We start from the raw sequence: 144,179 nt of genomic DNA, 5'->3' as shown, positions 1-144,179 counted from the left end.
GGTACCCTGTGCAGCACAAAAAACTTGTTCTTACTATAAGAAAATTTTCTTTTCTTTTGTTTCATTGCAGATCTTCTGCTTGCATAGAGGTCTCTCCCCATCATTGGATACACTTCATAACATTCGAGCTTTGGATCGCATACAGGAAGTGCATCTATACACATAAGTATAAACTTCTTCTTTTTTCGTAACACATATAACAACAATTTTAAGTGCTTGCAAGGTATATACTTATGAATAAATATTACATCCTGATTTAAATGTATGAAAACAATTTTCATTCCCTTTAAGCTTCATTCATCTCGAGGTGCAATTCACAAACTCAAGAATAGTGGCTTTTGTTCTTCAGGATACCTTTAGGGGAAGAGTATGTGAATGCCCCCTCGTTTCTAGAGTCCAATTTAGAGGAGATGGCTATTTACACTGCTAAGGTTTGTTGAATCTAATTCTGAATAACATTGCTTGCTATTGTTGAATCTAAACTAATGTATATTTTAACTAGACTTTTAGCTTATATGTTTTCAAATTTTTGTTAGGCCTTGTAGTTTGTATAATTTGACTGCTGGAGAGCTTCTACAACTAAGAAAGAAGGCCGTTGCATGAGTTATAGCCGTGCGCTTGGGTATGAAAATTGTTTTTTTTTAATTCTAATATATATTTTAACTAGACTTTTAGCTTATATGTTTTGAAATTGCTTTTAATGGCTTAATGTTGTAAGGTCTCTTGAAATAAGACCTTCAGGCAGTTGGTCAAAGTTTTACAAATAATCTTAGGAATAAAGTCAAAGAAAGTATTTTTTAAATATTAAAGTATTTAGCTAGGTCTAAGAAGATTTGTGTACTTTCGACAGTTTTGCTTAGTTTTTGAAAGTTGTAGACCGAAGTTTTCATAGCCCGATTTTTGCTTCCTGCAAAGAACGATCATGTCAGATAATATAAGTGAAGAACAAAACAAGGAGACAATCGCTAGATTGTGGTCTAACTTGAAAAGAAAAGGTGATGGAAAATGTTATTGTCCTTGCAATATTTTTAAGGGCTTAAATCGTAGAAGACTGCTAATCAAAACAGTTAAGAGACATTGTAGGGAGAATGGTCACATTGAAGGGGGGCATGACTATCATCCACTGGTAAGTCGTTCATTATATCATTTAAACAATTTATATACATATGAAATCACTTGATGATGAGTTGATGATCATGGTTTATTTATGTTAATCAATTTTATATAGGTTGATCTTCCCAGGGAAGTACATGATATGAACCACAACAATCCGAAGAATATGGTTTTCGAAGTGGAGGAACATGGAGGTGCAAACATCCAAGGTGAAGATAATGATCCCATGGAAGATGACGATCATGCGCCAGAAAACACAATTGAAGAGGATGGTATAAATACATTGATCCATGACACATCTAGTCCAAGCGTATCTGATCATGATGATGATGATAGCCTCGATGTACCTCTACTTCAGAAGGCATACGAGCCCCTATACAAAGACTCCCAAACAACTCTTCTCTCTGTTGTATTGTTGTTGTTGAACTTGAAGGTTATGAATGGTTTATCCAACATAACAATGTCACATATGTTAAGGTATGTCATATATGTCTTTATAGTTAACAAAGGGTGAATAATGTACCACTAATATTGTTTATATTAACAACTTATATTTTTTGTTGTAGATTGATAGGCGAGTTTCTGTTACCATCATCAAATATTCTACCTCGCTCATATTGAGAATTAACTGTTGTTATGAAAGATATTGGAATGGAGTATGAAGCACTACATGCTTGTCCCAATGATCATATTATATATTATAAAGATAATGAATTTGCAACACAATGCCCTATATGTCATACGAGTAGATATCGAATAGATCGACTAACAAAAAAGGTGCCTCAAAAGGTTCTTCGTTACATCCCCATTATTCCACGGATGCGACAATTATTCAGGTGTAGTAGCTTGGCTCAATTTATGGATTATCATGCACGCAATAGAAGTCAAGATGACATTATTCGAATCCCTACGGATGGTTCGTCATTTATGCACATAGAGGAAAAGTGGCAACACTTCAAAGAAGAACCTCGTAATCTCAAGCTTTCATTGGCAGCGGACGGTGTCAATCCATTTGGAGAGATGAGGTCTGTTTACTCGGTGTGGCCTGTTTTTGTTATCAACAATAACATTCCTCCGTGGATGTCAATAAAGAGGGAGCACATTATGTTGGCAATGATTGTTCCAGGTATCTTATCATTTGATAGTTATTAATTTACACGTACTTACAAATCTTGCAGTAAAACGGTCACAATAACTATGTAATGTTACTGTTCATTCAAGTAGGTAAATATCAAGTAAAAGATATGAATGTATATATTGAGCCTCTTATCGACGAGTTGGTGGAGTTATGGAACGGTGTCACTATGTATGACGTGTCTAGACCAATATGACAAAGACAATTTCAATTCCATGCAATACTTGCATGGACAATACATGATGCCCCAGGGCTAACACATTTTTGTGATATGTTATAGTGAATTCAAGTTGCGCACAATTATTCTAATTATAAAAATCAACATATTTAATAATCCAATTACATCATTATCTTGTAGGTCTTCAAACAAAGGGAAAATTTGCATGTCCAGTTTGTGGTCCAAAGATGAAATTTTGTCATTCAAAAAGTTTAGGAAAGCAGATGTTTGATGAGTGTAGACACTTCCTCCACAGGAATCATAAGTATCGAAGTACGAAAAAACATCTTTTCAATGGGAAAGAAGAGACTACATCAAAGCCACGAAGAATGACACCTCGCCTATGGAAGTTGGAATATAATAGAATTAATCGTCGAGGTAATGTCGTTCCACCTAATGGTTTATGTTTGTAATTTATATATTTCTATTGTGATTTTTGTTGACTAATTGTGTAATTGATGATCGTGAAGGTCGTCAAGGCAATACTGACAACCTTCCAAAGGGACTAAAAAGCTATCCCAGACAATTTGGTAGGTTGCCCTACTACGAGCACTTACAAATTGTGCATTTGTTTGATACTATGCATATTGGAAAGAATATAACAGAGACATTGTGGAAAATATTGGATGGAAGGCGTGACAAAGAAAAAATTGTCAAAATTTGTAATGACATACATGAATCCAATCATGCATTGAAAAATTTCATTCACTCAAATAGCAACAGAGATCAGATTAATATAAGTGCCCTTCCATGGTTATTAATGGAGCAGCAAAGTGATGCCATAAAAGAAGTCATACAAAAAATTTGATTCCCCACAGGATTTGCTGCGAACATAAACAATCTCATATCAAAAAAAAGTGAATTTGGGCCAGGGCTCAAAACGCATGATTGGCATACTTTCGTCAAGGTAAGTTATGTTCTTCTGTATTTACAATATATTCATAAACTACGTGAATTTTTCGTTATGTTATGTTAGAAAACAATGAAATGATTGGTTTATAATTACTGCAGTACGTGCTTCCTCTATCTCTCCCAGAGCACTTCAACAATAACATCAAACAAGTGATATACGATCTTGGAAAATATATGAGGTAAGCAGTAATATCTGTTCAATTTGTTGTATATATTTATTATATTCGTGATTTTTTTTTCTTGCTATGTAATCTATTGTATGTTATTTTGTAAAGTCTCGTATCTATATATTTTTTGTGACTTGAATCTCTTAATGTAGGTGGTTGTCATCTAAAGAAATCCATAAAGAAGATATAAACTATTGGAAGAGAAGAATTCCTCATTTACTGTGTGAAATGCAAAACTGTCTACCTCCAACTTTTTTCAATGCACAAGAACACTACCTCATACACCTAGTTGAGGAGATTGAATTGTGTGGACCTGTACACACTAGGTCAATGTGGATGGTCGAGAGGCATTTGAAATCTTTGAAGGCTTTGGTTCAACAAAGAGCACATCCTGAGGGTTCTATGGTAGAGGGATATATGGTATACCAGACTATGGTGTACATTATTGAATATCTTCCTAAGTTTGCATCAAATATCCATGTAGATCGCATTTGGGATCTCGAGCCTTTTAAAAAATTAGAAGGGGAGTACTTGATGGGGAAAGGTACATTGAGGAAAGTGAGAGGTAATAAATTATAAGATGTTATTGTAATAAATTATTTCTTAATCTTCAAAATAAATCGGTTGTAAGTTGTCTATTTTTTTTTTGTACAGGTGCTTGAGAGTGGGATGCACTACATTTGTATATTGCAAACAATCTTGATTGGATGACGGTATGGATTGAACGATGTCAACATTCTGGTCGCACATTAACATGGGAAGGTGTATCTTCATTGGTTAAAGAAGCTCATCATAATGGAGGTTCCAATGTTATGCAAAGGGAAATAGATTTAGCACGTGGTTCAAGAGATTTCCAAGTATGTACAAATTTATTAATCACCCGTATGTTTATCAACTCACGATACAATAATTTTGATATGTTTCACATATTATTGCAGGTTAAACACCACAAGGCTATGTTCTGTAATGGTCAAAAATTTCGCGTCAAAGTGTTGGATGACACGAAGAAAACTTGTGATTCAAGAATAACTGCAGTCTTTCAAGTGACTAATATTTCATCTAGAAACGACTTACATCCTCAAGAGTCTGAAAATCGATGCTATGGCATTTTGGATGAGATAATTGAGTGTGACTTTAGTTCCTTCAAATTAGTACTCTTCGTTGTCAAATGGTACAGGCTACGACTTAATCCAAATGATCCTGATAGAACTGTTATTGAACATGATAATGGATTTACAATGGTTAATACAAGGTCATTTGAGCCAGTTGGGGATAAGCCTTATGTTCTTCCAAGCCAATGTGAGCAGGTATTTTACTCAGAGGTTCCACATAAATCGGGTTGGTCATTTGTTGTTAGACATGAACCGAGAGGAAGGCCAATAAAGTATAATGCGATGGAAGAAGAAGATACTGAAGAAGTAGAAGATGATGTAGATGGTGATCACGATCGACAGTTATTAGATGATGTTCGTAACACAAATTTTCATGAAGAAGAAGAAGATGATGATGACGATGATGCTGCTACTAATGATGATGATGAAGATGATGTTGATGTTGATGATGATGTTGATGATGATGTTGATGATGACGACGACGACGACGACGATGATGGCGAGAAGGATGATGATGACAACAACGATGATGATGACGAGGACGACGATGATGATGATGATGATGATGATGATGATGATGATGATGATGATGATGATGATGATGATGATGATGATGATGATGATGATGATGATGACGAGGATGATGATGATGGAATTTAGAGGTATGCCATCAATCCTTAATCTATTTAATATTCATTTCTTGATAGAAATATATTTGTCTTATATATATGGTTACATAGTTTATTCATTATCTATTTAAAAGCTACAAGTTTCAACTACAAATAGAATACTGCTAATCTAAATTAACTATTAATCTAAATTAATTAAATAAAACTATTTAAAACACATATTGATGCGTGAATGTATTGAGCCTTATTTTCTTTCAGGTCAAAAGCATTTGTAAGTGTTTAGTTTAGAAAAGGGAATTCATTAAATATCTATAAAAGGGAGTTGTACCTAGAATAAAATTCATAGGGAAAACATAATATAAGTGCTTACCCAATTTGTTGGTTAATAATTCAAGTATCTCTAACATTTCATTTTAGAATAGGAATAACATTGTATTAGTATGTTGATTTACAGACTAAAATTAGAAAACTTATTTCAGTACATGTATTTGGATCTATGGGATTTACACGGTAAGTAAAAAGAAACCAGTAATCCATTTTAAAATTATTATAATGGGTTTTGGAAGAAATTACAGTTATCTTAATTAATATAAAATATCTAACTGAATTTCAAAATGTTATGCAAGTGGCTTTAGTCTAGGTGTTTCCTCCACCTCCACACACATCAAAAAACTTCAAATAGCATGTCCCCAAGGTGACTAAGCCCTCAACTCATCAACTAATACAAAAACCCAGTTTTAGCCCTTCACTAGGCCTACTTCCCTAGTAGGCTTATAATGTGAGCCTGATTTAAGTGTTTTATTCTATACCTTTTAATTTTTTTAATTTTTATGTGATGCTAATGATGGATGTGATTATGATTATGATGTGATTATGCTCACGATAATTGAATTACATTTGCAGGAAATTGAACCCCTTTCAAGAGCATCCCGCATAGTCTCATGGATCGACAGGTATAAGTCAATACTCCTTATAGACAGTCTATTTAATACACTTATCAATAGTAAGATTGATTTCTTCTAAGATCTCTCCCATTTGCAGGTACCAGCGAATAGGTATTTGTCAGAAGTGTCTTCCTCAAGTGAGGGAAATATAAGAATAGAAGAGGAAAGTGAGACATGCAATTTATCTAGAACAGGGAGATTAACTAGAGGTCAAAGGACTAGAAGGAAATTCAATAAATGCATGAAATTTTTCCTTGCTCAAGGGGGGTCATGTTCTTATGATGATGAGATGAAAGGCGACATCGAGGTGCCCTTGAGGTACCAACATCTACAGAAACATTGGGTACCCAAGGAACTTCCTCCAATAAACACTGATTTTTGTGTTAATGAGAGGATATATCGCATAGCACCATCATCACTACATGGTTTGGGCCTATTTTCTATGGACGGCATAAAGGTGTCTTACAACAAAATTTTTGAATTGATGGAGTATGTTGGACCATGTTACGATTACAAAAGTTGGATGCATATTGTTAAATATAAAAAAAGTATGCGTAGGTATGCCCTCTCGAAAAATTATATACAACAACAAGACAATAATCAAAGTAAAAGTGTGGCTATATACATTGATGGAAGGCCAAAAGCAACAGGGAATATTGCGAGTTTTATAAATAGTACACGACCTAGGTCAACTATAAAGCAACCCAATTGCATATTTGAGGCGCACGACGGAAATCATGTATTCATCTGTGCGATGAAATCAATACGTGCAAGGGAAGAGCTTCTTATTGATTACAATTTGAACCGCATAGATACAAATGAGGCTACTGTCATGGGGGTGGTATATACTATTAAACCAAGTTCTAATCAATGACTCCAACATACCATTTAGTCAATAAATTTTTGGCTAACATTTTTATACTTCATCTTTGACACAGGGGCACAATATGGAGCAACCGCCCAGAGGGGATGCTAACGATGCTCCCGGCTCATCTACACATGAGCAGGTAAAACTCATTTGTAATTGTGCAAACTAGATAGAAGCAAAATGTTATTTTTTTAATGTTGTTTTCTTTATTGTTTTGGAGTAATTTTGATAATAATAATACTATTGTTGTCACAGAGGGCTAGTGGTCGGAGGGAGGGAAAGGAACCTGCAGTCCCTCAGCAGGCCCCCCTTGAGGAGGACCCTTTCTATATCGATTTAGCAGAGACCGATGACCCGATCGGTTCGATTAAAATTAATTTAAAGAAAATTAGCAAAGAAATTCTACGTTTGGCAACCATAAAGCCTATGACTCAACAAATAAAAGATAGGGCATCTGAATTGTTGCACACCTCTGAGTCCTTAAAAGTAAGTATTAATGAAATTTTTAATTATAACAAGAGTTCAATAATGGTTTTTATGTTATGCTCTTTTATGGCATTAATTAAAATATGGATGTGTTGTCTTTACAGAGTTTTTTGCTTGATTTCGAGCCTCGTTCCCATGATGAGGGTGCTGCAGGTGGTTCAGGTAGATCGCATGTTCCATTCCCCACTTCTATTTTCCACTGAATATATATAGGAATGATCATAATCATTGACAATACATGCTCTAACAATCCTTTTTTTTAATGCTCTAACAATCTTGTCCATGCTAGTCCATGCGTTCTATATTTATGCATGCTCTAACAATTTTATTCTTCAACTTCACATCAATTGAATCCTACGATGACGCCACCTCCATCCAGGACAACCAAAAATCTCTTTTCGACTGCTGAGTCATCAACACGCAGCTTACATGCATCGACTATTGCACCATCTGCTGGTACACAAATCCCTCTTTTTCTCTCTTATGACAGCAACAAACAGTTTCTTTTTTACAACTTTATAACATCAATTATCATTTGTTCTTTTATACTTCGATCGTGACAAAGACTTATGAAACTTATGAAACTTTTTACAATAGGACTTGCAACATCATTTCCTGGATGTTCCTATGTTCCTAGTACGGGAACAGTGAAGGATGTCACATTGATCGTCATCGACGATGAAGCCATTCCATTAAAAGTAGCCAAAGTTCTAGGTACTTTAAAGTTATTATTATTCTATAGTGATATAATAATAATTTAGTTTTTGATCACTCTTCATCGACTAATGATCTCATGATTGTTTTGTAGGGAATGATCTTTTTTGGAGAAAACTTGGTGATGAGTGTTTGCGAATATTTGGGCCCACCATGCATACCTGGTGGAACATCATATCCTAACTAAAACCCCAAACCACTATTTTGATTTCATATCATTGCTATAATAGTTTTCCTTTTCATCCATTTCTTGAACTATATTAAAGGTAGCTTCACTTCATTTATGAGTCTAACATTTTTTTTTTTACTTAAATGGTGGAATCACCAACGCAAACCGTTGAAGGATGATCTTATAGAGAGCATGACCCAACTCTTTGGACCTCGTGCATTCAAGAGAAACAAGCTCCTTGAAAAAGCTGGTTTATGTTTGAAGTATATTAGGGACCAGTACAGAAAAAATTTACGGGATAACCCCAGGTACGAGCGTCCACCCTATGTTCCTGAGGTTGAGTGGCAGGCTCTGATTTTGGATGGAAAGTATAAAGCTGACATGAAAAATAATATTACACCAGTGGAGAGTACAACAAGGTATGTGATATTGTTGAGAATCTAATTATGTACTAATTAACCTCCATATTTATACTATCTAACATATTTCAAACTTTTCATAGATTGCCTGACACATCAAAGGCAACAAAGGCAAGACTAGAAAAGCACGGGACACACAAGCTCGGCTCTGGTGGTTTTTCGAAACTTCAAGCAAGAGTTGTAAGTATTAGTAAATGAAAAATTGTATCAAAATTTTTATATAATGTGAAAGGAAATGCTAGGACTCCCTTATTTAGCTCATCAATTATAAATAGGTCAATAGAATATAATAACAGTAGTGGATTTTCATATTCAATATAAACAATTCAATAATTGAAGTCAAGACTCTGCAATCTAGATTAGTGAAGAAAACTTGTGATTCACTAATATGACATTATTTAAAATCTCACCCTTGACTAAATTTTCCTCCAATAGTTGAGAATAAAGGCAGTGATTGAAAGAATGAGGGAATGCAACAGCACTTGCAGCCATTTTTATTTCCAAAGAGCTGAACTAACTCTTACCCAACTTAAGAATTTGGAGAAAATATGTTGGTACAAGCAAAGCATACAAACACGCAACATTTATATAGTAGATTGCTCCATCAAAACTGCTCGATTTTTCTCCTATTATATTATAATGGATATAGATGATTTATTGTTGATATTTTAACTACCCTCCATTGGTTGATGAAACAATGCAAGTAAAATTCACCATACCACGCAAAAATGCAGGGCTCAGAGTTCAACAGATGCCTCACAGAAGACGATAAGAGAATTGCCTTCCAACAAGGCTATAGAGCCGTGGCTGAACAGCTACGAGCTGAAATTAGTGTGCAAGGTTCTAATACTGATGCATCTGAGCCACAGGTAAATAAGCTAAATGAAATTTATTTCAAATTGAATACTTTACCAATTAGTCTATTTGATGTTAAGTTCCAATATAAAGTGAGTATATCTGTTTTAAGCAAGCAATGATAACAATGTGTAGGATGTTGGAATGCAGCCTGACAATCCTTCTACACAATCTGTGGATGTCGAAGGTTCGCATGATGTGCATCCCAGTGGTGGAGGTATACATTTGCTATTAAATTTTTTATATGTAATTGCAATTGGTGTTTGGATTAACGTAACATTTTGTATAGCAGTTGTAGAGGATCGAGGGGTCGATGTTCATGACCGTGTTGACGTTGAGTCCAAACAAAATGATGTGGTCAGATCAGGTAAAGAGACACAGTTATGTTATTTAAAATAATTAAATACTTGTAACACTTATAATAAATTATTTTTAATTTAACTCTTTTATTTGTTATTGCAGAGGACCCCCCTTTGCAACAGCATAGGAATTTGAGATCATCAAGAATAGAGAACAGAACAACTAATGAGGGGGGAATTGATGATGACACTGATTCTCCTCTTAGAGCTTACATAGAAAAAAGAAATAGAAAGAAAAAAAAGAAATGATTGTCACTACATACCTTAATTGATAATGATTGTATTTTATGTCTCAATGAATTTAATTATGTGCTAATGAATGTTCATGAATTATGTGTTAATGTAGAATATTGATGAATGTTGCATGTTAACGAATCTAATGTGTTAATGAATGTTATCATGTGATATTGATTGAATGTTATCATGTGATATTGATTGAATGTTACATTTTATTAATGGTTGAAAGAATGAATGAATGTTAGATGTTAACGGGGAATGTAGAGTGATGTTAGGGGGAGAGGGGTGGGGCCAAATGAGCTTCCACCTTCATGTGGTTGGCCCTGTTTAGTAGAGAATATTAAACTATTCTCGAAACAAAGTGAAGCTCAATAAGATACTTGTTATTACCTTTTTTTAAAAAAATTGTGTGCTTTAGCCTTGATTTTTGAGCATGACATTAACCTTTTAAAAACTCCATGGTTAAGAAAATTTGGGTTGGAGTGGTGCTTGGGTGGGTAACATCTCGAGAAAGCCCAATGCTTCACCTCCGTGAGCAAACCTAGATGCAATGAGTATTTAGTGTTCTATTCATTCTAATGAGAAAGAAGTTATTGTGAAACACTACTCATAAACATAGACCAATGAGTTTGACCGAAAACTACACAATTGAATCCTGATAGCAACATCACAACATTAAAAAAACTTATAACTTGTTAATGCACAAGAAAATTTTGTGTCAATAACAATAGTTTTTGGCTAGTTGAAAGTAATACTTATCAAAGTTGTTTGTACTTCCTCATGTAAGACATTTGATATTTACTTTATTGATACTAGAAGAAAATATAATGAACTCCTCCTTAGACCGTTGAAGATAATAATGCAACAAAACCAAATCTATAAAAATTAAGAAGAGTGTTGACATAAGAGAAAACAAGAGGAGAAAAGAAACATAAGATATATACTCAAATAACCACCCTACCCAAAACACACGAATGTGTGTTAATTCTCCATATAGGTTGTGATACACTCATAAACTCCAACGCTTCATAAGAGATCACCACTCTAATTTCTTATGAGTACAAATATCATTTCCTTAAAAAAGCCAAATAAAATTGTCCATTCAATCTTCATCCAAGCCTTCAATATGTAGGCCAAAGAACCTACATTGATTTTCCAAAGAACCTGTTAGTGCTCTAGTATTACGCATTTTATCAAGCTCCAAGGCATTAAGGACAAATTTCATAGGTCCGTTGTGTAATGACATAGGGTGGAGCCATTAGTAAATCTTACAGCTAAGGACTTAATGTTGCCAACCTTGGAGATGCATCTTAGTGAAAGGCTTATGATGCTCATAATTGTTCTTTTAACAATGTGATTTAGCAAATATGGTAGGTGATAGTTTCAGTTTCCCTGATGTCTTCTTTTAACTCTTAGGCAGTGTTTCTCTGAGCTTCTGGGACTGAGGGATGCAAGGAAATAGTTTTGAGGATGGCAATTTTTTTCCAAAAGGTTATGGCTACTAAAGTAACTTCAAGAAACTAGGAGAAGCTGAAATTTTGAAAAGTAAATACAATGTACTGAATTTGCAATGACCATCTTCCCACCTCTACCTTCTAGAGGCTTTAACTTTTAAAAATTTTTCTTTAACAAATTAGCTTTTTTTAGAACATTATGCAGAAAATGATGCAAGCTGTCTAGTTCTGAGAAAGATGGCATCCTTTCCGAGTCTCTGAGTCTTGAGGATGTCTGGAACATCAGGAACATCTTCCACTCCCCAGGTAATGCAATATGCATTCCCATGGAACATTGCATTAAGGCTATCTTTTGGATGACAACTCTTTCTTCTGTGGGGTACTTGATGTCATGGTTATATGTTGGGAAGATTGTTCCATTGGTAGAATTTTGTTATTCTTGATGCACTTCCAAAGATTCATAAATATGTAAAAAGGCATTGACATACAAGAAACTTCATGATAGATGAGAAATCAATACAAGATTGTATGTAAGGATTTCATGTCATACCCATCCCATGATTAATCTGTTTCAAATAATGTATCAATATGGGGCAAAGGTGTCGTGGTCACAAGAAGTATATAATACTTAAATTGGCAAATGGATATTAAGTAAAGCTCTTGAAGAATTGACTATTTCAGAAACAACATATCATTGTCACTGATTATACAGAATTGATAAAGAATCTCCTATTGAGTTTGAGATTCAAATCACATGTTTTAGAAAATAACAAATATTTCACTGTTAGTAAATTGAATGCTTTTGTGATGTCTGGCAACTCGTTCGACAATTATTATGTTTGATGGGCATGATGAATTGTCTCTTCTGCAAAGCTTCGTATATGAATTCGTTTTTCATGCAATAGATTTAATTTTAATCAAATAACCCATATTTAATAAAGAGCCAAAGAACAGTATTAGTAATAGAATAAAAAATCCTATGTCACACAGATCTGTCATGGCAGTTATACTTTATATGCAGAAATCTTCAGTTTTTATGATCGTTTTAAAAATAATTGTCTATAATACTATATTGAGGAACACATGCTTGATAACTTATTCTACCCCATTTTCAAGGCATGAAGTATTTAACATTCAAAGACGTTGAAAAAGAGTTGGTACTGCTCCCTAAATTAATCTTTAACAAGCAAGAGAAACCATGTTTACTATAGATTTTAAGCTAATCATTTAGAAATATCTTAAGAGGCATTCGGAGCATTTTTCACAGGCGAGAATAGAGAATATTAGACACTAAATCATTATTTTGAATTTGACCCCACTTTATTTTGGCCTTTGTTCATTTTCTCTTGTAGTATCAGTTTTAATCATTTCTACAAGGAGACGAGACTTGTTCTGTTATACATCTACGTGAACACCAATTTAAAACTGATAAAATGAATCTATCTTCAATCTAGTAGGTGTCAGGGGCTGCAGTTTCAAGATTTGTTTGAAATTTACAAGTCAATCTATCTCTTTTATATTACTTAAGAGTTTCATTGTTTGTCATAGGATGATGCACATATCTTCTGTTTGCCTAGTCAGATCAAGGAAGAAATAAGATCTGTTCTAGATCTTACAGAAGTAATATTGTCTCAATTTGGTTTTAAGAGCTATGAAGTCAACTTATCAACAAAGCCTGAGAAAGCAGTGGGTAGTGATGATATTTGGGAGAAAGCGACTTCTGCTTTGAAAGATGCTCTTCAAGACAAGGGTTGGGATTATTTTGTTGATGAAGGAGGAGGTGCATTTTATGGTCCAAAGATTGATCTTAAGATTGAAGATGCCCTTGGAAGAAAGTGGCAATGCTCAACAATTCAGGTAAACATATTTGGCCTATACTCATGAATTTTAATTAGTATAATCTTGGGGAGTTGACTTTGATTTTTCTAATCGAAATAATACTGTGGACATCTGTATGCAGGTGGATTTTAATTTGCCTGAGCGATTTGATTTATTCTATGTTGATTCAAACTCAGAGAAACACAGGCCAATAATGATTCACAGAGCTATCCTAGGATCTCTTGAACGCTTCTTTGGCATATTAATAGAGAATTACACTGGTGATTTTCCCTTGTGGCTGTCTCCAGTACAAGCCCGTCTTTTACCTGTAACAGACACCCAGGTCTGTAGATTGATTGCATGTTCATATTTTGTTTTTCCTACAAAGGGTTTCTGGTTGACTGATTAATATTGGAATTCAACAGGTACCGTACTGTCAGAAAGTGGTGGAAATGATGAGGAAAAAAATATTAGAGCACAAATATCATATGGTGAGCGTCTTAGCAAACTAATTCGAAATTCAGAAACACAGAAGATACCATTAATGGTTATTGTGGGACCAAAGGAGGTGCAGAGTGAAACTTTAACTGTTCGTTCAAGGCATGGTGGAGAACTGGGAATGATGACCGTCAATGAGGTTATAGAAAAAATTGAACAAGTAGTAGCTGCCAGAAGTTTTTTGTAGTGGATGGTTGGAAATGGCTGTCATGACAGTTTTTGCAGGACAATAACCTTTTCTTGTTTTCATTATCTTTTTTGATAGCTGAGGAAATCAGTAATGAAAGCCAAGAAGCCTTTTTCCATCTAGAAAATATTTTTTTAGGCAACATATTTCAGTTCACACATCCGTATTCCCAACTGTTGTTGGTATCAATTTCCTATGCTATTTCATGTTGTATTTAAACCTCCACTATGGGAAGACGTGTCAATATTTATTTATTGTAGGCACAGATCAATCTGTCCAGATAATTACTGTGAATATTCATCATTCAACATGGTGAATATTCATCATACAAATGCTAGGTATTAAAAGCTGATAAGATTCTTATGGCTTCAGAAACAAATGTAATAAATTTGATTAAATAACCATTCTGACATGTGTCTAGGCTTCTTGTTGGTGTGAGCTTTATGACAGACAACACAAAATAAAATACCAAGGGGTACTTTATCCTCTCTTGATCAAAATCTTTATGTTCTAAACAGATGAACTGTGTGATCACAAAGACAACTCCAAGGTTCCAAATGTGTGTGTTTTTAATGTCCAGGATAGACTATCATGGTAGGATGATTTGTTGAAAACCTCCAAGGATACTTACATGGTTATTCAAGATTTGATCATTCAACTTTTGAATTTCCCTTTTCTTTTTTCTTTTTTTGAAATTTTGTGGGTTTAACGCTTACAAAGATTTTTGAAACGAAGTGTAAAAGAGTAGGGTTTATGAAGATAATTTTAACCTTAAACTAATTCTATACTAATCCAATGAACTTAGGGCCCGTTTGGTCACGGGCATAGGAATTGAGAATAGGCATGTAATATTGGGAATAGGAATGGCATAGGAATTGAGAATAGGCATGATCTGACGCTTTGGGGCTCAGCAGCCGAGCAAGTGGGCAGTGAATTGCAATAAAGCTACTACTTGAGGGACACTACAGTTCTAGTGGTTAAGGGAGGCCGTGTTACTGAGTTCAATGGAAGAGTACTCAACACCACAGGTAATACACAACTGATGATCAATCTCCAAATTCCAGAGATAGCGGAGTTAAATTCATGGTTCGATGACAATGTTAAGGACAACGGTGAGCCATCGATTAGCTACGCCCCACAACCTCCTGCAGTATTGAGAATGGCAATTCATGACATACATGATCAAACTGTGCATTCTACTTGTGCTATAAAGTGCATCGTGAAAGCAACCATTATAGAGCTCAACACAGACAAGCTATCCTACCCGGCTTGCTCCAACCAAGTGGCAGGAAAGCAATGCAAGAAAAAGTTGTCTGAAAATGCAAATGAAGAATGGTACGGTAAAAAATGTGACAAGCAATTTACGGAATGCAATTATAGCTACATGGTCCGCCTATAATTGCAAGACCACACTGGGGAGCTATGGGCAACCACATTTGATGAAGGAGCAATACAACTGCTCGACATGACTGCAAACACATTGCTAGAGCTAGCAGCTGAAGATGATGCTTGTGGCAGGGTCGTTGTGGTGGCGACGGCAATTGGCGTTGCCGCCACAGCGGCCCCGCCATATTGCTAACCACGGACGTCGCAATTATGACGTCCGCACGTGCATTGCAATGAAATAAGCTTCGCGTGCATAGCGACGCCGTAGCAATTGATGATTTTGCGTCACAATTACGACACATTCGCAAACATTGCAACGGCCAGCGGCGTCGACAGCACCATCATAAGTTTCCATGGATGTCGCAAGTGTGACACCCACGGAAGAACTGTAAAGGCTCTCGCCTCAATGAATCTGTGGGCAGATGTCGACGCCACCCCGTCGCAATGCATGGTGAAGACGTTAGAATTGCGACGGGAACCACATCCATTGCGACGAGAGCAATGATGGGATAGAATGTTGAGCTTGCGACGGATCGGCGTCGAAATTGCGACGTCCAAGAATAGACGTTGTAATTTGCGACTAAAAAACAACAACGTCTGCTGCCGTCGCAGTGGCGACACATTTGCGTCGCAATTCCGACACTTGGCCGTCACAAATTGATGCCAAAAGTATTAGTGGATTGATCATGTAGAGAATGTGTAATAACTATAGAAGAATCTACCTTAGCAAAGAGAAGGGAGAAATCATCATAAAAGTCTCCCATATCTATTGTGTGTGACTCCAAGAATAGAGCTGAAATGTCTAGCAAGAAATCATCACCTAGAAGACCATGTGTACCTTGCAGTGTTGAAGTACATGAATCTATCACTACGAAAAAAGAAGTATTTGCCTCAAAAAGAAGACGAATGTCATCAAGAATGTCTCCCACATCTTCAATGTGAGACTCCATGAACAGGCCTGCAAGGGCTAAAAGGAAGTCATCGCATGAAGGTAGTGTAGGAAGACATAAATGGTCTTGTTGCACTAAATCCAAAGCATCTATGGTTGGAACAAGATCAGTAGGAGCAACAGGAGCTAGAGGTGTGATCTCATCTGGAGTCGAAGAAACCATAGTTGGAGTGACTGGATGTAGAATGTCCTCTAGAGATGGAGGATCACAAGGATCTACATATGCTTTCCAAATAGACAGCCAAATATCATAAGGAAAATGTGCCAATCTAAAAGGAGCAAAGATTCCTTACTCATAGTTTTAGATAGAAAGCAATGAAAGTTGACAACATATGTCCAATTAAAATGTGGTGGCAATGTATAGAGATAAGGAAGCAATTCTGGTTGTTCTCTTAGATGATCAACTATCAAAGTATTCCATTTGTGATAGTTCCTTGTTGTCAACTGTGGTCTAATACCAAACTAAAAAATATAACAAGACTCTATGAGATCAATCAATGAACCCCCAAAGAATTAAAAGAAATCAAAGAACCCCCCTACTGTATGATTTAGGCACTTGATAGCCACTTGTCAATTTAGGGCCTATTTGTGAAAGCAGTGTTTCTGTCCACAGAACCTATAATATGATTACAGGTCTGGAAAGTAGACAAAAAAATATGCACTTTCAAAAAAAATAGAACCTGATTTGGAGTCCAGATGAACCCGTACTAAGCATTTGAAGTGGTAAAATTTGAGATTTGTAAGTTGTAGAAAAATTCAAGAACATAGATGTCAAACCACCTACACCAATGTGTAGATCACAAAATTTTACCCCAAAACAAAAAAAAATTCTTGCAAAAAGGAGTCTGTATGAGGGAGATATCGTTGTTTGAAAATCATTGCTGCTATTATTTTTTCTGAATCGTTGTCACACCTCCAAAAATCAAATGGCTCTAGATTTTGCTTCAGATGTCTGATTTGGATGAAACAAAATCCAATTTGGGGGTTTTTGGACATTCTGAATGTGATACAAATATCTAATTTGCACCAACAAGCTCCAATCTTCACCTGCAAAAAATCTCTCCTATGGCCCTATGGCCAAAAAAAATTTGAAAAATAATGCAAACTCGAAAAAAATAGTAGAGATGCAGATGAAAAAAATGCAAATCTGAAAATTAAATGTACAGATCTGAAATGATCATACCAATTCTGTAAATTGGTCCTTTGGGTTTTAGTTTGCAAAAAAAAATTGCCTCACAATCAACTTTGGCCTAGGGTAGGCAACTTTATAGCTGATTTTCACCGAATCGGTGTTTCGGACGCAATGGCGAGGTCAGATCTAGCTCTAGATGCTCCCAATTTTTGCAGTACTTTGGATTCAGGCTGAGGTGATGAAGCAATAGTGGTCTTAAATGGCTATGTGATGAGAAAATCTCTAAGAGCTCTGATACCATGTAAGAATTTGGTATAGCTCTAATACCATGTAAGAATTTGCCTAAGGGAAAAATTCATCCAGGAATTAAGAACTCAAACATAAGCACAACCGTAGACCAGAAATGGATATGATCTATTAATTAAAGTATGTCCTAATACATTGCTCTATTCAGTATATGATATTCAAACACAGTAGGAGTGCCTGTATATAGTGGCCTCTTAGGAAGCACCTAGAATGTCTCTAGAAGGAAGCAGGAGATAAGATAAGCATTGACAACTAAGCACACACCTTATCCAACATTCTAGATGAGTGGAGAAGAATGATATGGTTGTAGACACCATGTGCTTAATTAGTGTGCTAACTCCTGTGTTGTAGACACCATGTGCATAAAAGAGATGCAAACTCTTGTGTTGTCAACATGACAACTCACAAGAGTACGCATACTCCTAGGTGGCTAATAAATAAATAATAATAAATATGCATTAACCTATTAACCTAAGTATACTTAAGTAAGTGTAATAAGTAAATACTTATTTACACTAACAATTTCAACAATCTCCCTCTTTGGCATTGATAGAAAACCAATACCAACAATAATACCAAAAAGAAACTTAATATGTTTTATTGAAATATCTCCCTCTATCAATATGCGTGCCTTGCTCTGTATACTCTAATCTCTTCCTCAGATTTCTCCCTCATCTTGTCTTGACAATCTTTCTCCTTCCTTCTCTAATCTCTCTGATATCTTCCTCAATATATGTAGTAAAAATTTCCCTCTTTGACAACAATGCCAAAGAAAATTCATCTATAAATGCAAATATAATCAATTTAGATTCTCCCTCTATCACCTTGTATGTGACTACAAATCTTTTATTTTCTACTTCTTCCTTAGTTCAAGTAGGTCCTAAAGTAAGATCCACTGCATCAAGTTGTAAAATATGTCATTTAACTCAATTTATGAAGGGCACTACTCTTACTTCTTAAGTAGCTTTGGATAGAGATATCACCCCTAGCTTACCTCTAAGATATTCATGTGCATCCTTAAGTAAAGCTTTTGTGAATATACTAGCTATCTTTTCTTTTGTATTCACATATTTCATTCTCACTTCTTTGTCTTAAAACAATTCTATTAAGTAATGATACTTGATTGCAATGTGTTCTATCTTTGTGTGCATCACAGGATTCTTAGATATGTTTATAACACTTGTATTGTCACAGTAGAGCACCATAGGTTCAATGATTTATTTCTTCATTCCTTTGAGTAATTGTTTAATCTATACGACATTTGTGCAATTCATTTCAACAACCACTTATTCAGCTTCAATAGTAGATTGTGAAATACAATTATTTTTCTTGCTGGTCCAAGAGACTAATCTTTTTCCTAAGAAAAATGCTCTACTACTTGTACTTTTTCTATCATCAATGTTTCCAACCCAATCAACATCTATATAAGCTCTCAATTCAAACTTGTCATTTTTCTTGTAGTATAGACCATAGTCTTTTGTCCCTTTCAAGTATCTCATAATTCTTTCAATAGCCATTAAGTGATTTTCCCTAGGATTTGTAGAAAATCTTGCAACAATCCCAACAACTAGTGCAATGTCAGGTTTTTTATGAACTACATATTGCAATTTTCCAATCATAGACTTGCACAATGTTTATTTACTTTAGCAAAACCATTAGTTTTGGATAGTTTATGTCCTATCACCATAGGAGTACTAGTTGGTTTTGAATCTTCCATACCAAAAAATTTCAAGATTTCATTTACATACTTGGACTAAGTGATGTAAATACCATATGTCATCTAATATACTTGCAATCCAAAAAAGAACCTTATTTCTCCAAACATAAAAATCTCAAACTCTTTCATCATTTCATTTGTAAATGTCTTACACAATGCATTTTTGTCATGTCCCCATTTTTTGTGACAGTTCGATTTAATTAATTTAATTAATTTGGTTGTCCAAAATAATGCATATTTTATAAGGACGACTAATTAATTATTTTAATTAAATAAATAAAAAATATTAAGTTAATTATTTATAAAGTTATCAAATAAATAAATATTAAAAGATAAATTTATATTTAATTAATTTAATAAAGTGACTTGGATCATAAAATATTTAATAAAGTCACTTAAGAGATAAGATCGAAAATGTTCTAGAAGTCTCTGGAGAAGATGGAGAGAAAAGAATAAATAGGCACCCCGGGGCTCCTTTCGAATCAAGCAGTTGTTTATCTTCCTTTTGATTTCAGATTGTGATTCAATCACAGGTGCATTGTGGAACCTAGGGTTTTCACAATTGTCACAGTTGGCCATTGAGAACGATAACTCTCAATAGGTACGCAATTTTGAGGGTGTGAAATATCATCTGAATTATTGCAGATTGGAGGTGACATTTCAGTCATTTCATCAGGGCGTTCATTTGTGGCTTAAGGCCAAATTTGTGGAGGATCATTCTGAGGATGGATATTCGAAGATTTACGCTTTGCAAGGTTTGAAGTTTATTATTTTCATCAAGATCTATTGGCGAGAAGATTAAGGAGATTTCTTTAGCGTTTATATAGAAGGTTACAATGAGAACAGATCGAGATTAGAGGAACGAGCTCCAATGGACATCGATTGCATTGAAATGCATAATCTCTGTAAGCAGGCCGGCTAGAGCTGGGGACATTCCCTGCACCATCATATTAGTGGTCGGGCTTATTACTGTCATGGACCCACAGCTATTCCTGGTTTTACTTTGACTCGATTTAGAGACCCGAATTGCAGCAAGAGTGGAATCGGGATCTCACAATCTTCCAGCGCTCTAGTCGGGCATTATATCTGAGTGTTACTGTACAGGGAAAATTCGTAGCAGCAAGATAGGAAATCGAAAGATGGCAATCGTCTTGAAAACCAAAGGAGCAGTCTGAAATATATTCATGACTTTCGATTTATGAAAACCGAAACCTGTCAGACTAAAGGACTTAGCGGAGCCAGACATAAATAGGAGCAGATTTGCATTATGGTCTCTCGATTTTTGCTAATATCACTGCAGGAAAAAATGGAGTTATCACAAATAGTAAATAACGACTTTATTTGCCTTTGCGTCCAGCTACGAGCTTGGACCCAAGTTTGAAGGCATGCGATCAGACTAAGAGAGGCTATGTAAGAACTTTACAGCCCCTACAATAATTATTTGATGGTCCACGATGCCCTTAATTGGCAGACGTCTATATACAGGAGGCAGCAAACAGTAAGCTGAACACCGTCTTCAGCATCGGCACCTCAATCGGCAAGATATATAGTTCAATTGTTCATAGTTTCTTGCTGTCTAAATTAGTGTATGAAATTGGGGAAAGTTAGGAGCATGTATATTAGATCTTGTAACAGATCCAATAAGATCTTCTCTTTCTGAATTCTATCATTAATTATTGCGTAAGGATTGGTCTTGTTTCATTGCCAAGTACTTTGATCATTTTCCAGTACAGTTACTTAATGTTACAGTGAGGACTGAACTTGTTTGCAAACTGCTTGACGTAATGTCAAACCCCTGAAGTAATAAGATTTTGGTGTTGGAAGTAGTAATAATCCTGTCAGGGTCATTTTAGTGGTATTAGAGCTTGCCAGCGAAGTGTTTGACGTGTTAACTAACCCTTGAAGTTTTAAGATTTTTGAGTCAATAATCTGTCGGGGATATTTCAGTGGTATCAGAGCGTGTTTGCAAATTATTTGACGAATTGCTTCAGTACAATATTGGGATTTAGTGCCCTTTACAGTAAGGGTCATTTCAGTGGTATCAGAGCGGTTTGTCTTGCCATCCTGTGGGGTGAGAACCAAATTACATGAGTGATCAGCACTCTACTTCAACCAAGATGGACAGGTACAACACAAAGTCTTCGAGGACACAATCTTGGACAAGTAATAGACACAGTATGCAGAGCCGAAATTGTGGAAAGGAGAGCTATTCAGACATTCAGGATGAGCTCAGAAAAATCGGACATAACATGTCTGAACTGTTGGTTAAGCATCACCGTATGATTGACAGGCTGTCCAACCCAACTAAGGAGAATAAATCAACTGGATTTCGATTTGGAAAATCTTCTCACAAAGCTTTGACTGATACAATGAGAGATGTTACTAGGAACCTTAATGAGGAGTTCGAGAAACAAGTGTGCAACCGGTCAGAGGCTTCAGATCAGTCACAGGAAGAAGTGATGAAGGATATTACGCTGATGGATAGTAACTGTCAACTTGATACTTCAATTGAGACAGTTGTATACAGGTTTCCCAAGGGTGATGTCTCAGATACTAAAGGTGGTTTGGTTCCGACAGTCAATGATTACAGTAAAGTAAGTTCAGATGATGATGAAGATGTCATTGTGCATGATGATGATATACCTGGTGGAAATGAGCAGATATCGAGCATTTATGATTATGCTGACAGAGAATACCAGGCTTAGTTAGATGCTTCGTCACATAAGGATGAAACAGGTAGTACTTCACATGATTGGTCCAGCCAGCTGAAGGTGAGCGAAGATAGTGTTGTGACTTCTTTATCTCATCATGACAGGATGTGGGAGATGATAGAAGATCACATCCGAATGATTCAGTTACAAGGAAGACATAAGGGAGTTCGGGCAACATCTTCTTGCTTTGATTTACAGGCAATTAGTGAAGGAATGGGAACAATGAAGTCAAGCTATTTACATCTTCTATCAGACCGTGACCATCTTCTTAGCCTTACCAAAGACTATTCAGATGCCTTGAGGAGGAAGGAGGAGAAAGTTTCCAAGCTTTCTCGTGAGCTTGAAGACACTCAAGTTTCTCGGGCAAATACTTCATTGGCATTACAGGACGGGAAGAGACATGGGCATGACATGGAGCTGAGCTTAAGTTCATCTTGCTCTCAGTTTTTGACAGAAGAGGGATCATATGAGGTTGCTGATAATGCTACGAGTTCATCTTGCATTCACATCCAGGATACAAGGACAATGTCAAACAAATATGAGGAGTTAGTTGGTATTGGTCACATTACTCAGGTAAGTAGTTTGCTTGAGTTACCAGTTGTTCCTTGTTTACGGATATGGACTCAAGAATGTTTCAGCAGCGTTTGGGATTCAATTGACTGGAGAACACTTAATGGTAGCAGTGATTGTTTAAATACTATCATGGACTTGATTAGCAGAATACACGGTGTTGTCATTCCTTGTGCCAGCAACTTGTCCGATGTTGGTATTGGTTTTTATACACTGGTATTGGGCTTAGTTCATATTTTCAGACGACCATTTTTGCTAAAAGGTGTTGAAGATTTTTCATATTTGACAATATGTACAGGAGAATCCCAGGATCATTTTGGCGTTGATGATATCCAGGAGGATGAAATGGACAATTTTGAAGATTCAGCTTCTTTGACAAATTCTTTGGGTACAGAGGAATCAGACAGCAGTACTACAGGTTTTGACACTCTGGATATTGATAGGGATCTTGGAGATGATTCGCCAGTTATGGATGATAATAGTCTAAAATCCAGTGACCTTGAGGATACTCTTTTAGACAGGGCACCAGAAGAGGTTTGTAGGAGACAGTTTAGCCAGAGCCATCATGTGACTAGCTAGTTGAAAGTTTGTGAGCGAGACATTGCTATCGCTTGTGAGCACTTTGATACTGCTCATCAGTTGTTAGCCGTTACTGGTTGGGGTACTTCTATGACAGATGAGTCCAGCGGTGGTTACTTTTCTTTGGCAGAGATTCATGCCTTGCGTGAAGCTGTTCGGATTTTGAAGCAGGATTATTTACGATTGGTAGCCGACCGTGATCACTTGGTTGAATGCGGGAGTACAGCATATGAGGCACTCTTGGATCGTGAAGAGGAGGTGAGTGAGCTTGCCCAAGAGCTCATGGCGACTACTGAGGCGTTAGAGGACACACAGCAAGATCTACAAAAGTCACAGATTCAGTTAAAAGAGGTGACCGTGGAGTTGGAGCATTTGCGGTCAAAACCAGCCCCAAACCCAGTTCATTTGACTATTGAGGTGGATGATGGTAAGTACACTTCCGCAGTTGCTACTAAGGAGCATATTGTTGAGGCTAACACACATATTCAGGATTTGGTAGTAGCTGGTTCTAATGAGTTCGGGATACCGGTAGAGTCAAGTTTCCAGATTGATACTTCTCAGATAGAGGATAGTGTGGTACAGTTGAGTATGCCACCCTTACTGGAGGACAAGTTGTGGTGTAAAGGGGAGTATGTTGATGCTTCCTCGTATAATTTTTACTGCACTAAACCGTTCATGGAGCATTTGTTGGATAGTGCATGTGTTCATTTGGACTCGCATAAAGTGACAGAAGGTGTTCTCATCCATGATACTAGTGTTATTTGCAGATTGGTTGAGAAGATTATAGGGGTCCTTTCTACTATGCTACCTCACAGGGATCTCAAGGAGGGGTTTGTTGAGCAGAGTGCACAGGGACCTATCCGACCTACAGTCACTCTGAGTCAGAGATTGGAGCCATATGTTGATTACCAGTTCAGTGATGATGAGCTAGCAGCAGAGTTTGGAGATTCTTATCAGCGTTATGCGGTAAGGTACGCTCATCATTTTTCTTTTGACACAGAGATAGAAGATTTTATTTCACGCAGATATAGATTGGCTCCAGTTTCTTACCATCCATTAGGGGATAGATTGGCACCATCTTTCGAAAATAAAATTGGTAGTAGCAAGTTACTCAGCCTGCAGCATCGACACACTCGGAGCAATTTTTCAGAGATTGGATTTGATGGCAGTGATTCAGGTACCTATGGTTGTTGTCATATTTACAGTGCAGTTGGGTGCAGGTGTCATTTTGATAGATTTGATGTTTCAGTTGGGTTGAGAGCTACAGAAAGGTTTCTTCTATCGTCATCTACAGTTGGTTTACAGACGATTTCATCAGAGTTGTCAGTTGTTTGGATATTGACTACAGTTTCTCAGCTACAGGTATTGATGATTTCTCCATGGGAGTATGATGAGGATTGGGATGATATACAAATTTACATTTGGGACCCCGGCATATTGATTGGTTTATGGTTCAGCCATTGCTTGGGGACAAGCAATTTCAAGAAGGGCGGACTGTCATGTCCCCATTTTTGGTGACAGTTCGATTTAATTAATTTAATTAATCTGGTTGTCCAAAATAATGCATATTTTATAAGGACGACTAATTAATTATTTTAATTAAATAAATAAAAGATATTAAGTTAATTATTTATAAAGTTATCAAATAAATAAATATTAAAAGATAACTTTATATTTAATTAATTTAATAAAGTGACTTGGATCATAAAATATTTAATAAAGTCACTTAAGAGATAAGATCGAAAATGTTCTAGAAGTCTCTGGAGAAGATGGAGAGAAAAGAATAAATAGGCACCCTGGGGCTCCATTCGAATCAAGCAGTTGTTTATCTTCCTTTTGATTTCAGATTGTGATTCAATCACAGGTGCATTGTGGAACCTAGGGTTTTCGCAATTGTCACAGTTGGCCATTGAGAACGATAACTCTCAATAGGTACGCAATTTTGAGGGTGTGAAATATCATCTGAATTATTGCAGATTGGAGGTGACGTTTCAGTCATTTCATCAGGGCATTCATTTGTGGCTTAAGGCCAAATTTGTGGAGGATCATTCTAAGGATGGATATTCGAAGATTTACGCTTTGCAAGGTTTGAAGTTTATTATTTTCATCAAGATCTATTGGCGAGAAGATTAAGGAGATTTCTTTAGCGTTTATATAGAAGGTTACAGTGAGAACAGATCGAGATTAGAGGAACGAGCTCCAATGGACATCGATTGCATTGAAATGCATAATCTCTGTAAGCAGGCCGGCTAGAGCTGGGGACATTCCCTGCACCATCATATTAGTGGTCGGGCTTATTACTGTCATGGACCCACAGCTATTCTTGGTTTTACTTTGACTCGATTTAGAGACCCGAATTGCAGCAAGAGTGGAATCGGGATCTCACAATCTTCCAGCACTCTAGTCGGGCATTATATCCGAGTGTTACTGTACAGGGCAAATTCGTAGCAGCAAGATAGGAAATCGAAAGATGGCAATCGTCTTGAAAACTAAAGGAGCAGTCTGAAATATATTCATGACTTTCGATTTATGAAAACCGAAACCTGTCAGACTAAAGGAGTTAGCGGAGCCAGACATAAATAGGAGCAGATTTGCATTATGGTCTCCCGATTTTTGCTAATATCACTGCAGGAAAAAACGGAGTTATCACAAATAGTAAATAACGACTTTATTTGCCTTTGCGTCCAGCTACGAGCTTGGACCCAAGTTTGAAGGCCTGCGATCAGACTAAGAGAGGCTATGTGGGAACTTTACAGCCCCTACAATAATTATTTGATGGTCCACGTTGCCCTTAATTGGCAGATGTCTATATACAGGAGGCAGCAAACAGTAAGCTGAACACCGTCTTCAGCATCGGCACCTCAATCGGCAAGTTATATAATTCAATTGTTCATAGTTTCTTGCTGTCTAAATTAGTGTATGAAATTGGGGAAAGTTAGGAGCATGTATATTAGATCTTGTAATAGATCCAATAAGATCTTCTCTTTCTGAATTCTGTCATTAATTATTGCGTAAGGATTGGTCTTATTTCATTGCCAAGTACTTTGATCATTTTCCAGTACAGTTACTTAATGTTACAGTGAGGATTGAACTTGTTTGCAAACTGTTTGACGTAATGTCAAACCCCTGAAGTAATAAGATTTTGGTGTTGGAAGTAGTAATAATCCTGTCAGGGTCATTTTAGTGGTATTAGAGCTTGCCAACGAAGTGTTTGACGTGTTAACTAACCCTTGAAGTTTTAAGATTTTTGAGTCAATAATCTGTCGGGGATATTTCAGTGGTATCAGAGCGTGTTTGCAAATTATTTGACGAATTGCTTCAGTACAATATCGGGATTTAGTGCCCTTTACAGTAAGGTTCATTTCAATTTTGTCCTCCAAATATGATATCATCAATAAATATTTCAGCTAGTAAATTCCTTTACATTCTTCTGTCGTCAAGTACAAATTGTCGTTGTCATAAGTCTTCTCTAAACCAATCTTCACAAGATAGTTGTGCAGTCTTTTATACCATGCTTTGGGAGCTTGCTTCAAACCATTAAAGCTTTGTGCAATCTAAATATCATGTTCTTATTGTTAAGAGCAACAAATCCTTCAGGTTATTCAATGTAAACCTCCTCTTCCAATTTACAAATTAACATCCATTTGATAAACTTTAAATCCTTTGTACGCAGAATAAGAAAGCAGAGTTCTTACTCCTTTCAATCTTGCAATTGGGGCAAATATCTCCCCATAGTCAACTCTCTCTTCTTATGCATATCCTTTGCAAACTAATCTTGCCTTATTCCTTGCAACTTCACCATTCTCATCCAATTTTTTTTGTACACCCACTTGGTTCCAATAACATTCTTGTTCTCAGGTCTGGGTACTAGTGTCCAGGTTTTGTTCTTCTTAATCTAATCAATTTCTTCTTTCATGGCTTGACTCCAGTTTTCATTCTCTAATGCATCTGTCACTGACTTAGGCTCATGCATGCTTAGCAAACATGTGTCATTTCTTAACCTATTCCTTATCATTGGTCTATCTTCTTTATCTCCAATGATTTGTTCAGTAGGGTGATGTCTTCTGACATACTTTGACAACCTTGGCTCCGTTCTCCATTATACAATGAGTCTTTCATGAAGTTCAATTTTAGATTTACTGTGCACTTCTATATCAGGTAACTCGGCATTCCTTTCATGTAAATTGATCTCAATATCAGAATGTACCTCAGCTTCTGATTGAAGCTCGACTCCTGAATGCAACTCAGCTCTTGAATACAACTTGGCATCCATTGCATGTAACTCAATTGTCCCTAATTCTTGTTGATTAGCAACTTGGTTTGCAGAATTATTAGCATTATCAGAAATGTCTTCATAGTAGTACATAAAGGTTATAAAAATTTTAGGTTCTTTCTTTGGTTCATCTTCATGCACTTCTATATATTCATCAAACTTTACATTTGCACTTTCCACAACTTTGTTAGTCTTAGTATTTAAACATTTATAAGCTTTACTTCTTGTGGAATAACTTAAGAATATACCTTCTTCACTTTTTGTATCAAGTTTATCATTTCTATTGTCCTTAAGAATGTAACACTGGCTTCCAAATACCTTAAAATATTTTACATTGGGTGAGTATCCATACCATAATTCAAAAAGTGTGAAATTTGTACCTTTCTTGATTTATACTCGATTCAATGTATAGATAGTTGTACTAAAAAATTCTCTAGTATTTAAAAACAACATTCTTCTCCATCATCAGTGTTCTAGCACAATCCATTATAGATTTGTTTCTTCTTTCAACAATCCCATTTTGTGGAGGGGTCCTAGGTGCAGAAGTTTGTCTTTCGATTCCTCTATCATTGCAAAAAATTTCAAACTCATTTGATATAAACTCTCCACCTTTGTCAAATCTTAGACATTTCAAGCTTTTACCAATTTCTTTTTCAACTCTTTCCAGATACCACTTAAACATTTGAAAAGCATCAAATTTTTCTCTTAAAAACATTACTGTCATCATTCTAGAGTAATTATCAACAAATAGGATAGTGTACGTGTCACCTTTATAGCTTTGTGCATCAATTGGTCCACATAAATCAATATGAACTAATTCCATAATTTATTTTGAAGTAAGAGTCTTACTTCTAAAACTAGACTTTGTCATCTTGCCTAACTGACATTGTTTTCAAATCACATTATTAGGTTTCTTCAGTTTTGGCAAACCTCTAACTCTTTCTTACCAATATTGCCCAAATTGTCAAAAATTACATGACATAACCTTTTTTGCCATAGCCACACATCATCAAATTGTACAACAAGACAAGTAACATCATTCATATCAAGATAAAATAGATTACCTCTAGTTTGATCTCCGCTTCCAATTAGTTTTCCATCAGTGTCATAGAGCTTAGCCTTCCCATTATCAAATTCAACTTTTTATCCTAAACTATTCAATTATTACACACTCAACAGATTATAGTTAAGTCCTTCCACATAATAAGCATTGTCACACATGATCTTGTCTGCCAATCTTATTGATCCTTTTCCTTTTATCCGACAAGGTGCATCATTACCAAATCTAACACGTTTTCCATTGTAAATCAAGGGTAATGAACTTACTTTTGTCTCTATTCATGTGATGTGAACATCCACTGTCAATGATCCATCTATCACTTTTGTTCATATAATACATCAATGCAGTTGCCTCATCTTCATCGAAATCATCTTTCATAGCAACATAGACAACTTCATCATCATGATCGTCAAATTCATCATTGGATTCCTCTTCAACAATGTAACAAGCCTTTTTTCCCTTGTCCTTATAGCCTTTGTTACTATCATCTTTTCTACCTCTGTATTTGTCTTCATTCTTGATGTTTGATTTCTCAGAACATCTTGTTGCAATATGACCAACTTCATTACAATTAAAACATATGATGGGTAAATTACCTTTGTATTTTCCTTTGCCTCTATGAAATTTCCTAGCTAGCAGTTCTTCTAGCTCTTCATCATCTATATCACTGTCACTAGCAACATGTTTGACCTTTTTCTTTTTCTCATCTTTTGGTTCTTTTAGTGTCAGCTTAGCTTTGAAAGTAGATTCAACATTCTCATATTTGAAATTATTAAAATTTGAAAGTTCAAAAGCAGTGAGTTTACCAACTAGTCCTTTAAGGGTCAGATTACTACCAGGAGTACACCTCAATTCTTGTATAGAAGATACTCTAATAGCGTAGATAGGCAACAGGGTTTTCAATACTTTGCTAATCACAGTCTCATCTTCAATACGTCCATCAAATCCTCGAATTGAATTAAAAACATCTTTGATTCTTGCACAATACTGGACTATAAGCTCACCTTCTTGCATTCTCATTTCATCAAATTTTCCTCTAATACTTTCTACTTTGGCTCTCAGCATATTCTTCTCTCCTCCATAGATCTTCTATAGGGCATCCCACATCTTAGAAGAATCACATACTTTGAAATCATCAAACTCTGAATAGCTTAGGGAAGAGGCAATCGCCAACATTGCCCGATTGTATTCCTTCTTCTATTTCAATTGTTCAGAGTTGGATCAATATGTTTAGTGGTAATAGTTGACTGCACATAATCTCCAAGTCCTCCTAGATGTAGCTTCATCAAAATTCAGCCTAGGGAAGATGCAATCGCCAACATTTCCTGATTGTGTTCCTTCTTCTATTTCAATTGTTCAAAAGTTGAGGTTTCATTTGGATCAACATGTTTAGTGGTAATAGTTGACTGCGTATAATCTCCAAATCCTCCTAGATGTAGCTTCATCAAAATTTTCCATGTAGGAAATTTTTTCCTTGTTTAACTTGGGCACCTCCTTTCTATACATCTTGATCTTTAACTTTAAGTACCTTCACAAGCATTTGGTGTTCTTATACCAATTGTTGGAGTGTTTAGAATAACTGAGAAGGGGAAGGGGTGAATCAGTTATCCAAGGTCCAAATGTACAAATAAAACTTTTCAGTACTTCAACTTATACTTATGCATGCATTGATCATTCAATATCTTAAACTTTTGCATATTGTTGTCCTAGTTCAAAACAACTTTGCAGAAATATAAACATGAAATGCCACAAAATCAATCACACATTTTGACACAAGGATTTTATGTGGAAACCCAATTTGGGAAAAACCACTAGTAACATGCTACCAATTTTCACTTTTTTGAAGTGACCTCTATGAGGAGCCAACCCGATTAAAAGTTATAATGCACACTGTTAAATGTGACCTTGATTAAAGAATTTCAATCACCCTATTAGGAGTGAACCTTGTTAGAGGACTTTAGAATATTTCATTAGAATGTCACCTTGTTAAAAGATTTACTCATGAATATTAGGTCAACCTTAGTCCAAAGGATTTATCCAAACTGATACAGTTGTTAGAAAGTAACATCAAGACTTGATCTGATAACAAAAACAACTCACTTGCATATTACAGATCACTTGTTCAGTCCTTCATTCTTCTTGGCATTCAATCTCTTCATCTCCAATAGTTTGTTCACCCTCCAAGCCTTCATCTTCATAAGCCTTCTTTCTTAGTATGCCAACTCCAAACTCTTTTGTTTGTCCATCATATGAAGCAACACCCTAGACTTCTTGTCTATCTTAGGTTTGCACTCTTGACAAATTTCTTCTAGCCTATTATCTCCTTATATAGAGAATTTAGGTATTTTTTGACTTAACCACAATCATCCATTTTAGGGTTAGGTTAGATTCATTGAATCTACCTATCTTTTTATTTTATTCCTTCTAGAAACTTCCTCTATAATCCTCTTTGAATTCGTCTCAAAATGGTTTATCTTGAATTCTGTGCCACTAGCTCATCAAACTTATCTTCCACACACGTCACATAATTCAAGGAATCAACTTTATCAGCTCAAATTCATCAAATCTTTGATCAAACTCATTTTACTATCACTCGACAAAAACATGCCATTTTCTCAATAAACACTATCTGTTGATGCTTGGTCAACATTGGGTTTCTCGGCATACACTAAGTTTTGCTCAGCTTCCACTATTTTTTCGATCAAGCTTAGTAGACACATATCTTTACTTAGCCTTCTTCTATCTTTGCTCAAGTATCTTTTCATTATAGACTTAAGTACATAAACAATACACTATATCAACAAAGTCTTGCTTAGTCTTAGTGCTCCTTTTATACGCCATATAACTCAACCTTTCTCTGGGTTCTCTTGTTATCCTTTCTTTTCAAATCCTCTTCATCAATCAATCAAATGATAGCATTCAAACCAAAGTAAGCAATTGTCTCACCAACAAATATCATGTTTGACATTAGTGACAAAATAATGATTGTTCCATGATAGGTTTCATAATGAGGCTAAAAGTTGGAGAGGTTGATCATGTTGCATCAACACGAACTGCGGTTGGTTTGTCAAGATCCAACAAGTCAAAGACTATAAGGACTATGAGGAAAAGAGATCAATACAACGAAATATATGAGGATATTTTTTGAAAAAGTAGACAGCTAGTCTTAGTTCTTGAAAATTGGAAGAAGAAAAGTCATGGACTAAAGAAGAAAATAAGAAATTGACAAAGCAAGTGCAACTAGTTCAAGTTGACACTGGCAATGCCTTGTTAGAAAATAGGTTTGAGAACATTAAAAAACATTTGAATTCTCTTTGGGAATCATATACGAAGAATTATGAAAATAATTTGTGTCATGAGTGACTTAAGCGGAGATTAAATATGAATTTGGATGACAATGTGAATGTTGGTAATGGCCAAAATGAAGCAATAAAAATAATTATTGATGCACATGAGAATTTTAGAAAAGATTTGAAGGTTGAATTTGAAGGATTGAAATAGCCCATCAAAAAAGGCCTACCATTTATAAGTAAGAATAGACAGATATATGATAAGCACAGGTGGATTATCGAGTGTCAAAATTTCCTTGATAATGCCTTTGCTACTACCCAGATTGACAATTTCAAACTAAAGGGAGCAATGTAGCAGATGGAGTAGTTTGTTGCGCTAGAGGGTATGATTTGAAACATCGTAGAAGATGCAAATACATGTGAATCACCCGAGTACCTCAATCATCTAGTTGTGAGTTCAAGATTTCTGGGAGATTAATTTCTCCACGTGTCTAAATTATTTTATAACAAACTTTCCAAATAATTTCATATGCTTATGTTAAGTTCCATAGTTATAACTTATGTTTTATGAAGGGTTGGAACGCTTTCATTTTGTAACTAATTCCTCTCTTACAAATAGAGGAATGTAGAAAACTAGAAAAAGAACTTTTTTTAATAAATAATACATACATGAAAAGTGTTAAACAATTGACTACATTTTTTAGAGCGATACAAAGATCATGTTTTCAGTTTCTTCAGACTTCAATTCTCCCTGACTTTATTTTCATTTTGGCTAAGTTGTATGTGATAAAATATTTTATAGGGGTTTCTTGATCATATATCTGTATATGTATATATTTTGTTGCTTCATATTTCTGTGACAGTTTATATGGATTTCTTTATCTTAAATCTCCATATGTATATGTTTTGTTGCTTAAAATTTTTGTGATAAAGAAATACTACAATAGATACTAAAAGAGGAAATTCTTGAACACATAAGGCCAATTAAATTGTTAAAAACTTATGCCAAAAAAGTTACATATAGATAATAGAATCTAGATTTATCAAGTTATCAATAATTACTCACATCAATTCAAATGAAGGTTGCATTTGGTCATACAATAACAAAAATCATGAATTATAGTTTTGCAATTTGTAAATGTAATATGCATGAATATGCAAGAAGTAGAGAATAAGTATAAATACCAAAAAATTGAATGCTAAATCACTTCATAGTTCATTGGCTCAATCTAAGATGTGATACATCCATGCCACAAATGGACTCTAGATCCTGAAACTGACTACTACTAACAGGTTCCTCTTCATTCTGATTTGGGTAGTGAAAATCAAAAAAATATTCATCTTCATTCTGAATCTGAGATCAAGATCTATCATTTGTCTTAGAATTAGCAGTAGGACAACCAACTTTTGAAGCGTTATAAAGCCCTCGTCTTTCATGCATAGAATTCCAAATTGCAAGTGTCCTATCATAAGGAAAATCTCTAACATTTTACTGAGTTACAAACAACATCAAGAAAGTTTCTAGATTTTTGTCTAGTTTGTTTCCAATCTTTGATTTCAAAAACCCCAATATCATTGTTTGACATTAATCAACAAGTTCAAAATATTCTGGTATTGAATTATAGAATACTTCACTCAAACTCATCCTTTTCCAGAGCCTTGTTATTGAACCAAGATCGAATGGATTCTCAAACTTTCCATCTTCTATTTCATACTCAATACAAATTGTTTACATTGTTTACTAAGGTTATTTGAATCTAAAATTCCTTGTATTGGTTGTCCATTGCAATGTGCATCTTTTGAAAACTATGTTATCAATTCCTTGAGCTTTTTTATGAAACAACTCTGCATCATTTGGAGTATTTCTAAAGTGTTTCCAAAATTGAGGATACACACAACCCATGGGTTCAATAATTTATTCTTGGGGGAATCTTTCATGAATCTCACTTGAAATTTGGTAGAAAATAGACTTCACATTTTCACTTATAGATTTAACAATACTATCAAAATATTCCTTTCTCACTGACAGTACTCTACCTCACTTATCTTACATTGGTATTTAAAATCCTTTCACAAATACACATAGCTCATTTTTTTCGTTGAATCCTAAAAAAATCTTTAAATGATTCGAATCTGTAATTGACTCGTGCATGTATTTATTTAAATGGGAATTATAAGATTCGCTAGTAACTTGCAATTATAATATAAGTGAAGCTTACATTCTTAAGATTGAATTAATATTGTTGTAGATTTCATAATAACATTAGTAACTAGGATAAGATCATGGAAGTCCTTAATTTTGGTTACGTAATATGTAGTATGTATCAGACACTTTTGAGCATTCATAGAATTAGGGAAAGACAGGATATTGTGACTTTTATTAAGGAACACAAGAATTTAACATTGAAACAATGTCCAAGTCCAACTTAATAGCATTTTGCTTAGAATTCTATATTTATTAGTCCCTGCCGCCCATAGGCGGGACTAAAGTTTTCACTGCACTCTTTAGTTAGTTGTAGTCTTGGGTATCGTTAAAACATTATAACAATGCCATTAGAGTCACCTCAGCGGCTATATTTCCATTTTCTTTTCTTTTTTCATTGATTTTCCCTTCGTTTCTATTGGCTTGGGACGACTTTCCTCGTAGTCTATTCCATTTCTATGCCTAAGAAATGAACATGTGACTAGAATACATTCCAGCTGTTACTCTACCTGTTACTATCGTGGACATTTCTGCATCGCCTTTTCCCATGGCTCTTCCATGTTTTCTTGGAATATATTTTGCGTTGAGGTTGTATGAGGTTTCTTTATTATGGCTTTATCATTGCATAAAATTCCTCCAGCTCCAACCACATCGACTTATCTAACTTAGTACTTGCCCTCGTGTATGACTTACTTGTTTTTCCCAAGGAAACTCTCAAACCCTGAAAATTTGTTTGTTTTCCACATTCTCCTATATCGCTAACCTAGTTGCTCGTGACCTTGTGCACAACGTTTCTCCTCTTCAAATTCTCCTCTCGATTTTTCCCCATTGTCTTTTTCATTATGCTACCATCAAAATCAATTTGGAATAGGCATAGTTCCATCTATTCTTTACACAACTCAGAGCAGTGCCCTTTGGATGTTTAGCTGACATTCTTGGGTGTTCTTTTTTGCGTGGCTTCTGCTTGGTATCTCGAAATAATTGTCCACTATGGGGCTCCTTTATTAACGGACTTGACTTTAGGATTGCAAAAATATTGTGCGCTTCTCAGCTGGTTATCATTGAGTATGATTTCTCGATGTCTCCTGCTGGTCAATTTAATTTCTACCCTTACTGTGCTTCAATTACAATTTGTCTTCTTTCTAATGCATACCTTTTTCTTCCACTGGTCAGTTTAATTTCTACCCTTGTTGTGCTTCAATTACAGTTTGTCTTCTTTTGAATGTATACCTTTTTCTCTTGTTGATCAACTGGTGATCATCAAGTATAATTTTTCAACACCTCCTACTGATCAGTTTATTTAGGGCTTTTGCGTTATAATTCCTATTTTCTCATCCTCTCTAAGATTTAGAGCAGTAACCACTAATAGCAACTATATTCCTATTAAATACTACCACATATGAAGACATTCCATGGTTTAGTGCAATTTACGAGATTATATTCATGCCTGCAAAACCAATCTACACTGTTATCATGGACATGCTTCGGTTTGAGTTTTCCCAAAATGTCGATAAACCCCCACACCCACAGTTTGCAACTTCAACCACTTTCCCTCTCTAATCTTCCACCTTTTTTGTGGGTCTCTCCTGTTAAAATTGTATCTCTTTTTTTGGTTCACTTCCATTGTTCTACAAAAAAACATTGACCTTTCTGTTGGAACAGACTAGTGTGTGTGTGTGTGTGTGATGGACCATTTTTAAAAATATGGCAAAACAAAAACAAGACATGTTGTGCATGCTATGTTGGGCTTCACCTTTTTAGAAATCGTATCATACCCAAGTGATCTTTAATTTTTTCCTACAATCTATATATTGATTTTTGGAGTTCATTATGGTAAGGAATATATCATGTAGGTTTAAACCTAATACCAGGAAGCATAAGACAAGAACAAGCCTAAGGATCAGCTAAATCCTATATTCAGCGGGGCTAAATCATAGTTTTGGGCCAACATTAACAGTCGTCAGGACTCACTTCACTTTAGGCTCTACAGGGCCAAGGCGGGCAAACCTTAGGGATTGATCTTATTAATTGATACTCTTCTTTGCAAGGTTATCCCCTATAGTAGAAATAGTCAATATTCTTCTATGATTTTTTGATAAATTTCCTAACCATGGTAGCTAACTACAACCAAAAAGTAACTGCAAATAAGCAATGCCCAGCACTTTTAGTTCTTAATACATAAAATGGTAAATTGATATTCGATTAAAGATTTGGATCTCAACATAACCCAGGTATGCAATAACAAAGAACATGCAATCTATCAAGCTTATCAATCCCATATCCATTGGGCATAAACTAAGTTATAACATACACCTAGATATCCTAATATACTCGTATACTCAAACATCTAATCTATCTATCTAGCTTGTGAACAAACATCAATCTTCAAACGAAGATCGTACTTATCAAATCCTCCTATGACCCCTACAGTTTTGTCAATGCAATATCAAGAAAATTACTTAGGTCCTTGACCCAACAGCAAGACACGTAGCAACATACAACTTTGAAAACAAGCTGCAACTGGACGGTATGCACTTTGGCCATATATCAACAGAGAACTATAAACCCATAGAAAGGAGATAAACTTCAAAATGAAACTGTAAATGGTACTCTGTATTAAGTTCTTCGAAATCAATACATCATGGTATGCAAATAACTCAGAGAAGAACTCAAGGGATGACTGTATAAGTTAAAATGCTTCAAAGAACATTACACTACTGCCACTGATAATAGAGGAAATATTGAAAAATTGTGTCACAGTAAAAACTAGAACCCTTCTGGACTCACAATAGTGAGAAAATCTCAAAATTAGAACTTGTATAATGAGCAAAGAGGAAAAATATATAGGCAAGAAGAGAAGAAAACTCTTGGATCTGATTTTTTAACATGTGCCACGCTGAATCTCCTCATCTTGTTGGTGTTGAAACTGAGCTTCCTTCATCTGTTGGTAAATGTTGTTGAAATATCTGAAGAATATCTCCTTAAAGTAATCAACAAAACTCTTTTCTGAAAGAAAATCAGATAGCTGATAAGATTTAAGAAGTTTCAAATCTGATCTTAGTTTGTCTTGTTCTACTTTTGTCATGAAACTCAACTATATTGTCGACAAACCCTGCCACTTGCAACTACTTGCTTTAACACATTCAATTCATCTTGAAAATGGTCAATGAGATCAAATCTGATGCAAATCTGATAATATCTGATTTCATCTCAAGCTGAAAACACCAAATCTACACATTAAACTGAGGAGCCCTAGAATTCACAAATCCTCCTGCAGTTGTTTATGTTGAAAGCTTGTATAAAAACCAACTACAGAAATGGATAGTTCATATTTTGCAAATTCCAATGGTATATTATAGTGTGCATTTTGGATAAAATTCGTGCTTCTGAGACTGATTTGAAATTTCAAGCCCTGGGCCATGAACAAAGTTTAAAATGAAAATTTAAAAGAACTATATAGTAAAAACTATATAATATCCTAAATTAATTCAAATCTTTCAACTTTGAATGTACGCTCAGATTTGGAGAATATCTTATCTAAATATTTCATTTTATCTCCTTTTAATTCATTTCCCTGATCCTCAAGCGCCATGTGGCAGAATCTAATTGGCCATCACCATCCAAGCAGGGCCAACCCAATTTCATACAACTTTTTCACAACTTTTGAAATTTGAAATCGTAGCATTGTAGGTTTAATATTTTACATCTACGATCTCGCAACAACTCCAACTCTCGTAAATCTTAATACTCAAACTTTAGCCTTTTGATCACACGAAAAAGTTGACAACTTTGTAACATCGTAATATTTTGAAATTCATCTCCCGATCTTACAAATTTGAAATTGAGCCTCCCTGATCTTATGGTGGGTGTGGCAATGTCATTGTCCATCCTTTGGCTTACGATCTTACGACGTATCGTAATATTGTAGCCTTCAAACTTCTAGCTCCCGACCTCACGATTCATCGTAACATCGAAACCCTCATTCCTTCATGTCCCGACGCTACGATGGGCGTCCTCCACCTGCCAACATGGAAACATCCTTTGACCCATGCCTGATTAGTCAAAAAATCATGACCATAACCACTGACCTGGCCACTGCGAACCCCTCCTTGAGAGCTTCACCCTCAGAACTCATCGTGTCCTTAAGACACTTGTGTGCTGTGCAACCATGTATTTATATATTAAAAGGTGCCCCACCCCACTCATTAATATGGGATAATACAATATTTGACACCTTTCCCTACATCTCTACATTAGTATCGTGGATTGCAGTTCTCTTTTTGTCGTAGCATAATTGCTTCACTCCTAACATGGATTTCTTCTTTGGCTTGCGGGTTTGCTTTGCATCTTCAACATGAATGCAATGGTAGTGGGAGTGCTGGCAGGATGGGGAACACAGCTGAACCCCATGGTGTTCTATGCATCTCAGGCATCATTTCCAAATGACCGCCCAAAGTCACTCTCTCAAGAGATCCCCTTTCCATGCAATTTTTTCATTGATAAGGAGAGCTTTGACTTGGCATGCAAGAAGAAAAGGTCACATCTTCCTCCAACTACAACTCCAGTCCATCCAAAAAGGGGACACCGTAATCTTCTCTAAATCACAAGGAAAGGGCATTCCACATAGTATGCAACGTTAGTCCAAATGCAAGCAAGTTTGGGAGAGAAGCTTAACTGTGGTCTATGTCATGCCCAAGAGTCTCCATACAACATGGCTGCCTATTCAGTGGTGGGTGAGTTTCATCAAAAATTTGTGGAGTGGGAAAAATCAAAGCATCCAAAATAGGCCTATTTATTTCTAAAAATTGGCATTCTTGCTCTGTCTGCATTCACCCCTGCTCTATGCTCCACACTCTTGTATCTTCTATTGCTTACCACCTCCAAAAGATTGCCAACATTGGCAATGAAAATGCTTGGAAAAGGCGCCACTGCTACCCAATGATCCTTAAATTCCCACTAAAATTAATAGTCTTCAAGCAGGCTTGACACATGTCTCCCAAAGGTAGTGAAAACCACATAGAGCTTGCCACGATTGAGAGGAAAGTTGGGACATTTGGTCAAACACTACCAAGCTAGAGGTTATTTCTATACAGAGGCTCCTTCCTATAGATAAGAATGCTTCCAGAATTCAAGTCACTGAATGACATATACTCTTTTGAAAAACAAGAATCAGAGATGGCGATACTCAATCTATCGAGCCTTCATCAACACAGTCGTGACCAAAAATGGACAACATAGAAAATGATGCACAATTTCTATCCCTCAGATCACCATATCTCATTTGTACTTAGCAATATGGAATGCATCGTGCACCTAATGCCCAACCTTGTTGTAGATTGCTCCTCTGGCTCCTTGAATATTATTGCTCCCTTACCTTTGCCATTGGATGCTCAGTGATAACTTTGATGAAGAAAGGGGGAGCGACATGTTTTACTTTCAAATCCCTACGAATCTCTTACTGAGTGGCATCCCAGTCCAACTGCAACATTTTAAAAAATGAAATATTTTAAATGCTACATCATCAAATATCGCATGGATGGAGACATCATAGATGTATTGTATTGATTGTGCTTACTCTACTGAGGAGATTCATATGGAAAAGGCCTGGACAGATTGGCAAGAGAGCCTAATTACAAAAGCCCCTAGACCCCCTTCTTATAATCATTAGGATATTCACATTTCTTTTAACTTCCCAAGTTCAAAAAGTGTCAATGTATTCTTGGGCGCCAGTCTGGGAGAAAAACTTGAATATCCCATTATTGAGTTTATGTCAAAAGATATATGATAAGATGTATTAGGCTGATTTATAAGAGCATCCATATTTACCATTTAATCCATGCGCAATTTCATCACTTTGATGTAATCAGTCAGATCCCAAAGTGGGTCCAACTAACAAAAATTTCGTTTTCAAACAACTGACATTTCAAACTGATTTGAAGAGCATCTGGCAATTATCAAAATCAATAACCACTAAACCATCCTCTAGAACTTGTTTTATCACTTATCTGCAAATTGTGAATTTTTTGCCCGGGAGCCTTTGAAACTAGCTTTAAAAACTGACATAAACACCTAACCGAGCCCTGGGATATGACAAACTAGTTCTTTGTTTAGCATCCTTGCACCCTCCTAGATCTCATCTCATGACGACTTTGGAGTCAAAAGACATTGACTGTTGAAGTTGTCTAGTCAAAATTGTCTACAATAAAACACGTTAAAAAACAATAAAATGCATTTGCTTTTAGCTTTAAGAACTGGGCAAATGGATGCTTGAAGGTTTGAAAACTGGGGAATTAGTGCATTAGCATGAGGAGAATGTAATTCTGTGATTTGGGCTCATGACGAATAACAGGACACATATGGCAAGTATGCAAAGTTGGGTACCCAGAATTGCAAGACTAGAAACATCAGTAGGAATGTATTTTTTGCAAATTGAATGGCAATGGGAAAAAGTGCAGACAAATTCGTCAAGATTTACAAACTGGCATGCTTGAAGTATTTTCGGAGTAGAATTCAGCGGTACAAACCATTTGATCTCATCTATTACGGAATCAAAGTTATGGCATCTCAAATTGGGGTACCGAACAATCTGCATTTCATGACACCCATAAGAAGTTATAAACTGCATTTGGAATTGTGTTTGAAAACCGATCAAATGGATTTGTCACATGCCCAAATCCAAAGCGTAGCAAGTATGTGACCTCTAGAATGCAATGCAAAAGGAATTTTCTCAGTATGGTCAATTGAGTCAAAGTTATAATAGGTCAAACAGCACTTCCCGAATTTTTGAGAAATATGTATCAACATGACAAGGATAAATAACCTACTTTGAGGGATTCAAAACCTAGTCCAAACATATCGAAATGACTCGAAAATTGAAACATAGGTTCACTGATATGCGTACCAAACAATCCCAAAGCGGTGAGTCATGAAACATTATCAGGTACAAAATATTTAAATGCAAACTAGGCCTTTTGTCATTGTTTGACACTTAATGCAAAAATGTAGAACTGAACATTGCTCGTAACAAAACTTCGCAAAATGATTTGGAATGTCAGTTTATCATTATGTAACACATAAATATGTTGAATGCAAGGTGTTAGAAACATACAACACCTCTTAGGTCTTAATATGATAGTTGGACACGTAAGCAAGAAAATGTGTTTATAGGGCTCAAAGTGACTCAAAAGTTTAGAAAGGTAAAACGGAAATGCATTTTTAAGTCACCATCACAGCCCACAATCTTGCACCCTATCATGTCACCCACTCTTGTTATTATTGTGCCCTCACTTCTCTAGCAAACCTACGAAAGAGACTAACAATCTTACAGTGGCTCCCCCATTGCGCCAAAAAAGAGCACAACCATGAAGAAAAGAGTCCAGAGTCTCACCAAACAAGTACCTCACACCATAGAATCCTGAGTCGTCAAACTAAGAGAATCATATCTCCCACCCAATCAACTCTACTTGGAGGAGGGTTAGCATGCATTACTTTCCACCTACCCACCAACATTATTAGTCCCACCATGGGGAGGCATTTGAGATGAGAACACATAGTATGGCCTATTCTAGCTAGCATACATTAATGAAGGGTGGCAATTGGTTTAGAGCCAATTCTGTCTCACATACCAATCTTCCACCAAGACGACTAAGAAACAAAGCTCCCGACCCTATATCCAACTACTTATCCTTGGGATAAGTTGGGATAAGCCCTACTATTCTAAAGGGGGTAGGTAGTTTAATTGAGCAACCCGAGTGTTCATTTATTATAAAGCAACTTGTTATGGATCGCTTGAGCAGTATATTTGACTGCACAGTATATTTGACTGCACACAAGTTGTGGTCACCGCCCAACTTTATTTCCTCCCACCATACCTGTCAAATTGCTTATGTAACAAACCTACTAGGTTCATCGTAATGGCCCTACCCCATATCTGTGTTCCACGGCCCACAAGCAAGTATGCTTTTCGATCCAATCTGAATTCCACTATGCTATTACCCCTACTATTTTAAGGGCTAGCAAGCTGATCCTTAGAATAGTATGCAATTAATGCTATCTGAATTAATTACTAGATAGTAGGGCCCCTTTCTATAGCGGCAACCCAATGCCATGCCTTAACCAATGCCCACCAAGTCTAAGTCCACTGCCAATGCTCTGGACTTGGACTTGAATTCTACTTCACCTAATCCCTTGATATCGATTGCTTGATGAAACATAGGACAGCTCTGATACTTGTTTGATGAAACACAGATGTAACACAGAACTATGTGCTGCCGCACAATAAACTGTATTATATTTCATTTCACCGTTATGTCCATCCCAATTACATTACATAATGCCTCTATTTATAGAGGTCTTAGATGATTTCTGAAAACATCTACATTAGCCGACATAGGAGAAATAAACTTTTCTAGAACTATCTACGACTTCCAAAACTTTACCTAACCCTATTCGTAATCCTCTTGAAATTTCTAGAATCCTCTATTATTGTTTTACAATTCATTTGAGTTGAAATTACACATTCCAACACTCCCCCTTAATTTCAACCTCAAATGTTATTAAATACAAATTCCAAAATGCTTTCTTTTGCCGAATGCCAAAATGCCATTTTCCAATAATAATGCCTTTGTTAATGCACGCCTGTCACTTGCCTCGTCTGCCAAAAATGTCGATAACCTTCTTTTTCTACTTTGATGCCTTGCTCTAGTCTGCTTTCCAATGCTGTTGTATTTTTCTTACTCTTGAACATTTATGCTTAAACAAATTTTTGATTACACCTGTAATCTTCTGCCAACTCGATCTGTAGCTCCATCCACAATTCATTTTGATACAACCTGCCATAGAATCACTTTTGCAATCTCTATTCCAACACATCTTTTCACTATGACTCTTTAAGCCACAAATATTACATGGATGTAGATCCCAACATTTGTCTTTTGTGTGTCCTTTCCTGTTACAATGTGAACATTGCAAAATATTTATGCCTTCAACTGATTCTCTTGAACCTTTATTCATCTTTCTACTGCCTACATCATATCCAAGACTTGCATATTTTGGCCTGACTGTAGTCTCAATTGGATTCCTTATTCCCTGTTCATCCTTTCCTAGACTTTTACCTTTGAAACCCATTCTTTCCATAATCTTTAAGCCAATACTATTATTATCATAACAAACAAGATCTGAAAACTTGTTTTCATCATGAACACTTTCAACTTCATAAAAATCACAGTTCTCAATCCCATAATCACTTAAATGATTTGTGTCACAAGATACATCACACAAGGATGGATTAAACTTTAAATTTCTACTCTCTTGCTTTAGATTAAACAATTCAATCTTCAGCATACTATTTTCCTCTTCCATCTTTGTTCTTTTTTTCAACAACATCAAACACTTTTAACTGTTCTTCTAAATCTTTATTTCTAATATTAATATCATCAAACAACTTTATTTCTTGTTCTAGTTCTTCATTTGCATTTATATAAACACTCATCTGATTTAGAAAACTCTGCCTTTCTACACTTAGTTCATTTCTTAGTTTTGTCAATTCTCCTTGCAAAACATCATTTTCACACAATAATTTTACATTTTCTTTCTTCACCTTCATTAATTCTTCTTCTAAATTATTTTTCTTCTCTTTCTGAACTCTACTACCTTTTCCCATTGAAACACAAGAATTTAATGCACTTTGCTCTTCTTTCCTTTTAACAGCAATAGGGAAATTTCTCAACTGAAATTAAATAAAAATTTGTACCATACCTATTTGCCAAATCCTTTCTCTTCCTTAGATCTTTAGCTTTGCTCTCATTTGCCCTTTACCCACAATGACATCTGCTCATAAAACAATGCCCATATTTTCTACTACTCAACACTTCCTTGTCTTTTATTACACAAATCAATTCTCCTCCATATTTCAGCAGCACCAAAACATTGCTTCCCGTTTAATCAACAATTTGTCCACCTAGCTCTTTTATCACAATCTGAAATTCTGTACAACCTTCTATCCAACCAGGCTTTGATACCAATTTGATGAAACATAGGACAGCTCTGATACTTGTTTGATGAAACACAGATGTAACACAGAACTATGTGCTGCCGCACAATAAACTGTATTATATTTCATTTCACCGTTATGTCCATCCCAACAACATTACATAATGCCTCTATTTATAGAGGTCTTAGATGATTTCTAGAAACATCTACATTAGCCGACATAGGAGAAACAAACTTTTCTAGAACTATCTACGACTTCCAAAACTTTACCTAACCCTATACGACTTCCAAAACTTTACCTAACCCTATTCGTAATCCTCTTGAAATTTCTAGAATCCTCTATTATTGTTTTACAATTCATTTGAGTTGAAATTACACATTCCAACATTGCTTAATGAACAGCCCAGTTCACCCTGATAGAATTTTGAAATCAAGCCCAAACACTTCAGTAATTTTGTTCTCTAGATGTACTTCAACTTTGCCGGACACATAAAACCCGCAAGTTAATCTGCCACTGAACTGACATTTGAGCTGAATTTTGCCTAACAAATAGAAGTAGCTCCATCCATCTCACATCAAGAGGAAGAGGGCCCCTAACATTCTATGGTATATCTAGGAAGGGGTTTAATTAGGCCCTTGAGCCTTCTTTATGTCCAACACAAAGTAGTAACGTGAAAATGTCACCTTCCCAAACAATATTAAACGGCAGGCAAGCGGCCTTGCCAGCAATATACTATCTTTCATTGGGGGGAGCGTGTGTTTGTGTATTGTGTATATTCTACACATAAACGCACATGTATATATATCGTACATATCCCCCCCACACACACACAGATTATGCATGCATGCATACATACACATGCACACAGTCTTTATATTCATAAATGATTATCTTGATCAAAAGGAAGACAAGGAACTAAACAAGGTAAGGCCCAACCAACTCTCAGACCTAGGTTTAAATATTGAAACGTACTTAGGTTTCCAAGACTTGAAAAAGGTGATGAAAGACAAAACAACCTTACCCATTCTCAAGACAACTTGACCTAAAGAGACAAACTCAGGGACAACACTTCCCTGTTCCCATGTCTGTAATCCTCCCTCCAATGACGCTCTACTTCTCTTCCCAGAGGGTAGGTATTATGGCATGCATCTAACTTACAGCAACATTTGTGGTTAGGCCATAACACATATCCATTTCCAATATAAAGAATGTCAAAGCATTATTTAAATTTATTGATCTTAGGAGTTCATCATCCATTCCATGGAAAACTCATTTAAACCCTCTGACTGATATATTTCACATCCAAGCATATATTCACTACAAATTTTACTACACAATTAATAAGTCTTTATCAGTAACATAAGGAGGGGTGTAACAAAACAGACCCCTCTCTTGTTTGAATACTATCAATGAATATCCTTATTTTTCAGCACTAAGAAACATCTCAGTGAAACTTATGAAAAATGTCTCTGAGTTGATTCTGCAGAAAACCTTCGACAGAGAAATGTTGGAAAAGAGACATTATATTAGCCAGGTATTCCCTTTTTTTTGTGATAAATGATGTGGGAAGAAATAAGGAAAAATAACTCTAATCTAAAAACTAAAAATACAAATTAGTACAAGTCAAGAGCAGTGCTGCAAAACTAAATCATATATATATATATATATATATATATATATATAATCTAATCCCAGCTATATATAGTTGAAAATAGCATAGCTGGTTGAGCATATTTTTCATCCATTCATCTTTGCAATAAAAATAATTGAAGGTTGTTGATGCAGTATGAGGCAAATATGCCTATGGCATGAGTATCAAATACAGTTAAGAAAGTGAAACTAAGAAGCAACAGATTTTTATTTCCCCGGACAAACTGGATCTACTATCTACCTGTAGACTCTATGTCTTGTAATTTGGAACCAAAACAAATAGAGATGAAATCTCAATAACATACTTCACTGTTATCTTTCACCATCATAACCAAGCATTTTTTTTAATTGCAAAAATAATTTTCATTAATCCTTCAAGACTTGCAAGCATATAAATAATTGTATTCAGTTACATTGTATCTTCCCCAATACCATGAACCAGAGATTTTGCATAGCAAGTGAAAACAACCGAGTATGGATCAGGTTGCCAATAACATGCAGATGCCGCAAGTGTAAATATCTGGAAAGTTATAATAAAGAAGTTATGTATCCCAAGATAGTATAATAAGCTGAATCTACAATCTATCGTGATAAGATTGGAACCAAAAAATTAGTTTGGTTGGATTATATACATGCTAATTTTTGACAACTTAACCAACTCTAAATGAATATTCCTCAAAGACAGTCCTGGTTTTTGATGCTATGTTATACCCTGTACAGTGAAAAGAAGTTAGATTATGAAGCCAGCCTAGATTGGAGGAAAACCTTGTAAATCAACTCTGTCAAGATACTGTTGTTAAAAATTGACTTCAGCTATTCTTCCAAAATGCAAGGCGAGAAAGACGGCGTGTCAAAGATTGAGGTGGGCTTGTTCCAATGTCAGTAGTAGTCTCAGAAGGATCACGCCAGAACTTAAGCACATGAAGGCTTTCTTCCTCTGTAGACCTCTGAACTATAATTCTAGATGCAAACCCCTTGTGTTTCATAATCAAACAAATTTCAGAAGGGTTATTGACAGTTAATGTGACAAGATAAAACCAACCTTTGCTAGATAAGAGATTGTCCGCGAGTGTCAGTATCCTGTCTATGACAGTCCGGCCATTCTCACCACCAGCCCATGCAGCAGTAACTCCATCACCCCCAACCTCCTCCTCTGAAGTGGGTACATAAGGGGGATTGACAACAAGTACATCAACAATTCCAGCTAAACGCTTGTCCAGACCCGATGCAAGATCAGCCAAAATTACATCTGCATGTACACCATGAGCTGCTAATGTCTGGAGAGTCACCTCAGTGGCAGCTGAACTGATGTCGGTAGCAAGATATTGAATCCCAGTTTCCTGCCCAAGCATAAGTGCCAAGGATGTAATTACATATCCACTCCCACACCCAAGTTCTAGACACAAACTTGGTTGAGCTTCCTCAAGGTGAACCCGATCTGCAAGTAGAGCATCAACAAGTGCAAAGGAATCATCGCATGGTTCATAGACCTCTGAGTGTCGTCCAACAAGTCGGATATCTGCACTCTTCCGGCGTAGGGTAGACACTGAAACCTTGAATAAATTACAAATATATATTATCACCTTTAATAAACTTAGCACATCTTCATATTACAAGAAGCTGAGAACCTCGTTAAAAATTGTTACAACTTAAAAGAAAGAATAACAAGTACATTACAAGTTTAAAAAAGCATAACAAGCACAATATCAGTTCCTACAATCAAGAAAATGTTCCAACTTGAAACAACATAAGTGAATATATTTTACATTAATTTGTGAAATAGAACCTACAATAGAAAAAGTAATGCATAAATCAAATAAAAGAAAAAAAATCAATCGCATGGGATGTAAATCCTTTTAAGCAATGTGATTAATCTTTCAGAACTTAATTTTTGCTTAGATTCACTATTTTTGAACCCTGGCGAACCATAGAAAATGTACACTTACCAGATACTGGCTTCTGATGTCACTGTTGCCAGCAAGAAGAGCTTGTATATCTATTTTCTGGTCCATGCCAATCACTATCTTCCCAAAAGACTTTTACTACTACATAGGATGGAACTAAAACATGAGATCCTCCAAAAGAAATTTATCTAGAACTACGAAGAATTTTATAGCTTACAACAGATTTTCTCTAATCATTCCCCAGGAATAGTAACCAGAGATAAAACATTGCAGAAAATATGCACGATTCTTGATCCAATCTGTATTTCAGCTGAAGACTATCTAGAACACTCTTCAAAAGAAGTCACTTGCTACCATGTAAATAAATCAAGAAGGAAAAACTTAACATGCAATCCTAATCATTAAATAAAATGATTTCTCCAAATAAACAGTGTAATATAGGCACAAGGGAATGTTGGGACAGGTTTCTGTGATAAAGGGAAAACATCTTCAACTTGGGGATGGCAGCAGGGAAGGACTGGGGATGCTATAATATATTATACATATTTTGAACTTGAAATGTTGGTCATGAAACGATGTATAATAGTACAAGAACTATAAAATTAAAATACTAAATACTCGAACATAGCAAAATTGCAACATGAATATCATAAAGATAATTACAATGAGTAGCACGATATCAAAACGAGCACAAAATCATGTACATACATTCAAAAACACGCATATGTAGAGAAAGAGAGAGAGAGAGAGAGAGAGTGTGTGTGTATGTGTAAGAGTGACCTTTATGGTAGCCAACAATCTGCCTTTCTTTCACAAGTGCTGCAATTGCAAGTTTTGCTTGCAAAAACCCCTAGCGGCAAGAAGGCAGTGATTAGGCAAACTTGGGAACACCAAGGCCCTGTTCCACGGACATCCTTGACCCTGGTTTGTCGGGATTTGGGGGGGCAGGGGTGGGAGCGGGGATGCATCCCCATGTCCCACATGTTATTCACTCTATTTCCGTTAAGATTTGTGCCTTGTTTCAGGGGTTTTTCTCTATATTTCGTTGGATTTTCACCACTTGCTCTGATCAGCTATGCAGAGATGTGGATAGCAATCTGATCCACCAGACAATCATGTCAGTGGTAGTCAAGATAGAGTTAAGGTAGTGACGCCAAAACCCAAATCCTTTAAGGATGTTGTCAGGGATAGTTTTCCACTTGTTTCATCATATGACAAATTTGTTGTGCATTCTATAAAGGATAATGGACAAGGGCAAGAAACTAGGGGAGAGCTAAAAAGAGAAAGTATGCACTCTCCTCTAGTTGTTAAAAGCTTTACCTATTGCCTTAATGAGGAAAAGGTCAAAGCAATAAATGTTGAATCTAACAGGCTTAAACATAGGCTATTTTTTTTACAATTATAGATCCTTTAAAAATGCAATCTAGAAGCATTCTGGATGATTACGACATCAATGATTGGCAAAAAACAGTTCAGGAAAGTTACCGATTCAGGTGCGGATGCGAGAAGTGGGTGTGCAATTTGTTTTTTTGTTTTCTTTTTTTTCTGTTTGTGAGGGGGGGTGGGGGGTGTGCAGATGCGTTTAGATGTGTGTCTATATATATAAATGCAAAGAAATGCATTTTCATTAACCTTGAATATTGAATAAATGCATTGTTCTAGGACCATAGATATTGCCAAAATCCTCAGTCAAAAACCACAAATCTCTTGAACTGGAAATAGCATTAGATAGGAGTGCATCTTTAGTCTTATCTATTATCTCCTTAACATTTGTAATGGAAGACAGCAGGCTAAGTCACAGGGTTCGCCGAATTTTCGGCATCAAATTCGAAATTTGGCGAACCCATAAAATATGAATAAAATTCGCTCAAATTCGTGAAAAATTCGTATGGCAGCAAGTTTGTTGCCGTTTTGCAGAAAAGATATGTTATTGCCGCGCTTTGCAGGATATTGCCCTTCGTTTGTTGAAAAACGCATGAAACTAAAAGATGGTTAGGGCAATAAAACTATTATGACATTGAAGATGCATGCATCAGATCATATTTAAGATTCTGAAGCATGTGATTAGCGTTCACGTCATCCAAAGGGTGAACACTAAAACCATTTCGTTCAACCTTATCGTTCCTGCGCTCAATCTTGCCCAGCTCTCGACGGCCATCCACGCTTTGTTTTAATTATTTTCATTTTATGTTTAGGTTTCAATCTCCCGGCGGCCATCTCCATGGTAAGTTTATAATGATTTTCATTTTATGTTTTAGGTTTAAGTTTATAAAAAAAATTTAAGTCTTTTGTAATAGTAAAAATATTATTGTATTTTTTAACATTTTATAACTTTATTAAATATATGTTAATTTTATATATTTATTAGGAAGACATTTATATTTATCATATACATTTTATTTATTTTTATTAGAAAAATATTAATGTTTTGTATATAAATTTATGATTACTAATATATATATATATATTTTTTTTTTAATGATTATTAATATTTTTATTATTTTATTAGTAAAGATGGTTAAGTTCTTCGAATGAAACTCATAAACATTCAATAATAAATGATGTATACATTTGTTTTGGAAAATTATATAAGACGAACTTAATGTCGAATTTTTTTCGATTTTCTTGCCTTATTGAATTTCATCCGAACTCCATTGTTGTCAAATTCGAACTCAAACTCAAACCTTGTGACTTAGACAGCAGGTATGGAAAATTTAACAAACATAGTAGAATTGATCTCTGGATTTAGATCTGCTGCCACACAAACTCTCAGATACATTATTTGCCTATAACCAGACAATGCTCTACAAATGGCCTCGATACACACAAAGTAACCAATAGTCATCAACCCTTAGATTTTGCAATTCTGAATTATTTCTTCTCTGCAAGCCTAAATTGGGTATAAATCTTAATTTTAAACCAAATAATAGAAGCACAAGCACAGGGAAGTCACCTAGAAGCGCCTCCCAAGCATCCAGAAGCAAGTGGAAGCCACCTGGAAGTCCTTCCCAATCATAGGCTTCCACTTCCATTTGGATGCCTGGGAGGCACTTCTGGGAGGCTTCCACAAGCATCTACCTCCATAGGAATCCACTTCCGCCTCCATGCCCAGGGAGCCGCTTTGGCTTCTAAGAAGTAAGGGTTTTAGACTTCCTTCTGTAGAATGTTGCAAAAAACGTTATTTCTATTCTTCTTTATGTCTATTAATATGAGAAGTAAAGTAATTAAAGAATAATATTGGACTACAGGTAATTGCACATTTAGGGCTATTGCTTGGTCCCCAAAAGCCATTAGTATTATTGGACTACAAGTAATTGCACATTTAGGGCTGTTGCTTGGTCACCAGAAGCCATCAGTGATTAAGTCCTTACTTTGTCCTACCCTAGGTGGTTGACAATTAAAAGCATTCCACCAATTATTTGGGCTATTTTGCCACAACTTATGGCACCATTTGATATAATCGTCAAGACTCAAGATAGAGAGACACAAGAAGTGCCCTAACACATGGATGCGAGAATACTGGTTTCTCTAACTCCAAGTTTTTGCATACTTGAGATTCTTAACAAAAATCTGGGTTCTAATACATCCTCATGCCCTATTGAAACCCTTGGTGGGTCCGAAGCTTGTTTTTATGTAATAAGGAAGGTCACATAAGGGAAAACTCTCTTATGTTGACAAGGAAATCGAAGACAAATTCCCCCTTGCCTCAGAAGAAAGAGACCTTTCGTTTGGAAAGAACCAATGTCCTTGTGGATGCCCCTTCTCAGTTGAATGTATCCCCTTCTACAAATTTCAGCACCACCGAGTTTGCTTCTCCTATAAGTCATAGCAAGTTTGAATCCTCATGTGTTGATGATTTTGCTTCCTTTGTAGAACCTTGTTCAATCTCCTTAACTCCTCAATCTCATTGCTCCACTGTAGCAGTTTTGAGGGGCAAAAAAATGCCTAGCGAATTGTCCCTAATAAGTTGAAATTTAATATTGTTGTGAATGCATTCGCATTTGTGCTGCAATAATATTTCTATTTACAACATTAAAGATGGTTTAAATAACCATTTTGATAATAACTCATCGATAGCTGATTCTAAAATAGCTCCAAGGTCAAGCCTTTAATCCCTAGCTTTGAAGTTGGCTTGACCCATGTTAACAGGGTCCCAAGGCCTTCCTCTGAGACTGCTCACCAATCGAATGGTGATGCTGAGATGGATCATTAACTCCACCAGATTCTTCCCCCTCTTCCAAAATACCTTCTTTTGATGTTGAAGGCCAAGAAGAGGATGATTCTCTGAACAAACTTATCCTCAATACCACCAACTTAATAATGAGCAGACATGGGGAATGTGTTGATGACCCTCCTAGTGTTGGACAGCCTAGTTGCTTTAGCCCTGCTCGACTTCCAGAATGTCCATTATGTGGAATTAAACATTTGAGAGTCCTCTCTTATTTCTAATGAACTGTCTTCTAATGATGATGACTTGGCTACAGAAGATGATTTGGATAAATAGGTAGTGATGGTTTGTACATATGTGAGGAGGCCTTCAATGATCCCTCCCTTCCCCAAAACTGCACCTTGAAAGACTAGAGCAAGGAAGAAAGGTAAATTCATTCTAGAAGGTGGCAGTAAATTGAATATTCTCAAAGAGAATAAGAGGAAGAAAACAAGTATTATAATTACTGAGCCCAGTTCCAAAAGAATTGAACCTGAAAATAGGCTTCCCAACTGTTTTTATGGCTTTAAGAACAGCAATGAATCACATTCAGTAAGTCAGAATGGTGAGCACTAACTACAAATCTTGGAATATCAAGGGTTTGGAATCCCCTGATAAGAAATACATAGTTAATAGTTTTATAAATTATCAACATGAAACAAGCCCACTAAGATGGTAGCCAAAGATGAGAAAGGAGGTGGTGTTGCCCTACTAAATGCATACAAATGGGAAAGACATGTAAACAATGTGGACCTTCCCCATGCAATAGGTGCATGTGGGCCATAATTGACAAGGGAGAGATGCAATCTATGGCGGTGGATATGCACCCTACCTTATATTACTTGGCTACTAAGAGGGGGCTTCAATATGGTGGAAAGTAAGGAAGATAAGTCTAGAGGACTTGCAATGGGATGGAAAGGTAAATAACAACATCGTTGGCTCATAACAACAGCCAAATTAAACCTCTTTGATCCTATTGAAGGAAAGAGAGATCAGAAATTGATGTAATGTACAAAGAGGTTCCAGGCAGATTTAATATAGAATGAACAAATCCTGTGCACAAAAATTTTAATAAATGAATATTGAAGGATCTTAGCGAGATTGAAAGGTCAAAATATAATGTCAATGGATGGAAGACTCTTGTAATGTCTTGTATCTGCTTTCATGGAATTTGGAGCTCAATTCTCATTTTGCAATCCCAAGATCCTTGATTTTGTTTAATAAATAACAATATCCTTATCTTCTTGAACCATAGATGTTGATTAATTGCAACATTTTTCCTTTAAAATCTAATCCCAAGATCCTTATTTTGTTTAATAAATATTGATATCTTTATTCTTATTGAACCATAGACGTTAATTAACTGCAATATTTTTCCTATTAAGTCTAATCTATAGATGTAATGAAGGTTATATTTTCGCAATCTTCTCCTAATAAAACTTACAACTCCTTCATTCGTCTTATAATCATAATATCTCTAGCATACTTTATATCAAGAATTATTGTTATATCCTTAATCGAGGCCTCACATTAAACTTTCACTAGATCGAGTGGTATCATTGATTTGACATCTCTATATGCTTTCCCTATTAGTGGCTTGTCGTAATTTGTCTATGATGGAAGATATTATCCAATGGGCAATGGGGTCGATGTTTCCCATCCTTATTGTACATAGATTCTTTAATACTATTTTGGCCTGCCTTCTATTTATGCAACGGTAGGTAGAATCTTATCAACACCTAAACAATGGAATTAGAGCGTGGTACGAATCATAGATGGAAAACTCATCGAGTACTCGGCACCAGTTAACTCGCTGATTTAAAAACTCGGTAGCCTAGTAAAAACTCATCGAGTATTCGGCGAGTAATCGGCAAAAACTCAGCGAGTTTTTAATAAAAATTCGATTTACTGGTGAAAGTTTTGCCCGCAGCCTGTGACGAGTTAAAGCGGCAGTGAGTGTGTTTTTTCTCATTCTTTCTTGTATTTGCATTGTTTAGAGCCTTGAGGAGTGAAGAGAAGAAAGTTTGGAGGCATTCTTGGCTGATTGCAAGTGATTCAAGGCGGATTTGAGTGGATTGTAGAGCATTCTAACCGATTTTAGAAGACAAATTTCTTTCCAGGTATGTTCATCTTATCATAGTTTGAAAACTTTTTATAGTTTTATAACAAATGTTCTTTTGTTTTTGTTGTTGTTTGTAAATGTTTTCAAATCATTTTAGATCATTTTGAATCATTTAAAACCCTAGCTTCTAAGGATATGGTTGAAGTTTGAAGTTTGAATCATTTTGAATCATTTGAAACCCTAGCTTCTAAGGATATGGTTGAAGTTTGTTGTTTGCTAAGGATATGGTTGAAGTTTGAAGTTTGAATCATTTCAAACCCTAGCTTCTAAGTTCTAACTTTATTTATTCATTTTTCAATAAATTTATGTGTAGGGCAGCGGTCAAGCATTAAAAAAAATGACAAATCTGCAAGAAGAGTGGCCACAAACACCATGCCCTTCTGGATATATAGGCACTCGGCCTAAAAATGCAAGAGATAAAACATGGCGGTTTGCCTATGAAGCTCCAAATGATGTTGGGAAAGTGATATGCATTCCATGTGAGAGAATTATTTCTGGAGGCATAAACAGCCTCAAATACCACCTTGCAAGCATAAAGAAACATGATTCAAATCCTTGTCTCAAGGTAACTGATGAAGAAAAAAGATTCATCAATGCACTACTTGCAGCTGCTGAAGAGAAAAAATTGAATAGGGGGAGGACAAAATTAGCTACGAGGGCAGCCATAGCTGAATCTGAAGAAGCTCCTTTTGATATGCAAGAGGAAGAAGAAGCACTTGAGAACATACCAGGATCTCTTCGTGGCCCACAGATCCACAAACAAAATTTCTCTTTTACCGGTTCCACTTCTTCTACATCTCCTACTTCATCACCATCCGGATCCCCATCAGGGATAGGGGGTTATTTTGTGCCCAGGAACACACCTGGAGCACAGCCATCATTAGAGGGCACTGCATGGTTTAAGGAGGTGCATGAGTAAACTGATATTGCAGCATCTGATTTTTGGTTTTTCAACAATATCTCAATGAATGCCGCTGATAGTCCCTATTGGGTCAATATGGTCAATGCAATAACAATATCAAGCAAAGGGTACAAGCCGCCTAATCGCAAGGATATGAGTGGAAGGTTAGTATTTTACTATTTAAATTTTAGTAATTGTAAATAATTGTGATTCACTTTAGTTTATTGTTATATTTTAAATCTTAATTGTTATAACTTATTTCCTATTTTTTACTAACACTTACACTTTATTTAATATTACACCTAAATTTTGTAGGTTGCTTGACAAAGCGGTTGGTAGGGCAACATTATTGATAGAAGACCAAAAGAAAGAGTGAAAGAAGTATGGCTGCACCATTTTATCTGATGGGTGGACAGAAGGAAGAAGTAGAACTATTATTAATTTCTTGGTTGCTTGCAAAGATGATGTGGTGTTTTGGAAATCTGTCGATACCTCCAACAAAGTGAAAAATGCAGCCACATTGGCTTTAATGTTGGAGGATGTTGTCATGGAGGTGGGAATAGAGAATGTGGTGCAAATAATCACGGATAATGCAGCAGAATATGTGGCAGCAGGTAAATTTAATTTTTTATATTCGAATCAATATGAATCATAAATGTAATGCTACGGTATTATTCAATTTATATTTGATGTAATTTGTAAATATTAAATATGGAAAGTTAGTTACTGATTATTGATTTTTGCTAATCTTTTAGGTAGAATCCTCCAAGAGAGGCATCTCACACTTTTTTGGTCACCTTGTGCAGCACATGTCCTTGACCTTCTTTTGGAGGACATAGGAAAACTTGATTGGGTGAGTCCAGTTGTGGAAGATGCTAAGCGAGTCACGAAATATATCTATAATCACCCATGGGTTCTCAGTTTGATGAGAAAAGCCACTAAAGGCAAAGATTTGGTGAGACCTGCTATGACAAGGTTTGCAACGGTCTTCTTGACGTTGCAAAGTATTCTTGACCACATATTGGCTTTGAAGCAAATGTTTGTGTGTGCTGATTGGGTTGCTTCACCTTACTCAAAGAAGCCCGAAGGAGAGGCTGTGGCACGGATAGTCTTTGATGATAGCTTTTTTGCAAAGGCTAAGGAGATTGTGGAGGTAACTTCAAAAATCAAAACATTATATTTTTAGTTTATTCAAGTTTCATTATCAATTCATAACTTACTATGTTATTAACTAACTTGTATTTTTCAAATTTCAAATGTAGATGTCTTTGCCCCTGGTTCTAGTCTTGCGCATATGTGATGGGCAGCAATCCCCAATGGGAGGTCTTTATGAGGCCATGGATAGGGTGAAAGAGGCTGTTAGAAGTTACTATCATGGGGACAGTCTCAGATTTGACCCCATTTGGGAAATAATTGATAGGAGGTGGAACAATATGCTCCACCAACCTACTCATGCAGCAAGCTACTTCCTCAATCCCAAATTTAGGTACTATGAATCATGATAATTGATTGTCCTTGAAGTTGGGATTTCACTAAGACTTTATTTTACTTTACTTTTTAAGGTTGCGTAGTAAGACTTGATATCATCTTCTATTTGTTTTAGGGCTGATGATTCCTACTCAGATCCTAATGGAGAGGTCATGGAAGGTCTCTCTAAATGTATTGAGAGAATGATATCAAGTGAAGAGGAGAGAGACCTTATTGTGACCGAACAACAAATCTATGTGGAATCGAGGGGTCCTTTGTTCTCTTCTATGCTAGCAAAGAGAGTAAGATTTACTCAAGCACCAGGTAAAGCGTCAAACTTTAAAACTTTTGCTAATTGATAAGTTGTGCTTTTGATTTTTTTTTTATTGCTTTATAACTTTTTTTATTTTGTTTTGCAGATGCTTGGTGGGCAAGTTGGGGTGGCAATACCCCCAATTTAAGGAAATTTGCTCTCAGATTCCTATCCCAACCTTGTAGCTCATCCCATTGTGAGCGCAATTGGAGCTTATTTGAGTCCATCCACACAAAGAAAAGAAACAGAATGACTCAAAAACGGCTTAATGACCTTGTTTATGTGCACTATAATCTTAAGATGCGCATTAAAAAGGCACAGCTCTTAAAACTACCTGGTCCACTTGATCTAGATGAGATAGATCCTTATTCTGATTGGACGGCATAGGAGCCAGGTCCATTGTTTGCAACACATGAGATCGCTGATTTGGAGAGGCAGGCCATGGAGGGGGAGGCTGACGCTGATTTTCAGTTCACTATGGATGACATTGAGGATGAGGACAAGGATGATTCAGGCGAGGATCAGGCATTACCATTAGGAGGAGATGCATCCTCTTCTAGGTCGCCGAGCCAGTCAGTAGGGACGTCGAGGGAGGGGGCACAGTCACAGAGTTCACAGTCACGCAGTTCACGCCCTATCCCAGTGCGGGGCACTTCTTCTAGGACTAGACCCCCTCGCTTTCCTGCTAGTGCAAGTGGAAAGAGGAAGATGTGATTAAGTCACTGACATTGTATTGATGTATTTAGACTTTTAGTGTTTACTTCTAGTTTGACAGATTGAAAATATTTACTATTTTGCTTCCTACCATGAGCATTCCGCACGAGAATGCAATTTTGTACACACTATGCATTTATATATATCTAAACTCTGTTTGCTTCTTTTGTATTGTCTTTAATTAACTTATTAGATGCATCTTCTCATTAAATTTTGCAAAATAAATGTATTTTTAATTAAATTTCAGCGGTTTTTTAGGTTCTCAAGTTTATTTTTTAAATCGCTGAGTTTTTCCCGATTAAACTTTTGGGGAGCTTGGCGAGTTTTTGCCTTTGGCGAGTTTTCCAACTATGGTACGAATCTCTTCAATTCTTAACATTTATCGCTACATGATTTTGGCTTATGTGAGATGTGTACTCAAAAATTCACATACATCTTGACTGCCATAGGGGTAATATATTATTGATAGCTCGTTCATACCTCTCTACAATTATAATGATCGTCTTCCCTAACACATCTGCCACAGTTCATATTTCCGCATATTGGATTCCTTCCGTAGCCCAAATTGTTCTTTCTCTTATATTTAAATAGCTTCTCATGTCGTAATTGATATTCCCTTGGTGGGTATTCCTAAATCGATGTCACTCTTGGCTCCTCCATGTTGAATAAGTTTTTCCATTTCTTTTATACGCTACCTGTATATTTTCTATCAATACCATGGTTGTTTGTATGTTACATTTTAAGGTAGTCTCACTGCTCTTATCTCTTATCTAGCACCATACTGTTACCGACACCTTTAATGAGCTAACAGTGATACCTCTTGACTTAAGGAGGTTTTAACTTGCCATCAATGAGTATACTTTCATTGCCATTCTCCACTTCCTATTATAGTCTTGGTAGTATATTTCTCCACTAGAAATGATCAATTATAGATCATTATAGTATTTGATGCTCCTATGAGAAATTATTATCTTCTGGAGTTCATTATTGCTTCCTCTATTTATTCAAGCTTTGTGTAATCCCATTAATATTTGTTTTGCTTCTCTATAGAGTGATGATTATAGAACTATCATTCTCTAGTTTTTTTATTGATGGTTTTTCCAACGGATAATGGTGGTCAAAGATGTGTGCCCAGTTGAGTCGATTCTAACACTAGTCTTCCTTTCCTATGCCATCTATATCCACCTTTTATGGTCTTCCAAAAACATGGAAAAAATCTTCAATGTGTATGCCATGTTCATATCCCTGATAAAATGTTTTGAGTGTCCTAGGTTCTTTAAAATCATCAATTTCCAAAATATACATACATACATACATACATACATATATAGATATATATATATATATACATACATATATATATATATATATATATATATATATATATATATATATATATATATATATATATATATATATATATATATATATATATATATATATTCATTTTGTATCCCATTAAATGTGATCCTAGTCATCTTACCTGTTGTTTGATATCCCTCCCTATTTCCTCCTGAAACTTGTTGTCCATCTTCCCTGTTATTCTTTTCTTCTTCACTAATGTTGTGCCCAATTTGCTCTGTCTTGGCTGTGATACATTGAACTTCCCCTCTAAATACCTCAAGATAGTGAGAGGATGTGACTCATTCTTCACTTGTATTAGTTATATATTTTATATTTATAATATAAATCACAGCATATGTTAGAATATGTATTATTTTAATGATATATATTTTATCACAATAATATACAATTTTATAACAATATTAATCTAAATTTATTATCATTAATCTATATAGATTATTATTTACATTATTTTTATTATTATTTTTATTATGACTATATTATTATTTATCTATTTAATATTACCATCTAGTTGCTTATCTCTATATATTTAATAATATTAGTTTTAATAATAGCGTTTTGAATTATTATTATTATAATAGTTTACTATTTTTTATTATTAAAAATCCTATTTGATTCGAGGGCGTGACAACTCTCTTCCAAACATTTAGTGAAAAATATGCTTTTGACAGAATGAGGAACAAAAACCAACTTTAAAATAATCTCCTCAAAGCAAAAGAATTGCAAGATAAACCAAATGACATTCAATTTAATGTACAGCTTGTGGCAGCCAAGGACTCTCAAGAAGATTCAATGGTATAAAATCCAAGGGATGAATGTCAGATATAGAACCACTTAGCTAAATAATGGTGACAAAGGATAAAGGTTCTTTTTTGAAGGCCTCAAGAATGAAAACATTAGTGAAAATATTGACAAAATTTGCAGTGAATGAGTGAGTTAAAATGATCAAAATGATATAAGAGAAAAATTCTAAACTTAGTATACGGACCTCTTCACATCAGAAAGATGCTTGGACTATAATATTCAAGCTAGGGAGGGTATCAAAAAGATGATGCCTAGGAAGATAGGGAAGGATTATGGTGACCTATTGAGTAAACTCCATTAAAGAGGTCTAGAAAGCCATTTTATGTCTTAATGATGACAAGGTGCACAGAGAGGACAGGTTGTTTGTGGAATTTTATAAAACTAATATAGAATGGATAAGTTCAAACCTACTAAAGGTATACAAGGAAGCTCTGATGCAAGGTACTTTAGGATGGGACATTAACAAAGGTAATAGTAAATTACTGTCTAAAAAAGGAGATAAATCTATGATTGGGAATTAGAGACCTATAAGAACAAGAAGATTTCCACAATCCATATGAAACAATCAAATATTATGCTTCTGGATTCTATTGTGTGATTATTGTTGCATCGATGTTTTGGATCACTCTGTGATCTATCATGAGGACAAGAGAAAGAGAGCATCATGAGAGAGGATTATTGTTGCATCAACATTTTGGATCACACTTTGTGATCCAATAGCATAGTGTGATATGAAACGTCAATGCAACAATAATCACACAATCAAATCCAGAAGCATAATATTTGATAATTGGAGACCTATCATACTTCTCAATGTAACCTATAAAATTCTAACTAAGATTCTGACACCAAGACTAACTGAAATCCTGCTCAACTTTGTAAACAGCACACAAACTGGTTTTGTCAAATAAAGGTATATCCCAGAAAACCTGATCACCAGTTGGAAGTCAATGGAGTGTGCTAGATCTTCAAAGCAAGATGTTACCATGCTTCTTTTACACTTTCAGAAGGCATATGATAGGGTGGAATGGTCATTCCTCCACATGAAACTTCAAGCCTTCGGATTTTCATTAGTTTTGTACCATGGTAAACACTCTTCTAAGAGCTGCAAATATTACAACTATCTTTGTGGAACCAGAGAAATGTAACTTGACTAATTTGATGAAGAAGCTTGATGTCTGTTGTCTTGCTTCAGGAGCCACGATGTCCAAAGCCAAATCTACCCTGCTTGGGTCTGATACTTCTCCAAGCTCGATTTGAAATCATAATCTACAATGGGGATCCAAATAAAATTGTACGATATTTGGGCATCCCTTTTGCTATCAATCCAAATATAAAAGAAAAATGATGGTGGATCAAGACCAAGATTGAGAAAAAATGGACCAAACTTTAATATGGGAGGCAAATTTCAAGTTTTCCAAAAGATTTTATCCTTGAATAGTATCTACTGTGCTTCAGTATGATTCTTTAGCAGATATCAGGTAAATGAAGTGAAAACAAATCAGGAATTTCTTATGGTCCAATGGAAAAGGACAAAGACAGGACACTCTGAAATGAGAGTGGTATTGTACGAGAAAAGGCTATGGAAGTTTGGGGCTTAAAGACTTGAAGTTGTAAGGAATGCCCCTTGCTGCTCAATTGATTATTAAATAACTTGATTGTAATGAGCCATGGAAGGTGCTTATCAACAAAAATATTGGATTTGTTGTTCCAAGAGGGGCTAAGGCTTGGATCATTCTCTGACCTCTTCACTTGTAGGCATTCTATCCAACATATAGGATCCAAAGTTTTCATGAGTTTGTGGAAAGCATTGGAAATTTATTAACATTAAATTACCAACTGCAATTTTTGTAGCAGCAACAGCCAGATATATGGTGACAGACCTACATGAAGGAACACAATGATGCTTTCCCAAAAATATGAGTCAAATTGGCATTAAATGTTTCAGTGTATTATAAAACATGGTCTGCTTATTGATTGGCCCACTCTTAGTAGCAGGTCAAGTCTCCCTGCTTCTAACTGGAGGACATACTCTATCCTTAGAGAACACTGCGACGTGTTTAATTTTCCTATTTGTTGTATAACCGACAACTTATAAGGAAAAACATAGGAACTTCAAACGGATCGATGAATCTTGTTTAAATAAATTAGAGCTAAAGATATTTATAATCATCTGGCTAACAAATTTGATACTGTTAATCATGTAAATATATGTTGGAACCTTCAGATGGATAGTAAAAAATGTCACAAATATTTCTCGACAATTTTGTCTAACTGTTTAAAGCCTAAAAAGGCTTGTTTCAGATGGCTGCTTTTAATAAATAAGCTGTCATACAATAAAACAGCCCCATTCTGACCAGATCTGCATTATTTTCAGAAAAACAGGAATCTATCAAACATAACTCTTTTGAATGTTTCTTTACAAAATAAGAATGAAATAGTTTTTGCAATAGTTTTACTAAATTCCAATATGACTAACCAAAAATGCTGGTTAGAGATTCTCATTCGTTGCGTAGATTGTATTTGAAAAGTTCATTATCTCTCAACTGAAATCTTATGGATAGTTTAGAAGGCAAGAAATGATGAGGTCTCTAATAACAATAGGAGGATGCTTACTGAGGCTTTTACAAGACTCACTTTTTACCATGTTGCCGTGCAAGTCATAGTGACCATGGAAATATCCAATGCAAAGTTCCTCAAGAACAAGGATATAGACTTCTAATGGTACACAACCAAGAGGTGCACTATTAACATACCTGGGCATACAACAACAGTACTGGCCCCAAATTCCACAGAGAACTGAAGTGCCACAAGAAATACGAGGAAGCTTGACCAAGCAAAGAAGAGAAGAAAACGAAGCACCTTGGAGCCGAAATTTTCTTCAATTCTAGCAGAAACTCAGACAATGAGGATGTCTGAGCGGTATCCCCTCCTTTGGAATGTTGGGAATGGGAAAAAAATACAGCAAACGCAGAGCTGAATAATGTATTGTCCTAGTAGAGTTTGATATTGGACCATATGCTGTTATGATGTACGTGGTAAAGCAATATAGTTTGGATATAGTCATATCAAAACAGTTTGATATTGTAGGCTCTAATGCCTGTGATGATCCTGTGATGTTTTATTATTTTTTTAATCTATAATTATTACAATAAAATAAAATAAATAGAGCTTTAGGGAATTTGTAGAATATTTCTGGTTTTCTGGTGGGAAGGAACAATATTTTGTTCAAGTCTGAAGATTCAAGCAAAGGATCTCCCCATCAGAAAACAAAGGTAGAACAGAATAATTTTGTCAAGAAGAAGACTGCAGTAACAAGTAGGCCAAAGCTTTATCATCAGCGCAGTTCTGCATGTGACACTGGCAGTTGAGTTATTTTCAAGGCAGTTGGAAATGTGATTTTTCCAATTTTGTATGTAAAAGTAATGGTTTCATTTGTGAATGGCCATTCATAACATCATGAGTTTTTGGACTGATAATCATGGAGTTTTCATCCATTTTCAAACTCAACAGGCAAAGTAATTACATAAGAGATATGCTCCTTCCTTTAGTGCACAAAAGTAGACCTTCAAATTATGACATCTAGAAGAGAGATGATTCCATGGAGGCACAAAAGTCTGAGGAAGAACTAAGAGTTCAGTTGATAGTGGAGCAACCCTAGTTTGGTGCAGAACGAATTTGATTACTGTATACATTCTGCAAGGTGTTGACAATTATATGGCCAAGAAAGAAATTGCATACAATAATAGAACCCAACAAACTTGCTAACAATAGCACAATAATAATAAGTATAAGAATAATGCGATAATGCTGAGATATATTCTATAATGCTAAAATTAATCTATATTAATCTAATTCTTATATTATTATCCATTCATAGGTGTGCACCTACATATGCAAATCCATATTTTAAACTCTTCTGTGATATCCCCATCAAAATAGGATCTATATAATTAAATAAATAATAATTTAATATTAATAATGGTATAGTTATAATGTATTATCATATTATAATATTGCATAATATAATAATATGAGAATTACATATTAAGCGATACAATATAATCTTTAGATTAATAATCTAGAAATATAAAGTAAATATATTCTGCATTATATGTAATGATATTAAATTATAATAAATATAATTGATATAAAAGAAGAAGCGAAACACAGTTTGCAGGTATTCATGGGGTCATACCTTATATCGCTTCACACAGACCTGAGGCGTCTTTCCAGCCATAGGGAGGTCAAAATACAGACTTAGTAAAATAGGAGGTAACCGACAGCAGTTTTTCCTTCGCCTCCTGATTGCTGATCGCATCTTAGAAGTGAACAACTGTTGCAACTTCGAGTCTCGACTTTGTACAGAGAGAGCAGAGCTTGTCCCTAGGGAGGAATAAAAATAGCAGACATTACAAAGTTTGAATCGATCCGTAAATCACTTACGGGCAGCACAGGCAATCGTCAAATTTATGTGAAGGTTTCCCTGACTGCTAACAAGCAGGTGACCATTATAAAGGCAGACCAAATACATGCACAACAGCAGATCAATCTCCTCCATAAGAAGATCATGTCCCTTCATTCAGATCACTCAGTTTAGGCAGCGAAATTGGCATTAAAAAGGTCCCAGAGAATCATCAAAACCAATGGTGAAACAAGGAGAGGTATTGCGCCAATATTACCTGCAGCACATTCACGACCTGCAGCTTCAGGTCCGTCAAAAGACTCACAATCTTAACCACCTCGAGGCCCAGGGCAATGATCTTTATTCCAAAGACAGTATGCCATCGAAAAATTTGGCAGGCAGATATTTTGGAGTTCGAACACACAGTTTATGCAAATGGATTGCCTACTTACAATAGATTCGAAGCCCTAGCAAAAAATCAGACATCTGCAGAGACGAAGGGTAAACCAAAAATTATAAATCAATCTAAGATCAAAGCTCAAGAACCATTAAACACCCAGGGCAGAAAACTTCCTAAAAATTATTTCTCCAAAACAAAGTATGCTCTTAGAGATAAAGTCAAATATCGGCCACCACCAGATCCAAAAATTGTAGATGAAAAGCAAGAAGGGGCTATGAAAGAATTCCACGATCAAACGGAGACCTTCCCAGAAAGAAATGACAACAATGAAGGCTGGACAACTATCAAAAACAGGAAAAGAAGAGAGTAAAGACAACATAAGGCCAATAGCTTTCCAGCAAGAGATCGTCACCCTCAAAAATTTGATAGGATTTCTCACAGATTCAGAAAGAACCAAGCTAATAAATCCCTCCTAAAACATAGTAAGCCCCAGATACCCAGGAAACAGGGTACCAAAACCACATCAGCTTCCAAACCTTTATCCATATCAGAAGCAAATAGAATCCCCATAGGCTCCAAACCCTTTGTCAACATCAGCGACAAACCAAGATCTCCCCTTAAAAAGGACCCCCCCTCAAACTCAGCCAAAAATGCCACAAATCAAAACCCTAGGACCATATTGGAAAACAAGGCTCACCCCAATCCCTATTCGAGCCCCAAATGAAACCTGCTAGAACCCTAAGGAAACTCAAAACACAATCATTATCAATAACCCTCAAAGTAAACGTCGTTGGTCAGAATGAGAAAAGCTGCAAGTCTTTGCCTATTGGAACAGGCCTACATCAAAAAATATTAAGTTACTTAAATGGCCCAAATAATTCTATGTCAAACAGGTAAGTATGTTCTCCCTCTCAAATCACTTGATCTACATTCACTAAAAGAGTATAGCAATTAAAAATAGTTTTACTTTCTAGATCTTTATGCTTTTTCAAAGGTTTTAGCATTAACATTTTTACATGGATGCCAAACTGTAATGAAGATGTAATTAAAACATTAACAATGCCAAAACAGCTGTAACTCAAAGAAATCCCAATAGAACTCATCAACTTTCATACTCTTCACAAAATAGGCTCATCAATAGGAGACTTTTTGGGCATAGATGCCAACTACAAACATTCAAATGGGATTAAAATTTTAATCAATCTAAACCCTAACATAAAAGACCCTAATTCCATCAAAATAATCACCAATAGTTCAATATACAAACTAAAATACTCCAAATCCGAAAAAAAACATACAAGAAATAACTTTGTTGGAAGATCATAGAAGAACAAAGGTAGGAGGATACACATATAAGAGCAAAACCTCAAATTTAAGAAAAAGTCTTCCAAAACTGACAGTGTGGAAGGAAAACATATATATAGAGCAGCGGAAAGAAGAAACTTCAGTAGGCAAGCTGATAAAGAAACCTACAGAAACAAACATCAAATGTAGTCAAAGGAAGTTTCAGGATAACCTAACAAGTAATTTCAACCAAGAATTTGAGGAAGGAGAGATCATAGATATGAACATCCCGCAACATTTTAAGTAAACACACACCTCATCAATCAGACAAGGGAGGGAAGGACATAATAAGAAAGAAATTCCAAGAATGCGATAGAGAAAGGTGTATAATCAAAGATGTGAAAAAGAGGACATGAAATTCAGGATTGTATGCAGTGTAAAGATAGCAACTCTTACACCAAAGAAACTAAGTACACCTTGAAAAGATATAGAAATCTGATACATGAGAAGCTATTACTGGAAAGTGACTTAGAAGATCTGGAGACACTTTGGGAAGAAGCTCACATCGATCATCAGAAGCTAGCAGCAGTGATAAGTAATCTAACCGATATCAAAAGCTTAATAACAGAAGGGGCAATTGAAGAAAAACATATTAAAGACAACGAAGAAAAGGAGACTTCATGAATAAAATCACCAGCAGATAAAACTATACCTCAAGCTTTGGATACATAAAGGAACCAGTCAGGGGTGATAGCCCAATAGAAGCAGAAGAAAAGAAGCAAAAGAAGGCAGAGACGCAAACAGACAACAACCAAATAGTTCAGAAAAACAAAATGAAACAAGAGAAGAAATCATAATAGAAGATAATGGCAGCAATAACTTTGAAGTAGGTAATTTGCTAAGGAAAATAGATATTAATAAGCTATCAAAAGAAATGATGCATACTCCAAACCAAGAAATAGAGCAAAAAGAGCTTGTGGACAATAGAGATAAGACCTAGCAAGAACAAAACAGCAACTATAAAGAAGGGGGAAGTGAAATACCTCCAGCATCCTCAAAACAATGGGAAAATATAACAATTAGGAAAAGGGAGAAAAAGAGAAAGAGATATAAATTCTGGTAAAACCCTATCAGATGGAAAAGATCTCTTTGCCACCCCTCTTACACCAATAGAAACTGAAGAAAAAGGAACAAGCAATAAATCCCAGGAACATCCTCATACCTATAGAGATAGAAGCAATAATGAGTAAATGGAATGAAGCAAACCAAGAAAACAATGGCATAGATGCAAAAACTGGTAGTAATCAGAAGAACAGGAGGAATTCCATTAAGAAATGGGAAGAATATGGGGTACAAGACACAATAACAAAAAAGGGAAAATTGGTCAACAAAAAGAAATGATGAACAAAGGGAATCTCCAAAAGGAATAGATGAATTAAGAGAAGATGAGGAAGAGATCCCTGATGAAGAAATTACATTTAGTCTACAAAATGCAAGAGAGAATCCAGACAAATTAGGTATTGAAGCAAATATGGCAGGCATCCCAATCCCAAGATATGGAAAACAGTCAAAAAAAAGAGGTTGGAAATCGCTTGCTGAGCTCAGATGAACGATACGTAATGTAGGCAACCAAAGGAAGATTGAAGAAATAGTAAAAGTTGGGAAGGAGAAGATCCTTCCCAATAAACAATGAGGATAAACACATGGAATGTTAGGGGACAAAACACCCCTAACAAGAGGTGCTTGCTAAAGCACAGTTTAAGACTACTTGAATCAGAAGTATTATTAATCTAAGAAACTAAGTTAAATAATGAAGAAGGGGAATTATGAAAGAGACATGGAGTTTGGAAAAAACAGATTTAATAGCATCAACAGGAGGCATTGGTATATTATGGGACCCAAGGAAAATCAATTATAACACAATAACATCATCAAACAATTGGATGGGAGCGACAATTCAGAGCTATAGAAATAATATTCAATTCACACTTATCAACGTATATGGGCTGATATCAGCAACAGATAAAGAGGAATGTTTGAAAAGGATCAGCACCTTTATGGAAACAGACAAAACAGCCAATTACTGCATAGGGGGAGACTTCAATGCACTTCTGAATTTGGATGAAAAACTAGGAGGAACCCAGACAATAACACAAACTATGATAGACTTCAGAGATTGGTTCTCAGAAATCTTAATTGATATCCCGCTATCCAATGGTTTATACACATGGAATAACAAAAGACCAAGTTCATGCCACATTGCAGAAAGGTTAGATAGATTCATCTTCAAAGGGGATCTAAGTAATTTCAATTATGCAATACATTCAACAATTCTACAAAATGCAAGATCAGACCACTTCCCAGACAGATTAGATATAGAAGAACACGTCAAACCCATAATAAATCTTTTCAAATGCAAGAAAATGTGGTTTCTTGATGATAAATTTATGGGTAACATCAAGTAGCGGTGGACAGAGTGTGATTTTGAGGGATCCAAAATGTTTTGTTTTGTATCTAAACTTAAATACTTAAAAGGAAACATCCTAAAATGGAATAAAAATCACTTAACAATATTTCTAAAGAAAAATTAGATAATGAAGAAGAATTAAAGAAACTTAACGAAGAGGTAATAAAAAATGGTATGGATGGAGAAAAATATAACAAAGAAAAGGAACTGCTAAGAAAACAAGAAAATATATTAGTGAAGGAGGAAATATTTTGGAAGCAAAAATCTAGGGAAACTTGGCTTTTAGGAGACCGTAACTCAAAAAAAATTCAGAACAGTACTATTAACAATAGAAACATTAATAAAATAACTAAAATTAAAAATTACGTAGAAGATCCAAAACAAATATCTTAAGTATTTGTAAACTATTATACAAACATACTTAACAATTACGAGAGTTCAAACTTAATCGCTCAAAACACCATGAAAAGGTCTATTCCCTGAGTAATAACTAAAGCAGATAATAAAATCTTAAGCAAAGCCTTCACAACGGAAGAAATCAAAACAGTAGTGTTTATTCTCAATTCTGACAAGTCCCCAAGACCAAACGGATTCCAAACCTTCTTTCCAAAAATGCTGGGAGATTTTAGGAAAGGACCTTTGGAAAGTTGTTGAAGTAACTCGAAAGGCAGGATCTTTACTTTCAGAAATCAACAACACTTCTATAGCATTAATACCAAAAAAAGATAAGCATTAAGAACTGGGTGATTTTAGATCAATAGCTCTTTGCAATACAGTATATAAAACATTATCAAAGGTTCTGGCTAACAGACTCAAAATAGTTTTTCCAAAGCTAATCTCAGAAGAACAAACAGGATTTGTACCACGCAGATAGATACTAGAGGGCATCATTACAATATAGGAAACAATTCATTCAGCACAGTCCAACAAAGAGGCCTGCATGCTAATGAAGCTAGACATACAAAAATCTTACAATAATGTAGACTAGCGTTTCCTCTGTAAAACATTAGAGGTTTTTGGTTTCTCCCGACAATGGATCAACTTAATATATAATTGTATGGCAACTCACAAAATATCAATCCTAATTAATAATACACCAGAAGGCTTTTCTAACATTTCAAGAGGAATTAGACAAGGGGATATCATATCCCCATTCCACTTCATCATAATGACCGAGGCATTCGTAAGAGCAGTTAAAAACGCTCAAGCTAGTGGGATAATAAAGGGTGTCATGGTAACAAAGGGAATCCCTAACATTACCTATCAATAATTTGCAGGCAATACTATCCTCCCAAGACAAAGCACAATAATATAAACCCAAAACTACAAACAAATTATTAAAACATATACAAAAGCCTCAGGACAAATAATCAACACAAAAAAATCAGAAATCTTTTTTCTTTCAATCTCTGACACTAAGCCAGAGATTGAAAGAAAAATCTGCTATGAACAAATCACAAACTCTCAAAGATTGGAATAGTAGAGATACCCTAAAATTTGTGTTGGGATCAAGTTTGTCTTCCCAAAGCTAGCATATTCCTATGGGCAGCCATACAAAATAGAACCCTTACAACAGAGAGGTTTACAAAAATGGGTTTTGAGAGCCCGTCAAGCTGCCCCGTTTGTAAAAAGGGTTTAGAGACCGTTGAACACCAACTATATCATTGTTCCTTCACAAAAATCATGCTAGAATGGGAAATATGGTACAAAAATGGGCTATGAACAAATCACAAACTCTCAAAGATGGGAACAGATAGAGATACACTAAAATTTGTGTTGTGATCGAGTTTGTCTTCCCAAAGCTAGCATATTCCTCTGGGAAGCCATACAAAATTAGGATCCTTACAACAAAGAGGTTTACAAAAATGGGTTTTGAAAGCCCATCAAGATGCCCCCCTTGTAAAAATAATTCAAATACCGTTGAACACCAACTATATCATTGTTCCTTCACAAAATCATGCTAGCATTGGCTTTGTCAAAAACTTATTTGGCTTTCTACTTCTTCAAAAAGACTATGGGATCGCTTAAAGAGCTGGCCCAAAAATGGATTCTCTAAGATATATAACAACCAATGGAAAATTCACCATCCATCTTACTATGGGAAATTTGGAAAGAGAGGAATAGGAGAAACTTATTAAACCAAGAATTAACAATACCTTCCCTTCTCAACAAAATAGAAGCAAGCATAATGGAAGTTATGAACAATGACCTAAGAAATTCAATCAAAGGAGTCTTCTCAGACTGGGATATAGACATGTGGAAAAATTGGTGTAAACTTATCAATCCCCCAATGCTATACACCAAATTGTAGATGGGAACCACCACCTGCAAAATGGGCAAAATTGAACTTTGACGGAGCATCAAGAGGAAATCCTGGAAGGGCAGGGATAGGATGCATCATCCACTCAACATATACTTGGAGATTAAAAGGGCAAAATATTTAGGGGATTTCGAGTAAATCTAGCCAATCAGTTGTTCCAAGATGGGTAAGGATCAAAATGGGGTTAAGGGGTTGGATCCACAAAAAACTTGAGAAAAACTGTTGAGTTTGTTACCTAAGCAATCTTTTTACATCCTAAGTGTTCTTCTCGACTACGAATGATAATAAGAACAAAACAAAAAAAGCATCCCGCAAAGCAGGCCACGTCGTGCGCATGCGTAAACATCGGGCAAAGTTTCGCTCTTGGATTTAGAATGGAATTGGTTTGACATAAATTATCTTCACTCGCATTTTCTTGAAACTTACACACACATATGTAACAATGATCACTTGTGGTTGTAGGATTCTATTAGTAAATTTTGTAAAGCATCTTCTTAATTCTAATAAATTGTAATCAAGAATGCATGTATTATGTGTCTACATCATGTCTGCTTCGTGTTCTCATGCAATCATGTATCTAATTTGTGTTTTCACATGTCTGATTTGTGTTTTCATACATTCATATATCTACTTCGTGTATGCTTTGTCTTTTCATGCATTCATATATCTACTTCGTGTATGCTTTGTCTTTTCATGCATTCATATATCTACTTTGTGTATGCTTTGTATTTTTGTGCATTATGATATATACTAAAATCTTCTTGCATCCAATTATATGCTTCATATGATGGTTCTCCAAAAAATGTTATGTATAAATGACTTTTGCTTGAGGACAAGCAAAATCTAAGAGGGAAGGACTATGATATCCCCATCAAAATAAGATCCATATAATTAAATATATAATAATTTAATATTAACAATGGTATAGTTATAATTTATTGTCATATTATAATATTGCATAATATATTAATATGAGAATTAAATATTATATTAAGCAATAAAATATAGTATTTAGATTAATAATCTAAATTTATAAAGTAAATATATTATGCATTATATGTTATAATATTAATATTAATATAATAATAATAAAATAATTGATATAATCTATATTATTAATATAACATATGTTATTAATCTAATTATTAATATAATTATATTATCAATATAATAATAAAATTATTATAATAAAATTTATGAAAAGACAACTCTTAGAATGAAAAAGTATATATGTAGAATATTAACTTTGAGAAATTACCATGGAGAGATCGAGAAATGAAATAAGATATATATATTGGATTTGCAAAAGTTCAATTGATTAATCCCATTTAATTTATGACAAATCCCAATAGGGGACATTACATCTTCAATTGTCAACACTTCAAACATCTTGCAACTATACATAGCCTTCGTGCTATTTAAAAAAATTCAACTTCCAAATTTCATGTTTCCACTTGCATGCATCACAATGCAAGCATGTCCTTTTGAAACTTGATTGATATCCCCATGCAAAGATACACTTCATGATACAGTTAAGGTTTTAACTTTGGATATATGTTTTGGTCATTAAGTGTGTACCTCTGCAAGTGTTTGTCCTTAAACTCAAAGCTCGCCATCTCCTTCATCTAGCACACACTTAACAATAATATTGATAGTTGATCTTTGGCAGTCATATCTCTTTAGAGGTGGACCTCTATATGCAGCTGACATTTTGAATTCACAAACCTCTAAACCCTCCATCTCCAAATTGCAAGTCCAATACATATGATATGCAAATAGATGTTTTTGACAACATTGATCATTGGTTCTGTGAAGATTCAATAAAAAACAAAAAGACAACGCAAAACACTTTTGAGACTCCACCATTTAGTGCAATATTTTGTTGTAATGTCCCCAAATTATGAGTATTCAAATTTTGCCCTAAATCACAATTTTCGTTGAACAATTAGGGCTTAGGAGATGCCTTTTACTCTTGATTTAAAGCCTTGCAACACAATTGGGGTCTAATATTTATTATTGATAATCATAATTCATAACTTAACTTCTTTAACAACAAATATGATCAAATCATTAATTTGTTAATATTAACATTAAGGTGATCCAACCATAGAAGTGTTAAGTATTTGATGAGGTGCCCCAGAAACCTTCTACACTTGGCCCAAGAGCGGGTGTGCCATCCCTCTTGGCCTCTCATGTGGTCTGTGTTGTACATGAGTTGGTGTACCTAGTGTGGGATCCTGTGGCCGTTTTCCTCCATCCTTCCACCCTTAACTTACCTCCAATGATTGAGCACCCATTTACTATGATAGGGCTTGTTAGGCGCATTCACAACAGGGTGCCCTAAAAGTATTTAAGTCCAAAGACAGTCCACCTTGTCCCCCTTTGGGCCCATGGGGACTCTGTCACAACCATGAGGTAGCACGCTTCAAAGGCGACCTTATTACCATTTTCCCAATTGTGAAACCCCCATTTTCTTCCACCATGGATGATTAGAGCAGTCGGCAATTAAAAACATGTCATACCTTATCCAATTCACAAATTCTCTATATTCATCTAATAAACTAGGTGATCGCTGATGAATCAGAAATGTATTTATCATGATATAGCCAATAAGTATTATCAACAATGTATTTAGCTTCAGAAATATGTTACTATGTATGTTTGTGTGTAACATAGCAGTTATAAAAAGTATGAATTGTATGCACACATCACGGAATAATTAGTCATAGGTAGATTCATTGTGCTATATAAACATCTAGATATTCATACCGGATATTGTCGACTATTTAATGGACTAATAGAAGTTCTTTCTTATTATTGATGCCTCTCCTTGTTCCATCCTATTGTTGAGTGAATGTGAACTCACTCTTGTACCTCAAACCCAAAAGTTGGCATCTCTTGAATTGGAAGGGTTATGCCCTTCCTTGATCAATCCTTCCATAACAAATATCTATATCTTATTAATTTTGTTGGCTGCTGCCTTGACTTCTTTGGGTACTAATCGTACCATCATACATGCCGCTTAAATTGAGTTTAAATAATAATAGATTGTTGGCACTTAATTATTATAAAGCCTTCACAATTCAATCATTATATTGATTTGTGATTTGTCTTTTCTAATTGTCAATGCTTAGCAAACCATTGATGTTGACTAATAACGTTGATGATATTAATGTCTCTATTATCTTGTAATATATGGGTTGCTATCTTCTCATATGAAGATATCCCTAGTATTATTAACAATAATAACCTAATAGCATTCTTTAGGATGCATGTGATATTTGCTTGTAGTCCCGTTAGTAAATTATAAGCACTATCTTCTTATTCTGGGGTTCTCTCTTAATCATCGTAGGTTGCTTTTCATATTTATCGTCATCGTTGCCTTTCTTCTTTTTCAACCAGTGCATTACTGGTTGCTAAAACTTGAAATTGCACCTTTTTCCTTCATTCACTACCAATGTGAGAATCACTCTATTATAATTGCGAGTGACTATATCAATGAGTCAGCCTTGCTTAAACATATAATTGCTGCATATTAATTTTACATATATCATTAACTCAGCCGACACATTTCAGAATGTATATGCAATTTTGATAAATCGTTGGTCTTATTATGTAACTAGACTAATCTTTATCCATCTTGTTCTAAATAAACTCTCGATCTGATTTGTAATTACAACTACCTTTTTTTAATAATATTTTGCTCCTTTTTAATGTTTGTATTAATACCACCATTGGCTAACGACTTATAGGAATATCTTAATACTTCAAACATGTATCCACTTTCCTTGATATTGTGTTTAACTTCTCTTTAATAGTCATATGGTTTGGCCTTAGTATAAAATCAATACTCTTAGATATCGATATATTTTGCAACTTTGTCTCTTAAGAGACCTCACAAACTCGAGATACTCAATTATATTGTAACGAGAATTACCCAAAAATCATGTGAATCGCTAGTTTGGCAACAATTCGAGCTTCCCGATTTTTTCTCAATCGTTGAATCAGAGCGGCAATTTCATCGCCATGAATTGCCAATTCAGCAATTCATCCAAAAAAATCCAAAATCGCCTTCATGAATCGCGAAAAATTGGCCCACGCAATTTGATAAAAAATCGAGTTAAATTATTAAAAAAACACATCTTTTTTAATGTTTTTTTTGCCTTTCCTCTTTGTTCTAACCCTAAAGGGCCTTCTAATTGTTTAGCATCAATAGAAGAGATAGATGGTGACAAATGTTTGGGCCCACAACCCCAAGACTTCAGAAAATTTCCATCTGTATTCTGAGTCAGCCAAGCAACACTTCTAGAGGTGAGCACAGTTGGTCCATATTCAAGCATATCCACTCAAAGAGGAAAAATAGGTTGTCTATGCAGAGGTTGAATGATCTTGTCTTCGTTCATTACAACCTTCGTCTTAGGATCAGACAAATTTTGGGTGTCGACTCCTCTCCCATCACTCTAGTGGAGATTGATCCAAAATCAGAGTGGCTCACTGAGGTTGTAGATCTGATCTTCACAGAAGCAAATCATGAGTGGGTTGGCCAAGTAGATAGAGAGGTTGAGGCTGTGGCCATGGCAAAGGAGGCGGCTAGAGCATTTTCAAGCGCTAGCAAATGTACACACACGCACACAAACACAGGCCCTAGTGATGTTGTTTGTGAGCCCATCTTACATGCAAGGGCTATGCCTCAACACTTCTCTACTGTAGAAGGCAATGCAGGGGCTATGGCTCAACACTTCTCTAGGACCTATCTTATAAGCTTTTGTAGGAAGGTAGACAGGATACTTTGAGGCTGAGGCTGAGGCTGAGGCTAAGCTTGAGGATGATGATAAGGATGAAGCTTGAGCTAGAGCCTTGTTTTTTCATTTTGTTTATAAATATTGATAGACATATGTTTCATGGATCTTCATCTTACATACATTCTATGATTTGACTCATTATGATCCTATGATTTCTATTTTCTTCAGCTACAATTTACATTTTACGTGTAAAGTATGTGATAGATTTATCAATTATGTTCCTTGTTTATGTATGTTAGCTTTTATTTGATGATGTTATAGTGCCTTTAAGTATTACAAAGTAATTGGAAAATATTTGCTTGTTATTAACAGTGATCAAGAGATCAATTTATACAAGAGACTGAACGATGTTTCCTTAAGAAACAATCATAAAGAAAAGAAACATTCTATTCTAAAAACAAAAAACTAAATATTAAAAACATTCTAATATTTACAGAAGATTGCAATAGATAACCATTAGATACTAAACAAAGACAATAGAAACTATCTATTTATCATAATAGCCTCCCTTAATGGTTAATCTAACCAAAGCACGAAGCTGTCAAAAAGCGTAAAAGGCAAACTATGTCTACTCAAGGTGCTCCACACTGTTCGTTGTGGGCTGCTAACTAGACTGCTTAGATAGGGCAGCTAAGCACTTCCGACATTCAACCTTCATGTGACTAAACTTGTGGCAATAGTTGCATTGAATTTTCTTGTTCCAGGAGCCTTCTGAATCTGGAGCAGAGGATGTTTGCTGAAAAGATTGTTGATGGTACTTCGGATAACGCTCTAAAACTTTGCAGATGAGCATAATGCTCTAAAACAAACCACAAAAAGCCATGATTTTTGAGGTGAAGAATCAATCAAAACCCAACATGATTTTTGTGGTGAAAAATCAATCAAAACACAATATGATTTTTGAGGTGAAAAACAATCAAGACCCAACATGATTTTTGAGGTGAAAAACAATCAAGACCCAACATGATTTTTGAGGTGAAAAATCAATCAAAACCCAACATTACAAAATTTCAATTTTTTATAGAAAAAACGGTAAAACCCAATAGATAATACAAACCCACAAAGGAATCCCACACAACTTTGCGAATTACAGAACCAGAAATCCATAAGAAATTTTTTTAGGGAAAAAATATGAAAACCCATCAAAAAAAAAAATCAAGGAAAAAAATTATGAAAACCCACCAGAATTTTTAAGGGAGGCAAAAAATGAGACTTTGCATGGTAAAGCAACAAATGCAAACAACATGCAAGTACATGCAACCCTCAAAAAGTAGAGACCCAAAAAATTAGAAGGTGACCCAGAAGAGAGCTCGAAATACCCAGAAAGAATATGTTGTCGGTTTCTGGATCGGCTAGCTTGAAAATTGCAGCACCTAGAAAAATCTGACGAAAACCCAATTGAGCTCTCAAAATACCCACCACGAATTCGAAATCAAGAAATTTTTCCAAACTTGAAAATTAGGGTTTTGAACAAAAACGGCCGTGCTGTAAAAAAAACCACAAAAAATGGCAAAAATGTGCAGAAAAAATAGACAAATTTGGACAGAAATGGGTTGCAAAACCTAACCAGAAGTCGGCGGATTCAAATCTCTTTGAAAGGAAACCCTAATCAGATTATAAAGAGAGTTGGAAGCAAATATGCATGTAAATAACTTTGAAAATAAAAGGCAGATAATTTCAACAAAGAAATTATAATTATTTTCGAAAAAATTTAGAGTATTGGCTCTGATACCATATTATGAAGTAATTGGAAAATATTTGCTTGTTATTAACAGTGATCAAGAGATCACTTTATACAAGAGACTGAACGATGTTTCCTTAAGAAACAATCATAAAGAAAAGAAACATTCTATTCTAGAAACAGAAAACTAAATATTAGAAACATTCTAATATTTACAGAAGATTGCAATAGATAACCATTAGATACTAAACAAAGATAATAGAAACTATTTATTATCATAATATTAAGTTATATTCAATAAAGGGTGCAAAACATAAGTTTAAAGTGTTAAAATCTCTAGATTTCAAGAGTTTTTTAAATTTGTTGATTTGTGGCCAATTCATGGTCAATTCGTGATTCAATTTGCCCTTTGCCGATTCTGATTCAATTCAAATTATCGTTACCAGTCCGTTTGTCTTGTAATCACATTATACGATAATAATAAACTATTTACATATTAATTGTTTATATTTTAATTTTACTATTATTATTTCTTATTAAACCCTTGTTTTAGAAAGGGCACATAACATTTGCTCAAGTACCTTCCCCTTTGTTGCCCTTTCCCTATTCACTTACCATCAATAACCAGTCCAAATTCCAAGTGTGTCCACCATGCATTGAAGATGGTTATTGTTCAATAGAATGTCTTGTGTCTATATTAAAGGACTTTGGGATGTAAAGGCCTATACGTAGGCTTTGAGGTTCAAAGCTTCCTCAAAACCCCAACTCTCTAACCCCTGAAGCCTTACTTTATATTCTTTGTGGGTCACAATGAGTCCACATATGAACTTCAAGGGACTTTATCTTGTGGTTTCACGTTCCCGTGATAATATAGTTACTTCCATGAGTTATGGCCTAGACATAACATACTCCCATGGTCCCTAATCCCCGCAAGTTCATTATCTCTTTAGTCCTCAAAGCTCAAAGCTCCAAGATAACCCCAAATATTGGCACCAAGTTCTCGCTATCAAATCTTCCTCAATTCTCACTCCCTATAATCTCCCTTCTCCTTGTACCTGTACGAGTTTGCCTGCATGACCTAACTCATGCACCTACTTTGCTCCTAATACTTATATTGAATCCACAAACCATCCCTTCTTCCTACTCCCCCATGTCCTTGGCCCACAATCCCTCTTGGGACCCAAACCCCAACTTTTCCTCTTCCCAATCCTAATTCCTTCTACAATCTCAACTCTATAAGTAATCTTTCCCCTACTAGTCCTAGTTCTTATTACTACCACACTCCTAACTCATATCCCTTCAATGCATACCCTTTGAATCCCTCCTACCAAGTTAAAAAAATCTTATAAATCGCACCCAAAGTTTGACGTGACTACCCCAAGAACTTCTCAATGGCATCAAGGCCCTAATTTGACCCCAAGAGACCCCCAAAGGTGTTTTCTTAGCTAAAACAGGAATCCAAATATATTTTTCAAAAGCAGATGATAAGCACTCAAATATATCATAATTAATCCAATTGGTAATATGAAATGTTAGATCTTACCCCATATCCCCCACATGTTGTTGGTGTCAACACTAAATAGTTATAAATGTTTTTCTCATTCAAGAAGTTGACCAAACACCTACATGTGCTAAGTCACTCTAGGGACTCAAACCACACCAATTCAATCCATTACAAGAGTAACAACGTGTTGATGTCAGTTTTGTACCACTACATAACATATAGCGATTAAATACTTGACATGGAATGTTGAACACTCAATCCCTCTCTTGAAAAGTTAATACTCATGAAGACATGAGAAAAACTCCAATATTCCTTACACCTTTGGATACTAACTCAGTTACATTGATGTGATTTGTTGATAATCACGTAGGCGGCCTTACGTTGTTCATTCGAGGATAACTTGGACTTTTGGTATGATGGTGATGATATTGTATGAGTGCCAGATGATGTTGACGGTGGCGGTGATGGAGTCTGTGTTCAAATGACTTATGCCTTCCTAACTTTCTAAGAATGAAATCCGACTACTCAACTACTTGCTATTCTACTCCTACTCCTATGAATGGAAAGATTAGCAAATGGATGGGGATCGAATCTGATGAAAGCTAACCAGTGGCTTTACCTCCATAGATGCAATGATTCAAGCGAAAAGACTAGTTTACCACGGAAGGCTTCCTAACAAGCCACTAGGATGCTAATTGCCTAGTTATAGATCCCTATCAAACATCCACTAATATCACCATGCAACTATCCATCTACTCTAACTCTTACTTAACAACTTTCTCAAAATGAAATCTACCTTAACAGCTTCAAAGGAAATCTAATTCTAATTATTGGAAGTGGAAACCATGCAAGTCACAACAATGATAAAGAGAGGCAATTTTGGTATTATCTTAGAAACAATTTTCTTCAACCCTTTACAAATGAGAGCAAATGGCCTTATATAGAAGCCAAAATTACAACCAACGGTAGAGATTAAAAGGCCAAATCAACGATCCAGATTGGATCTTAGAAACCCTAATTAGGGTTGCCACCCCATCGGCCAATGAGAAAGCACCATCTCATCAATGGACCAATGAAAAAAAGGAAAAGTGGCAACCAATGGGAAGGCACCAAAATAGTAGCCAATCAGAATTAGACACCTATCCTACCCAAGAAGAAGAAGTTGCCACTTGGGCTTACATCAAATGATCTTCTAATATAGTTCTACCCTTTTCCTTCATCTTTTTAGCCAAAGCAATGAACTTGGCTAGTTTCTCGTTGACTTCCTTCATGGGAAGGCAAAGTGTATGCTTCATCTTGAGCTTAGTTGAATTCATCATGTTGCTTGTTGCTTGCAGTGTTTTCTCATGATCCTTCTCATATTCTTTCGCATATCCAACAAAGGCATTGAGAGAGGCAAGGGTGCCCAAATGTTTCTTCTTGATGCAACCTTCCCTAGCTAATCCAATCTTGATCCAAATTTTGTCTCAATGGCATTCTCCTCTTTGATATCTTCAAAATCAAGCGTAGCCCCAACATCGCTCATCATAGTTGAAATGGAAGTGTCAACGCCTGGGCTGTGTTGTGCAATCTTGCTCTATATCTCCTCAAGTATCCTCAATCTAATGGTCAAGGTGACAAACCAAGACTCCACCATACTCATTATTCCATCTATCAACTTGGCCCTTTCCAAATATTTCTCTGGTAGCTCAATAAATGCTTGTGGCCTAGGAATGGCTAAGTCCTTAACTAGAAGGAAATCCTTCCACTCACCATCAAATGTTCTGAATTTATCTCTAATAGCCACTAATGACCTGAATGTCGAGACAAAGGAAGGCAAGAAATTTCGCCCATCTTAGATTGTATCATGGATCCAATCCTTGACTTCGTGCAACTGAGCCGATATCTCTTCTGTATTGCTCCCACTGTCTTAAGGAAGGGCTGCCTAGTGCAATTGTTGGATAGGCTGGCAATATCTCCAATATCTGTTTTCTACCTCCAACTTTACAATCCTTTCGTTTGCCTTCCTTAACCTTTCTCTAATTGAAATCATGTCTTCCTAGATCTCCTCACATTCCATATCATCTGTGATTCTTCCCAAGTTGTGCTCTACTATCTCATATTCCTAAGCTACAATCTCATCCAATGCCTTGCTAACCATTGGTATAGCAATCTGAACTTTTCAATGACCGTCATCATCACTCCTGATTACCTTTGCCACCGTTTTTGCAATTTGTCTTTGGTTTTCACTATCACCTTTTTCCACTTACCCTTGGATATCTTCAATTGTTTGGGCAGTCACTACCTCGCCTCTCAACATAAGAATTTGCCTTAACCATAGTGGTGCAATGCATCTTCCCAAATTTAGATTTGGTTCAACTAGCAAAGCATCACCAACAGCCTCAAGCGCCTGGCTTATTTCCTCAATATCAACTAGCCTATCTTCTTCTTCACTAGTGACTGTCACATCATCCCCATGTTGGTTCTCTAAGAGAGGAGAGTACTTGATGCTATCACTGTAACCACTTGATACTGAATCAGAGTTCACCTCTACTGTGGCCCCTTGTCCACTTGTATTATCTTCTTGGCTTCTAACCTCAATCATGCTCTCCCTTGACGGTGTTGCATTCTATTTCTTTGTTGGAGGTTTCTGATGTTCCTTACTTTTCTCAACCTCCAAACCTCTCTTCTTGCTTTTAATTGTTCTTTGTTATTGGCTACTGCCTTCACCTTTTTGTCCGACTCTGCTAGACCTTCTTCCTCTGGTTTCGTCTTCTCATTAGTAAGGCGTACCTTCCGACTTTGTAATTGCCTTAACTTCTCATTGTACCACAACTCGGTGTGTAGATCAACTGTCCTTGTAATCGCCTCTAAGTAAGGATCCTGGTGATCATCCCAATCTACTGGACTTAATTCCGTTCCGTCCACTATATCATAATCTCCTCTTAGCACATTTTCATCATCTTCCAATTGATCGGGAATATCAAGGCCTCTCCATCTAATTGCCCTCATCATGCCCACTGACAATCTTGAGAAAGCTAGCTTTCTTACATGAAAGTCATCCTGTGCATTGGCCCAAAAATCTTCTATAGTAGGAATATGTTTGAATGTATTTCCCTGAAATGCCTTGATAAGACCATTAGGATCAAATCCTTGACTTGCTCTATACCATCCTAGAGGATACCATTCTAACTCTTTCTCCAGAGCTACAAAGGCAACAGGATTGGGGCAAGTATCATTGTCAATTCCAAATGAGAAGGTAATCCCTATCTCACCTTTAAGTTTCATCAATTTGTCATAATGCTCAAGTTGCCTGCCAACTCCATCAAAACTACCTTGTCAGGTGGGTACCTTGGAAGTCTCTTGGGACAAACTGTACTTCTTGCTACTCTAATATAGGTAAATTGCGGAAATTGGATAAACCAACTCCCATACTTAACTTTTGCTTCTGCTTCGGATGAGAGACTCTTAGCAGATGTCCCTTGCAATATCCTTACCGTCTTCATGGAAAAAGCGTCATAAAACATCTTATAATCTTTGGTGTTGTGCAAATGAAGCCATGGAAAGCACTCATGCACCAAACATTGCCCCGGCCCATTGCCAATTACTAAGGCCTTAAGTCCAAGATTTTCATATAGTTTTGCAATCAAATAGAAAAGATAAGATCCCATATAGAATTGCTTTTGATTTTGCACAGTCCTAAGTTGCAATTCTAAATTCTCGCTTATAATCCTAGCCCAATCAAATCTTCTTTTTCCATTTTTAATTTCATCAATAAAGAAATATATCGAGTTCTTGAATTGCATACCTTGAGCTAAGCCCATGATCCGGCTAAAAAGTACAATGAGATTGCCGTATTCTGATTTGAAATCTGACCTAGTGAACTTTGATGATCTGGTAACTCCTTTCTTGCCTTCGTGTAACCAGTTTTTCTTTAGGTGAATGAAATAAGCTTCCTAATTATCCTGAAACAACTTAGTCACCTAATCCATCATTATCACTATCATGCTTTTATACTGGGGAATATTAAATGCTTCTTTGGCCAATTGTCCGCCAATGTTGGCAAACACTCTCTTCCCTTCATCAAAAATGATGGACTTGGTAACAATATCATATCGGGATGCACACTCCATTACCAATTCCGAATAAGGCAAGGTAGGAGGGACAGTCGCCGCGTGTACAATTCCGCTCTTGTAGATCTTCTTTGCCATGGGGGATTGCCCTTCTTTCAATTTGTCCGTCAACTATACCAAGTTTACCGTGCCAATATTGGTATCACTTATTCGCCTCACTTTCGAGAAGAAGGTGGTCTTAGGCATCATGTCTTCTTTGTCTTTTTTGGTATTTGTTCCTTTTGGGTTCTTGCTTACACTAACATCTACCATCCTAAACACTTAATTCTAACCTTTTGTTCTAAATGATATGGACTACAATTATCAATCTCCAACCTTCTTTCTATCAATAGAATCTAGCTTATTTTTGCCTCTCTGAGTCCTATCTCTACACTTATCAATCTCCAACCTTCAACCTAGAGGTGGGGCTACCACTTATTTATGCCTCTTTGTTCCCTTAGGATGGACTACACTTATATATCCCAACTTCAATCCTAGGGTGGTCTAGCTTATTTTTGCCTCTCCAAGTGTCCTATCATGAAATCTACATTTATCTCTCCAAACTTCAACCTATCAATGGAATGATGAAGTGGTGGATGATGAGTGCAAGAAGAAAATACGGGAAACAAACCAAGCAAGAACAAGGAATAGAACCCACCTTTAAACCAATCTTCACATCTAAAATGAATAGAATTTTACCTTTAATCTGCCTTTACCAATAATCGGGCCCTCATCAAATTCGGATCAGATCTCGAAAATTTCAAGCCTCCTTGCAAATAATGATGCCCTAGCAAAAATCAAAACTTTGACTTCCTTGAAATTGCCCACATTTGCCAAAATCAAACACTTGGATCACATAGCCTCTTCACCAAGCAAAATCGCCTAAATCTGGAAGTGAAAATCGCAGCCTTTGGAAAAAAAAATCAGATCTCAAAAAAATCATCTAAGCTGGAGGAAATTCAGATTTGCCCCAAAACCAGACCTAGGGCATAAATTCGCCCAAGATTGAAGAAGACGATGCTGCCAAGCAAGGATAAAATCTGTCCAAAAATCGCCCAAATCTACAAGTTGCTCCTCTAGAAGAAAATCACTCACCAAAGGAGAAGGAAGAAGGGATGAGGAAACAAGAGGCAGGGAGCCCCCTCTTATACCAAATTTTCTTGCCTCTCCAAGCGGGCCGACTTGCCTTAGAGGAAAACAAAATTAAATTAGCTCCTTTATTAATAGCCCAAATTTAAATGCCATGCTAAAATTACTTTAGCGCAAAGTGAAATTTGCTCATTTAATTGCTAATTTTAAATTGCAAAATAGAAACAAGGTTAGCCTAGGGGATGTCAAAATTTTCATTTAACAACGTTTTAGTAGTTAAAATATCATTAAAATTGAATTTAGCAAGCTAAAATCAATTTTCAATTCTAAATTACTAATCTCTTTCAACATTTTAAAATTTTCTAGGCAATATCTCAACCAAATTAATGTGATTTTGCAATCTAATCCAATTCCAACATTACAATACCATTTCAAATTTTAACCAAAATAAATCATTTCTCTGGCAGTCAAAATCGATTTTCCAATTTTAATTTCACTGTTAAAATTTCTCTTTTCACCAAAAAAAATAAAGATTTTCCAAAACGATTAAATCTAGCAAAATTCATTTTGAAAATGCTCAAGCTTATACAATTGTTTCAAATTTTCAAAAAAAAAAATCCTTAAGTCCAACACTTGCAATTTATCCTGCCGAATATCTGTTTCAATCATCGAAAAAATGTTGTCTTTGAAATTTGTTTGGTCTAAGGATAAAATTACACGCTTTGGAAAATCAAGTTAACACCGGGTGAAAAAACAAATCACACCAAATCCCTCCTGGGCCCAAAGGCGTCCAAGGTGCAAAATTTTCAAATCGAAAACCTCTTGGACAACTCCTAAAAAGATTGCCAAGGCGACCGAAAAAGGGGGTCCCCAAAAAATTTTGGGGTGATGGTGTGAAAACCTCACAACACAACATCTTTTGAAACCAAAAGGAAGTTACTATCGTATGTGATATTTGTAATGAAATGTTTCCATGATAGTTTTTGTGTTTTTCCTTTAAAAAGCAATCGCTGCCAATGTTTCTTCCTTGCCACTTTTGCTGGCACAAGTGTCATATTGGCACAGGTGTCATATTACATTTGACAAATGTGACAATGTTCTAAAGCATAAAAACTTAAAAGCCTTGTAATGATCTATTGTAGATGGATTTACCCACTCTCATCAATTGGCCTTTAATACTCGATAGTCTTCTGATGAACACCTTGTTTCACCTTTTTGAAAATCGCCCTTGGCCTTGAAGGTGAAACTAAGTTCTAAGATTGTAGAGTGACAATTTGGGGCTCACCACCCCTAGATACACAATTTGTGTTTCTCAAAAAGGCAATCGTATAGATTAAAAATTGCAACAATTGGAAATGTCCGTATAGGTGTACAAGACAACCACTTTGTTGTTTAGTGCTTTCAAACATTTTCAGAAAACATAACCCTACTATTTTTTGCAATTCTTGCCAGTTGCGTGATCTTTTTATGTTCAGAAAACCTAACCCTAATCCAAACCCAACTTTTTCCCAATTAAGTTGCATTTTTATGATAAAAAAAACTTTTGGCTTATTGATTTATCCTGAGAACAAATTCTGCTAACTGTGTCTAAGTTTCTCTCTCATATATGTAATCTTTGATTTAGTTTCCCAAAAATAAATGAAGAAAAGCAGATTAGTTGAGAGTTTTTAGCTACTATAGCACACTCTTTGGAGATACCAATTTTCCCATTAAAGCTGTTTCCAGATGTTAATGTTTATTATAAATCCTGGATATAATTTATTTTAGTTTTCCAGTTCAGATCAGTCATATTTGTCAGAAATAGTATGGCTTGCGCTATTTCTAGCAGATGTGATCGTGACTTATTACAAAGTTCAGCAGTTCTACATTTTCAGCATTTTCAAGAGTCTTTTTCTGTTTGGAACTAGAGACTTGTTTTGGTTTTAGATTTATTTGTTCAGTTACAGAAGACATCTTAGTTGAGTTTAAAACAGACAGGATTACTTTCTAGATCCTGATATACAGAAAAGATTTAGTCTTCACTGATGGCTTATATTAATGTGGTTGCTGTTCCACTTTGTTGAAAAATATCACTTTCTCACTGTTGCTTCTCCAACCAATCTTTTTCTTGCCAAAAAATGAGGTTCACTAAACATCAATTTTATATACTCCTCAACAAAGTAAAATGTAGTCCATATTATTATAGAAATTTTTCTTATTCTCCATTTCTTGCAAAGTGTAGTCTTGAATGGTTCAATTCCTTAATTGAGTGAATCTTGCACATGAGATATTCTTTCTTGAATGAAATTTTGCACATGAAAATTTTCTTGCTTGTTTGACTTCTCTGTCTGCAATGTGTACCCTTGCACTGTTTAATTCCTTGTATGTCTGAAATCTCAAATAAAAGAAAACTTGTTCTATGTTCGAATTCTGCAAAGGAAAGTACATTGTAAATGAAACCCATAACCACTACATTTTACTAAGGTGCTGATCTAAATCTGGAGATAGTTGTAGTTAATCAAGATGGGCATATCTACAGGGACTCGCACTAGAACACTTGAAAAGAAGCATATGCCACAAACAATGTGGAATATATAGACAAAAATCAGCACCAAGCTGTATTTAAATTTTTTTTAAAAAGCATCTCTGGTAGCCATTCCTCAAAATAGATTCTCTTCTAACTTTTCCCTCTATGGGGTTCCTTTCCAATCTCTAACCAAGTTTAGTGTCACCAACTTTCCTAATCAACGATGAAATAAGACAATACTATTTATTTTCATTTTCTAATGTGCATTTCAAATTTTATTTATAACTATCAACAAAAAAGAAGACAACATAAATGAATGTATGTTTCATTACTTACTTCACTTCTGTGCACATTGACCATTCTCTGGACAGTACATACAAGGGACTTCAAAACTTAGAAATGATCAACTCCACTCCACACTATCGACAATTTGTAAAGTTCACTGTTGGATGGAAATTACGGCAGTTAGAAAGAAAGAACTGTCCAAGAAACTAGCTCAACCCAAAAAACTAATGAAAAAGGTTTGAAAGCACCAATGTCATGATATTGTTATGAAGATCAAAAGATTTTTTAATTTAAAAGAGAACTAAAAATTAAAAGTTATACAATAACCTCTCAAAATATCCTGTTAAGACCTGCTTGTAGGTTTATTGGGGAATGAAGTGAATTTGAGCCCAAATATTGTACACAAATAAAGTTTATTCTACACAAATGATTTAAGTATTTCCATAAGAAAGCCTTTGATGCCTAAGGTACAGTATCACACCAAACAATCTGTGGATGAGTCACAAAAATCCAAGATAACAGCACCAAAGATTGTTAGAATGGTTAGAATAATTGAGAGGGGGATGAATCGGTCATCCTCAAGTCCAAATGTACCAATTCAACTTTTAACAACTTCAAACAACTTAATCTAACTCATAAATCCACTCAGGCAATATAACAACTCATCAGCAATTCAACTTATTCATCACACACTTAGTTCTTTGTTTAGCATATGCTGAATAACATAAATATATAACAATAAATGCATGCATCATGAAAACAACATTCACACAAGTATGACACCAGGATTTAACATGAAAACCCAATTTGGGAAAAACCACCGAATAACATGCTACCACTTTTCACTCTTCTAAAGTGAGCTCAGTAAAGAGTCAACCCTGTTAAAGGTAACAAAACATATTAGGTGTGACCCTATTAAAGGATTTAATCACCCTGTTAGGAGTGGCCTTGTTAGAGGTCTTTAGATCATTCCATTAAAATGTCACCTTGATTAAAGGATTTGCAATGTGACTGTTAGGTCAACCTTGATTAAAGAATTTTACTGTCACAATGGTTAAAAAGTAACAGCTAGGTTTGCTCTGATGTAATACAACTCACTTTGCAAATTCAGATGTCCATTCGGCTCATTTTTGATTCATTGACTGGACTTCATCATATACTCCATCTCTGATCTGCTTGGCAACTCTTCAAGCAAACACTCTTCGCCAAATATCTTGGCTATCATATATATTTGTTATCTCATTTTATCACATCTTAATTAAACTCAATTTCAAATCTGCCTATATATATATATATATCACTCTGGTTCAATGACCTGAATTTGTTTTCTTTTCTCTAGTGTTAAACCAATTTTAATTGTCTATAGATGTTGATGCGATGTTGTATGACTCTACCTGTTGTATTATAGAGAATGTTGAGGGTATCCTATTTCCTTGGAATGCTTCACCATACAAAATATTGTTAAGCCAATCTGGATAAGTATGACATTTACAAAATAAACATTCACTACTTTAGTAGCATTTCCTAGTATGGGTAGACAATAAATAAGACATATTTCCATAGTTATTCATCTTTTTTGATCTACGCAACTTAAGGATAACACTCACATGATATTCCCTCTCTTATCATTGGCTATCTTAGACTGCAACAGATAGTATTTATTTACTATGTAGCGTACTGTGTATGGTGTGATCCCTTCATAGAACATGTTGCAGCTTATTATACTGCTATCGAACTCATTTCTTCTATCAAAAGCAGTTTGAATATCCTCTAGTATGTTCTGTCACTCGGCTGATGGTTTTGACCAACCATATTTATTCATCTCATATGTATTTGGGATCTTATTCTTCTCTCTTGTTCGATGATTGCAGATCAATAGCCAAGGACATCATTGTCTCTTGCTGACATCAACGTATGGATTTCCAGTCCTTATTGCCATAGACCCTTACTCCTCTGTGGCAATTGGATATACTTCCTTATTCAATGCCTCTTTCATGCTATGCTAACTTTGCATAATAATATGTCTTCTCCCAAGCATGCTACAGTGTTCTGGATTGACTATGTATACTGAAACTGTAGCTACGATTGATTCTCTCACTACTGGCTTAATCCATGTAAATGGTTCTCCGCTATCACTGGTTATATCTATGCCTGTAATGTATATTCTGATATTAGTCTACCAATGAAAATCTTGGCTGGATCTTCCCTTTCATATCGTGCTCCCTGTTCGAGGATCTATCTCTTCAACGCTGACTGAGATTCTCTCCTTCCCTCTGACCTTCACTGAATTGGATCCCCCTAGATGTTTGTTTTTGTTTTCCCCTACATTGCTCGCAGACTGTATCAATTTAGTTTTGCTCCTGTGTCTCCAATATTTCTGAAGATATTAAAAATACATAAGCATATATGGCTTTCTTGCCTTGTGTGTAATTCACTAGTATTTCTAAGTAATTCCTTTGTAGCTGAGTAGATGATTTTGTGTAAGGTTTTCACCCTTTATTTATATGAGTGTTTATACTTTTAAGAGACAAATCTTTTCTCTTTACCCAATCAATTATGATTATAGAATATCATTATTTATTCGAATCGTAGATCATTATCTTATATTAATATTTTTATTATATATTGATAATATATAACTTGTTAATAATACATCATTATTTTTATATATTGTTAATTATGTCATTTATTCATTTCTCTATTTTCTATATTATTATTTAATTAATTAATTTTTACTATTTTTTTATGTATATATTTGTTTAAATTTTATATTTTAAACTCTATTATTATTAAAATACATCTCTGAAATAGGGACGTTACAAAATGATGGTCAGTTGAAATGTGATTGAAATTGGATTAAAGTGCACCTTAGAAAAATGCAAAATTACAAGATTCAAGGTCAGAAAGTCCCAGAATGAATTGATTAAAAGGAGACAGGGGATTGGGGGGTTGGGGGAGTGAATATTTCTTAAAATCTTATTAGAGCTAATCAAAAAAGGAAACTGATCGAGGAGATCCAGATTGATAACTATTTGACTAGTGGGACCAATGATATAAAGGGTGCACTTTTCAGTTTCTACAATATTCTACTTTCTTCTGAATATGACAGGTGAAAGCAAGAGACTGCTAAAAAACATTTGAAGTTTATCCCTAAGAAACTATCAAAGGAGGATTCATTTTCTCTTGAACACAACATTAAGATTGAGGACATCGAAGCTGCTATCAGTTCAACAGTGATAGCGAAATCTCCAGGTCCAGACAACCTCCCTATAGAGTTCTATATAACAAAATTCAGACTAAATCAGTATGGAAATTATGGCATTATATGCTGATGTTTCTGAGCAAGGTTCTTTGGGGGAAAACATTAACATGGGAGTCATTGAACTCCTCCCTCAAAGTAGAGATAAATCATTAAAAATTGGAGAACCGTCACGCTTTTGAATTTATCGTACAAGATCATTGCAAAACTCCTGGCTAGAAGAATCGTTGGCCTCTTAAATAAGTTTAACTCCGTTACTCAGACTACATTTATAAAAGGGAGATACATCCAAGACAATGTCACAAAGAGGTATATCCTTCCATAAGTTCGTAGATGATACATCATTATTCCTATAACTTTTTTATGACAATTTTGATAATGCTTTGGATAGATAACAATTGTTTTGTCTTTCTTCTGGTGCCAAAATTGCTCTTTAGAAGTTGACCCACCTTGGCTCGGTCAGACAACCCTCCACATTGGATTGAATCTAGAGGTTGGCAATGGGTTGGACCTGCAACTATTGTCAGATATCTTGGTATCCCCTTTGCCATCAAGACATCCACCAAGGACATTTGGCAGTAGATGTATACATAAATTGAAAGAAAGCATATGAAGTGGCAGACTCACGTCCTCTCTTCGGCTGGCAAAGTTCAAGTTTTGCATAAGTCTTGGCTTCTCGTATAATTTATTATGCATCCTTCTGGCTATTTGTTGATTACCAAGTCAACAAGATTGATAAAATCTGTTAAAAAATTAGGATCAAATTATAATACCTTTTAGTTTTGTATGGTTGATATGATAAATCAATCTCACAGAATCTCCTTGATAATATTACTGATTTACTTTTTCTTACAGATGTGTACAGTTAGATGTTGCTGCAACCTGTAAGTATATTTTATATTTGACTGAATATGAAATGCTCACTTTTATAAAAGAGATCTCTGCAACTTGTAATAATACTGGTGTTATGTTTGTATTTTCCAATTGCAGCAGATCTGAATATGTGTGTGTGTGTGTGTGTGTGTGTGTGTGTGTGTGTGTAAGAATCATGTCCCACGTAGAGACATTTCTCTATGTCTTACATGGGATATGCCTGTTACTTCCAATGCTGCAATTCATAACAATAATATGCACCATTTTCATTACTGCCAATAATCCTGATTGATAAGTGATGATCAAAACAGGGAATTCAATTCATGATAATTATGTTACAAAGTTTATAAACATGTTTATCAATCTCAATAAATCGATGGCAGCATTTGATATATAATCGATTCAATCAGATCAATAATTCAAATAATAAAGTATTAGTCAATAATTTACATTGATTAATAATTATTAGATATTAATGACATTACACAACATGTGTGTGTGACTTATCTAATTATTATTAATCAGTGGTAAAAATGTTTAACTGGTAAACATGATTACTGTTAAGAACAATTTATCTCTTGATTGAACTAATCTGACTGAAGCTACAACATTAACAAGATCTTGAGGGATTCCTTTGGTCTGATGGGTTGGGTAACAAAAAAAAGACATTGTGTAAGATGGGAGTGGTGTTGTAGACACAAATGCTTGGGGTGCTTGGGACTTAGGAGCCTACAAGTACACGGTATAGCACTTGCAGCTAAACAGATTTGTAAAGCCCTTATGGACAATGAACCTTGGAAAGTTTGAGTTAGGAATAATATTGAAAGATTTTTTATCAGGCGAGATAAACAATGGAAGGATATACCTCTTTGTGGCATTGTCTTGGGAGATTTCGAACTAATACCTGTCGTCTGGTTTTCACACCATCGTTCCATTGCAAATGGGGACCCCTCTTTTCATTTTAGCATCTAGGAGTTCTTTGTCTTAGGCAGTTTTGGTTGACAACATTTTTTTAAGTCCCCAAGTCCAGGGTGAGTTTGAGCAATTTTGTCTAGCTGGGAAGCAAGTTTTGATCTCAAGTTTGTGCAAGTATTTTGAAGTCACTTAGAGGGATTTTCCTAGGCTAAAGTCCACGTGGAGAGTGGAATTTTAGTCTGGGAGAGATAGGTTTCTATGTAAGTGGACGAAGTTTGTGAGAGAACCAAGTCTTGGTGGAAATTTTGGATTTTCTAAAATCTCCCCCTTGGTTGAAATTTCTGATCTTCTGAAATCTCCCCCTTGATGGAAATTTCGCATCTTCCAAAATCTCCCCCTCATTTCTCCCAAAGAATCTCAAGCTCAAACATTTCATCTAATGGCAACTCAAGCATTGCAATATTAGAACAATGAGGGGAAGAAATTGACAATTTCGCAACTTTGGAATTTTCCACCAATGGAAATTCGGATCTTCCAAAATTTCCCCACATTGAGACTCCCAAGTTTTCATCCTTCAAGGCATTAGTAGATCAATTTATGGCATGAAGGAAACATCATGATCAAGTGGACAGCAAGGAATAACCAAGGAGCGTTACAATGTAGAAACCTTAAAGAGCACCAACTCTTGGTGGAAATTTTTGATCTTCCAAAATCTCCCCACTTGTGGAAATTTCACATCTTCCAAAATCTCCCCACTTGTGGAAATTTCACATCTTCCAAAATCTCCCCTCTTGTGGAAATTTCACATCTTCCAAAATTTCCCGGCCAACAATCATCCTTTATTAATCACCAAAACCATCCTACCTCTTCTCAAAAAACAAATTAGAGAGCGAGTGACGAAAATTAGAAAAAAATTAATAATAATAAATAGTTTTGGATTATGATGAGATTAAAATTTGCCTCTACTTCACAAGATGTTTGGTCTTAAATTGGGATGAATTTTGTTGATGCTAATTTATTTTTAGAGTTTCCTCAGAATATTATTGCTCTTCTCCTTTATTTTGCAAGGTGAAATCTAGAAAGAGAAGCTAGAGTGCAAGGTGATTATCAAGGCCTCAAGACTTCAAGTAGATACTGCAAGAAGATGGCTCAAGCCTGAGGACTCGAGTGTGAAGGAAGGATTCATGGTCAAGCCATCAACCTGCAAACTCAAGTAGGAATCAAGGGAATTCAGGAAAGCACAAAGGATCCAACTACATGAGGACATTCAAGGAAAATCAATAAAAGATCAAGTTTACAACTCCAAGCAGAGGCTAAGGGCAATGAGGTGGCAATTGTTTGTCTCTAATTAAAAAAAATCAATTTCGAGCATAGTCAATCACAACATGCCGAGTGTCCTATTTTCTCATTGGCTATCAAAATCATTGTAATTTTCTTGTTGGACCATAAAATTGGTGCCGTCGGGTAATTGGCTGAAAATTTGGCAACCCTATTTAGGGTTTGTGGGAAGAAATCTCGGCCCTTGATCTTGAATCAAACTTGGCCTTCATTGTAATTGAGCTATTATAAAAGGCCAAGGCCTTCTCATTTGTCATTCATTAGTTTGTGGGGTGAGATTAGAAAGCTAGAGTAGGGTAGGATAGTTAACAGAGAGACTTGATGAAGTTGTTGCTATATACTACTTGTCAAAGTAATTGATAATTCATTGTTGAATCTTTGTGGTGAATTACTTGTTATTGCTTTGGAGTGTTGCATGGTCTCCTCAATCTTTCACTTGGAGTATTTTTCTTTTCATGTTGAAGTAGTTTAGTTGAATGGAAGTTATTGTGGATGTTTTCCTATTTGACTCGAACAAATCCAGGCCACTAGTATCTTGCCAATGATAAGGGTGCCTTGTGTGGTAAGCCAATGAAAACACTTAACTTCAATTGATATTCCATCTTTAATTCGCATCCAGATGATGGGATTGGAGAGAGGATATTGATGTGAAACCATTTGGGTATTCCTTATAACCTTCCACTAGGTGGATGGAGCCGCTGGTGAGATTAGATCTAGTAGAGTCCAAGTCCATCAATGATTCCTTGTATTCATAGTAGAAGCAGAAGTAGATGGAGAGGTTAGATTTTTTTTTGTTGGAGTTAAAGTGGGGAAGATGAACTATATTTTCATTGTGCCTTGTAGAGCCAAAACTTTAGAAGTGCAAGAGTTGATATCCATTAAATGAATAGTGTAAGTCCCTTTGTGATAACCAACATATCACATCATAAAATTGAGTTAAGTCTGCAATTAAAAAGGAACCTTGAAGTCATTTCACGATTTTACTTTGCAAGCTTATAGCATGAGAGATGACCTTATATCAAGAGAGGACTGAGTGTTTGGTAATTCTCCTTGAAACATTAAGTATTTGATTTTGCATGTTATAATAGAAAAAAACTCACGTCAACAATACCATTCGATTGTAATGTGTTTGCTTCATTGTGGAAGGTCTGGTCTCAAGCAAGGCCTCTGGTTTCCTCAAAAGGAATTGTTGGGGACTCTCCTCTTTTTACTGTTACAGACAAATATGTTTGGTGGAGGGTCTCTCTAAACAATAAACCTCGCTTATACTCAGACTTATTCTACAAAATTATGGCATAGTAAAGGCATTACACTCATTAGGAATGTTTAGGTTGATAACCGATTGGGGACTTGTGAGGAAATCAATAACAAGTATGGGATCCCTCCTTCTCAGAAGAAGACTTCAAAACTTATTTCTAAAGCTACTGGTTTCTTTCCTCGTAAAATGTTTCACTCTATTTCTTTCTTCAGACAGTTAAATAGGACAGATGGCTCAATGCAAATTGATGTTTCTACTAAGCAGCTCTATCATATGCTAAAAGATGATCCATCGATCAATAATTAGGTTAACCAGTGTTAGGATCTTGACTGGCCAAACTATCAGTGGTACTTTATTTTTTATTCTATTTGGCATTCACCTATTGAACCAAAAAGTTGTGCTTTCGTTAGCTCTATTTTCTTATAAAGCTGGTTGTTGCTATTGTTCTATCTTCGAGGGGTTTTGAGTCCATTAAATGTGGATTATATAATTTTCTTGAATCTTTTAAGCATTTTTTTTTATTGTGATTTTGCACATGGCGTGTGGTCTATCTTCTTGGATCCTACTGTTTGGATGGAACAATCGTCCTAGAGTGAAGTTATTGCTGAGTTTGTGGATTTGTTTGATCTTAAACTTAATTATTTTTTATATATCTTATCTTGTGAGATCCTTTCGCTTCTTTGGAAGGAGAGGAATGGAGAAGTGTTTCAAAACAAAAAGTCCGAGGCTTACAAAGTTTAATCTTAAACTCCTACACTATTATAATATGTCACAGATGTCTGCAGCATTGGAGATTCCAAAGAGCAGATTCATGACACTTGTTTGTGAAGGTGCACAGTTGATATAAAGGCTGATATAAAATCGGTTCATTACTTTAACACTTATAAAGATGCGTTGGACCCTAAAGAATTGGATACTTTGAATCAGGTCATTAGAGAGAACAATATTAATGTGGAATACAAATGTTCTGAGCTGGAAAGATGCAGCAAGAATCATTCTTCTTTTCCAAAATTTAAAATGGTAATATTTAATCTCAGATTCATGAAGCAAAATCAGAATTTCAAGAGTTTGGATTGCTGAATTTTATATCTAGGTGTCAAAATTATGAACGGAACTAACAGTAAATTTTATATCTAGGTGTCAAAATTATGATTGTGTTTGTTTTGCAGCTCTTAAGTAACAGGAGACAAACTTGGCAAGCATTTTTCTACTAGGTTCTTAAAAACTTTACAGACCTAGGGTTTGGAGGAAAGCATGAAATTTCGGCCTACATCCTCCAGTCAATTTTTAATCCTTCTCCCAAGTATGCCCTGTAAGATTATAGATCTCTTAAACTTGTCCAAACAGTTGGCTAATTTTGGGAGGAAGCCCTAAGCCTGTCATTCCTACGTGACAAGCAAGTAGGAGTGAAAGCAGAGTAGATTGGATTGGCAAAATAAATTATTGAAGGGGTATGAATGAATTGGAAGTGTTTATGTTGTTTAGGAGGTACTCTGACTTTCTAAGGTGTTAGAAGTGTTGGGTTGTAAGAAGGCACCCATTTGCTTGAGATTACAAAAAATTGTCCTAATTAGCAAACATGCCTAATAGGAGGGTTGTGAAGGAAAGGTGGTCAATGAATCGATCCAAGTGTGGTTCTGAAATATGATATACAAGACCAAAAAGGGTATCAGGAGCTGGTGTTAGTTTGTGGATATCCAATTGGAGGCTGATATAGCAGCCAAAAAACCTATTGGGTTGACAAAATTGGGCTACCAAGCTTAATTGAGGCACATTGAATGAATTAAATTTACTGAAATTTTATTGGCTAAAAGAGGCAAGGTTAGCCTTGTTAGGTAATGTGTCTCTTCACACCCAAATCACCTATAAATGAGAGCTTAGATCATTTAATTTCACACCAAATTGGAAGCAAATCATATTACGATAGATCAACTTCTATTATTAGTTATTGTTATCTGTTTGTAATCTACTGTAAATATTAGAATGTTTATAATATGTAGTTACTTGTAGCTATCTGTTAGCTTTCTTTAGCTTTCTTTTAGCAAGATTAGAATATTTCTATTCTTTATGATTGTTTCCTAAGGAAACATTGCTTTATTCTTTTGTATATATAGAACTCTCGGTCTCTATTAATAACAAGCAAGTATTTTACTAATATGGTATCAAAGCCAATACTGAAAAAAATTTGACTAATTTATAATTTCTTCCGAAATTGTGTTCAAATTTTGTGAAATTATTTCAGGCTCTCTCTACAACCCACCTAGGGTTTCTACCTTGAGAAATTTGAATCCTAAAATGCATATGGTTTTGGCTCCAAATTGCATCTTAAACACAAATGTTTTTTGGCTCCAAATCGCATTTGAAATGTGTCTGGTATTTGCTCCAAATCATGTGTGAAACACGTCTGGTTTTTTACTCCAAATCACGCCTGAAACACATCTAGTTTTTCCTCCGCTACACTTGCCATTTTCTGAGGTCATTTCTAGAAGACTCGCACTTTTAGGGTGAAATCACTTTTTTTTTTGGGACAACCTTTCATTGCCTCTGCTATCTCAACAAAAAAGCCCCTATTCTGCAACTCAAATCAGCCAGTTCTGTCCAAATCTGCCCATTTTTTTGCATGTTCAACCTCCGTGGCTATCAACCTACTTTTTCACTTGAAACCCTGGTTTTTTTACCTCAAAAAAAATTTCTGGTCACATATTCTTGGTGGGTTTTCCGAGAGCTTAACTAGGTTGTCAAAAATTTTCTACGTGCCTCAATTTTTAAGCCAACAGATCCACAAACCGACAATATATTCATTCTAGGTTTTTCGAGCTCTCTTATGAGTCACCCTTCAAATTTTTTGGTCTTCTGTTTTCTTTCCTCGAAGAACATGCCTTCACAAATTTTCATTGAAAAATGTGCAATGGCATCATCAACCAATATTTTGCTCGAGAGCAATTCCAAATTCAATGGTCGGAATTATGGCATTTGGAAGCAATGGATAATAGCAATTTTTTAATATCAGAATACCAATCAGATTATTCTAGGTGTTACACAACGTCCGATTGCCCCTAGTGCTAATCAGGATACATGGGATTTGAATAATCAGAAGGCAGTGATGCTTCTGAAATTATCCATCGCTAATGATCAGCTCTCTCAGATTCCATCTAGCAAGACAACTGTCGAGATATGATCTCAAAAATCTTCATGAAACTTCTGACAAAAGCAAAGCTTTCTTCTTGAAGAACACTTTGTTTTATATTATCATGGACGAGCGAACATCGCTCTAGGCTCACCTGAATAGGATTCAAGAAATTTGTGATTAGTTGCTTGCCATTGGTCGCAAGATAGAGGAAGAGGACATTGTGATTATCACTCTCCGGAGTTTACTGAAGTCCTACGAGCATCTTATCGACACTCTCAAAATCATGTCTTCTAATGTTGATCTGAAGTTCACCAATTTCTACACACTTTTGCTTCAGCAAGATCGATGGAAACAACAGTTCGGTAGCAGATCCAGCGCCACCTCCACAAAGTAAGCCTTTGCTACTAAATCCTTTCAAAAGGATAAAGGCAAGTCTCAGCAGTCTTCTCAACAGAAGTCCTCTACTCCAGCTTCAGGAGGCTCTCGGAAGAAGAACATTCAATGCAACTATTACCATAAGTTTGGTCACATAAAGGTTAAATGTCAGAAATGCTTAGCTGTCCAATCTAAGCAATCAAGTTCGCAGCCCAAAACGAACAGTGCAGAGCACACTGAGCAGACAAAATCTGCCTTTTATGCCTTCATGGCAAGTCTCAGCAATCTTTTCAACAAAAGTCCTCTCCTCCAGCTTCAGAAGGCTCCCGGAAGAACATTTAATGCAACTATTACCACTAGTTTGGTCACATAAAGGTTAAATGTCGAAAATGCTTAGCTGGCCAATCTAAGCAATCAAGTTCACAACCCAAAGGAAATAGTGCAGAGCACACTGAGCAGATAGAATCTGCCTTTTACGCCTTCATGGCGAAAAGACTTGCATATCACGTGAAGTCATTTGCCTGGTACATTGATTTAGGTGCTTCTCGTCATTTCACCCGCCGCAGATACTGGTTCACTGACTACTAGCCTTACTCAGATTCTATTATTTTTGGTGGCGGAGAAGAGTACACCGTTGTTGGTAAGGCAACATTTAGATTCAATGTGTTGGGAGGAATCTCATTTTCCTCGATGTGTACTATGTTCCAAGGATGAAACTAAATCTACTCTCAAACAATCAATTACTGCAGCATTCTCCACACTTGGATATCACCTTTAGTTCACATCAGTGTACCATCACTGTGAAGAACCTCCTTATAGCAATATCGTGAGAATGCTCGAAATAACAGAATACAAAGTGATAGCAGAACTCAGAATGAATCTACTGATCGCAGGCCACTTCGAGGGGGTAACCTCCTTTGAGCAAGCTCAATACAATAAATTCGTCCGTGCCCATCAAGGGCCTCAACCTATTCTAATATACTGGGTACGATCTAAAAAAGTAATACTACCTATGCATGTGGGATAATAAAATATACTCACGGGACGACTTACAAAGCATATGCGTCCAACAACACTACTCTAACAAAATAAACAGAAGGAACACACAGGTTCCTAACATCCCCTCTCCCTTAGAAAAAAGCTTTGTCCTCAAAGCTTAAGGTGTGGAAATTGTTGTTGAATCTGAAGAAGGGGTTCCCAGGTAGCATCCTCTGGTTGCATGCCATGCCACTGAATCAAGACCTCAGAGATGGAGCGAGAGCGAAGCTGGCGAGTGCGCTGGTCAATGATTGCCACCGGCTCCAGGATAATGGATCCTTCCGTATCCATTTCAGGGAGAGTAGTTTGTGCTCTGACAGTGGTACCCAGAACTTTCTTTAGACAAGAAACATGAAAGACTGGATGAATGCGGGAAGAAGGAGGAAGTTCCAGTTTATAAGCAACTGAACCAATCTTCTGCAGAACCTTATAAGGCCCATAAAATTTTGGGGCCAGCTTATGACGCCCTTTCAGCTTGAGGGAGGATTGTTTGTATGGCTGTAGACGAAGAAAAACCATATCCCCAACTTGAAATGAGCGCTCAGAACGGTGTTGATCTGCTTGCTGTTTCATCCGATTACGGGCCATGTGAAGATTATCCTGTAAGGTACGAAGAATCTGATCCCTGCTGCGGAGAACTATGTCAACTGCCTGGACTGGTGAGCTGTTGGGAGTGTAGGGAAGGAGCACTGGAGGTGCCTGACCATAGACTGCTTCATATGGAGTCATTTTAGAGGCAGTGTGGTAAGAGGTATTGTACCACCATTCAGCTAAAGGGAGCCACTTGGCCCACTGATGTTGCTGTTCGGAAGTGAAGCAACGAAGATAAGTTTCCAAGCATTTATTGACAATTTCAGTTTGACCATCAGTTTGTGGGTGATAGCCCGAACTCATCTTCAGTTTGGTGCCAGTTTTCTGAAACAGTTCAGTCCAAAAATGACTGGTAAAAGTTGCATCACGATCAGAGACAACGGAAGAAGGGAGTCCATGAAGACGAAATATCTGGTCCATGAAGATTTGTGCAACAGAGGAGGCAGTATAGGGGTGGCTGAGGGCACAAAAGTGACTATATTTCGAGAGACGATCAACCACAACCAAGATCACTGTCTTGCCACCGGATTTAGGAAGCCCTTCAATGAAATCCATAGAAATATCAGTCCAAATCCGTGTAGGGATGGGCAATGGTTCGAGCAAGCCAGGAAGGAGGGTCGTTTCACCCTTGTGGCGTTGGCAAGTATCACATTCAGCCACCATCTGTTGAATCGTCTGTTTCATCCCTTTCCAAAAGAAGTTTCTCCTTGCTCGCTCATAAGTTTTGAGGAAGCCTGAGTGCCCTGCTGAAGGAGAAGCATGGAGTTCATAAAAAATAGCCTGATGTAGAGCTGGGTTCTGAGGAAGCACTAGCCGACCCTTGTAGCGGAGAGAAGCACCATCCCAAGAGTAATGTGGTATAGCAGAAGGATTATTGGCTAGCTGGTGAATGATTTGAGATAAAGAAGAGTCACTGTCATAGCCCTGCTGAACAGACGCTAACCAATTGGGAATGGGCATAGAAATAGCGGAAAGGGAAGCTTGATTATCAAATGTGCGAGAAAGAGCATCTGCCACAATATTCTCCTTACCCTTCTTGTAGGTGATCTCATAATCATACCCCATGAGTTTGCTGACCCATTTCTGTTGTGTAGGAGAGGATACCCGTTGTTCCAGGAAGTATTTCAGACTTTGGTGATCGGTTCTGATGCAAAAATGACTCCCTAAGAGGTATGGTCGCCACTTCTGTATAGCATGCAAAATAGCCATCATTTCTTTTTCATAAGTAGAGAGGGCTAGATTCTTACCAGAGAGGGCTTTGCTAGTGAACGCAATAGGATGGTCATCTTGCAGGAGAACAGCACCCAATCCATTGCCGCAAGCATCACTCTCAATAGTGAAGAGTTTGGAAAAATCTGGCATCGCGAGAACAGGTGTACTGCACATAGCCTGTTTCAGTTGTTCAAATGCAGTCTCAGCAACAGGGGTCCAGGAGAAGGCATCCTTTTTTAAGAGAGCTGTCAATGGTGCTGCAATTTTCCCGTAATCTTTGACAAACTTGCGGTAGTAGCCAGTCAACCCCAAAAAACCCCGAAGGCTCTTGAGAGTTTTAGGATGCGGCCAAGTTTTCATGGCATCTATTTTTGTAGGATCCACCCGCACTCCATGGTGTGCAACAATATGCCCGAGATACTCCACTTCCTCCTGGCCAAACACACATTTAGATAGTTTTGCACAGAGTTGATGATCAGAGAGAAGTTGCAAGACAAGCTCCAGATGATGGAGATGCTCAGCCCAAGTTTTGCTATATATGAGGATATCATCAAAGAAGACCAGAATGAATTTCCGGAGGTATGGTCGAAATATATTATTCATCGCTGCCTGAAATGTTGAAGGAGCATTCGTGAGGCCAAAGGGCATGACTAAAAATTCATAGTGACCATCATGTGTGCGGAAGGCAGTTTTAGGTATATCCTCCTCATTAACCCGAATTTGATGATACCCAGAACGAAGATCTAACTTGGAGAAAAAATGAGCCCCATGAAGTTCATCAAGAAGTTCATCAACAACTGGAATGGGAAACTTGTCCTTTATAGTGAGATGATTAAGTGCTCGGAAATCAATGCAGAGTCGCCATGACCCATCTTTTTTGCGAACAAGCAGAACTGGAGAAGAAAAGGAACTGGTACTAGGGCGAATAATGCCTTGCTTCAGTAAGTCACGGACAAGTATCTCGATTTCGGTCTTCTGATGAAATGGGTAGCGGTAGGGCCTGATGTTGGGCGGAACACTGCCAGGAAGGAGCTGAATACGGTGGTCCTCTGGACGAGAAGGAGGTAATCCCACAGGTTCAGCAAATATACCAGAATACTTGTCCAAAATGTGTTGGAGATCGGCAGGAGTGCTAGAGACTGCTGATGGCTGCATCTGAATGGAATGGAGCTGAGCGATGACACCATGTGAATTCTTCTTAAGAAGTTTTTCCATACGGTGGGAACTGATGATGCTGAGAGACCCTGGTTGTAAGCCTTTCAAAGTGTGTTGGTGCCCCTCGGCTGAAAACTGCATCCAAAGTTCAGCAAAATCCCAGAGAATGGGGCCAAGAGTGCGTAACCATTGGGCACCCAAAACCACATCACAGCCACCTAAGGGTAAGGCAAACATGTCAGAGCGCATGTTATAATCTCCAATAGAGAGACGCACATTGCGACATTTCCCTTTACAAGGTAAAGTGCCCCCATTGGCAATCATGACTTCAAAGCTAGAGCAGGGATGGATAAAGCAATCAGCCTGTTTGGCTATTCGTGGATCAATGAAGTTATGAGTGCTACCAGAATCAATGAGTATAGTAAGAGGGATCTTCTTGAAGAAACCCTGGACCCGCATGGTTTGTGGAGTAGTGACTCCTGCCAAAGCATGGACAGATATCTCTGGTGGAGCTTCTGGTGAAGGAGGTTCAGGCTGGTGAGGCTCAACCTCATCACCCACTGTTTCCTGAGCATCTACATATTCTTCCAGTTCCGGTGGAGAATCCACATCCAAGAGATAGAGCTTTTGCTGAACACATCTATGGCCCCGAGACCATTTCTCATCACAATTATAACAAAGCCCTTTGTCTCGCCTGACTCGCATCTCTGTTTCAGACAAGTGCTTGATCGGAGTAGTTCTGGGAGCTGGTATGACTGGAGGGTTGTGAGAACCTGTATTTCTGAATGGAACAAAATTAGATCTGGAGCGTTGTAGGGCACTAATCTTGTCTTCCGCTAACTTAGCCAACCCAAGGGCTTCCATCATTGTAGTAGGTCGAAACATTTTGACTTCTGAGCGAAGTGCATCCTTCAGACCACTGACAAAACAACTACGGAAGAATTCATCAGACAAGCCCTCTGTGTGATTAGCTAATTTTTCAAACTCTGTCTGGTATTCTCTTACAGTGCCTGTTTGACGCAGTTTAGTTAGTGCTCCTGTGAAATCATCAAAGGAACTAGGGCCAAAGCGCTCCAAAAGGAGGGTGCACAATTCACTCCACGTTGGGCCTACAGTAGCCTTGATGTACCAACGGAACCATTGAAGAGCTTCATGTTCCAAATGAAAAGATGCAAGGGGGACTTTGTGGTTATCCAAAGTATTATGCAAGCTGAAATACTGCTCTGCCCTATAGATCCATCCAGTCGGATCAGAACCATCGAAGCGTGGAAAATCAAGCTTTGGTCCACGGAAATTGCCAGAAGAGGACCCAGTATCTCCTGAATGGTTTCGGCTCATGGCTGACTGCTGAAAGTTAAGACCCAGAATTTTGTCATCCAGATCTTGAAGTTTGGTTTTAAGGGATGCAATTTCCTCTTCCATGATTTTTGCTCCTGTACGCGTAACAACCATAAAACAACGTTTTTTTTTTTTTTTTTTTTTTTTTTTGGAATGGGTAGAAGATGAGAAACAAAAACTTTTTTAGTTACGGCAAACTTGGATTTGGGTAAAACTCATATAGGAAATGGGTGTTTGACGGGTGGTGGGAGACTATCTAGGGACAAGGGAAAAAGAAAAATGAAGGTTTCAAGGGTAGGGAGGCGAAATGAGGCGAACAGTCCAAGAGGGATAAGGGAGCTAAATGAGGAATTGAATCTTGTGGCTCAGTTTGGTGGCGATTGGATGAGAGGTGAAAAAGATAGGGCAAACCCTAAAATTAGATAAATGAGGGATTTAGGGCTTTGATATGTAAAATTTGGGGTTGGGTCGCCAAGGAAGGAAGTATGCGAAATGATATTGCAGACGTTCTGCGGAAGTATGAGCAGAAACAGAAAGCAAACAAGGAAGCTACGACTAAAAAACAGAAAAAAATTTACTCTTTTTTTTTTTTTTTTTTTGTGAACAGTCGACTTAGAAAAATTCACTCACAGACAGAACAACTGAAAAGAGTTATTGCAATAACAAGAGATATTAGAAGTGAGAGGAACCTGAAGGCCACGACAGAAAAAAAAAATTTGATTTAATTTCCACCCAGCGAGCCCAAGAGAGTGCTCTGATACCATATGTGAAGAACCTCCTTATAGCAATATCGTGAGAATGCTCGAAATAACAGAATACAAAGTGATAGCAGAACTCAGAATGAATCTACTGATCGCAGGCCACTTCGAGGGGGTAACCTCCTTTGAGCAAGCTCAATACAATAAATTCGTCCGTGCCCATCAAGGGCCTCAACCTATTCTAATATACTGGGTACGATCTAGAAAAGTAATACTACCTATGCATGTGGGATAATAAAATATACTCACGGGACGACTTACAAAGCATATGCGTCCAACAACACTACTCTAACAAAATAAACAGAAGGAACACACAGGTTCCTAACAATCACTAATAGGGCGACTCAGTCAATTGTTGCAGTAGGTCTTGAGGATCATGGTCTTTTCTAACTTACTGATTCTGGCAATTCTCGAGACTTAGCTATGGCTGCTTGGTGGTCTTCTGTTAGCACACTTTGGCCTATTGATCCTAATAAGTTTGTCAAATTCAAAGGACAACTTGGTGTTTTGGATAGATTAACCATTAAGGGAGGGTATTGCAATAATAGATAAGCTTATATTATTAGTTAATGGTTCTCTGTTTGTAATGTATTCTAAATATTGGAATGTTTCTAATATATAATTAGCAATAGTTATATGTTAGCTTTCTTTAGCTTTCTTTTAGCTACAATAGAATATTTATATTCTTTACTATCATATATAGACCTCTTGGTCTCTGTTAATAACAAGCAAGTATTTTACCAATTGCTTTGTAATAAATCAATTTCTGTTATTCCCAACAAGCTATATCTCCGTATTGGCAATAAATCAATGAGCTATATCTCTGAATTGGCAATAAACTCTCCTGGAAGTACTAGAGCAAGATACAAATTAATAGATCAACACCTAGAAAGCAGTAGTACTAGGCAAGTTGGGCAGATTGCTCTCAAAATTAGGCACGATTAGAGTGAGAGAAACAAATTTTGGGTGACAAAATGTTACAAAGAAAGGTGCTTTCCATTGACCCACAGAAACACAACTTACTTTTGATAAACTCAAAGGTATTAATAGTACGTGTCCAATGTTAGCACTACTAGATTTTACAAAGGCTTTACAAGACAGGTAATTGAAGCAGTATTGATGCAGGATAAACATCCTATTGTGTTTAAGAGCAGAAAGCTCAAATATCTAGAAAAACTATACTCCCCCTATGACAAAGAGATGTTAGTTATAATACATACTTTAGCTAAATTTAGACAATACTTGGGAACTAAATTTACTGTTAGAACATATCATAATTATTTGAAATTTTTTTTTGGAACAAAAGGATCTTAATGAGAGGCAGCAAAAATGGGTGAGCAAGATTCAAGCGTATGGTTTTGAGGCAGCGTACATCAAAGGAAAGAAAAATGTGGTGGTTGATGCACTTTCTATGAGACCTATTCTTTGTCCACTTACAGAAGTTTCAGCTGATTGGATATTACAGCTATTGGACAAATATGCTAAGAATTCTTTAGCTTCTGATATACTAGATAGGAAGATGCATGATGCCAAATATAATGTGCTAGAAGATATTATATACTATAAGGGTAGAATATAACTTGTACCAAAGTCCAAGCTGAAGCAAAATATTTTGAAAGGTGTACATGAAACTACTATGGCAGGGCATCTATGTTTCTTTAAAACTTACAAGTGGATTAGAGAAAGATTTTCTTGAAAAGGTCTTAAGGATGAGGTGCTGTAATATGTTTGTGAGTGCTTAATTTGTCAGAAAAATATGGCAAAACATACCTTTCCAACAGGTCTTCTGCAACCCCTGCCCATTACTGAACAAAAGTGGGAGGGTGTTTCAATTGACTTCATCACAGGTCTCCCAACAGTACAAGGGGTGGATAGATTGACCAAATATTCCAATTTCTTTGCCATTGCCACTAATTACTCAGCCTCACAAGTTGCTGAATTGTTTTTCAGAGAGGTATTCAGATTGCAGTCTTCTGAAGACCATCATTAATGATACAAACAACAAGTTTATCAACTTGTTTTGGCAGGTTTTGCTTTAGTTGGTAGGGACAGCACTGATGCCAAGTAACAGCTATCACCCTCAGACAAATGGATAGATGGAAATAGTAAACGAATGAGTTAAAGGCTATCTCCCGAACACTGTCTCAGGACAAAAACTTTCATGGATCAAATGGCTATATTTGGGTAAGTATTCCTACAATAGAACATATCATATGACTGTTGGGATGTACCCATTTAAAGCTTTGTATGGACATAAAGCTCTTTCATTCATGGACTTGGCTTTTAGTGTTAGCAAGGAGCTTTGTCATTTGTGGACTTGGCTTTAGATGATAGCATAGGGTGGAAAGAGAAATTTTAGGTTGGTGATTTATTATTCCTTCACTTATAACCTTTCAGGCAATCTTCCCTAAAGAGCAGCAGAGCAGAAAAACTGAAACCAAGATTTTATGGACCCTATAAGGTGATTAGAGGATTGGAGAGGTTGCATAAGAAATCAAGTTTCCCTTGGATAGTAAGATTCATAATATTTTTCATGTGTCCTGATTGAAGAAGGCTTTGGGAAAACGCAGAACAGGCAGTTGAATCTCTTGGGTTACCACCATTGGATGAATCTGGGAAGCTGGTGCTTGCACCTAAAGACATTGCTGATTGGCGAGAGAGAAAACTAAGAAGCAAACTAATCCGGGAATATCTAATCAAATGGAAGGATTGCCTCTAGAAGATGCTTTCTGGAAGGGAGAGGAAATTTCACAACATCCAAACTTGCAATCTCTTGTGGACTAGCAATCTCGAGAAGGGAGGACTCTCATGTCCCTTCTCTACCTATAGTTCTTAATTCTCCGAATAAGGTTGTAGTATGTTTCTTCTCCATACTGAGCCATTTTTTCTGAGTTTGAGAAGTCTTTTGTTTCAATAAGGAGTAGAACCCAATTCACTTAAGTGGCTTCATGATTTTCAATAATGGTTTGGAGCCAAGTCAAATTAGATAATTTCAGACTTTTCCTTACTTTGTGGATTAGTGGTGAGGGATATTCTTTGCCCTATTATCACGGCCAAGTTTAGTTTTAGAGCACAAATTTTAGGGTTGAAGGGTTAAGAGCTATATTAGTACAATAGAAAGAAATGATTAGGGACTTTTTTCATTATAATTTTATGTGTCTTTGGTCTGCTGCCAGAACTATATGCTAAGGACGCAAACCCTAAGCGTCAAACCTTGGACACTACCCCAAGCAAACAGTTTTAGTCATTGCATGCATGCTATAGAAGTGTAGGTATGGATATGGAAGTGGATTTTAGTTTTAGAATCATAGTCTGCTATTGCTAATGGTTTCAGAAGTATTTCTAAGCACTTTAGTGGTATTCGTTCAGGCATAGATGCTATGAACAATAAAGGGTTTGAAACCAGATTTTGGTATTCCTCAACTGTTCAATAAGAATCAAATAAAAACGTTTTCAATACCTTACTTCTGTAATTGACAATTTATGTATATCTGATTTAATTTGTAAGGTTCTAATTTATTTGTGTAAAGAAATTTGTCCCAAACTTGTTTGATCTGTTTTTTGCTATAATGTTCCAAGTTGACAGTATTTTCAATATAATACCCTAGCGCTAGGCTATTCCAGTTCAAACTCCCTAAAATTTGGATTGTTGATGAAGCTGGCAATTAATGTTTCTGCCACCTAAAACTCACCATAAATTAAATTAAACTTATGTGTCGGCACATGAGCATGCTGAATTAAAGTTACATCTTTCCAACCGAGAGATCCAACAGCTCTATAGCTAACAAACTTATGGAAATGCTATGATATGAATGAATGAAAAATTTCAATAACATTCGTGAGGCCAAAGCAGCCTATGGGACCCCCTAAGAAATAACACACTCTAGAATAGGGTGCTTAAACACTAGGCCTTTTGAAATTGCTTCTTTAAGTCATCTCTTTGACAGTGAATTTTGATAACTAAGTTTGTTGTAATATCTAGCTGTGATTCTTCAAAAAGAGCACCTAAATTGCCAACTCTAGAATATCTTCATATCTAGACCGTATGTCATTATATGTTGAGCACTCCATGATAAAATGTCGCTTTGTCTCTACCGCTCCCATGTCGCAAGATAAACATATTCTCTCTTCCCATTCTTTCTTAGGTATCATCCTTCTACCTATTTCACACCACAGATGATGAGAACTTGTCCTAAGCTACGCAATGAGCATTTAAGCTCTCCATGTGATATTTTCTCCTATGTATGCCTTCTCATGGTCTCCCGTGGGGTTAAACTCTTTGATAGGATAATCCTACTACATTGATAAGTAAGACTCCTAAGCTGGCTTCATTCTCAAAAAAAATGGCTACCACTTTCTTGTGAACAGATAAGCTCATGCATATCAATAGGCCTCCATTTGATATTTGCTCCTATGTATACCTTCTCATGATCTCATGTGGGATTAAACTCTTTCAAATAATAATTTTGTTTCATTGATAGGTAGGACTTCTAATTTCGTATCATTCCCAAAAAAAGGCTACCACTTTCTTGTGAATGTATAAGCCCATGCATATCAGTAGCTCTCCATTTGATACTTGCTCCTATGTACAGCTTCTCCTCATAGTCTCTTGTGGGGTTAAATTCTTTGATACAATAATCCCACTTCATTGACAAGTAGGAATCCTAATCTGGCTTCATTCCCAATAAAATGGCTACCACTTTCTTCTGAATGTATAATCCCGTGTATATCAGGTCAGTTGACGGCTTAGCCCATGAATGACAACAGGAATCCCAAAACTCAAGCTTAAAGAGCCACTGAGATGACTAATGCTTGATTTTTCTAAACAGATCGCTCAAAGATAACTTCTGAATTTCTCTTTTCGAGCGACATAATCTATGGACTTCCTAAAAAAGTTAAACCCAATAACCTTACGTGCTTTTACAACCACTATAACCAGACCACAGCCCAACTAAGATTCCAACACTACTCTATCAGAAGAACAAAAATTGCGATAGTTTCCCCACAACAACACAAAAATCTAACATAAATAAAAACCTAATACGGAAGAGCCCTGGTCACTGGGAAACGATAATTTTGTACTTAATATCCAATGGGATTGAAATGGATATCTTCTTTCCCTTGCCTTCGCAGTGAACAATGGCCTCCATGAAACGAAAAAAGATTCCAAAACCTACCAAAATTGACAAAATTTTCCAGACTAAAGTTCAAAATTAAACACCGTAATTGCACCAATCGGAAGCAAAAATAAATATACGACAGAAAAAATGGAAAATCTTAAATATAATTAACGCTAAAAAGTCCAAAAAGGCCATAGGCAGATTCAACCTAAAAGCATAACAAAATCCACCATATTTCCCAGACTTAATTTCAAAATTAAACACTATAATTGCACTCAATCGAAAGCAAGACAAATTTACCACGAGAAAACAGGAAAACTAGAGCATAATTATCGCTAAAATTACCAAAAAGAAAAATGTCATGGAACGAAAGAAAATAAATAAATAATTCTAACCTCCGTCAAAACTTTAAGATTAAGAACAAAAATGAGATGTTATCAATTTTACTCAATGCTCGATTAATGTCCTATGAAATGATAAATACCTTGAACAGATTAAGTGGGATTCCGTCCCATTGCATACCTGAATCGCAGGGAAGAGATTTGAGACTTCAAAAGTGTGCTGTTCCCAGATATTTAGACTATCCACAGTCAAATATAGATTACGTGGTATCGTACGCGACTAAACAAGTGGCGGAAAGCAAAACAACTCCTCTGTCCAGATTCTTGAATGCGCAGGGTTTGAAAGCTACGAATATTACTTTATTTATTTTTTAAATGAATAAAGCCAAGAATCGTGACGTTTCATCTTATCGAAATAAAGTTGACTAAAGAAATTGATGGAAGTTATGAATAATAATAATAATAATAATAATAATAATAATAATAATAATAATAATAATAATGATAGTAATAATCTTTATAAAATTAATTTTGAGTTTGGGAGGTTATTTTTTCAGTTATAAAATATTTAAGTGATTATATAATGGATAATGTCGAAATGTCTAATTTATTTTATGGAAATCACCAATACCAAGAGATTTGAATTGGTCATGGTGTTGTTCAAGCTCGATGTCATCCTTATACTTTTGATTTGAGAATTGCTCACTAAAATATGTCATATTCCAAAGTGGATATTGGCATTTGGTTGGCTCATTGAGATGTATGAGATCTATATGTCCTTCCACAAAGTGAGAGGCTCTACCAATGTGCAAAGGAAATGATGTAGGATGTGGTTATCCTCCTAATAGATTGCACCAATCATATAGCAAATAGCACCATACATACATTAAAGGACAAAAAAAGGCATAATACATGGATGGCAATACGGATGACCATAGATGGGATCCTAGGGTAATGTGTTGAACCTAAAGGCAATCCTAGTATTGTTTATTAGTGCAAAACACTTAGTCATTCACAAGGCAAAGTTGTTCGGTCAACACTACAATCGAGCCATAATGCAGGTCGAGCTACATAAAGTAAAAGCATACAAGTTCAGTATGTGTTGAGGTAGATATACTTGTCGAGCACATCAACGATCACAAAGCATTCCAATTGTTGTCGAGTGCTACACTTGAGCCAAGCAGTTCAAAGGTTAAAGTAGTTTAAGATGAATGTATTTCATGTCAAGGGATAGCATGAAGAACCAAGCTTGACCGAGCATCAGAAGCTATAAGTGTTGAGTTATGTAGTTTGAGTATTGTTGGAAACTACAATTGGAGCAATTGTTATGTTGCCAGTGATGTCAAACCTTATTGGTGAGACAACTTGCTATCTGATCTAAGTGTCATATTTATATAATTTATGAAGAGGATTTGAGAAGTTGGTCATAGCAAAAACACCTAGAGGAAAGGTTGAGCTATGTGAAGAAACTACAATGGACACTTGATAAGTTAGACTTTAACAAGATAAAGTGATTGTTTAAATCATGTTACAAGTGGAGAAGACAGTTGTACTAAAGTCTTGAAGAAGTGATCAAAGACTGACCAAATACATAGGCTTGACCAAGCAATAGAGCAAAAGATTAAGGAACTTGAAGTTTGTGCCAAGTGATGCTAATGTCAACCGAGCCACAATATAAGCCAAGCAAAAATAATGTTGACCAAGAATCAGTATATGTGTCGAATAGAAATTTCAGCAGTGACCGAGTAACCCAGTGATGATCGAGTGTCAAAACACACTATTGACTGAGGGACGACATTTTGACAATTTATAAGAACTTGTAATTTCCAGCCAACAGAGTTGATTTCTTGGAATATGGAAAGTGTGTTGAAGATAAGGATGTATGACTTGGAACATTTAAATCAAGAAAAACTGTGTTTGCACTTTTCTATGGAAGGAAGTTTGGAGAAGTTTCTAGAACAGAAAGTAAGAGACAAAAAGTTGGAAGGATTCGATGAATCTGACCTAGCCTTAAGATCCACGATAGTGTTTAAGCAGCAAAATATTAGAATTACCTATTTAAGGAGGTGCAAGGGCTAACCTTAATGAGTTGTTGAAGGTTGGAGCAATTGTTGATGCTATTGATTGGAGAAATTAAGCAAAAGGTTAAGAAGAGAAGAGAAGAAGAGTGATTGCTTGAAGGTTTGCCAAGCAAATCAGAGCCTGAAATGATAATGAAGGTCGGTCAGTGGATCAGCATTTGAGTCGAACTGAGATCTATATATGCAAAGTGATTTGTATTTTTCAGACCAAACCTGTTGTTACTTTCTAGCCATTGTATCAATTTGAAATCCTTTAATCAAGGTTGACCTAACAGTCATGTGTAAATCTTGTAACCAAGGTGGCATTTTAATACAATGTTCTAAAGTCCTCTAACAAGGCCACTCCTAACAGGGTGATTAGATCCTTTAACAAAGTCACATTTAGCAGTGTGTTTTGTACCCTTTAACAATGTTGGCTCCTAATAGAGCTCAATTCAGAAAAGTGAAAGATTGGTGACATCTTACTGGTGGTTTTTCTCAAATTGGGTTTCCACATTAAATCCTAGTGTCAAACTTGTGTGAATGTTATTTGTGGTGATTTACTGTTAATGTCTATATTCTACAAGTTTGTTATGTTTAGGACAGTGGATTGCTAGTTTATGTTTACTGAAAGTTTACTACATAGGTCGAGCTAACAATTGTTAAGATCTGAAGTTGTTTAAGTGTTTGTTTGTTCAAATGGGACATTTGTACCTTGGATAATTGATTCCCCCTAGTTATTCTAAACATTCTAACAATTGGTATCAAAGCATTGGGCTTGTACATAAAAGTTTGAAGGTACTTGAAGCTAAAGACCAAGATGTACAAAAAGGAGGTGCCAAGGTTGAACAAAGAGAACTTCCCTACATGGAAAAGTTTTATGAGGCTACATCTAGCAGGAATTGGTAATGGTGCAATACATTTTGTGGACAATGCATGTGTAGAAATAATAATTCTTCCTCTACTGAAAGAGAAGCAAGAACACAACCAAGCTATGTTGAAGATTACATTAGCCCTAAACTATGCCAATTTTTATGACATTAAAGCCCACAAGAATGCTAAATAAATGTTGGGTACATTGTAGACCATCTATGGAAGAGACAAGAATGTCCTGAGTGAAAAATCAGAGCTTGAGAGGTAAGTTTGATGAAATGAGAATGATAGAAGGTGAGAATATAGTCCAGTATTATGGAAGAATCAAAGAGGTTGTAAATGATATGAGAGGAGCCAATGGAAAGATTGATGATGACACTATAATCAGTAAGGTATTGAAAACTCTACTTCCTATCTATGCTATTAGGATCTCTGCAATACAAGAACTGAGATGTACTTTAGGTAGTGATCTAACTCTGAAAGGTGTGATTGGTAGGCTTATTACTTTTGAGATGTCAAATTTTGATAATTTCACTCCTATCTCTATTGAATTTACTTTTAAATCACAATTAGTTCTTAGTAAGAAAGGAAAAGGGAAATATGTGAAAAGTGACAATGATACTTTTGATGATGAACATGATGAGCTTGAAGCATTGATGGCTAGAAGACTTCCAAGAGGCAAAGGAAAATGCAAAGGTAAACTTCCCATAAAATTTTTTTTTATGCAACAAAGTTGGTCATATTGTTGCAAGATGTCCTGATAGAGAAGACAAGGATGATAAGAGGGAAAGCAAGTACAAAGGAAGAAGAGATGACTAAAACAACAAAAGAAACAAGGACTACAAAGACAAAGGTAAGAAATTATGTTACATTGTTGAAGAAGAAATTAATACTGAATCCAGAAGTAATGATGGAGAAGTAGTCTATGTTGCTATGAAAGAAGATTCTGATGAAGATGAGAAAACTATATTAATTTCTTATGTGAATAAAACTGAAAGGTGGATAATTGATAGTGGTTGTTCAAATCACATGACTGGTGATAAAAGTAAATTTGAGAACATTGGACCATACAAGGGTGGTTGTTTTTTGTTTGGTAATGATGTACCATGTCTTGTGAAAGGTAAAGGATCAATACAATTGACTGATGAGATCAAAATGTGACAATGTTTACTGGGTTTAAGGACTTAACTATAACTTTTTGAGTGTCTCATAGTTGAACAAATCAGGATACATAGTTGAATTCCATCACAGAAAGGCCAAAATATTTCATGTTAATGGTGAACTGATTAGAAATGGTGACCAAACAAGAGGTAACTTTTTTCTATCTGAATTTATCTTGTGAGACATGTTTTTTTACACAATATGAAGATATTTGGTTATGGAACAAGAGGTTATGTCATGTAAATTTTGACAATTTGGTTAGCATTAGTAAGATGAAAAGAGTAAGAGGTTTTCCAAAACTAAAGAAACCTTGTAATGCTATGTGTAAACAATGTCAATTGGGAAAAATGACAAAGTCTAGCTTAAGAGCAAGACATATTCATTTGATCATATTTTGGAATTGGTTCATACTGACCTATGTGGACATATTGGTGTTCAAAACTATTGTAGAGACAAATATTTCATTATATTTGTTGATGACTACTCTAGAATGATGATTGTGATTTTTCTTAAAGAAAAATATGATCCTTTTAAGTTATTTAAGTGGTATTTGGCCAAAGTTGAAAAGGAGACAGGAAAGAGTCTAAAGTGCTTGAGATCTGATAGAGGTGGAGAATTCATTTTCAATGAATTTAACATATTTTGCAATGATATAGGAATCAAAAGGCAGATGTCAACACCAAGGACCCCTCCTTAAAATAGAATAGCTAAAAGGAGAAATAGATCAATCATGGACTATGCTAGAATATTGATAATGGAGAAAAATGTGTCATAGAAATATTGGAGAGAAGTTGTAAGTACATCAATTTATACTTTGAATAGAGTGCAAGTCAAGAAAGGTACAAATGTTACACCTTTTGAATTATAGTATGAATATACACCTAATGTAAAATATTTTGAAGTTTTTTGAAGCAAATGCTATATACTTAAGGATAATAGAAATGGAAAACTTGATGCTAAAAGTGATGAAGGCACGTTCTTCAGTTATTCCACTAAGAGCAAAGCTTATAAGTGTTTCAACTCTAATACTAAAAAAAGTTGTGGAAAGTGCAAATGTGCAAGTTGATGAATATACAAAAAATAATGATGTTGAATGCAAGAAATAAACTAAAGACTACAATGCATTCATATATGTAAATGATGGTGCTCCAAGCCCCTCACATGAACAAGAGAACAAAGCTACAAATCAAAAACAAAATGATAGTAGACTGTGGGTGCTGAGTAACAACAAAATGATGCAAAGTCACAGATAGAGGGAGCCGAACATCAGGATGACACTACTGAGCAAGCTAAACATGAACCAAAATCTAAACTGAAGAGAGATAATGAGCTTAAAATCATGTTTCAAGATGAACCTATAGAAGAAGAGAGAAGGAAAGAACCTGTATTAGAAAAATATGTAAGAAGACATCATGCACCTGAGAAAAATATTAGAGGTAAAGAATCAGGTGTTATGACAAGGAAGAGACTCATAAGTGAAACATGTTTACTTTGTGAGTTTAAGCCCGAAATTGTAAAAGATGCTTTGGAGAATAAAGAATGGATACAAGCAATGAATGAAGAAATTGAGCAGATAGAAAATAACTAAACATGGACACTCATACCTAGACCAAAGGACAACAATATTATTGGAACAAAGTGGGTATTCAGGAACAAGTTGAATGAAAAAGGTGAAGTCACAAGGAATAAGGTTAGACTGGTATGGAAAGGATATGCACAAGAAGAATGAATTGACTATGGGAAAAGTTTTCCCTGTGGCAACACTAGGAGTTAAAACACTACTTGCATGCATATTTTGCTTATAAATGACTTAAGGTATATTAGATGGATGTCAAATCTGCATTTCTGAATGGAATTCTTGAAGAAGAAGTGTACATAGGGAAGGCTAAAGGATTTGTTGACCCCAATAAGAATAATATGGTGTGCAAGCTGCACAAGACTCTATATGGTTTGAAACAAGCCCCTGCAGCATGGTATGAAAGACTACATAATTATTTGGTGAAGATTGGTTTTGCAAGAACTAATGATAACAAAAATTTGTACTTGAAGACTGGCAAGAACAATGAGGTATTATTATCTGAAATCTATGTTGATGATATCATATTTGGAGGCAAGGAAGCCTTATGCAAATCACTTGCTGATGAGATGAAGAAGAAATTTGAAATGTCTATGTTTGGTGAGATCAAATTCTTTTTTGGATTATGAGTATATCAAATGAAGCAAGGTATCTTCATTACTCAATCCAAATACATCAAAGAAATATTGAAAACATTTAGTATGGAAGATTTAAGACCAGTTAGTACACTTATGTCCACCAAACATAAGTTGTCTACGAGTGATGATTCTACTGATGTGAACTAGATATTGTGTAGATCAGTGATTGGAAAATAACAATATGTTGTTCATCGAAAACATGATATTGCATTAGCAGATGGGATAGTTATAATATTTTCTACAAGTCTTAAGGAGAATCATGTGATGCCAGTAAAAAGGATACTAAGAAAAAGACTATGGAATGTATTACAAGAAGAAGAAGGTGTTTAGTTATTCTAATTGGGAAGGAAATGTTGATGACAGAAAAAGTACAAGTAGTGGAGCATTATTTCTAGGAAAGAGACTAGTTTCGTGGACAAGTAAGAAGAAGATATGCATTTCTTAATCAATAGCTGAAGTTGAATATGTGGTAGTAGCAATAAATTGTTCAAATATAATATGGATCAAGAAATTATTGAAAGGTATGAAGGAAGAGATTACTGATCCAGTTGTTATCTATTGTGATAAAAGTAGTGCTATAAACATATCAAATAATCCCGCAATGCAGACAAAGACTAAGCATATTGCTATCAAGTATCATTAGTTGAGAGAGCTAGTTCGAGACAAAGAAGTGAAATTGGAGTATGTGAATACTAAGGAGCGAATAGTTAATATTTTTACTAAATCTTTAATTAAGGATGCTCATGAATATCTAAGAGGTAAGCTAGGGGTGATTCCCCTAGACAAAGCTACCTAAGCTAAGATGGTGTTATGCATCAAATGTGTTGATTAGAACATCTCACAAGTTGATGCAGACAATCCTACTTTAGGAGTTGGCTAAAGTAGTAGTGGAGGAAGAAGGACAAAATTATGTTGTATCGGTCATACATAGATGACAGATGAAGAATTCAATACTAACATAAAAATATCTACATGGAAAAGATGCATGAGTTAAAATGTCTTTGGCATTGCTTTCGAAGAGGGAGAGGATGAAAGATAGTTACCCATGTAGTAAAAAGGGGAGATCACCATGAAGAAGTTACCTTAAGATAGACAAAGAAAGTGAAAGAGGGAGATGCCACAAGAAATAAGTTCAGCAAAAAGGGAGAGATTGAATCAGAGTGAAAGGTATTGCCAACAATATAGAAGAATCTGATCAATTTCATGATCTGATATGATAAAGGGAGCATATGTGTTGCATGGATGAGAATCAGAATGAAACTAAAGAAAGATATTGTTGGACATAGATATGTAAATCATAATGAAACTAAGGATATTAATAGATATATGATACTGTACATAGAGGGAGTTTTCTCGATTCAGTGCATGCTTTGGATTGCATGGTAACTAGAGGTGTTGCCATCAATGCCAAAGAAGGGGATTGTTGGAAACTACAATTGGAATAATTATTATGTTGTCATTGATGTCAAACCTTATTGGTGAGACAATTTGTTATCTGATCTAAGTGTCATATCTATATGATTGATGGAGAGGGTTTGAGAAGTAGGTCATAGCAAAAACACCTAGAGCAAAGGTTGAGTTATGGAAAGAAACTATAATAGACACTTGATTGGTTAGACTTCAACAAGATAAAGTGATTATTTAAATTATGTTACAAGTGGATAAGATAGTTGTTCTAAAACCTTGAGGAAGTGATCTAAGATTGACCAAATGCATAGGCTTGATTGAGCAAGAAAGTAGAAGGTCAAGGAACTTGAAGCTTGTGTCAAGTGATGCTAGTGTCGACCGAGCCAAGGTATAAGCTGAGAAGAAATAGTGTTGACCGAGCATCACAATTGATCAAGTGGCAGTATACGTGTCAAACAAAAAATTTAGTAGCGATCGAGTAACCCAGTGATGACCGAGTGTCAGAACATAGTGTTGGCCGAGGGAAAACATTTTGACAGTTTATAAGAAATCATAATTTCCAAATGATAGAGTTGATTTATTAGAATATGGAGAGCATGTTGAAGATAAGGATATATGACTTTGAACATTTAAATCAAGGGAAAGCATGTTTGTGCATTTCTATGCAAGGATTCAAGAAGAAGTTTGGAGAATTTTCTAGAACAAAAAGGAAGAGACAAATAGTTGGAAGGATTCGATGAATATGACCTAACCTTAAGATCTACGGTAGTGTTTAAGCAACAAAACATCACAATTTCCTACTTAAAGAGGTACAAGGGCTAACCTTAATGAGTTGTTGAAGGTTAGAGCAATTGTTGATACAATTGACTGTCGAACTTAAGCATAAGGCCGAGAAGAGTAGAGAAGAGAAGATGAGTGATTGCTTGAAGGGTCGCCAAGAAAATTAGAGACTGAGATGACAATGAAGGCCAGTTAATGGATCAACTTTTGAGCCGAATTGAGATCTGTATTTGCAAAGTGAGTTGTATTTGTCTAATGTCCCATTTTTCTGGGACATTATAATTCAGTGTTGTTGGCTCACTTGCCCTAGGTTTTTTTTTTTTTTTTTGGGGGGGGGGGGGGTGGGGGGAAAGGTTCTTTACGGGGTTTAGTTTGAGATTTGGCCTAGACATTTCCAGTTTCAGACCCATCTGAGCAGTTTTGGCAGGTTATTCAGATGATTACTATTTTTAGTAAGTAAATAGAGCTCAAAATTCTTGATATCTCAGTGTTGGTTTGGAAGCATCTCGTCAAGAGCTTTCCAACGAGCTATTGCACATGCTTATCTGAGTTCATTTGGTCAGTTATTTTGATGCCTGATGATTATATGGTTTACTGACTAAGTGACTTTTAAAGTTCATTTAACTTGTTACTTTATTTTAAAAAGGTACTATGTTCACTTAAATGACTAAAGGACAAAAAAGGTACTTTATCCCACATTGCTTAAAAGAGTGTGCATCACATTGGGAAAAGTGATAAAGGTACAACAAGCTCCACATGGAAAGTTATGAAGAAGATAATATTGATAAATAAATATTAATCTGGGAGCTAGAAATAGTGACTGGTTATCTCTTTGAGGATGTGAACCCTTGAAGAGGCTTTTGGAGGTTGGACGCAAACCTACCTTTCTTATAGGTTTTATCTACATTTGCCAATCTGACTGTTATTGTTGTTTATAAGATTAGATTTTCTTTGGATTACTTTGAGTTATTGTATTGTTGTTGTATAATACAGTAACGCTTCTAGTGGCTATTTGTCTTAACTGGAGGTTTATTTATGTATTTTCAGAATCTTGGAGGAAATAAACAATCTTTCCTGAGTTTTCTTGTATGCAAATCTATTGGTTACTAATTGATTAAAGTTATCGAATTTATATCAATGTTGGTTTTCTGTTCAATTTTAAATCTACAAGTTTATATCAAGGGTTTTAATAAAATATCTGGAAAGGGATACTACAGTGGTATTAGAGCCAAGAATCCTGTCATCCTGTAGAAACACACAAGAATTTATGAACTTAAACATTCTAGAATTCTGGTTGCTTTGATGTGTCTGGGCAAGCTCTAAGGATGAGATCCCTCAAGTTATTGAGGAAAATTGGACATTACCTTAATCCTTCCTCTTGGATTTTTTTTTTTTTACAATATCAGGCAGAAATCGACAAGTTGAATTGAACCACAAGTAAGTACATTATGTTATTACTATAATGGATTAAAATAAGGCATTTAGAGTTTATTAGATTCAACATTGGGTATTCGGCAGAGGAGAAATGTTTAGTTTTAAGGCCATAGGTGGAAGAAGTTAACATTTATGAAGAGTACATACCTTCTACAAATTTTGTATGGGCAGGTTGCAATCATAGGCTGGGAATGTTTAGTGAGGGATCATGAATCCAAAGCAAGCTCACGTCAAACTTCTAGGAGGTGTTTGAGCCATCATTTCCAATCAGATTTGAAGGACTTGTCCACGTAGAATAGCTCGGGTTGAGGATCATGAGGTGAACTCAAAATTACTCATGAAAGCTTCAGACATCATAGTTTGGGTTATATTCTCCACAAGTGAAAGTTGACTCCTGTCTTTAGTGCTATACTCCTCATGGTTCGAGACCATATTGTAGCTGATAGTAAGTTGGAAAGAGAATAAGAGTGTTGACTGGGTGTATGCATGGAGAAAACTAGGAATTTTTAATGACATTCTCCTTGCATGGGTCTGTTGTATGAGTCTGAGTAAAGTACTATAGGAGCTATGGGTGGATGTTATCACTTCATGTGAAGGTTACAGGGTAATAAAGGATAACGTTAGGCTGGGCATCCACAACGTGGTAGCAAGTAATAGCTAGTTCCAGAACGATGAGAGTTCCTTTTACATCATTTTCCCCTACGTCGGTACAGGCTACATTTTCTCACAGGTCAAGAACCTCTCAAGGTCACGTCCAAGTCTAGTTGGTTGTGGACAGTCGGGTTTAATTTCTCATAGACTTCCCTGTAAGTTATCAGTTGGGTGGTGTGAGCCACCCCTTGGGCAGAGGTGTTGATGCTACAAATTTTGAAAAGGAAAGAAAGAGCTTAGTGGTATTCAACAGAACAGTGGTTTCAGTGTGGGCAAGTTAAGGAAGAAATCATTATTAGTCAGCTTCTTACATGATTTTGTTTTACAATACTATTCTTAGCATCCTAGAAATATACTTAGAGGCGTATTAGTTTTTCCAGCACCCATATTTCATATTGTAATACAGATTTAACATAGCTATGCTCGTCGTACATGAAGGTAATAAAATAAAGTATTGATATTCTCTGGAGATTGTTGCATTATATTAAAAACCTGTAATACATATGGTTCATGTTTTGGAGTAAATCTATCTTAGTAGTGTATAACTTAAGAACTAGGATATCTATCAATTGTTTGATGAAATTTTCTGAGTGGAACTTCACATAATTTTGTTCCTCCTGAGTACAAACTAGTATAGTGGTCTTTCTCTTCCATGACTTAGCTACATCCATTATTTAGTCAAGGTAGCAAACATGACTAGGATAAGGAAATCAAAGGGAGTGCGACATTGGTTACATTGTTGTTGGATGTAGGCAAACACCCCTCAATTGGCATCAAAATAAAAAGTATTGGTATTGGAGGAAATAGTGGTGGCCATTCGATATTTGTTGGAGATTTGGCTCCTAAGGTGAATGATGTTCTTTTGTAGGAAACTTTCCAAGTTGATATCCATTAGCTAAGAATGCAAGGGTTGTAGTAGACACAATTACAAGGCATTCCAAAGGTTATGGAGTTGCACCAGTCACACATTTGAAACAAATTACAGCTAAGAGGGACTATATGTTAACTCAAAACTCATCCTTAAATCATTTTCTATTACAATACATACCAGTAAACAACTTATTCAAGGATTGGGTTTCCTGTCAATTGTTTGACAAAATTACCATAAGTCCAAAAAACTAGTATTTCTATAGTATTTCAGCAGAGAATTATTATAGCTTATTATAGACTTTGGGAAGCTCACTACATCCCGCACAAAATTTATGAGGTCTCCATTGGAGACAAATTTGGAGAAATAAAATATTTGTTGGTCATTTGTAGGCTACTTGGAAGCTTTCTCATACATAAAGAAAGAACCCAGTTAGGCACGGGAAAGGTTCTAGGGTCATTGTTCATATTTTGTTGTGTGTTCAACACTAGTCTTTCCTACATCCAAGGCCACTATATCTGGAAGACTCCTTTTATGGATTGAAGCTAAGATTAAGTTATTTGAGGGTTATTTCCTTCCTCTATCAATCTAGTTCATTCTTGTGTTAGATTGTAGTAACATCTGGTAGACAAATTTGCAAATGGGGAAAATATATGGCTAAATAAAAAAAAGAAGGGGTTTCAAGAAAGACATTGTTAAATCGCAACAACAATTAGCCCAAAATTTCCAATCCGATATGAGGACTAAAATAATGATCATATATGATGAGTACATCAAATTCCCTTCACAAATTTAGGAAGAATTACCCTTCATGGAATATGCGGACTTTCAACTAGACCTGCAAAACAAGATGGACATGATAAGAAACAAATTCTATGAATTGGCTCGAGATCTCCTTGCAGAGGATAGTTATAGAAATTTGCATAGAGAAGATATCAATCAACTTGATAGTAGTACTAATAATGGCACAAGTATACTAACAAGTAATTGGGAGACAGAAGTATCTTATGGAGCTATTTACACTAGTCCTTTTGATGAGTGTATTGATGGCCCACGTAGGAGAGTTGACCAAACCGCCAACGTTGGCAACTCCCCATATTATTTAGATATGGAAATTAAATTGGATGAATTTTATGGTGATACTAGGCTAGAAATAATGTTAGATTTTGAGGAGGAGCAAATGAACCGCAATGTTGGCAAGATAGATGATCAAGCACACGTTGAGTTAGAGGACATATCTGAAAATGTTGTCTCCCTCGGTGATGAAAAATCAAAAGATTCTATGGAGAACAGCTTGCTTGTGTTCATAGGAGATGGTCAAAAACCATTATCACTCCTTGACTTATTGGATATGCTTTTGGTCAAAGATGAAAAGATTGTCCAAGTGTTGACAAGGATGGATGATTCTTCCAATTTGATTGAGGATCTCATGCAGAAGATTGTGATAGACAAGAGGCATGGGAATGTTTGTAGTGTCACAAGTCCTCTTTTACATACTATTTTTGAAACTTTGAAAATGATAAACTATGAGTACTTGCAATTATTAATGGATAGAGATCTAGCAATAAAATTTGGGAAGGACAAGGAGAGTGAGGTAGATGGGTTATACCTTCAATTGATTTTAACATAGTACTACATCCACAAAGCTAAAAATCAAATGAATGGGGCAGCCACTTATGGAGAAGATAATCATGGTTCAAGGGCACAAGAAATCACACAAATCATTGAACAAATTCATAACGTGGGTAGATGTGAAGGCAAACAATGTAATTCAATCACATGTTTCCCATTTGAGACTTTCTGTGATGAGAAAAATTCTATGAACCAGCAAGTTGATGAGTTTGAAAATTCTAATTTTTATGACAGCAGCTATATATTTTCACATGAGTGCATGGTTAGTGATACAACAAGTGAGGATAATTTAGAGATTTCAATTAATGGTGAACCTTCCTTTTATGAAAACTTTGACATGAGTGAGGGTACTTATGGTGGAGTAGGAAGTTCAAATTTATCCTTGGCTTGCTTTGAGGGATTTTTCAGCTTGCCCAGAGATTTATCACCCAGCTCTTATGAGATGGCCACAACCTACTTGTTGATTGGTGATTTTACTTGTTGGAATATTTCAATTATTAGTGAATTGCCTGTGTATGATTGTAATATTTTCATTGATTCTATTTTGCCATCAAGGGTCAATGAGTTATTTGCAGATGAGTGGGGAGAACACACACTATCCTACATTCCACATGAGGTATCTACATCTTTTATCCAACAATATATTGAAGACAGTGTGAGTATTCATGATGTTGGTGATTTATAAACCACACCTTCCTTTATCTAGGATCATGTTGATTGGGTGATCGGGAATCTAGGTGTTAATAGTATCTTACATATGGTGGATTATGTTGTGTTGTTACATAGTCACAGGGTTATGATCTGTGTATTTTAGCCTTCTAACATATCAAAGTTCCAGAGATCAGGATTACTTCATTTTCACCAAGGTGATATAGTGGTGGAGTTAGATTAGCTGGATCTTGTTGGCATTATATTATATTTTTCATTAGTGACAACACTTATTCGACTCTGAATGATTACCGAGCTCATCACTCAATCTATAGTGTATACCGAGCATTCAGTGGTTATCTTGTAGGTTCATCACTTAAGCAGTTCATACTGAGCATTCATGAAGCTACCGAGTAAGTGTGCAGTCCAGTAGTATCTACCGAGCTTCACAGTGTCTACCGAGTCATCAATTTGTGTGATGGAAGCCAATATTTACTGAGTGATGGAAGTGTAGTGTTTACCGAGTGAAAGCAAGGTAAACGAAGGATTCAATTTTTACCAAGTGACACTATATCTACCGAGTCTCCAATGGTTACCGAGTTCCAAGCTACATTGTGTGATTAGTATGGACCAAGATTCTACTTCTATCGAGTGCATGACGATGCCGAGTAATGCAGTGGATGTCGAGTATCAGAAGGTTACCAAAGTCAGCTTAAAAAACTTGAGTTTTCTATTGATTGGCCAACTTAGTAATATTTTGTTCACTTGTGCTTTGGCCGACCTTGCAATTGTAATTATTGGAATGGTATATATGTAATGTATTATATCATTTGCAATGTATGAATATGTTTTTAAGGAATGGATATGTAATGCTTTGAGAAGAATAAAAGCGAATCAGCAACATAACAGAGTATTCAGCAAGGTCTACAAGGAGCAGTAAAGATTCATCAATCACAAGAGGTGATTTGTACTTCAAGGATCTAAATAGAAATCAAGTTGTAAGTAGATCCACTGTTTCATCCTAATAGGTGAATCAATTTTGTAAATCGTTTAACAAGGTAGACTTAATAGTCTCTGTATAAATCTCCTAATAGAGTGCATACTTCATTGTATGTTTGTAAATCCTCTAACAAGGTGGATCTAGCATTCCAAATTGCTCTTAATAGGGAAAATCATTAGAAGTGATCAATGTAAGCCCTAACAGGCTAACTTCATACTGCAGTAGCGAAGTTTTATGGGTATCATCCCCACCCCAGTTTTACTTTCTATTTGGAAGGTTTCTAGGTCACCAAAATTTTGTGTTCATGTGTTATAGATGTTTATCTTTCTCATGCATACAGTAGATTAGATGAATGAATGATGAATGGATCAAGTATTGAATTGATTTAAAGTTTTTGAGGTTATTGATTCACCCCTTCCCTCTCAGTAACCTAGCTAGTCTTGATTATTTCCAACAATTGGTATCAGAGCATTGTGGTTCTCAGGACAAAGTTTGACAGCTTGAGCAAAGATCTAAAGGACAAATGGAGATATTCAGACTTGACAAAGCAATTGAAAATGAAAAGCTAGATCTAGAAATGGCCATGGCTCAACTCAAAGAAGAAAATGAGCATCTTTTTCAATCCCTGAAGAGAATGAAGGAACTTGCAAGACAAATGAATGACCATCAGTATGTTGAAGAAAAGATTGAAGACCTTTTACCATCAAGTAGCTCAAATGAAGCTAATGAGGCAATCAAGGAACTCCTAGCAAAGAATGGCTCTCTACAGGAAGAAGTAAGAAAACTTAAAAGAGAACAAGAAATCCAATCAATTAGGCTATGTGAAATCTTGGAACAAAGAAACAAATTTGAAAATGAGACAAATGAAAAGATCAATGCAAATCAAAGTCTTATCAATCAACTATCCAATGCAAATGAAGAAATCATGAATATAAGATCTAAAAATGAAAGCCTGAGGATTGATTTAATCACTGAAAGACAAATGAGTGAAAGATTGGAAAATGACCTAAATGTTGAAAAGCAAATCATTAACAGAATGATGAAGTCTCAAGAAGATATGAATCAATTATATCAACAAAATAAGCAGAATCTTCATAGACAAAAGGGTAAAGAAGGACTTGGATATAATGAAGAAGGTGAATCTTCCAAACAAGGTGCTCAAAGGAATAAAAAACCCACTCGCAATCACTATGGTAAGTTAGGTCATACATCAAACAAATTTTGGAGTAATGGAAAAGCAAAATTCAATAGAAAATGCTACAACTGCAATCAACATGGTCACAAAGCTAATGAATGCAAGAAAAAACCAGAATTTGAAGGCAAATGTCACAAATGCAAGGAGCATGGTCACAAGGCATTCCAATGCATATCAAAATCATTCAATCCATCTGAACAACTTGTTAAGGCAATCTTGGGATGGGATTACAATACCTGGTGCGAATGTCATTATTGTGGAGAATATGGACACATTGGCAAAGACTACTCAAGGCGTCACTTGAGAAAAAGAGATACAACAATAAGATGTTATACATGCACTGAACTCGATCATATAGCCAAGAATTGCATGAATATAGGAAGAATTGAAAATGAAAAGAAAACTAAAATTGATAACATTCGAAAATAGATGAGACAACAGTGGATTCCTAAATCTACCAAGCAGAATAGTTCAAATGATGGCCACATCACTCAAGAAGTGGGTGACTCCACAATTTCCAATTAGATTAATAAAGAAGAATCTGGAACTATATCATCAAGCTATATCTAGAGCAGTTCCAAATGAAAGAAAGCAAAAGATCCGATCAGTATTTCAGATACAAAGGGTCAAAAGAAATCAGGTCATACCGAGCAAGGTCAATCACAAACTCAACTGAGCTAGATCGAGAATAACAAAAGTTTTGTTCGATCATCAAGTCTCAAGTTTCTAAGAAAGTGAGTGGATGATCAAGCACTATGTCATCACAACAACTTTCATACCGAGCATTAATGGTAGATTTTCATCAAAAAGGCAGAATTCGATTTCATTTCTCACCGCGTCTTCAAAATTCTCAGAGCTAAGCGATTTCAGGTGCATCTAGCCTATTTCAAGCAATTTCAGAGTGAAGGATTTATTCAAAAAAAATCTATCTTTTACCCAACATCAATGGCATCCAGGAGTAGCAGCAGCACCAAGGCAAAAAGAGGTTCAAAAATTCTAGTTAAGGCTGTGGAGTGTAAGGCACCAAATATCACACTAGTTCCAGCAATTGTAGAGTCACTCGACCCTAATGGAACTCAATTGCAAATTCCACCAAAGGTACTCCTTATCAACGATATTCATACTCATTTCAGATGTTCTGTTCAAGAGATTGGAAACCTAGAAATGGACAATGCCCTAGGAGAAATGAGTGTTGATAGCTCACTGAAACCCGAGCATAAGCATCTAGAGACCAAAGGATTAATCCATATCTCGCATATGCCAAGAAGTTTCTAGATTAAGTGGATTAGGTACATCCTCAGTCATGTGCATAATGGTCAACTATGGTTAGAGAAGCCAGTATTAATCACCAAGAAGATGATTCATAAGATTACTAGTCTCCCCATGCTAAGTAAAGCAAAAACTACCAAAACCCTAGGTCGAGACGAACTTCAGAAGAAAACCCTAGCTGAATGGGACAATAGAGGTTTGAAGGTTAGCACTATTTCTGATGTTGAATTAAGTTTTGGCATTCACGTCATTGCTCACAAGATTTATAGCTCTAGTCATTTGAACAGTGTTCCCTGTGAGGTCGTGGATTTGGCATTCAAGGTTGTGAAGAAAAATCTGGAATTTGATCTGTCAGAATTATTGTTAATACAACTGAACAAGAATATGGACAGCATTAGGACTTCAAAGAACAACCCTTGCAAATTTGGTTCTTTGTTGACATGTCTTTTCTTCTATGTACAAAAATTCTTTCCATCCAAAGGAATTGTTGTGTGGAGAAAAGATATTCCTATTCTATATCAGATAAATGAGTTTATAGCATAAATGGGTGTAAACTTTGATAGCATCATGGATAATTATTTTGAAGATTTCAAGGAAAGGATGAATAAAAATAATTGAATTCCACCAAAATTGGTTGAAGACTACAAAGATGATGTATGCTTTATGGTTGATTGTGGTAAAGTATACATTCAAGCAGTCAGGCCCCGAGTTGCATGGGTGAAACCTCTTCCTTATGAGGTGAATATTGATGAAACTAGGGATATTATTGAAGCACTGGTGAATGAGCCAGTAGATCCAAAGCAACCAATTTTTGGAACATATGATGAAGCAAAGACCAGAATTGAGCTTGAAATCAAACTTCCTCAAGCAATTAATAAAGGCAAGAGAAAGGTTGCCAAGTTAAAAACTACTACCGAGCCCCTAATGATTACTGAGGGAAAAGGTGAGGATGAAGAAGAGGAGTAGGAACCAAAAGATATAAAGGAAGAATCAGAGAAGGAGGCAGAGCCAGTAAAAAACAAGGGCAAGGTAATCATTACCAAGCCACCTAAAGCCTCCACAGCTGTTTCCACAAGGCGAGAAAAAGGTAAGAACAAAGGTGAAGTAGTATTCAACAAACCCCAACTGACCTTCCAAGAAAGATTGAAACAAATGGAAGAGGGAGCTAGCATCACAAATTTCAAGGCATTGAAATTTGAAACAAGGATTGATGCAGAGAAAATGCAGATTGAGGAATTGGTACTTAACAAGATGGGAAAATGGAAATACTCCGCAAACCAACTTGCCCCTCAAATCTCCAAAGAGCTATTGGTAAGATTGCAACCAAGGTGGGAGTCAGCCACCCAAATGGCCAAGGACATATATGAGCAATCCTTGAAGAATCTTCCACCGAGTCTTACTGAATTAGAAATAAAGGCAGTAATGAAGGACAACGAAGGTAAAATGATGATTATATTTCACACATGTTTGATTTTAATTAAGGACATTGAGCATATTGTAAGAGATGCAACAAACATGTGAAAGAACATCTATCAACTACAAAAGCCTAGTAATGATCCTGTAGAAATCAAAGATGATAATGATGACAGTGACAATGATCAAAGAGATAATGCTCCATGTGCCACTTTTGATATTGAGGACTATCAGGCACTAAAGGATGATGATGAAGCTGAAGAGGAAGACAAGAATGAAGAAGATCCAGTAAAAATTACAGCAGAAGTTATTGCATCCCTTTTTCACTCTCCACCAAAGACTGTTACATCTACTATGGAGATAGCTTCTGCAAGTCAGACTATGAGCACAATTGCCACATCAATAGCTCAATCATCACCTGTCACCTCCCAGCTACAAGTATGTTCAATGGAAGTGTCAAGCACTTCATCTATCAAGCTGCAACCCTCTTTATCAACTCCTGAGTCATCTAGTGCAGCTTATACAGTAAGTTTTCCAATTTGTTCTACAGTTTTGTCATCCATAGCTTCAACTGCATCAATTTTTGTTCCAGCCAGTACTTTAGTTGTAAATATTCCAATTGGTACATTACCGATTGATACTTCATTTTTGAGAAGCACATAAATTTTGGATATAGTTAGCACCTCTCTCAGTTTTCCTCCAGTTAGATCAATTCAAGTTTTTTCTGCTAGTTCAACTTCATCAACTATTGTAAGCATTGAAGTAAAACCAAAGACTCCACTAAAACTTCTGCGTACTAGCAAGGCAATTGATGAGGATATAGACTTGGACAAGGAAATTATTATACCTAAGATAGATCTAGATACTAACACAGTTGATGAAATGAGACTGGTCAGTCAGGGTTTAGAGCAAAGAGCAAGGCAGAAACAACTTAGAGATGAAAGAGATAAAGAATTCACTATAATTGAAAGTGCTAAAAATACAATTACTGAGGCAATAAGTGTTGATGTGGATTCATCTCAACACATTTTGTTACAATTAGAAGAGGCCATACAAAATTTCAATGAGGACACTTTTGGCCACGGGAAGCTTATAGAAAAGGCAAAGAAGAAATTTGATAATAAAGTGCTTGAGCACATTGCAATAAAGCAGATTGAACTATCTTCAATTTTGAGCAATCTTGAAAATTCTTTTACAAATGTAACATCCCTTTTTTCCAAGCTATGTGATGTTACCAAGTACACAAAATAAATAAAGGTAAAATTGAATAAAATTGATGAAGATCTGAAGGTTAGTGCTCAAAAGTTGCAGCTTGACCCCAGTTCAAGCTTCGCACATCACATAAAGATTAGATTCCTGTCAGACATGTAGGCAGAACTATTAAGAGAGGAAGCAAGGATCTGGTCTACACTCATAGATATCCAGAACATGATCCTTTCTATCATGGACACAATGCAAAAGCACATTGCTTATTCAAAAACATTGATCCATGATAACAATGTTTCTATAGCAAATCATATGATTGAACTTTCTGTAGAAGTTCAAGTGGCTCTCTCCACCTGCAAAATTTTGCAAGAGAACTGGGATAAGACATTGGCTCTTATTCTTAAGGTACATTCTGAGTTTTTCTCACATTTTCATGTCTCTGTATAAGTATGATTACCTTTGGCATTATTGTCAAAAAAGGGGGAGATTATTGTGAGTAAGAGATAGTAAAAGTCAAAGAGGGAGTAAGAGACAATGGAGAAAATAAGAGAGAATATATTGATATATGTACAATGATAAGCTATGTATATACCATGCCATATGTATGCGGGAGATGTGTAAAGACATGTAAGAAATGTATATACAATAGGTTTACAAAGATCAATTTTGAAAAATCAAATCCAGTATGTTAGTGTACACAATGTTTGGCTCGTAAGTTTTTTTGTTTCACTAATGCCAAAGGGGGAGATTGTTGGCATTATATTATATTTTTCATTAGTGACAACACTAATTTGAATCTAAATGATTATCGAGCTCATCACTTAGTCTACAGTGTATACCGAGCATTCAGTGGTTATCTTGTAGGTTCATCACTTAAGCAATTCATATCGAGCATTCATGAAGCTACCGAGTAAGTGTGCAGTCCAGCAGTATCTACTGAGCCTACAGTGTTCACCGAGCTTCACAGTGTCTACCAAGTCATCAGTTTGTGTGATGGAAGCTAGTGTTTACCGAGTGATGGAAGTGTAGTGTTTACCGAGTGAAAGCAAGGTAAACGAAGGATTCAGTTTTTACTAAGTGACACTATATCTACCGAGTCTTCAATGGTTGTCGAGTTCCAACCTACGTTGTGTGATTAGTATGGATCGAGCTTCTACTTCTATCGAGTGCATGATGATGTCAAGTAATGCAGTGGATGCTGAGTATCAGAAGGTTACCAAAGTCAGCTTGAAGAACCTGAGTTTTCTACTGATTGGCCGACTTAGTAATATTTTGTTCACTTGTGTTTTGGCTGATCTTGCAATTGTAATTATTGGAATGGTATATATGTAATGTATTATATCAATTGCAATGTATTAATATGTTTTTAAGGAATGGACATGTAATGCTTTGAGAAGAATAAAAGTGAATCAGCAGCAGAGCAGAGTATTCAACAAGGTCTACAAGGAGCAGTAAAGATTCATCAATCACAAGAGGTGATCTGTACTTCAAGGATCTAATTAGCAATCAAGTTGTATGTAGATCCACTATTTCATCCTAATAGGAGAATCAGTTTTGTAAATCCTTTAACAAGGTAGACTTAACAGTCTCTGTATAAATCTCCTAACAGAGTGCATACTTCATTGTATGTTTGTAAATCCTCTAACAAGGTGGATCTAGCATTCCAAATTTTTCTTAATAGGGAAGATCATTAGAAGTGATGAATGTAAGCCCTAATAGGCTAACTTCACACTGCAATAGCGAAGTTTTGTGGGTATCATCCCTACCCTAGTTTTACTTTCTATTTGGAAGGTTTATGGGTCACCAAAATTCTATGTTCATGTGTTATAAATGTTTATCTTTCTCATGCATACAATAGATTAGATGAATGAATGATGAATGGATCAAGTATTGAATTGATTTAAAGTTTTTGAGGTTACTGATTCCCTCCTCCCCTCTCAGTAACCTAGCTAGTCTTGATTATTTCCAATAGATCTGTCATTATCATTAGTACAGATATTGTAGGAGTGGTACAATGGTGCAGATATTATAGGAGCTGGTTAGTGGTATCTCAAATAGCACACGAGTTCTCACTTGGCATCCAGGTGGAGCATCCCTATGTATTGCCTTTTATTAGGGAGCTAGGAGGAGAGTTTGGTTGTTATCATCTTGTGGTGGGTATTGGTATATTGTTGAGCTCCCATCTTCACTTGACAGTAAAGACTCGCAAGGTCACTCATGGAGTGAGGCATTCATTCTGACTAAGGGTATTGATACACAGGGTAGCAACATATGGCAGTTGGCATCCATTAATGGTGAGCCTTGGGATCCTAGCATTTAGTTATTTGGCATGTCAATTCCTATTGTATTGTTTCACCATTTCGAGTTGGGGAAGATGCATGCCAAGGTACATCAGTTGAGGTGTAGAACCTTTTTCTCGAGGCGAGTATGGGATCCTGGCATTTGCTTTTTGTAGGTATGAGTGGATTGCTTGAGGGCAAGCAATCTTTGAGAAGGAAGGCTTTGTAATGTCCCCTTTTTTTGGGACATTATAATTCAGTGTTGTTGGCTCACTTGGCCTAGGTTTCAGGGGGGAAAGGTTCTTTACAAGGTTCAGTTCGAGATTTGGCTTAGACATTTCCAGTTTTGGACCCATCATGGCAGTTTTGGCAGGTTGTTCAGATGATTACTATTTTTAATAAGTACACAGAGCTCAAAATTCTTGATATCTCAGTGTTGGTTTGGAAATGTCTCATCGAGAGCTTTCCAACGAGCTATTGTACATGCTTATCCAATTTCATTTGGTCAGTTATTTTGATGCCTGGTGATTATATGGTTTACTGGCTAAGTGACTTTTAAAGTTCATTTAACTTGTCACTTTATTTTAAAAAGGTACTATGTTCACTTAAGTGACTAAAGGACAAAAAATGTGTTTTATCCCACATTGCTTAAAAGAACATGCATCACATTGGGAAAAGTGATAAAGGTACAACAGGCTCCACATGAGAAGTTATGAAGAGGATAATATTTATAAATAAATATTAATTTGGGAGTTGGAAATAGTGACTGGCTATTTCTTTGAGGATGTGAACCCTTGAAGAGGCTTTTGGAGGTTGGATGCAAACCTAGCCTTCTTACAGCTTTTATCTACATTTGCCAATCTGATTGTTATTGTTCTTTATAAGATTGGATTTTGTTTGGATTATTGTGAGTTATTGTATTGCTGTTGTATAATACAGTAACACTTCTAGTGGCTATTTGTCTTAACCGTTGGTTTATTTATGTATTTTCTGAATATTGGAGGAATAAACAATCTTTCCTAAGTTTTCTTGTATGCAAATCTGCTAGTTACTAATCGATTAGAGTTTTGGAATTTATATCAATGTTGGTTTTCTATTCGGTTTTAAATTTGCAAGTTTATATCAAGGGTTTTAGAAAAAAAATCCAGAAAGGGATACTACAATTTGTTAGATCAAAACTTGTTGTTACTTTCTAACCAATGTATCAGTTTGAAATCCATTAATCAAGGTTGACCTAACAGTCATATGTAAATCCTTTAATCAAGGTGGCATTCTAATAAGTTATTCTAAAATCCTCTAACAAGGCCACTCCTAATAGGGTGATTAAATCCTTTAAGAAGGTCACATTTAACAGTGTGTTTTGTAACCTTTAATAGGGTTGGCTCCTAATAGGGCTCACTTCAAAAGACTAAAATATTGGTGACATCTTACTAGTGGTTTTTCCTAAATTGGGTTTCTAAATTAAATCCTAGTGTCAAACTTGTACAAATGTTATTTGTGGTGATTTAATGTTCCTGTTTACATTCTGCAAGTCTTATGTTTAGGACAGTGGACTACTAGTTTATGTTTACTAAAAGTTTACTACAAAGATCGAGCTAACAAATATTAAGATTTGATGTTGTTTAAGTGTTTGTTTGTTCAATTGGTACATCTAGAAGTTGGATAACTTATTCACCCCCCTCTTAGTTATTCTAAACATTCTAATAGAGTATATGAGATTAGAATGGCACAAAATCCTATGTAAACCATTTTGTTGTGCATGAATCATGTTTCTAAGTTTGAGGAGATAATCAAGGAGGTAATTATGCCTATGATTACACATCGTTAATCCCTATAAAACATGATAGACCAATTAGAAAATTGGAAAGATTAAGTGGAAGAAAGAATGAATGTTTTTCGTTGATTACAATCTAGAAGCTTCATAAGATGACTATAAAAGAAGGGTTTCAAGACAGAGAACATAGTTGCAAGTTAAAGGAATGCATTTATGCAAAGCTGAAGGAGAATCAACAAGTTATGAAGGAGTAAGATGACCAAGCAATGTAGTGAGGAAATTATAGTTTGGATAGAGAAGATACGTTATTAGCATTTAAGTGCAAACTGAAGGATCAAGGTACTATTACATTCTAACAAGTTTATTAGTTCAATCTCTTAACAAAGTGGTCTTGATAGGTCTATTATAAATCTCCTAATAGGGTACTCACTTAATTGTATTGTTAAAGTCTTTTTGTAAAGGTAGACTTAATAGTCTTATTGACTTTGAACGGAGAAGACCTCTTATAGGCTAGATCATCAAAAGTGATCAAATTATAGCCCTAACAGGAATTTTATTTCTCCAGTAGTGAAGATTTATTTGGTTTCATCCCACCATAGTTTTATCTTCACCTTGGAGGGTTTTTGTGTTACCAAATCTTGTGTCATGTGTTGATTACCTACTCATGGGTTTTATTCATGTTATTAGAGTTCAGATATGATATTGCATGTTATTACATAATGATGCATGGTTAAGGTTAATGAGGTGTATGGTGAATTAAGTTTAATATGATCTATGTTTGAAGTGGTAAAAGTTTTAGAGATCCTGATTAACATCGCTCCCCTTTTAGCATCTCACGTTTTAATTAGAATTCCAAAAATTGGTATCATAGATTAGATCTCTAGCAAGAATTTTAACCACTTAAGAGTCAAAGGTCTTAAAGATGGAAGCCTACAAACTAGGAAAGGTGATTGAGAATGATTTGCATATTACATTGGAACGAGTTAAGGCTGCAAAGGAGGAAATGAGAAAATTCTTGAAAAGAAGGAAGGAGATGACAATATAGCAAAATGACACACAATATTAGGAAGAAAGCATTGAGGACTTATGTGATGAAAGAAAATATAGTGAATTTGATGTAGCAATAACTGATCTATTAGAGAAAGAACACCATTGAATAGGTAGAACTGAGAAAAGAATCAAAGAAAAGAAGAAGAACGGTGATAATGCCTAAGGATGATGATGATGATGATGAAGAGAATACAAAGTTAGAAGACACAAGCTAATTCAAAATTGTAGTGCACAAGACACTCTAGTCAGTTGATGTGTTTTGTGAAAACATTATGGGAAGTGTAGGAGTGACAAGTTTCAAATTTATTAAGTATGATACATTAGATAAAGTAGATAAAGCCAAGGTGAAGAAGCAGTTCTTGATATGATGTCTAATTTCAAGTATACACCATTGGAGCTAGGTAATTTGATACCAAATGAATCGTTTAATAAGATAGATGAGAGATGATAGAATGCATTGATGATTGAAAGACAAATAAGGGAAGGCACACTTGCCAATGTCATGCTAGAAATGAACAAAAGATAAATTTCCAAATCTATGAGTGAGTGTAACAATAAATTTATTCCTAAGAGAAGAGCATTTTTTATTCTGAAAAGAAAAGTAGAAAATGTAGTAGAAGAAAGCAAAATAATATTGAAGAAAAATTATCTACTAATGATTGATGATGAGAGAAGTTGAGCCTGAGAATGTTGAATTGGATAATACGAAACATTTCAATGATGGTATTTTTCAACAAGGTGGAGAAAAAATTGAAATAGTCACAACTAAAGATGAACCAGAGGGAAGTCTAGTTAAAGATCTGACAAATGAGGAAAATGTAAAGACTAGACCAGAAAAGAAGTCAATGCTAACACAACCAGAGAAGGAGGATGCTCCACAATCAAAGTCATCACATGAAATGTTGTTTAATCGAAACCCTATGATAGAACAAGTTAAATACTATCCTAAGATTGACACGCAAGTAAGCATTCAACAGGTGTATGTAAATGTTAGTGAATTCAAACAACATAGTCAATTGGCTAATGAAGGAGAAAACGCCCAAGGACAAGAAGAAAAAGATGATGCCAAGGAGGGAAATGACAATGTAAATATAGAGGGTAAGAAGAATAAGAAGAGTTAAGAAGATAAAGTAGATTGGTCTACTACTGGTAATAGACAGAGTGCCTCGAGAGCTTTGTAGGAGGGAGAAAAAGAGGTTGGACAACAGAGTTCAACAAGTGAACTCAAAATTAGTGATGAAAGGGAGGAGAATGAACCAGTGCAACAAGAGAGAAAGCTAGAGGAGACAAGAGAGGAACAACAAAGGTTGAGTCTAGAAGTTCCAATACAAGGACAATAATAATCAATGTCAAGCTCCAATACACTAGATTCAAAAGGGAAGAGATTGAAGAATATGGGGAAGCAATCACCACAAACCATGAAGGGTAAGCCTATTATGCTTGATGAAGATATTGTGATTCCTAATTGGAACACATCTAAATTGAGTGTTGAGCAAATGAGAATATTAAGTGACTTGTTGGATAGGAAGGCTAAGCAAGCGAAGATGAGAAATGAGCATCAACAAAGACAAGCATTATATGATATCAAAGATAGATTTCTTGATACTATTGTTGTATATGAATTAGATGAGAAGGCCTCCATAATTAAACAACTAATCAAGATTGTTAAGAAGCTTAATGGATTTGATATAGATACACAAGAGAATTTCATGTTGTGGTAAGAAAGGAAGTTTGAGAATAGGGTATTGGAGAAGGTTGCTACTAAAATTGCAATTAAAAAGGTTGAACTCTCCACTCTTTTTAATGATTTGGAGGAATTAGTAAATAACGCAAACACATTTTTTGCTAAGATATATAATGTCCCTGCATTTACTGAAGCAACAAGGGAGAAGATTGATAAGCTTGATACAGATCTAAAGAAGCATGGTCAAGACCTGAACATGGATCCTGTTGTGGTTTCACAATGCATGCCCCCCTAGTAAATTTTTTGTCTCCTAGACCCCTAGTCTACGACCTAGGTCATTTTTGGAACTTCAACTGCACTCTAGGTCCAACCCTTTCCCTCTAACTAAGAAAACCTGGTGTCAAAACTGGAGAATTTGAGAAGAAAAGATTGAGTTTTGTGCTAAAGTACATACTAGCACACCTAGCACACATGCAAACCTACCATAGGTGCACAAGTGCACTAAATGTGCAAGTGTGCTTCTATCTCCCTTTGGAGATGTGCACCTGCGCATGCACCTCTAAAGGGTGTGCACTGCCCCAAGCCTATAGAAGCTCAGGACCCCTCCCCTCTCCTCATTATTTTCTCTGCATCCCAAAAGACTGCACATCTGCACCCTTTAAGGTATGCAAAAATTTAGCTTGCACACACACAAAAACAAACAAAGTCAAAACATGTGAAAAAATCTAAAAACTAAACAAACACCTAAGCCAAAGGTGTGCACATGTACACCTATCCAAGTTGTGCATGTCCGCACCTTTGGAATTCCAAACCTAGGGAACACAACGGAAAGGTGTGCATGTGTGCACCTCCCCAAGGTGTGCACATGCCCAACTTTTTTCACACTAAGTCTCCTTTGCACAAGTAGTATAGAGGTGCACACATTCGCACCCCATCAAGGTGCACATGTGCGCACCCTTAGCACAAAGCAAAGGGGAAAACTAAGCTTAAGTCCTCCCACAATGCACTTGCACATCGCATGTGCGCACCCTACCAAGGTGCACATGTGTGCAATTACTCCCAAAAGACTCTTGGAATGCCCATTTGGTGCACCTAGCACACCTGTGAAGGTGCACAAGGTGCACTATTTTTGTTTTCAAGGTTATTAGAGGGGACTGAGTTGGTTTTCTACTATTTTAGCATTCTAGGTTTTATTTTTTAGCAATTAGGGTTTGTTTAGAGTTTGATTTTCAACTTTCCAGATTAATGATTTTCTATTTTGTGTAGATAAAATGGCATCCTCATCATCCTTGCTTGCAGAAAAAATTGCTCCAAATCCTATAGTATTCAAGTTTTAAGGTGCACCAAAGAAATCAAATTTTTAGGATGGACATTCAGAGATCAAAGATATTGAGTTGGGACACATAGACTAGAACACATTCCTCATACTCTGTAATAAGCCTAAAGAGAGGTCCACAATGGTCTCTACACTTATCCGATCTGGGTTGGTCAATGTAGTATCTCATCCTACATCAATGCAATCCTCAAAACTTATCACGACATTGACAGAAAACTATGTGTTAGAAGAAAGAGTTGTTAAGAGTGTCACAGGGGAGATAGTCCTGGACCTTAGACCTAAGAATATTGAGAAAGTATTCCATCTCCCTAGAGTTGATCAGTATGTAAAGATAATTTATGATCAAGTAGAAAGATGGTATAGGGAGAATGATAAGACGGCCACAAAGATTTACATTCATCATTTTTTATTAATAAAACACCAGTAGGACACCGAGTTGGAAAGATAGACATGACTAGGGGATATATGAAGGACAACATTGGATATGCCATTCTAATTTTGAGTAGAGTCATGGGTCTACCGATAGTTGGGCATCTTCATATTTAGATGGTCTATTTCATAGATACCATCAAAATAGCCAAAATGCCAATTGATTGGGCCACAATACTGAGTGAAAACCTAGATGAACAACTGGTAGGAGTTAAAGCCAACCCCAAGTTTTATATGACATCATATTTGGTGTACTTATCGGTAGCAAGGACAACTAATTACCCAAGACTGTATAAAAAGGGAAGCATGCAAGATGCCAATGCTTGGCCCTATGCGGTATATCCTCAATTGGTAAAGAAGAAGCTCTCAGATTAGAGCAAGGAGTACCAAATAGTGAATGATGCTTTTATATTTGCAATCATTTGATTTATAGAGGGTGATTATGCTAAAAGGATGTCAGTAGATGCAACAACAAGGATTACAAAGATTGGTGCCAACGAAATCTAGTTCAAAACATTCACTTACCTAAGGATAGCTGGTACTATGATGAATTTGAAGAAACTCTTAAGATATCCATTGGATAGGCTCATCTTATTGGATATTTCCAAACAACTCTTAGATGCATATGACAGAGTGAGAAAACAACATAAGAAGACATGGGTATGGCTGACTAATATAGGTGCATTTCAAGTCAAGTAGAAACAAGATAATATGACCTTTGATTCATAGTGGGATCAATATCCCTTGGAATATTAGAACTCCCCTCGCCATTAATTTGATAATATTGGCAGAGTTCAACATTTGGTAGCGAAGAAATTTGTGTACGAAGATGTCATAGAAGACCATTAGATGAATGCAATAGATGACTATGATATCCGTATAAGAGATTATTGTAGGATGACTCTATATTTGGTAGAAAAAGCCTTAAAAATAAAGATCTCTCTCAAGGCTATTCAGAAAGGCACTTAAGATGTCTTGGATCCATTATACAACCGCGACAAAATCTATGATAGATTGATCATGAATGCGGAGATAGATAGAGATGAGAATGCAGATATAAATAACAGGGCAAGGCACATAATTTAGTTGACAAGGGAATGGATCAAGAAACCTTTTAACCTTGACCCAATTCCACAAGTTGTTACCCTTCAAGCCACAACACACACCCAATTAAGGGTAAAGGTGCAAAAGTTATAGTACCAACTTTCCCTGCTCAATCCCTAGTCAAGGTGGAAATGGTGCATCAACATGAGAGAGATGTTGAGTACTTTAGGGAAAATAAAGGGAAGAATAAGAGGAAAAGAGAGTCCCCAAAGTGAGCTGAGCCTATGACTGAAGAGCCTCAAGATGAAGAGGCAACTCAAACCTAAGTTACTAAACAAGTGCCCCCACCTGGACAAGAACAAGAATAGAATCAAGAAGAAGAAGCACAGGAAGCACCATTAGTTGGTCTCGAGGAAGAAGCCTCTACTTTAGTTCCCAAGAAGCTAGGGTTGAGCCTACATTGAAAAGGACAAGAAGAGGGAAGTTACAAAAGAAAATCATTCCCATCCCTCAAATTCCAGAGACCATCTCTGAGGTAGATACAGAAGAAGATGAAGACGAAGAGGATAATCTCCCTTTGAGTCAAAGGACTCATTTAGCTAGGGCTACAGAAGAAGAGAAAAGAAGGAGCTCAACTGTAACACCACCATCTATTCCCAAGCAACCAATTTAGGTTATGACCTCAAAAGATGAGCAAAAATAATGGATCGAAGAACATGAAAGACAAGAAATGAATGTCTTTAACATTTCCCGTGGGCACTGAAATGGTGGGTGATAAGATAGGAGATACACCTATGAACCAACCTTTGGGAGAGGATTGGAACCAAATGAAACCTCTACTACAAGGGTATCTGGGTATACCACCACTACCATCTCATGATCTCTCATTCTTGGATAAAGGCTTAATCACTCCTCTCCCTCCTGTCATTGATGAAAAAGAACAAGTAGTGGATGAAGAAGAGCCCAAGTAGATGCTAGCCAATGAAGTATTAGAGGAGGGATAGATACCTAAAGAACCTCAACAAACTTCTTAGGATACAAAGGCAAGGACTTTGAAAAAAAAAGATACGTAAACTCCCAACATAGATCTTTCTCAGAAGGAGAAGAATGCAAAAAGGAGTGATAAGGGAAAAGGGCCAACAGGGCAAACCTCCTCTTCTGTCAAATACATGTCTCCCATGGGCACTACACTAGCCTGGCTAAAGAGGGAGGTTATGGTTAGATGGAAAAGGTAGCTGGACTTGAGTGCAGAGGAGGGAATGGATGAGCTAGTGAAATCCATCAAGAAGCCTAAGCCACCTATGGGTGATGCATGAATATTAGCCTTCATAATGAAGAACCAAGATCAAGACTTGTTGGCACATATTGCCATCCCTCCTCCACACGCTGACACTAAGGACTTGACCCCTAAAGACTATCAAATCAGGGAGGTCCTACTAGGGAAACCCATGGTAGATACAACCAAGGTATTAATCACTATAGGTGTAAAGGAAGTGTTCAGACACATGGACAAAGATGAGTTCAAGTTGATAATGTTGAGGAGACAAAACGAGCTTATGAGAGGCTATTTACATGAAGTAGTGAGCCCCATTGACCTTGATAATCTAGAGATTAATCTCATTGCAATGTCAGAAAGGAGAGATAAGGGGAGTGTACAAATAGATTCATTTTTGGGTGCATGTAAAAAATGGCGTGACAATTTTGAGGATAAAAGTCTATAGATTATACAGGCTAATTTGAACCTATTGCACCATGTTCAGTCTAGTACGAAAGAGCTGGTGTCTATATTGAACTTGGATTTTGGGCTATTAGATGAGGTACATGTCTAGGGAAAGGACCTCTAAGCACTTCAAGCAATAAAGGGTCAAAAGTATCATACACTTATGGAGGTGTACTTGGTTGAGGAACTAGATCAGTTAGAGGATTGGATTGAGAAGATAGCGGCTAGTAATAAAGTAATGGAGACTTTACATGAAGGTATATGTTGGTGTAAATACGTATTTACTATTTACACTTACTTAAGTTTACTTAGGTTAATGCATTATTTTATTATTTTATTTTGTGAGACACTTAGGAGTTTGTATACTTTTTTGAGTTGTCATGTTGACAACACATAAGTGCGCAACTCTATTTCAACACATGGTGTCTACAACATTAGAGTTTGCATCATTTAGTGAGTTATCATATTGACAACATAGTTATTCGCACTCCCTTTTTAGCACATGTTGTCTACAACACTGATTTGTGTGTTACACCCTTGTAGGCTTATCCTCTCATCATCACACTTACTTCCATGCTTAATGGAGGATAACCCATAGCTGGTAGACATGTGTTTGGTTGTATAACTTATGATGTAGATGATTCTAAGGCATTATAGATGTATCTCAGAGCCCTTTATATATAGGCACTCCTAGTGTACTCTTAACGCATATTGAATGAATATATTGTCATTTTGATCATACTCTCTCTTTGTGGTCTACAGTTGTGCTTGTGTTTGAGTTCTTAGTTCCTGGGTGAATTTTTCCCCAAGGGAAATTTTTACATGGTATCAAAGGTTGGAGATTTTCTCATCACATAGTCGTTCAAGACCATTTTTGCTTCAGCACCCCAACTTGAATCTGGAGTATTGCAGAAATTGGGAGCATCTAGAGCCAGATCTGACCTCACCATTGCATCTGGAACACTAATTCGGTGAAGATTGACTATAAATTTGGCTACCTTAGGACAAAGTTGACCATGAGGCAATTTTTTTTGCAAATCGAGACCTAGAGGCCTCAATTTACAGTTTGGGTATGGTCATTTTTAGATCTACCATTTAATTAATTTGGCTCTATAATTTATTCTCTGCAAGTTTATTTTATTTTCATCTGTATTAGTTCAAGAAAAAAAAAATTGCTCTTTGTGCAGCCAACAAAGAAATTATTTTTGTAGAACTAGGCTGTCAAATCTTGACCTTACGCAAAGGAATATCTCTATTATTAATCGCAAGTCTACATTTAAATTCGGTGAGGAGGCCGTACAAATCTGTGGACTTCATATTCCATTCGACACTGTACAAATTCTGGTTGAGCAAGCCTTCACCAAACTGTGGTCAGAACCCTCAAACCACTGACAACTTCCTCTTACCATCCAGCTTTCACTTTGCATTTAGCTTGGTGAGTGGACAATTTTAAAAACATTTTAAAACTAAATCCCAATGCATGTGGGATAATACATGTGAAATCTGATGGTATATACAATAGTCTTCTTTGGTGGCCGCCAATTATTTTTGGTGCCTGTATAACTATTTCCGTGCGTTTGGTGTTCTTCAATGACTGTTATTTGTAATAACTCCCACCCTGTGCGTTATGTTTTTTGGCCCCTATTTTTTGGTTCATGACGTCTATGTATAAACATTCCGGCCACTCTGTAATGATTTTTTATCATTTTTAAACTGTGCCACGCGGCAGCGACTACGCACACGTAGTGTCTAGCTCTGAGCCATGTCAATCTCGTGCAGAGATACATGGCCATATCATAGATTGCCACATGCACATTATCTAGTTAGTGACTATGCCCACGGTGGACTGCTCTTCTTTTACCACGTGTCCCATTGATATGCAAATACCAATTGCCACATCAGCATGCTGACTATGCTCGACACATCACTAGCCATGTCAGTAGCCACTTGGCAATACATCAAAATACCAAGGTTGTATGCCACGTGTTTGTCCATAGATTGTACGACCATGCCATCTTGTCATGTCATCCCAGGTGTGCATTTTTTTGTTGACTTTAGCTAGTCACTAGGTTAAAATTGATGGTCGTATGACCATCAAAACTAGGCCATTTTCAACTATAGTGATAGCCGTTTGACCATGAACTTTAAGCCTGCAGTTTTCCTTCTAGACCTCTCTCCGACTTACTTTTTGATTTGGCAGCCTAACTTTGCAAGCCTATAACTTGGACATCTGAACTTCGATTCAGGTGCTTTTTTTTTAGATTGGGTAGAATTTCCTGAGCTTTCTAGTGGTGGTGTTCTTTTCTAATTTTGGTGCAAGGATTTTTCAAAGATTGCATTTTTTGGCAACTGTACCTACGTAATCCTACATTTTGCAACCTCAAACACTTCATACGGGCTCATCTGGTCACTTTTTCAAATTTTTTTTTTGAAAATACATTATTTTTGTCTACTTTCTAGATCTATAGTCAAATTCTAGGGTTGTGTGGACAAAATTCTCACGTTCAGAATTAGGGCTTTTTTCTGCATTGTAAAGCTTTAATTACTTTTTAGAATTGTTGTACATCTGAGCTAGAGTGCTTAGTGACAGATTTGGGCCTAAGGCAGTTGTAAAAGTAAAATCAAAAAGTCCACTTTGTTCATTTTGAAAAGTGGCCCATTATACACACACTACTTATAAAGTGTCAAAAGCATCTTTTTTGGGGTGGGTCTTTTGATTGAGTGAAAAGGGGTGTGTGTATTGTGTTCTTGTGTCTCTCTTTTGTGCTCTTTTCATTTTCTGCATCATGGGTTCATTTAAATGTCCACCTCTAACTTCACGCAATTATTCTGCATGGAAAAATTTTGCGTGGAGTAGATTAATGGAAAAAGGATACAGTCTTTATGTTGATGGTACAATTACCAAACCTACTGATCCTAAAGAACTCATTGAATGGAAAAAACAAGAACAACAGGGTTTAGGAATTATTAAGAGTTGTGTACATAGAGATCTCTTCTTTCACATTGCCAGTTTCACAAAATCCAAACTAGCTTGGGATAAACTTGAATCATTGTATGGTAAGGTGGATGAAGAAAAGGGATTTCAGATTAAGGATGATCTACTTCTCTTAGATCTGAAGAACTTTGACACAATTCAGGATTACATCAACAAAGCCAATGAGTATAGGGCAGTACTTAAAGATTGTGAAAATCCCATGAAGGATGAAAAGTTGATTCATCACATCCTGAAGAGGCTACCTTTAGAGTACGCTTCCTTTGTTTCAAGTTTTAATACTCATAGGTTGACCATGGGAACTGCTTACCAGAAGCCTACATTTGATGCATTTGCAGAGATGTTGATTGTTGAACAATCTCACTTGATGGATTTAAGACTTCTCATGACATCAAAGACCAAAGCCTTAGTGGCTAGTAATGAGCACCAATCAAGTCAAGGAGGGAAAAGTTCTAGCAACAATAAGAAGAAGCAGTGGAAGTAGAAATCATAGTCTGAGACACAACAATCCTCCTTCCAGCAAGGCAATTCTTCTTCCAACAAGAAAGGAAGTAATGAAAAGAAGGAAAAAAAATTTTGTGCGTACTGCAAAAAGTCAAATCATGATGAGCATCATTG

The 144,179-nt window shown here is 36.1% G+C and overlaps 2 protein-coding genes and 1 pseudogene across 11 annotated transcripts; 2 read left to right on the top strand and 1 right to left on the bottom strand.

Annotated features, from left to right (window-relative positions):
- The first annotated feature begins 12,060 nt into the window (after window positions 1-12,060).
- On the top strand, window positions 12,061-14,320 carry LOC149543819 (threonine--tRNA ligase, chloroplastic/mitochondrial 2-like; annotated as a pseudogene). Its single transcript, XR_016355113.1, has 4 exons — window positions 12,061-12,096; window positions 13,339-13,647; window positions 13,751-13,951; window positions 14,034-14,320. The product of XR_016355113.1 is annotated as a threonine--tRNA ligase, chloroplastic/mitochondrial 2-like (transcript).
- Window positions 14,321-46,612: 32,292 nt separating this feature from the next.
- Window positions 46,613-109,669, bottom strand: LOC149543817 (uncharacterized). Of its 9 annotated transcripts, none has more exons than XM_089798498.1 (4): window positions 109,586-109,669; window positions 86,793-86,898; window positions 48,057-48,155; window positions 46,613-47,663 (listed from the first exon to the last, which is right to left on the bottom strand). In XM_089798498.1, the coding sequence occupies exons 3-4, from the start codon at window positions 48,120-48,122 to the stop codon at window positions 46,920-46,922; spliced, it is 810 nt and encodes a 269-aa protein (XP_089654624.1). In that variant the 5' UTR covers window positions 48,123-48,155; window positions 86,793-86,898; window positions 109,586-109,669; the 3' UTR covers window positions 46,613-46,919. The 9 variants fall into 9 exon arrangements, with proteins under 9 accessions (XP_089654624.1, XP_089654625.1, XP_089654623.1 ...); XM_089798499.1 differs by having other exon boundaries at window positions 48,057-48,152; XM_089798497.1 differs by having other exon boundaries at window positions 109,624-109,669.
- On the top strand, window positions 55,656-59,023 carry LOC149543818 (uncharacterized). The gene is made up of 2 exons (XM_089798496.1): window positions 55,656-56,397; window positions 56,507-59,023. Exons 1-2 carry the CDS (start codon window positions 56,170-56,172, stop codon window positions 56,744-56,746), a joined length of 468 nt encoding a protein of 155 aa, XP_089654622.1. The 5' UTR covers window positions 55,656-56,169; the 3' UTR covers window positions 56,747-59,023.
- Window positions 109,670-144,179: the final 34,510 nt, after the last annotated feature.

Source organism: Cupressus sempervirens, chromosome 8 (genome assembly GCF_028749045.1).
Source record: "Cupressus sempervirens isolate cs-2001-9-10 chromosome 8, ASM2874904v1, whole genome shotgun sequence".
NCBI lineage: Eukaryota > Viridiplantae > Streptophyta > Pinopsida > Cupressales > Cupressaceae > Cupressus > Cupressus sempervirens.
This window is presented reverse-complemented; position numbering and strand designations above follow the sequence as displayed.

Excerpts from the sequence above, each read along its gene's own strand:
- LOC149543817 (XM_089798498.1), bottom strand. The coding sequence starts at position 48,122 with ATGGACCAGAAAATAGATATACAAGCTCTTCTTGCTGGCAACAGTGAC. Across the intron at positions 47,664-48,056 it reads ACATCAGAAGCCAGTATCTG|GTTTCAGTGTCTACCCTACG; the intron begins GTAAGTGTACAT and ends AATTTATTCAAG.
- LOC149543818 (XM_089798496.1), top strand. The coding sequence starts at position 56,170 with ATGAGAAAAGCCACTAAAGGCAAAGATTTGGTGAGACCTGCTATGACA. Across the intron at positions 56,398-56,506 it reads AGGCTAAGGAGATTGTGGAG|ATGTCTTTGCCCCTGGTTCT; the intron begins GTAACTTCAAAA and ends TTTCAAATGTAG.